This window comes from Vipera ursinii (assembly GCF_947247035.1).
Source record: "Vipera ursinii genome assembly, chromosome: 1".
Taxonomy (NCBI): domain Eukaryota; kingdom Metazoa; phylum Chordata; class Lepidosauria; order Squamata; family Viperidae; genus Vipera; species Vipera ursinii.
The window spans coordinates 83,492,937-83,637,115 of record NC_139512.1 but is presented as its reverse complement, the minus strand read 5'-3'; the positions used below and the strand labels follow the sequence as shown (position 1 = coordinate 83,637,115).

General features: G+C 39.8%; 1 protein-coding gene across 1 annotated transcript; it reads right to left on the bottom strand.

The window, feature by feature from the left end:
• Positions 1 to 44,523: 44,523 nt before the first annotated feature.
• On the bottom strand, positions 44,524 to 105,974 carry PAMR1 (peptidase domain containing associated with muscle regeneration 1). Its single transcript, XM_083356403.1, has 11 exons — positions 105,830 to 105,974; positions 104,079 to 104,207; positions 93,458 to 93,572; positions 91,939 to 92,156; positions 80,119 to 80,226; positions 55,836 to 56,036; positions 54,663 to 54,875; positions 51,645 to 51,711; positions 49,254 to 49,486; positions 47,143 to 47,435; positions 44,524 to 45,973 (listed from the first exon to the last, which is right to left on the bottom strand). Exons 1-11 carry the CDS (start codon positions 105,957 to 105,959, stop codon positions 45,437 to 45,439), a joined length of 2,244 nt encoding a protein of 747 aa, XP_083212529.1. The 5' UTR covers positions 105,960 to 105,974; the 3' UTR covers positions 44,524 to 45,436.
• Positions 105,975 to 144,179: the final 38,205 nt, after the last annotated feature.

Here is a 144,179-nt window from a genome sequence, read left to right as displayed (position 1 = left end):
CTAATGACCATTGTAAAAATGGTCCTAAAATGAAGATCAGTAATGTGATGACTTGAGTTACAACTGCAATGACTTATGACCAAAATTCCAGGCTCAATTGAATATAAATCAAGTACTACTGTACCTGTAGTTTAGTGTATTGCTAGAACCCACATACTGTACTGTATTAGTTTGCTTGCAAAACTGGGGAGCTAAGTACAATGAGAACAATGAAAATAGATAATAACAACCAACCAATTAGTAATAGGTTATCATAACCCAAACCTTCTCATAAAATCTGGCCAATTTATACATGCATAATCTGGAAACAATAAATCTAATTCCCCAAAGGATTTGTGGAAGAACAGCATTTTAACTGTATTTCTAAATACTAAAAGGAAGGGACCCAACCTAACTTTGGAGGATTTCAACTTTGGGATTATTCCAGGAAATAGGGATCATCACAGTGAAAGCCATTTCTGATTCCCCAATGTCTTTTCTGGATTCAGTTTGGATTTGCCATAGAGAAGAAGTTCTACTATTGTGCTTCCTAGACTTTTTTCAATTGCACTTTCTGCCCCTGTCCTCTCTGTTAAGGGCATTAAGTCCAAAGTAATCTGTGGCTACTGTCTGTAGATGGCCTTGGGCTAGGCTGAAACAGGAAATAAGATTTGTCCCGTGTCTGGGACTAAGCAAGTGTATTCTGAATGCTTAACTAACATTTAACACATATCTTCCTTGCTTCTCAGCTAAAAGAGAGCAAGAGAGAGCCTGTGGCCTAGGGGTTAAAACAACTGCTTAAGACGCAGTCGGCCCAGGTTCGAATCTCAGAAGGGTATGGCTGACTGATGAGAACAAATAAGTTTGAAATGATCATATCGGTCTCCCTTTATTCTTTGTTAGCAAGCCAAAAAAATTTACACAAATATGAGCTGCCACTGCTGTGGCTATTGTCTGTAGATGGCCTTGGGCTAGGCTGAAACAGGAAATAAGATTTGTCCCGTGTCTGGGATTAAGCAAGTGTATTCTGAATGCTTAACTAACATTTAACATATAGATAGATAGATAGATAGATAGATAGATAGATAGATAGATAGATAGACAGACAATAGTTGGATGACATATCTCTATATCTGTCTATTTAAAATATGTATGCAAGCCTATAAAATGTAGAACTGTATACTGTATAGTGGGGTTGGACCAGAAGATCTCCAAGGTCCCTTCCACCTGTTATTCTGTTTAAATAAAAGATACAGTAAGTTGCCAGTGTAGGTCTGCAGGCATTTCCATGAAAATTTGAATTTGTGCCTTTAAAACATGACTTGAAAGAGAATTCTGTGAAATTTTAATTTTGTGGTTCAACGTTTTCCCAATGTATTAAATTGGCAGTAAGGTAAACAAAACAACCCATGCTTTAATGGTCTAAATAAGCATAAAATCATATTGAACAGAGAAAGCTAGAATATGTGTCACTTGGATTTTTGTAGAATAAAAACATATAGCAGCTCAAATGAGAAAGAAAGAGGGAGCAACCTGGGGTTTAATACTTGAAATGCTTCTTGTTACAAATGTAAAGGTAAAGGTTTACCCTGTCCAATTGTGTTTGACTGTAGGGGACAGTGCTCATCTCCTTTTCTTAGCCAAGGGAGCCAACATTGTCTGAAAACATTTCCGTAGTCATGTGGCCAGCATGACTATAGTCAAAAGTGCATGGAATACTGTTATCTTCCCACCGAAGTGATACCTATTTATCTACTCACATTTGCATGCTTTTGAACTGCTAAGTAGGCAAGGTTACAAATGTAGCTGGTATTAAATAATCATAATCATATAATCATGACAGACAGTGAACTTTAACAATAACTTATGTCATGAATTTTATTTTCCCAGCAGATGTTTTACTTTGACTGGTACCTACTATGACCTCCACCTCACCAATAGAACTGGAAGAAGCTATTTAGCATTATAAAGATGGAGCCAGAGTTAAGCATATTTGGAGTTAGATCCACTAACATTACTTTCACCATTTATACTTCTGCAAATTATGGGGCTAAGTACTCTCCTGGCTCTAATAAGGCCAACCACATTAACACCTAATCCAGCCACTCCCTTAGTGTGGGTTAAAAGTTAATCACTCTATGCTATCATCACTAGTATAAAGTTCTAAAGATCACCACACATGGAGATCGCAGCTCAAAAAAAACAAGGCACAGCACAGGTGGTAACATTTTAAATGTAAGAAGTATTGAGGTTGATAGATTAAGGATGTAAGTATTGAGGTTGATAGATTAAGGATGTCATATTGCATCTATTCATTTGCATGTGTACATGGACATAAACATACACATTCAACTGATACTCTGACACACCCTTCTATCTCCTTCACGTCTAATAATAATTTTAGTTAATGAAAGAAAATTGATGTAATGTATTTTCCACCTTCCTTTTGAATCAAGTGCCTAGTAAGGTCCAAACATTTCATAGTGTTACCAATGCGAAGAAGTGAATGGGTCTCCGTGAAATGTCCTAAGTAGTTCTACTGGTGGCTATTAAGTATCCACATGTCATACACTGCATTACCAATGATGTTAAGAACCAGATCAAAACCAACAATCAGGGATACAATACTAGACATATGCTTTAACTGCAGCAACCCAAAATTTAGCCACAGTATCAATTATGTTAGTGTAAGAATTAAAAAGTGGAAGTTTTCTACAGGTGGTCCTTGACTTATGGCCAGCAACTGTTGAAAATTATGATGACACTGAATAATGATTGGTCTCTGAAAGTGCAGTTTCCCCAAAGTCCTAATCCAGGCCCTTACGATGCTGCAATGAGCCATGTTCACATTTGCGACCTTCTCTGCTGGCTTCCCCATTAATAGGGAAGCTGCAAATAGCAATCATGTGACTGCAGCCTGCTGCAACATCATAATCACAAATGGGCACTCAGTCAGTGGGGAAACTGGTTGCAGATTGTCCCCATGAATCACTCCTACTACTACTGCCTTTTCTCCTTCTCTATATAGCATGAAATTCCAGGGATCTTATACTCCATAGCAGCCCCCTGCCCTCCTAGACTCTGTGGCACACACCCATCTGCAGCCCCTCCTGCCTGAGCCTTGGCTGGCCCACCCACATGCCCCAACACCTTCCCAGGACCCACCTGCACTCCTTGCCAGCCTATCCATGATACTTAGCATGTCACACAAACACCTGCATTCATTAGCTGGGACTCCCACGTCAAACCGCTTCACAATCTGGGTGATCCTGGAATTAAGATAGTAACCGGGACTGCTAGTGTTAAGTGATACAATCAGATGGCATCACCCTTTACAACTGCATTGCTTAACGACAGGAATCCAGGATCCAACTCTCTATTGTAACCCAAGGACTGCCTTTATAATAAATATCTATTCTGATCTTTTCTTTCTCTTTCTTTCTTTCTTTCTCTTTCTTTCTTTCTTTCTTTCTTTCTTTCTTTCTTTCTTTCTTTCATTCTTCCTTCCTTCCTTCCTTCCTTTCTTTTTCTTTTCTTCTATGCCTATGTGCAAGGCATGTATGGATCACTGGCATTTCCAAGGGTACTGGATGAATATCTGCCATTTTAAAGTTTTTGTTTTTTTAATGAAATTGTTCTCCTTTTCTGTCCTAGACAGACTACCACATTACAACAACAGTAGAAGCAAGCATATTTTCATTCTCAGTTTACAGTTTATTCTGTAAAGCTGCTATTTATTTTAAATAGCTTCCACCATTTATCTGTCGGGCTGGAAAGACAAGTTGGTCTTGCTATCATTATGCAAATATAATTATCAAAATAATAACTAGTGCTATTAAATGTTCATTGCTTAATTATAGGCTTACTTAAAATACTCAGTTTGGAAAATTTGTAAAGACTTTCCTGCAGCTGGTATACAGGCACACCCAGAACTGAAATCTTGGTATAAATCTGGCAGTTATTACAGTTGAATATGCCCTTCAGCCAAAAAACTTTTATTATGAATAACTTTTTAAAATGTTGGCAATGCTACTGTTAATATCCATGATATACAGATGTGTCAGGATCTAAGAATATAAACCAGACACTGTTAAGCAATCCAGAATGTATTTTATGCACTTCTATCAGAAACAATTACAACTGCATAAAAATACATTCTGAATTGCATGAACAAATGTTGACACAATTCTTCTCTGGACTTCAGGTCTGTGCAGGTTAATTTAGAAGATAAATCCATTTAATTCAGTAAGGTTAGAAATGCAATTTTCATTTGCACTTCCCTGCTGGGGATTTCTATGAAAAGGTAAATAGCAACTTTAGAGACTTGGCTCCATCAGGATCATACATTACAGGGAAAGATAAAATTAATAAAATGGTATAGGTTCTCCTGCTTGAGCAGGGGGCTGGACTAGAAGACCTCCAAGGTCCCTTCCAGATTCTATTCTATTCTATTCTATTCTATTCTATTCTATTCTATTCTATTCTATTCTATTCTATTCTATTCTATTCTATTCTATTCTATTCTATTCTATTCCATTCCATTCCATTCCATTCCATTCCATTCCATTCCATTCTATTCTATTCTATTCTATTCTATTCCCATCTAACAAGTTTCTTAGACTGTCTTGAATAGATGTCTGATGAAAAATGCCTGCTAATTACATTCTCACAGTTAACAGAACAGTCGCCAGCTTTGGGGGAACAGTAGGAATTTTTGGAATGTTAAAAACTCATTTTAGTTTACATAATGGTTGCCAGACCAAGTTATAAAACAAAACAAAAAAACAATAACTCAAGGGTAGGACATTGAGTTTTAATGGCACAGAGTCTGGCCTTTAACCATACTGCTGCTTATCAAGTTGAAGAATTAATACAATGCCTAGTTTGACCTAGAACTAATTTGGATTACCATTCTCTACCCCACCCCCCATTATTTGGTTCTGAATATATATTGTGGTCCTGAATCATGTTGTAAGTGACCCAGAATTGCTTGTATGAGATAGGTGGCCATACAAATCAAAGAAATAATAACTGATGGTGACAGTATTAGCTTTTGGCACAATTCTTTATGGCATTGATAACATGCATATCCAGTGCTACTTTATTTATTTGGCACTGTAAAACAGAATGGGATTGGGTCTTAAAGGCATACATTTTCTTCTTTTTATTTTCCTTCTACAAATCTATTTATTATTTATTTCTGCAAATCACAAGAGGCTTTCGAGATGTGAGGTTATTGGACAGCAGAGAACTCTGTTGCGACCATCCATTTAACTTTTATTCTGAATGCCAGGCAGTTGTGAAAAATAATAAAGAAGTACTACTTTACTAGAGTCCAATTATGGGTGTGGCAGCATAGACAAATATAATGAAAAGTATTCCTTTAATTATATTTGGAATCCACTGGAATTCAACGCCTGGCAAGGAAACTTAAGCAAAATGCATTTGACATATTCTAGTGGAAAGCTGTATGTACGATTAGCCAGGCTTTCTGTCTTACCGCAAATACTCAACACGTTTTTCAGGATTCAGCTTACAAATTGTTTACCATTCACAGAATGCAATTAAGAATAAATAATTATTAACTTACAGAAAAGGAATCCAATTGGGAAACAACTCTAGGATTTCTGAGACACCTATGTTTCTCCCTTAACATATATCATTTTGATTCCTCCACAATTATCCCTAGAGTTTTCTGATAATATTTTCCATCCATTAGATATTTGCTGCTAGAGAGCAGAATCTCTATCTATATTCTGAACAGAACATTCCCCCCCTTTTTTTTGAATCCTTATACCTATTGTTCAGGACCACAGAACTGATCTGCAGCAGAGGTCTCCAACATATCTGGGTTGCCGGCCTGGTGGGAAAGGGAGGGGCAGGCACCTTTATGCGTGCATGCACGCAGAGACAAATGTGGCTGTGCCCATAAATGCATGAACAGGGCCGGGAGCATGCGCGTTCTGCAAATGGGGCTGCTAGTGCAAGTGCAAGACTCAGGGCTTGGCTAGCGCCAGTGTGCAACTCAAGGCTTGTTGCTTGGCTAGCACGGGTGTAAACCTTGTGGCTTAGCTAGTGCTGGTGCGAGGCTTGCGACTCAGCTAGCGCTGGCATGAGGCTCATGGCTTGGCTAGCACTGGCTTGGCTAGTACATGTGCGAGTCACAGCTCGGCTAGCGCTGGTGTGTGGCGGGGGACTCATTGCTCGGCTAACACCGGTGCGAGCCTCGTGGCTTGGCTAGTGCCAGTACACGGCTTGCAGCTTGGCTAGCACTGGTGCGTGACTCAAAATTCATGGCTTAGCTAGGGCCTGTGAGAGATTCACAGTTCGGCTAGTGCCGGCACGCAGATTACAGCTCAGCTGGCACTGGTGTGCAGCTCGTGGCTCAGCTAGCACTGGCGCATGGATCAGGGCTCAGCTAGTGCCGGCACAAGGGGGGTGAACATGTGCACACATGCGTGTGCACTGGCTAGCCACCCATGTGGCCCGATGGCCAACAGGCCACGGCCCGATAGTTGATTGCAGCCCATAGGTTGGGGACCACTGATCTACAGCATTGCTGAAATCCGCATAACTTTATTCAAGGTTTTTCACAATGCCTTTCCTAAGTTTGTCCAAGTGACAGTGTCAAGTTTGGTGGCATTTTACCACACGTGCAAATATAGCATAACTGTAATGCTCTATATTTTATGTTCTTGAGCACTGCAATCAGAAAGCTAATAATGCTGGTGATCTAGTTTATTTATCCTTTGCTTTGACAATATGAAGACAGGACGAGATAGTATGAAAAATGCACACTTCTGTTCTCATTACTACATTCTATCAATATTTCTCCCATTGTTTAAAAACATTTTTGTATCACACTGGCTCTGCAAACGTATGTTACATGAGAAATCATTTTGTATTAATATCCTCACTTGCTTTTTCCTTACCTAACAATACAGTATATATTATGACTAGTTATACTTCTGTGCAATCTGGAATTCATTACATTCATCACGTTTACTTACAGGAAAATACATGGAAAAAAACCACTACGTGTAAATTGGAACTTTGGTTGAAACTATATACGAAATGTAATTGCCAGTGTCTTTTTCCTTCTGTTTTTTTTGTTATAAAACAGCTCCAGTTTTTTTTAGATCAGTTGGAAACATAGATCGTTTTCCTTTATTTTAAATTACCAACTGTTTTTCCCTATGTCCTGTGAAAAAAAATTGTAACAGCTCTTCAGTCACCTCCTTCCTCCTGGAAAACTGTTTAAATGAGAAAACAGGACACACACCCTGCCCCCCAAAAAAGAAAGAAAGAAAAGAAATATCTGAGTTTCCCTCTGTCTGCTCATCTGCTGAAAAAATCGGTTTCTTGGGCTACTTTGGATTTCATTTTTTTAAAAAATCAAGAAAGAAAAAAATGCACAGCAAGTAGATTCCCAAATAAAAGGAACAGAAAAGTGGCTTTGCAGAGTGAGATTGGCGGCATATAAATTTAATGAATAGACCAAAAAAAACAAATAAGATACTTACAGAAATTTCTATTAACCCAGGCCTTTCCAAGTATGCTCAGACAACAATAGTAGTCTTGGAAGTGATGAGAATGACTTAGAAAGAACTCGTATCAGTTTTATTTGGAATACTAGGGGGGAAAATTGGAGTTGATGGTCCCCAAGTTTTAAGCTTTCAGGATGACTGGGAGTGGCTTTACTTTTTCCTAGATTATGTTGAAAGTCAATCCCATGCCGAGTCAAAATTGGGATGTTTTTTTTTAATTAAAAGGAATCTATGTTTGTTTACTGGGCTATGAATTCTACTAACGATAAACAATTTTAGCCTTTTTTCTCATGACAGAAAAACACACGATTTGACCCTAAACTTCCAAAACAAGAGTTAAAATATAATGGGATGTCATAGAGGAAGAATTAATGGCTGCTTGCTGAATTCTGGGAGCTGAAGCCCACAAATCTTCAGGTTGCCAAATCTTCAGATGCCCCCCCGATATAGAAACTTTACCATTTAGGTCTATTGCTAGTAGATATGTGTGCTAACAAATAAAATGTGAGATTCATGTTCTGAACAATGGCAACCAGCTGCGAAAAGAGTGCCATATTTTTTTTTTGTTACGGATGAAGAATACTCTGAAGAGAATGATAGTGAAATCTAAATGATAGAGAATATATTGAAACTTGCCCTTCTGATCTAAAAATTAAAGATTAAAACACAACTGCTACAGCTATAAAGGAGTTAACATTATCCATACAGCTTCACTGAAGATTAGCCCTCTAATCACTGTATAAGTTCTGTAAACAACTAATAGCATCACTTTAAGAATGATAAAAGAACCACTCACTATAAATGGCTGTGGTTTCTTGTTTTCACTTTGTTCCACTACATTATCTAATGCCGTAGTAAGTCTGCATTGAGCAAGAGTAAAAGCAAACAGTCATGAGCTTTATTGCCTTTAATCTCCCTAATCATCAGCCTCAAAGACCGCAATGAAGCCTTATTAAAAGGCAGCGAAAGGTGTTGACATTGCTAATTAAAACAAATGACTTAAAATACAGACTGTACAGAATACTCACCAGTTGTGCAATGCTTGATGACTCCCACCCAATATATATATTAGGCTAACTTTGGTGGACTTGAAGATCCAGCAGACATTTTGTTAGTTTTACTAAGATAAGCTACGTAAATGCGGCTGCTCTGAAAATTCAATTTACAATTATTCTAATGCAGGAGTGTCAAACTGCCGACCCACAGGCCAGATGTGTCACGACGAAACCACGCCCACCCCATTGCCGGCAATGGGGAAAAAGTTCCGATATGTCGCACAACATCACGTCTGTTTTACATGTCTATTCTAATGGTACTAATAGCCATTAAACATAAGGCACCAATTTGTATCCAGTTATATCTATGACACTTTCATGAGTGAGAATGTATAGCAGAAAAGTCAAGATTGACAAGTAAAAATCCCAGACTCCAAATAGTGTCTTAAATATGTTTCAGTGTCTTCCTGCAGTCACATTTTTTTAAAAAAATGCTAATCCCGTCTGTTACTTTGCCTTGCCACTGACATCTGAGCAGACATGGACCATAAGTACAAGGCCTCATTGTTGAATTGTTCATGTATGAGTTAATTAATGAGTAACATTTTGATACCTTTGATTAATTTAATTCTATGGCTTTTGATAATGAAAATATAAAGCAGGATTAGTAAAAACGTTACAGCAACAACTAACCAACATATTAAAGAGCTCCTATGTCAGAAGTGAAACCTATATGTGGGCCAAGAAGCAACAGTGAGAACTGGACACGGAAGCACTGATTGGTTCAAAATTGGGAAAGGAGTCCGGCAAGGCTGTATACTGTCACCCTGCCTATTTAACTTATATGCAGAGCACATCATGAGAAAGGCAGGGCTAGATGAATCAAAAGTTGGAATTAAGATTGCCGGGAGAAATATCAACAACCTAAGATATGCAGATGATACTACTCTAATGGCAGAAAGTGAAGAAGAACTAAAGAGCCTCTTATTGCGGGTGAAGAAGGAGAGTGCAAAATTTGGGTTGAAACCTAACATTAAGAAAACCAAGATCATGGCATCCAGCCCTCTCAATTCCTGGCAAATAGATGGGGAAGAAATGGAGGTAGTGACAGATTTTATTTTCCTGGGCTCCAAGATCACTGCAGATGGAGACTGTAGCCAAGAAATTAAAAGATGCTTGCTCCTGGGGAGGAAAGCCATGGCAAATCTAGACAGCACACTAAAAAGCAGAGACATCACCCTGTCAACAAAAGTGCGTATAGTCAAGGCTATGGTCTTCCCAGTTGCAATGTATGGCAGTGAAAGCTGGACCATAAAAAAGGCTGAGCGCCAAAGAATTGAGGCCTTTGAACTATGGTGCTGGAGAAGACTCCTACGAGTCCCTTGGACTGCAAGGTGATCAAACCAGTCAGTCCTAGAGGATATCAACCCTGACTGCTCCTTAGAAGGCCAGATCCTGAAGCTAAAACTCAAATACTTTGGCCACCTAATGAGAAGGAAGGACTCACTGGAGAAGAGCCTAATGCTGGGAAAGATTGAGGGCAATAGAAGAAAGGGACGACAGAGAATGAGGTGGCTGGATGGAGTCACTGAAGCAGTAGGCGTGAGCCTAAATGGACTCCAGAAGATAGTAGAGGACAGGAAGGCCTGGAGGAATGTTGTCCATGGGGTTGTGATGGGTTGAATACGACTTCGCAGCTAACAACAACAACAAATGTCAGAAGTTCCTATTAACCGAGTCTCTTACTATCCAAGAGACGCTGGATAGTATAATTCTGAAATAGGAGTTAGCAAGTTAGTTGTGGCTTTGGGGTCAGACTGCTTTCTTCGATCCTCATTACCTCCAATGAATTGAGGTCTTCATTGTGGAAATTTGAACTCCCCACTATTCTGAGGCAACAAACACAAAAGAAGTGTCATGGCAGTACTAAGGAAAAAGGAAACCTTTCAGTCCTCAGCTATTCTACATTATTGCCCTGCGCAATGCAACTCTTCTTTGGTTTAAACCATAACAAATTTGCATGTTTTGCATTCCATTAAATCATAACAAATTTCTGTTTAAAACTAGGGCACTGTTTCTCAACCTCAGCAACTTTAAGAGACGTGGACTTCAACTCCCAGAATTTCCTAGCCAGGAATTGAAGTCCATGCATCCTAAAGTTGTTAAGGTTGAGAAATCCTGATCTAGAATATAATGTCTCTCAAAGATACAAAAAAAAAAAGATCACCATGAACTGAAAGAATTTTTTTTGTTTTTTTTAAATATACACTGATATTTTGAATACAGTGAGAGTACAAACTTTTTGCACTTTTTTCCACTTAAAAATACAAGATCTACATCATTTAATCTATATACTTGTGTTCTCCTTGTGTCTCTTCTTGGACAAATGCACAGTAGTTTATTTTTAGTGAACTTTTTCAAAGAGTTTTAATTTAAAGCCCAGCTAATCTTAGCTGGTCCATAGACAAGGTTGATCTCTTGATAAATCTTAGCACAGATTTGTGGTGAGCTCTAAGAGGATATTCGATGTCCACGCAGGAAATTTGTGAAAGAGAAATTATATCCAAAATCTACAAAAAGAGGAGCAGCCAAGATAAATATAGCCAGTGGTGGGATTCAAATATGTGAACAACCGGTTCTCTGTGTAGATGCCGCTTCCGGAAGTCCATTCTGGGCCTGGGGAACAAAAAATTAGCTACCGGTTCTGCCAAAGTGGTGCAAACCGGCTGAATCCCACCACTGAATGTAGCATAGACTTTGTGATTCTCAAACATGTATCTGAAATGTATTGGTTATTCATAGCTTCCTTGACATAGTTTTGAAATCATAGTGGTCAGAGAAATCATTTCACTCTGCTCAAATACAGTACTAATCTACTCCACATCTTATAAACACAGAGCAATACACCCCTGCTCTTGAGGCTATTTCCCATTAACTGGTTGTCTCTATGGAACCATGTTATGAAAGATACATACAAGAAACAGGATACTAGATTGAAATCATTTTTAATAAAACTGTTAGGAGAGTTTCTCTAAAGTCTGGAAGAAAAAGCAAAAACGGAATTGGAACATGCAATCAAATCCCAGAATCTTTCCTTGATATTTTTTTAGATATGATATAGAATAGATCTATTTTATTCACATTTCCATATCGAAAGATTCCACAATGTGCTATCATTCTGGACAGGCAGTATCATGCCTGTTCCAAGTAAATGGGAGCAAGAACCCAGCAATAGGGTGATTTTTTGACCTTATGTGATGAAAGCTTATTTGACAATTCAGAGTAGTAGTAAAGCCTTTACTTTTATAGAGAATTTGACTGAAACTAAATAACATCATACCTATTTCTTACAGGTGATGTGATTATTACAAGCATTTGCTTATTACAAGCAAGTACATTAATGAATGGATTTGTCTTGGTTATTTTATAAAGATGGGACATGTCTTATAATCAAAAAGCAGCAAAGGCATATATCATATCATTATTTATCACTTAAATTATATCCTGCCTTTGTTCCAGGAGCTCCAAGTAGTATACAGTACATAGACCTTGACTTATAAACAGTTGCTTAGCAACCATTTGAAATTATGATGGATCTCTCCCAAAAAGGTAGCTACAATCCAGATTTGAAATTCAGATAGCAACCCCTCAGGTGACATGATCACATTTTGGGTGCCGGGCAACATATAATAAAAATACGTAATTTTATTTTGTCACCAAAGCAGGAAATGTCTTTCAGAAAGAAAAGGGCTCCGTTTTAGACCTTTACTTCTACAATCCTTCAGTTCCTTGGCTCTGTCATAGTAGGAAGTAGTGCAGGAAAGACAAAATAGCTGACCAGTACTTGCTAATATGCAATGCGACATCCAGAGATGCAGAAGAAATAAGTACGTTATAGTTTGAAAACTGTCAAATTTATATATTTCAACTATGAAAGCCAAAGTTTGACCAGCTTTGGGGTTTTTTCTCTCAAATTAGATGCAACAAAATGCCTTCTATGTGAAATCTACTCCATACAGGTGCTCCTTAATATTACTGTAAATACTGGATATTCTGTAAGTTAGGAGGAAAACTTAGCTTTATTCAGGTTGTCTCCCTTTTAAAACAAATGGTCATACAACATAGAAGACTATATTAGTGCCACTCAAAGACAAATGGGAGACATATAAGCATCACATTTTGTCCAAGGAGAGAAAAATCTATAGCTTCCTACACCCATTCCAGGAACCACCAGATAACTGCACCTCCCCACCCCCACCAAGAAACTATATGTTCTAGATCAGTGATGGCGAACCTTTTAGAGACCGAGGGTCCAAACTGCAACCCAAAACCCACTTATGAATCATCGAGTGCTGGGTGGGTGTGGCCCATTGGGTGGATGTGGCCCATTGGGTGGGTGTGGCTGCAGTGGTAATGGCAGACTGGGTGGGGCTAAAAAGTTCAATCAATCAATTCCAACTTTGCAGATCTTTTTTTTCCCCGCAAGAATTTGAAATTGATTGATCGAACCTTTTTTTTTTTTTTTGCACACAGCGGCAGAGGCCTAAAGCGAAAAGGTTTTATAAAACCCAGCTGAAGGCTTAGGATTGGGGTGACGATGCGCGTGCCCAGAGAGAGGGCTCTGTGTGCCACCTGTCTATGAAATGGTATCTGCATATATTATTCTTATATTCCTTGGTTCGCTTTTAAAATCTGATGGTTAGCTTCATGGGCCATCCCAGAAAGGAAAGAATTGCTTACAACAAAATTGAATAAATAATACAAGCTTATCATAAAATATATATTTAAAATAGATACTGGGCAAAGTTTCGTAAGAGACGTATGTACATAGGGGATTGTTTGTAGCTGTTTTTCTAACCACCATAAAAAGAAGCATTTTTGAAAATGAATTTGGGTAGAGAAATATAGTCTTAATATATACTGCCATCTGTTGGGAAACACATGAAATTTCTTAAGTGTGCAACCGATATATTGTATAGTCGTAAAAGAATCTCTGGCAAATCTAGCCCTCATTCCCAAATAGCATCCAAAAGAAAACATACATTTCATTTACTGAAAGAACACTACTTCACTTGCTAATCCCAAAACATAGTTTTATCACATGAATAAACATGACTATGCTTTTTTCTTAACTCAATAAATTAATTAAGTAAGCAGTATTACATTTAGATGTCCCTTTAACATATGGACATTTGTATGCAACATTATGCAAATTAATTTCAGCATAGATTAAAGCTTCTTTACAAGAGCATAATTAAATATATATTTCTCTCTGGGAATGATAAAAAAAATGAGAATTTCTATTCCTAACCCATTTATTTTCTGCTGAGTGGATTTTAGGTTACAGACATTAAGAGTGTGCAAAGTACAATGTCACTGCACTAAGACAATATGTTGGACAAAATCCATGGCTTTATTGGTAAATAAAACATATTTCAGTTAGAAAGACAAAATAAAAACAAATAGACTAGCTGCTATTGAATTGAATTGCTGAGGGAATATCATATGCAACAAAACATGCATTTTAATATTCTGTGGCTGTTTACAATGTCAGCCCCAATCTAATTTGTGCAATATTAACACAAGCTCCTGACAAAACACCAATTGTCAAATCAGTATCAAAAGACTGACAAGGAATGAATCTGCAATTATCAAGGTGAATCTTTTGATTGAGACAGTTTTAAATAGTACTAAAAGAACTGGATGTTGTCCCCCCCCATTTAGAAACAAGCTTTGAGTTTGAAACTGTTACACATCATGCAAGTTCATCAGTTTCAAGAGACTGAGATGAACCTTGTAATTGGAAGTATTCTCATTTACCCAGGAAGAAAAGCCAGAAACTACACATTTCTTTGTCAATGCTCTGTAAATGTAGAGCACTGACAGATCATGGACATGGATGCCCAAGAGTTAAGTCAAGATTTAAATCATAGCATTTCTTCAAGTTGTTGCGGACCCTCTGTTATGACATCACAGCCCCCCAGAGGGGTCCACAGACCACAGATTGAGAATCATGTGTTAGAACATTAGGTCTGAATTCTGCAACACTGAAAACCAAAATGCTTGTTTTATAATCTGTGCAATGTAACACAATTGTCCAGAATACAAAATTTAATCAGAAAGCTAGATAATGAACAAGTCCTCTCCTTCAAATTTAGAATCCTTGAAAAGGAATTTTAATTCTGAAATGTAAGCTTAGATCGTTGAAAAAAACTGGTGAGCCAGAATACAACTATAGGATCATCCAGTCATGGTGCAGAAATAAGAGAGACACTTGCTGCATTACAGTGCTTTTTTTGTAAAAAAAAAAAAAAGTGCCAGAACTCACACACAGCTCCGGCTCCAGTCAAAACCCCTTTACAGAGCTGGGGGAGGAGAAACTGCTTTAGAGAGCTTCCAAGGTGCAAATCACGTGAGCAGTGTCAGCTGACGGATGCCATTGCTGCGGCTTTTGAGAGGGCACTTGTTCAGAGCTGGTATGTCTTCTGAGACCTTGTCCTCCTCCGCCTCTGATGACACAGAGGCTTCCTCTGGAGCCAGAGTGACCAAGGCGGTGGTGGCACTGTTGCTTTGGGAGCACGCCTGTTCCTTCGAAGAAATTCGCTCCAGGAGTCAGTCCTGGTCCCTGGTGGCCAACACAGGGGTGAGGACAGGCGGTGGTGGCAGGGTGACCCCTATGAACCAAGGCAGAGAAGAGGGTCTGCTTTCAGGGGCATGGAAGTGTTTCCGGGTCGACCTTTGATGCCCCTGATATCCCTGGGCAGCTTCCTTTCACAGGTAGTCCTCAAGTTACGAGTGTAATGGAGCCTGCCCATTCCAATCGTAACTCAAAAACTCGTAGAGTGAATCTCATTCCTTTAGTGAAATCATTCTCTTGCTTGTTAAAACATGCAGCTCATTAAGTAAACATGAGGTATCTCAAGGTGGGGAAGGCCATGGATGGCCTATTGATGCAACAGGCACCCAAGGCCTGCTGACACACTAAGATACCTCATGCTTCCCCCTCTCTTCCTGCCATGCGGGACTCACCTGGAAAAGGTCTGTTTATTCTCTGCCATGGTTCCTGCTGCCACTCTGATCTGAAGCCAGGGGACACGTCCACAGCCCCCCATGGCCCAATCCGAGTTCCAGAGGCCTGGAAAAGACCTCTACCACCCAGATCTAGGGTCACGGAATGATTTTAAGCCCCCCCCCCTCAATCTGGGCTCCACACTCCTTTTCCAAGCCTCCGGAGCCTGGATCCATGGCCACAGAGTGATTTTAAGCCCCCCCCCGCGGCCTGATCCACGCTCCAGAGGCTTGGAAAAGGCCTCCGGAGCCAAATTCGGCCTGGGGTGTGTGTCCAAAATCACTCCGCGGCCATGGATCCAGGCTCCAGAGGCTTGGGAAAGGCCTGTGGAGCCCAGATCAGGCCGCAGGGGGGGGGGGCGGTGCAAAATTGTTCTGCAACCATAGATCCGGGTGGCAGAGGTCTTTTCCAGGCCTCTGGAGCCTGTATCGGGCTGCGGGGGGCTGTGGACGCGTCCCCTGGCCTCAGATCGGAGCGGCAGTAGGAACTGTAGCAGAGAGGAGACAGATCTTTTCCAGGTGAGTCCCGTGTGGCAGGAAGAGAGGGGGAAACATGAGAGCGGTAAGTGAATGCTTGTAACTCAGGAATTATCTGTACTCGTGCTGGCATCTTACAAGGAACCGGTTCTTCCATTCAAAAAAAGGTGCCGGAATTCCATCCTGTGCGTTCTATGACAAAAAAGCACTGCTGTATTATATTAAATGGTGTTTGAGGTAATGTTTCATCATTTGGGTTCAATGCTACAAGAGCATTCATAGCTGGTACAATTGCTAATAAACTGAAATACTGTTCAGCTGCAAAAATATGTGCTTAATAAAGTATTAAAAATTGCATTAGTCTGCAGATTGGTTGATACAAACAGACAACCTCACTCAATTCTTTGGCCAATCCCTCTCCTTTTGAGCTAGTTACCATCCTGATTCCATGCTGGGAATCTAATCTAGGGGAACTAGCTGACCCGTGGAGGTCTACAATCTTCCAAAGCCTCTTTCCTCTTCCCAGTTGCCAAAGTCATTGCTTGTGGGTGCTCTACTTGAAAGCATCCATGTCCTCTATGCTTTGGTTCCCATACCTTTTCCCTTCTGGAATGGCGAAAAAGGATAGGGCAGCTCTAGCTAAATCTGCTGTACAGATTTGATTCCATTTGAAACAATGCAAAAATTGTTTTTATTGCCTTCTATCACTCTGATTTTTTTTATTCATTCATTCATTCATTTATTTGTATCCTGCCTTTATTATTTTGACAAATAACTCAAGGCAGTGAACATATCCAACATGCCTCTCTCCTCCTATTTTAACACCAAGTTCTGTCAATCCACGTCCTTCAAAGAAAGCAAGCAGGAGTCTCCAAACAGGAACGTGTGACAAACAAAAGAGGCTTTATTCAGCTCCAAAGCACAAAAGCAAAAGCAAAGTCAATGTTGGGAGTTAATTGCTCCCAACACTTACATAGCTGGTCAGACAGGGCCCCGCCCCCAAACCACAAACTAGCATCTGCCCACAATCCATTATAATCCCTCCTTCCCCTTACAGCCCCCTTTGCTACTCTATCCTATTCACCATCCCCCCCGCGCGTTCATCAGCCTTTTCCCCCCATGTCCAACAGTCCACTGGCAACTAGGTAAGTAGTCCATGCAACCCCCACTCTTACTTCCATATGTCCGGGCCTGCCATATACAGCTCCACGCAGGGCGGTGCAGCCCAAACCATCCCCAAGCCTCGACCGAGGCAAAGCAAGCCCTGGAGAGCTTGAGGTAGTCAGCTGTGGTGGCAGCATGTAGGGAGGTGGCAGCATCACCGGCAGCTCAGCAACACCCACCGACGCTCCCTGGATCAGCTGGCCGGCAGTAGAACTGGCAGGGAACTCCAGCTGCTCTGTGGGCTCCACCAACATTCCCTGGACCAGCTGGTTGGTGGTAGACCCAACAGGGAACCCCGACTGTGCAGCTGCGCCTGCCGGCATTTCTGGGACCAGCTGGCAGGCGGCAGAAAGAACAGGACACCCAGGGTGACCAGCAGCATCAGCAGCGAGACACATCGAAGGCCCCGAACTCAGCTGACTGTCGGTAGGGCCTGCGGGGAGCTCGGTAGTGTTGGCGGTTCCAGGTAGGGAAGCAGCAATGTGGTCAGTGGCCCAGTGATGCCCTCTGATGCGTCCAGGATCCAGGAAGGGAAAGGAGCCAACGCGAGGCTCCGCCTTCCCCCCCACACTGAATGTCAGGCCCACAGGGCTCGACAGGTGGCTCCCCCTACCAGGGCTCCATCTGGAAGACAAGAGGGTACAGATGAATAATCAACCACCCAACCAGATGGTTCGGCTTTTCCCCCACCCGGCTTTCCTGGATGCTGGCGATGAAACGCTCGAACCAAACAAGGTGCATGGACGTCCATCTCCTTTACCCATGATGCTTCTGTCATGGGATAACCCTTCCACAATATGAAATATTGTAACCTCCCGCTCTGCACCCAAGTGTCAAGAATTTCCTGGACCTCGAAGTGATTGCTCCGTACGGGTCCTGGGCCCCCCTCTCCTGGTTCACGGGACGATACCAAGGCCGGCTTCAGAAGGCTGCTGTAAAAGACAGGATGTATTTTCCCCAGATACCTTGGCAACCAGAGCCATACTGTTACAGGGTTGATGACCTGTATCACTTTGAAGGGTCCTAGGAACTTCAGTCCTAGCTTCTTACAGGGTACTTGCAGCTGCAAATACTTAGTGGAAAGGTACACCAAATCCCCCACCTGGAGGGACTTAAGGGGTCTCCTCTTCTTATCCGCCTGCTCTTTGGTTGTTTTTGCAGCCTTTGTTAGGGCTTTCTTCACTGTATCCCACACATCCCCCACCTGTCTCATCCATTCCCTGGGTTGGCAAGGTAAGGGATCCCCCTGAACACACACGGGAATGGGAACAAATTCATGACCAGACACCACCCTGAATGGGGAAAACCCAGTGCTACTGTGCACCAGGTTATTATGTGCCACCTCAGCGAATGCCAACAGATCCACCCAGTTGGACTGCTGATACGACCCATAACATCTCAGATACCACTCTACCATGGATAGGGCTCGCAACTTGGGAGTCCTCCTAGATTCACGGCTTACTCTGGAAGATCATATAGTGGCCGTGACTAGGGGGGCTTTCGCCCAGGTTCGCCTGGTGCGCCAGTTGCGGCCCTATCTGGACCGGGATGCCCTGTGTACGGTCACTCATGCGCTCGTGACCTCTCACCTTGACTACTGTAATGCTCTCTACATGGGGCTTCCCTTGAAGACCACTCGGAGGCTCCAACTGGTACAGAATGCGGCCGTGAGAGTTGTCTTGGGAGTTTCCCGGTACTCCCATGTTACACCTTTGCTCCGCGAGCTGCATTGGCTACCAGTTGTCTTCCGGGTGAGGTTCAAGGTCCTGGTCATGATCTTTAAGTCCTTACATGGCATGGGTCCGGGTTACCTCGGGGACCACCTGCTGCCGGCGTCAACTTCCCTCCGCCCAGTACGTGCCCACAGAGAGGGCCTCCTCAGGGTGCCTCCGGTCAGGGAATGTCGACTGGTGGCCCCCAGGGGGAGGGCCTTCTCTGTGGGCGCTCCGGCATTATGGAACCAACTGCCGGTTGAGCTCCGGATGGCATCAGACCTCCGATCCTTCCGCCGCGGGCTGAAGACCCACTTATTTGAATTAGCTGGTCTGGCCTGATGGGGGAATATGGGTTTTAAATTGGTTTTTAGTACTTTATTATTGTTGTTTTTAACTGGGCACTGGTTTAATTTCTTTTTAACTTTTGTATCGTTATTTATATATGCCCTGTGAACCGCCCTGAGTCCCTAGGGAGAAGGGCGGTATAGAAATCAAATAAAACTAAACTAAACTAAACTACCATGGCATTCGCTCACTCAGCTGCCCTGTTGGTACTCAGATGGTATGCCGAACTGAGACCCTGGAATGATCCAATAAATTGAACGAATTCACGCCAGAAGTGAGCCATGAACTGTACCCCCTGGTTTGAGATGATACTTTGGGGCACTCCATATAGGCGATAGATGTGGGTTATAAAAATCCAGGCTAACCTTCTGGCAGATGGTAATCCCTTACATGGCACAAAATGCGCCTGTTTAGAGAAGAGATCAATTACTGTGCAGATCACATTGTAGCCTCTACTCTCTGGTAATTCGACAATGAAATCCATTGCGATGTCCTACCAGTTTGTAGTAATCCCAATGGCTTCCCCGTACGGGGTTTTGTGGTGGCACAGGTGTGACACCCCCAGATGTAGTCCTCGATCTCCGCTTTCATTCGCGGCCACCAAAACTGCCATTGTGCCAGATGTAAGGTCTTTAAGAACACAAAGTGGCCCGCCTGTTTGGCATCATGACACCGATGAAGCACCCCTTGCCTCATAGTTTGTGGTATGTAGATCTTATCCCCATGCCAGGCTAGACCATCCCGTCTCGTCAAAATATTTGGATGGTCTTTCAACCAGATATCATCCTGGAGCGCTTTCTATAAGTTATGTGTCAAATCCCCTGTCACAATGCGGGATACTGCTCCTGCCACTTCTTGTTGGCAAGGGGGCATAATTGCTTGCACCACCTCCTCCCTCTTACTTTCGTATTGTGGCAGTCGTGAGAGGGCATCAACCAGGAAGTTTCCCCCCCCGGCACATATTTTATAGTAAAACGGAAGCGTCAAAAGTATTGAGCCTATCTGATATGTTTTGGGGACAGACGTCTTGGCGTTTGTAGCACCTCCAGATTTTTGTGGTTGGTCCACACCTCAAATGGGTTTCTAGCCCCCTCTAGGAGATGTTGCCACGTCTTGAGCGCCCAGCGTACAGCAAAGGCCTCCTTCTCCCAGATTGCCCATGCACGTTCAGTGTTTGTTAGCTTCCTGGATGTACAGGCACAGGGTTGCAGGGAGCCTGTTTCATTGGAGAAGAATGGCTCCTACTGCAACGTTGCTGGAGTAGTTCGGGATCTGGGTGAAGTAGAATGGGTTCTCTGGCAAACAAGGCCTTCAAAGCCTCAAAGGACTGTTGGCATGCCATAGACCATGCCACTGTCTGCCCAGGACAAGGCTTCATCGATGCTTGTCACGTGTGCAGGATGTCTGTAAGGGGCAAGGCTATTGTGGCAAAAGATGGCGATGAGTCCTTGGTGCATGCCATTCCAGGACGGCTTTGACCTTGTTGGGGTACATCTCCACCCCTGCCCCAGATATCCTGTACCCCAAATAGTCCAACTGAGTCCTATGGAACTCACATTTGGGTAGTTTCACATATAGCCGGGCCTGCAACAACTTTCTCAGCACTTGTCTCATCAAGGTAATAATGTTCCTCCATATTGATGGTGTATATGAGAATGTCGTTTAAGTACACTAGTACCGCAGGTCCAGTTTTGTAAATATCCTGCCCTTAGCCAGGTGGGCCAGAAGGTCCTTCATCACAGGAAGGGGGTACAAATGTTCTACACATACCCCGTTTATGTCTCAGAAATCCATACATAGACGTAAGGAGCCATCTTTTTCCTCTTTAAACAGGACAGGTGCTGCTATATGGTAATGGACGGGTTGGATGAAACCTCTGGCTAGGTTCCGGTTGATATATCATCGTAATTCCTCCATCTCCCGTGGTGTCGTGGCATACATACAGGGCTTGGGTAATTTAACTCCTGGCTCTAATTCAATGGTGCAGTCCGTCGGTCGGTGGGGTGGCAGGATGTCACATTCTTGTTCGTTGAACACTTCAGCAAGGTCAGAGTACACCTCCAGGACTTGGGCCTCCTGTCCTGTATCTGCCTTGCATGCCCCTACCCCCTCGGGTTTCCCTTCAGGTTTTTCAGGGTCATGACCTGGTGGCCAGGGACCTACCCCAATTTATAGGTTACGACAACCTCCCTCCCACCAAATTGTTGGACCCCATTTATCAAGCCAGGTAAGCCCCAGAATCACTGCTTCAGTCATACAGGGTACCACTATGAACCAAAGGACCTCCCAGTGAGCCCCCATCTCCATTCGAACAGGCTATGTTATGTGGGCAACAGGTGCTCCCCCCAAAAGCGACCCATCTACCTGTTCAAACCTGAGTGGGGTGGCTAATTGTTCCATCCTAATCCCCACCTCAGTCACTACTGCTTTACTAATAAGGCAGCGGGTACTACCGGAGTCAATCAAGGCTCTGTATGCACCCCTATATCCTGTCTGTGGGCTTACCAACACAATGGGGATGGCAAAGTGACACACCGGCGCACTCACCATAGGGTCCTTGATTGACTCGTCCGCACTGTCGTAGATCACCAGCTGGTGCCTAGCAGCCATTGGTGTCTCTTCCCCCATCTGAGATGGCCGTCTGGACATCTCTGTCCTGCTGGTGTGCTGCCCGTGTCCATTCCACAGGTTTCTTTGGTGTAATGCCGCGTGTCCCAGGGGTCAGTGGGACTGCTCAAAGTACTGGAACTGGACACTCTGCTACCCTATGTCCCGGCTGGTTGCAACGAAAACATCTGATCGGTGAACAGGGTGCTCTGACTGGAAGCCCTTGGTGTTGCAGACTGGGTCTTCTGTCCTTCCTCCTTGGTTTTCTCAATTGACTTCCAGAACCTGGGTGGGTTCTCCATTCTCCCCCGGAATTCCTGTAAACCTATGTCCAGCTCTACTGTCACCTGGAACCAGTCCTGTAACCGGTTCAGGATGCCTCGGACAATACATACCCAGTGAAGAGCCCCATCCAAACCCGCCTGGAAATGGTGGACCAGAAGGCATTCCAGCCACGATCTTAGTCTACCAGCCACCTGCCGGAACTCATGGACATTCTCTGACAGGCCGACCGTGCTGTCTCAGGACCACCACTTCCGCCTCAGCATGTTGGACCCAAGAGATGTCCTCGAACCTTGCCCATAATGCCTCCAGAAAGAGACTGGCATCGCACAGCTCTCTGGTGTGGTTGCTATAAAGATCCGCTGCCCAGGCCGCTGCCTCACCCTGCAGGCTAGCCGTTACTGCCACCACCATTGCCCACTGAGATGGGTAGGCTGGGGCATATCTGTCCAGGTGGGTAATGGCATGACTGAGAAACATCGCCAGGTGATAGGGATGTCCATCGAATGACATCGGCAGCGATGGCGTATCCCATACCAGTCCCGAACCCCATGGTCCCGTATGCGGCCCTGTCCCTCGTGGAGTGTTGTTGTAATGTTGGGAACCCGTTGCCTGCCAGTCCAAAGCACCGGATGGTCTTGCTGTCTGCCTGGTAGGCATTCCATCCACCGATGGCCTGGCATCCAGACCAGACCGTGATGTTACTGCCAGGATGTACACAGCTGGACCCCTCCCCTGGGACACACCAAGGCTGGATGGAACCCGGAACTGTGGGCTAGCTAGCCGGAAACGGGACGGCCCTGAGCGAACAGGCTGGGTCTCATTGCGAGACCACAGCATTGTATTGTGTTCAGCCTCTGGGCCTGACCAAGACATGGGGTCCCAGTACCCTATTTCGACAAACCTATCCAGGAGAATATCCATGGTTTGTCTGCCTGGTGCCATGGAGTAACTCCACTCCTCCTCATCATCATCAGTGAGAAGCCTTTCTGTCCACTCCGTTAAAGGTCCTCCAGGCCTTGGCGTTTGTCCTTGACCAGGGTTTGGGTGGCCAAGAGCGGGGCTGAACCACCATTCCCCTCCAGGAGCAGGGTCCCGTCTCCTGGGACTCACCCACTGCGGCTACCGGCTGTGAGTCCCGCACCTTTGGCCTAATCGTTGGCTGAGCATCCCCTGGCTCTGCCACTGTTATTGGGGCTGTGTCATCAATTACACAGATAGAACTGTAGAGGTAGAATTAAGTGACACATTTTTTCCTTTAGTACTTCTTTCCATTTCTGAATATTGGAAACTCTTTGATTATTTGTGTTATAAACTACACAGGTGACATCACAATTACCAATGCATCAGTTCAAACAATAAATACCCATACTTTCTGGGCTGGAAAAGCTAACATGGAGGTAATTTGCCTCTAAAATATAGATCCATTCAAAAACCTTGTATTCTGCATCCATTAAAGTTGGGGTTTTGCTAAACAGTCATTATATCTGACTAGGAAACAATATCATGACCTATCTTGAAACAAGCAAGCCAACAAGATATCAAACCTACATTTAATTTATTTATTTATTTATTTATTTATTTATTTATTTATTTATTTATTTATTTTAATTTAATTTTTATACCGCCCTTCTCCCGAAGGACTCAGGGCGGTGTACAGGGCAATACAATAAAATACAATATATAAAAATTAAAAATATTAAATACAATAGCCCAGTTTAATAAATTAAAAAACGTTAAAATACCCCTAAACCCATCAGACCAGGCCGGCTTGTTCAAATAAATATGTTTTTAGGTCACGTCGGAAGGAGCGAAGGTCGGGAGCCGTCCGGAGCTCCACCGGTAAACGGTTCCACAGGTCTGGCGCGCCCACAGAGAATTGAGGAGTAAAATACCAGAAATATTTTGGGAAGTGCAAGTGGAATCTGTATCAGAATGCTGCAGCATAAATTAATTCAGCCCAGAATTCCAGATAAACAGTCTTTAACATGCTTTTTGCCATTTCATTGTCCCACTAGGAAACTCCAATCTTTTCTACCCAACTGTCAATCAGCATGCCAAAACCCAAGCTCACAGATTTAAGACAAAGATAAGAGTTTTCTCTGTATGGCTTTACAATATATGCAGTGGTAATAACAAAGAATGGCTGATTATTTGAAAAAGCTTCCTCTTTTATGCAAAGCCAAACTTCATCTCTTACTCATCCTCTTAGATACTTCATAAAAAAAATCATTCCTGCTTTTATTATGTATATGAAACCCATGCTTTTTGGGGGGAAAAAACACAACTCCAGCTATTTTAAAAGTGACAAAAAGTTTTAAATTAACACTCTTTTCAAAATGCACCTGCTGACAAAAATAGATACACCAAGGTTTCTGACATGAATACAAATACAGGCAGGAAGCGAGACTGAACTGTGCTATTTTAAAAGCTTAATTTTCACAATGATATGAACCAGATTGCCTGTAAAGTAATGCCTCTTGGAGAAAATGAACTACCTTAATGTGTGCACAAGTAACCACCCATTGTTTATATTAATGTAACCCAGGATTATCCAATTTCTTTCTCCTGGTGGGTTTTGCCCTCTTCTCAGTAGCTAGGGTTTTTTGGGTTTTTTTTTGAGAAGAGAAGGATAGTCAATTTTATGTACAGACACATCATTTCACTATTTCTTGACTCAAGTATCTATCAATACTTTCCTGAGTAAAGAATAAAGATACAAATATCTACATAATAATCAGGCACAATATTGTGTGTCAAGATAAGGGTGCATGTAATAATTTAGACCATATAGTACTTGCTTCTTAAAACCTGAGATGTTTTCTAAAAATATTTTCCTTTTATTTTATTTTCAATTTATTTTCCAAAGCACCAGAAGGCAAGACAAGAAGCAACGGATGGAAACTAATCAAGGAGAGAAGCAACCTGGGATTAAGGAGAAACATCCTAACAGTGAGGACAATTAACCAGTGGAACAGCTTGCCTTCAGATGTTGTGGGTGCTTCATCACTCAAGGTTTTTAAGAAGAGACCTGGACAGCCACTTCTCTGAAATGATATAGGGACTCCTGCTTGAGCAGGGGGCTGGACTAGAAGACCTCCAAGGTCCCTTCCAGCTCTATTTTGATTACTATTGGCTGGCTGCCTACTGTGGCAATGCTGGCCAGGTGCCTGGAGAGTGTAAGCATCTCGACGGGGAAGAACCAGTTTCGACTTAAAACTGATAAGACAGAGTTTTTGCCCCACCCCTCCCAGGTCCAGAGGATATTTCATCTTTCACTCTGGATGGGATGGCATTTCCCCAGATTGTTGGCATGCAATTTGGGGGTTCTCCTGGACTTATCGCTTCTGCTTGGGAAGCAGGTGACAGCCATGTGTAAGGGAACTTTGTACAGATTTGTCTAGTGCAGCAGTCCCCAGCCTTTCCAGGTTGGTGGACCAGTGGGAGAATGGAAGAGGGGATGGTTCTGTGTGAGTGACGGGTGCTTGTGCTTGCACAAATGGAGCTTCACATGCAAGTATGAGTGCCCACCGCTGGCGCAAGTGGATCTGTGTGCACGCTCACTGCTTGCACAGCCCAGTTCCAAATGGGCCATGGCCCAATATCAGACCACAGCCCAGGAGTTGGGTATATCTGGTCTAGTGTATCAATTGCATCCCTTTCTGCTCAGTCACTCACTCTATGTCTTGGTCACCTTCCACTGGGATTGCTGCAATGTGCTCTATGTGGGGCTTCTCTTGAAGACCGCCTGGAAACTTCAACTGATCCAGAATGCAGCAGTGTGCACAATGATAGGTGCTGTTAGGTTTGCCCGTGTAACACATTTGTTGTCTGATTTGCACTGACTTCTAGTTTCTTTCCCGGTGCAATTCAAGGTGCTGGTCATCATCTTTACAGCCCTCTATGGCACAGGGCTAGGTTATCATTGAGACCACCTTTCCCTAAGGCCATCTACCTGTCCTAGAAGATCAGGTAAGGTGTGCAGACTCCTAGCCCCTTCCCTAAATATTGCCATCTGGTAGGAGCTAGGAAGTGTGCCTTTTTCATGGGAGTCCCTACCCTATGGAATACTCTTTCCTACTGAAATTCAGCAGGTCTTTACCCTTTTAGCTTTCCATAAAGCTTTGAAGACTTGACTCCCCCCCCCACCTTTGGCACAATGTGCAGGTGACTGCACATTGGAAGTTTGAATCGGCACCAGGTTTTTATTTTTAATGTGTTTTCATATGTATGATTTTCATAAGGTTTCTATGTTTTATGTTTTAATTTTTGATTGGGAGCCACCCAGAATTTGTTATAAGATGGGTGGCTATATAAATATTTCAAATAAATAAATACTTTTTTCCATAGTTTTTTTTTTTTTTAAAAACTGCATATGTGAATTGATTTGTAAGACTAAGTATTTTTTTCACAAACACAAGATTTAGCCTGTATTTGTGTGAGAAGTTATTGTTTCCTATTTTCTACATCTCAAGATACTTTTTCAAGTGACTGACCTACTCCATTTTTAATCCCTTTTAAGTAACTCCAGGCAGTGAACATACCTACTACTCCTATATTGTCCTATGTGTGAGGTGGGTTGGGCTGTATGTTTTTACTATACAGTATATACATGATACATCCAGGATAGTCTCATCAGCATAGGCAGTGACAGCAAATTAGAAACACATCTATCATAAAACCACACACAAAGACCAAGTGCTCCCACTACCGAAGTAACCACCCAATCTCCCACAGGAGCAGCTGTGCAGAATACTATTTAAATGAGCACACACTGCAGCAATCCTGAACATCAGAAAAAAGGAAACAGATCCTCTATAGACCATCTTCCAACAAAATGGATATCCACATAACTTCATCAAAAACTGCCTGACCACTCAACCCACTATAGCACAACCAACACAAGCTGTGAAAAGGATACATGTAAACAGGAGACATGTTTACAGTGTAAGGACTGTAACAGCCACTATGTTGGATTTTTCAAGATCCAAAAAGGATGAACATAATATTCCATTTATTTATATTATTTTAACACATTACGTGACTAAATCCTGATCTTATATGGAACCTGTACATGGATTATTTTTCCATCCAATTATGGACAAGTCTTTCCTATCACTATATAATAATCTAGGATTCAAAATGATGTATAAATAATGTACTACTACAAGCCGGGTAACTTTTCAGTAACTTTTCTGTAGATGTTCTCTTCCCACTCTGGAAGAGAGAAAGATGAATTTCACCAATCCCCCTTTTCTGTTGATCCCCAACATACATTGTCTTGGTGGAGCAGTGGGCTAATGCCTCCTTAAGTAACACCAGCTGCCTGCAATTAGTGCAGGTTTGCATCCCACCAGGCTCAAGGTTGACTCAGCCTTCCATCCTTCCGAGGTAGGTAAAATGAGGACCCAGATTGTTGGGGGCAATAAGCTGACTTTGTAATAATGCCACTTGGGGGCCCCCAAAAGCCCTAATAAGCAGGCATATACATAGAATGAAGGCTATTGCTAAGCACATTGATTTGTGCTTTAAATTGTAAGCTGCCCTGAGTCTTCGGAGAAGGGTGGCATATAAATAGGAATTTTTTTAAAAAAGCAGGCAAAATGGCCGGCTAGCAAGCTCAAGTAGAGGTGTTAGAGCATCGAGATGGCCACACCTACTTGGCCACACCCACCCAGTCTGCTGTGACCACCCTGGCTACGCCCACCCAGTGGGCCACACCCTCACCCTCCCAGAGGGCACCACAATGCTGATGCAGCCCTGGCATTTTGCAATAAATAAGTGGGTTTTGGGTTGCGGTTTGGGCACTCAGTCTCTAAAAGGTTTGCCATCACTGTTATAGCCCTTCCTTATTAGGCAATAACCTCTTCATCTAATGCCCTCCCAAAATAAATCATCATCCCTGTTCTTCTCTCACTTGTGCCATGAAGGTATCCTGCCACAGAAACAGCAGGTTTAGTTCAGAAAAAGATGTGTCAGGTCAAGCTTGGCAACTGGTATCTCTTATGAGTACAAGCAATTTTGTTTTGTCATGGTTTTTTTCCAGGTTTTTTTTTTAGTTGGCCCTACAATCTTGTAATTTATTCATGGTCTTCTGTCTAAGTACTAATAGCTTAGCTTCCCAGTTCACACATAAGGTTGGCCAGGTGCTACTATTTGTTGAAATGCAGCAGAATTAGAAAACAAATACTTCCCAAATCTCTGAATGTCATGTTCTCTTCTTTCCTCTTAACTTGCATGCTTCAACCTCAGGCCATTGGAACATAATATCAGGCTGCTAAAGACTTGCAATGCAATCTGCATCCATTATATTCAACAACTGACGCTCACGGATGGAGCTTCATGACACTCAAATATTGTTTCTATTTATAGTGATAGGTTTTTTTATGAAATTAATAAAAGTAAGCATGTTTTGAGGTGTCCAGATAATGTCTTATTCTTAATTTTGCACTTACAATAAATTTGCACTACTGAATTCATTGGGAATTGTATCTCTGACATCAGTGGGAAGGAAGGTCAGGATACAACAAAAATGTCTTATTTCATATGTAAGTCCATTCTTTCTGGCCCTTGATTGCCTAGTGAGATAAAATAAAGAGCAAGGCAAGTAGAGTTCTGGTATTGCATACTAACACTGAAGCTTTGTACTCCATGGATTTTAAACTGACTTGATTGCATCACAATAGCACCATTCAGGCATTCCATACATGATGTTAAATAACATCTGGGCAAGGAAGGCAAATGTGTTAGTGGCCCATAGACTCCACTGCTATTCTAGTTTCCATGTGTATATTGAGGAACTCTGTACTAGAGACCCTTATCTATCTGGTGAAGTTCCCCACATAATTTAGATTTCCATGATTCAAAATTTCGTTAGGAACTTGCATGGGCAGAAAAGGCTTCTCTTTGCAATTAGTCTTCAAGGGATGAAATATTAGTTGAAGGGAGAAGAAATACATGTAGTCACCCTATTTTCTGTCTCTTGCACATGTAATGAAGGAAATACACTTGCTGTTTCCAGATAAAACAGCTATGTTGATGTGCCGTACCAAAATTTACAAGGACGCTTGTAGGATCTTCTAATTAATGGGTTTATACAGGGTAAACTTTTGTGGATTAGAATCTCTTCCTTAGAGGAAGTCATGCTATCCTCAAGAACAGGAGAGCGCACAATCTCAAACTGCAAGGTTGCGTTTCACCCAAATTTGGGCACAGTTCCTGGAGCCCTTTCTGAAATTTAATGCTTTATTTTTAAAATGTTACTGCGAATGAGAAAAGAATTACATTTGAAGAGAAAATATATCAAAGGCATAAAGTAGGTACAATTAAAACAAAGATGTCAAAAATGAAAATCAGATAAAGCCTATGAAAAATAAATGACGATACAACCGTGTTCCTGCATGTTCAATGTATTTTCCACCAGTTCTATGGCTACGTTATCACAGTATCATATTTAGAAGACCATAAACAATCTTCAAGGCTTTTTATGGAATACCAACTACAGTAATATCACAGAACAGAAGGTAATCTGTAAATTCAATGCAAATTAACAATAGTACTAGAGAAATTAACTCCTCTGGCTACAAGACATATATTAATTCAGGTTTACCTCACCCTAGTGCTTTGCCGGAGGGTTACCCGTTTCTGCCATTAAATGCTACTGTTTGGCAAAGAGAGACACTTTTTTCTTTCTGGAGGGCAAGGTTGGAGACTGCTATCTCAATTGTTGCCAAGCATTAGCTCCATCTGGTGCGGATTCCATGGCTTGAATCTACAACAGCAAAATATTTTATTTACTCAGCAACTCAGTGCCTGATGGGTGGTGAAGTAGTAGCCTTCTCTCTTTCTAGTAAATCAAGAGTAGGAACCTTTGTGGCGCATGAACTCTCCTCTGAGCATGAACGCTGAAGAAAGTGATCAGTTTCTTGTTATTTTTAAATGAAAAATATGGCATCTGTATGGAAAGCTTCAAAACTGATGCTTACAGCAAAAACCCCTCCAAGCTCTCCTGATTTCCAAGCATTTCATGTATCTTAGTTGCTTTGTGGCCTGCCTATTACCAGAGAGCATCAAATACAGAACTTGGCTATCGAAGGTTGCTCATTCCAGCTTTAAAAGCAGTGAGATTTTTCTTTTTCTTGTACATTGGAAGTGCATCAGCGGCTAGCAACCTGCTGCGTGAATTGATAACTTATGACCTAGAATGGAATAACTGATGTTGGTGCTAGCTTGTTCACAAAATACCAGTCCATGCTACCAAACTTACTGAAGCTAGAGGCTCTATTATATTGAGTGTGGTTGAACATTAAAGATGAGAGACGAGGAGGAAAAAGTCATGTTTCAATTTTATCCTGAAATGTATTAACTCACGTAACAATTTTAGCGACACCATAATTTAATCGACTATGAAGTTATAGACTAACTCCCTCTGCCTCCAACGCCAGTAAAAGTTTTGTTTGGTGTAAACTTGCACAGTGATATATCCAGAGTTTGGAATCAAGTCTGGGAAGAAAACACTGGATTTTTAAAGCAGATGCTGTGAATACACCTAGCCAATTCAACACTGAAATGCCATTGATACATATATAACCTATTTCTGCATTCCTTAGGAATATTACCACCATCCCAAGCCAGTAAAATGTTGCTATTATGGTTCATAACTTCTCCATGAACCCTGACCCTATAACCTTGGGTTACAGCTGAGACATTGCTAAGAAGCTAGAAACTGATTCTATCTACTTTCTGATACTATGATCTACAACAAATCTTTAATGTAGATAACAGCCTCCTTCATTCCAGTGAATAAAGAAATCACGACTGGAGCTCCTCAGCAGAGAAGCAGCATTTCTATCTTCAACCAGAAGCAAGTAAGCAATCTCTGCAATCTTTCCACTACTCAAGCCTGAAAATTTTTCTGCTTCCTTGTTAGGGGATTTTTCTTCCATCAACCCTCTAAGCCCATGGAGGAAATTGCTGCAGAAGACTTCTCTTTCATGCTTTCAACAGATGTCATGGTTATAAATATGACTCTGCTTCGCAGCCTCTTGTTAAGGTAAAGGTAAAGGTTCCCCCGCACATGCGTGCTAGTCGTTTCCGACTCTAGGGGCCGGTGCTCATCTCTGTTTCAAAGCCGAAGAGCCAGCGCTCGTCCGAGGACGTCTCCATGGTCATGTGGCCGGCATGACTAGACGCCAAAGGCGCACGGAACGCTGTTACCTTCCCACTACTGGAAGTGAATTGATTCCTAATCAATGAATATATAGTATGGGACTTGGCTTTTTCAGATATATTCAATATACTATTAAGATAATAAGAAGTGGATGGCAGAGTTGGATGATGTTTAAAATTGTTCCAATCTGTTTTCAGATACTGGACAGTTCCAGTGGATGAGTTACTTTGGGAAACTGATGAAGGAAGTACAATGCTGCTGGTTGTTCTTGATTTCTTAACAGTTTTTGTTATTTCTCACCTAACATTATGTTACCCAAAAGGGTTTGGTTACAACTGCTGTCACTTTTCATTAGTAAATTATAGTTAAAATAGCACACTTCTATGGTTGTCAAATGTGGCCATCTAATAGGGCCCTTCTAAGAATACTTTGCTTCTCTGAGAGACATACATGGGGGAGGGTCTTCTTCATGGTAGCCCTGTTTACGAAACATTCCTCCTCCAAATTATATGCAATCATGACTCTATTATCCTTCCATACGTAATTGAAAGCTGCTTTATTTCAGTGAGTGTTTGGCTGCAGTTGTTGGATGTTAGCCTCTCCTATGGGTGTCAACATGGACATCTGTACTTTTGATTTTATCATTTCTCTTTAGTCCTGTATATCACCCAAAATTCTTCAAGAATGAGGTGAGTTATAAATGTTGTTAATAATAAATACCACAATAATGGCCATGGTGTGTCCATGACTATGTCTACCATTTTTTCTGCTTTTGCAGATATAGTCCAGATAATTTATTTCAATTCTCTGTTGCCTGGTATCTTCAGTCCTTGTTTGTTGCATAAGATTTGCTCAAGACTAAACTTTGACATGCAAGAAATCATCTTATAATAACCATGGTTAGCTTATCTGGTTGAGGATCCTCTCAATCATTTTCAATAGGAATATTCTGGTCTTCCTACCTGACCATTTCACTGAATCTGAGACATGCACTAAGTTTAAAGAAAAGCTTGAAAAATATATGTTGCAGATAATGGTAGATCATGACTACCATGGGGCATGGTAATGACTCAAGAAACATATTGCAAATAACTATTTTTTTACCCAAAAATATGTGTGTATATTTGAACTAATGATTTGAAAAATAGCAAGCTTGATTTATTTGAAGTCCACATAACTTATTTTAGAGCAATCTAAAAATAATCATGAGAGGTATAAACTGTACAATTCTTCTATCGATTTATAGTTTTTATTATAAATTTGAAACATACATGCTAAGCTACCAGATTTGGATTGCAAAAATCCATATACCACTAGACAGGGACAAAGAGATACAAAAGCTCTAATCCTCTGCTACCTTTTAGTGATCATATGCATTTTAGCAGCTCACTTCTGTTAACCGTGATGTCTTCCATACACCAATGTTTGTCATTTGCCAATGTATACAGTATTCAGTCTTTTAAAGGAAGGAAACCCTGGTTGGCTTGGTGACTTTTTGAGCAGCAATTCAAGGTTTTTCAACCTTCCCCACCAGATGCTATTTGTATGGTGAATTTGTTCAATTTCATTCTGAAATAAGAATGCTATTGCTAGCCCAGTTTATGGAGAATTCTAAATTAGAGATGGGATTGTAAGTGTATAAACTCACTCTAAGTATACAACTTCTTGTAAATTTCATCGTGTATTTAGCCTGAAGACTTCAAAAGAACATTTGTAGGAATGCATATTGCCCTAAAGATAATGAGACTTACAAGCTGAGCCTGACTTTGGTGATTGCACCCATGCAGTTATTCAAGCAGCATTACAAAAGTGGTTTGCTATAGCCTTCTTCCAGGATATTCAACCTCTCAATCTAGCCAATAGCCCTGAAATCCCTACCTTACAAGGAACCGTTCCTGGATGAGGAAAAGATTGAAAGTGCATTTACCTGAATCTCTGTTAAGGTATTTGCAAACAGTAAGGTTGAGATGTAGGCATGTTCCCCAATTCCACTAGTTTTAAAATGAACATCTACACAGGTCTTAAATACAAAGTTTTCACTAAGAAATCTAACCACACGCTCTACATTATATATCCATTAAACAATAACAATGCTATGATGAATTACTCATGTGATATGTGATTAGGCTAGGATGAATGTTGGAATCAGACTACCTACTCGAAGAGAATCAACAGATCAACAAATAAATATGTTCCACAATCTCCAACACAACATCATTACATATCATAGTAGTGTATATCTACATATCATCTTTATTATCTACCTTTTTGGCTTTTCAGACCTCAGCCTTAAATCAGCAGGTTTTTTTAAAGTAACTTTATGTAGTATCTTCTGGTTATTTTTAGTATTTTAAAGGTTTATTTTTTCAGTTCAGTCACTGCAGCCATATTTTATAAAGTAAAAACGCACATGAGTAATTCATCATAGCTAGAACTTGCTGGTCACTACTAGGTATCTTTTGCTTTATGCTTATTCTCTCCTGAACAGCATTTCTCTCAGAGAAGTGAAGGAATATATGAGCTAAAGAAACAGAAAGTTAGATTTTCTAGTATACATGTACCCTGTGGTATCAAATTATTCTACTTTAAAATCCAAACTCTATGCATTAAGCTTATTTCAGGCAGGAGAGAGAGAGAGAGAGAGAGAGAGAGAGAGAGAGAGAGAGAGAGAGAGAGAGAGAGAGAGAGAGAGAAAGAGAGAGAGAGAGAGAGAGATAACAAGTACCTGACAGACATTTATGGTGAGAACTCATATAACGAAAGTAGGCAAATGATAGTTCTCCATATGTTACTCAACTGAAGTTTCCTATAAACATGACCTACAGCAGTTTTTCTCAACCTTGGCAGCTTGAAGATGTATGGACTTCAACTCCCAAAATTCCCCAGCCAGCATACCATAGCTGGCTGAGGAATTCTGGGAGTTGAAGTCCACAAATCATAAAAGGGCCAAGTTTGAAGACCCCTGGTTTAGAAACATTGAGATCCAAGAAACTGTACTTCAGCAACATATAGAGCATAGGCACCCAGCTACAAGCCAAGCTACCAAAAAATGAAATGAAAAGTGTGATAGCACAATGCAACTCATTTTATATACTTATGTCTTAACTCTGATAAATTGGTAATTCCTGCTGAGTTTCCACTGCAAAGTTATGACACGTGTTTCACTGGTCTCCAGCCTCCATCAGTTCTTTATTTTTATGACATAATGTAGCTTTAATGAGCCGCGTGTCTCTAGCTCAAATACTGTATCAGCAATGTATGTACTCAGTGCCTCATTCAGTCTCTTTCTTTCACATATAATACATCTGATATGTGGGTCATAACACAATTGCTGCTGGTAGAGATGTTAAGAATTATTCTGATTCACTCAAAGCTTTGCAATTAGACAATTATTTAGCTATTGGCCAAGTTCACCCAGCATGTTCTTGTAAGCTGAAATGGGACTCAGAGCTTTGTGGGAACCAAAGTCAGTATCTTAACATGGTATGCCAATCAGGCTATCAGGTTAAACTGTAATAAAGCAGCTCATTTGCTTGGGAATAGCATGAGATATGAGGGCAGCCATTCTGTTTTATCAAGTTTGATTTAGTGTTAACTTGTATGAACTTGGCCATTAAATATCAATGACAGCAATGATTTATCTGGAAGAGAAAATGTAAGCCTTTTGAGAAACATGCCACAACAGGACAATTCTGCTAATGTTAAGCATTTTCAAATAGCATATCACCAGCTGGAAGAAACAATCGGTAGGTTTTCTATATTACGCAATGATTGATTGATTTATCAGAATCCTTTACAGCCATGCTAAAGAAACAACCTGTTGTATTTTAATGTGCTGTAGATCCTTGTTGCCCCAGACATAATCTCACAAGTGATCCACATTCCTTTCCTTCACATACTGATGGGGATGCATTTTCCAAAACTGGCATTTGTGTTTTGTTGTACACTAATCTAATGGATTAGATGGGGGGAGGGGGGGCGCAGAGACAGAGGCCAGCAAATAGTAAACAACTAAGTGGAATCAGTGGGTCCTGCTTAACTAGGTCACATAAACATGGTAAATATATCTGCAGGATGCATGGAAAATAGGGTTAATAGCAATGAATTATTTTTTTAAAAAACCTCTCTTTCAGTAACTTCTATCTGCCTTTTTTATTTTTTTAAATTTTAATCCCATTTATATCCCGCCCTTCTCCGCGGCTTACAAGCTTAGCAGTAGCCTTCGTTCTATGTATATGCCTGCTTATTAGGGCTTTCATACACCCCCCAAGCGGCATTATTACAAAGTCAGCTTAATTGCCCCCAACAATCTGGGTCCTCATTTTACCTACCTCGGAAAGATGGAAGGCTGAGTCAACCTTGAGCCTGGTGGGATGCGAACCTGCACTAATTGCAGGCAGCTGGTGTTACTTAAGGAGGTATTAGTCCACTGCACCACCAAGGCTCATGTTTTAATTTCCTTGACAATATTTAAATGAGCTAAAGCATCATAAAAGGAAATTCTATAGTTCCTAAAGCTGATTATGAACTTCCCTGGGTTTCTAACAGTACTCCAGATGGAAATGTTCTATCTAGGAGGTTTATAATAATTTCACAGGAGTACCACCACATGAGTCTCTCTCTCTCTCTCTTTCCCTGTTTCCTCGAAAAGGATACCGTATAGTGGAAAGCTTTCAGGAACTTCCTGACGATCACTCGCCTTTAGCCAGACAAGTTATTTTCCTTCTCTCAAGGCGCGCAACAGTTTTCCAGCAACGCGCCTCGAAGCCTCAGGTTGCTTTAAAATCAGGGGTCTTCCAACTTGGCCCTTTTATGACTTGTGGACTTCAACTCCCAGAATTCCTCAGCCAGCCATGCTGGCTGAGGAATTCTGGGAATTGAAGTCCACAAGTCATAAAAGGGCCAAGTTGGAAGACCCCTGCAGTTTAAATCGCCTCGCAGTCGCGCCTCCGAGCGCAGTACCGGCAGCCTATTTCTGCGCAGCCTCAATCCGGCGCTTACAAGATTCTCCCCAGAGCTGATCCCGCGGATCCAACCTGACAGCAAGGTTTCGCGGCTCAAGGGAGGGATAGATAGCCCGGCGCCTAATAATTTTTATTTATTTTATTTTAATTCCATTTATATCCCGCCTTTCTCCGAAGACTCAGGGCGGCTTACAAGCTTAGCAGTAGCCTTCATTCTATGTATATGCCTGCTTATTAGGGCTTTCACACACACACACACACACACACACACACACCCAAGCGGCATTATTACAAAGTCAGCTTAATTGCCCCCAACAATCTGGGTCCTCATTTTACCTACCTGGGAAGGATGGAAGGCTGAGTCAACCTTGAGCCTGGTGGGATGCGAACCTGCACTAGTTGCATAATGCAGGACGAACCGACGGGAGCCCCAGACACAACTTTTCAGTGCAAGCACGCCAACCATTCCCCAAAGCCAGAGCGCCGACGCCGACTCGGGCCTCGGGAAACCTTTCGCAACAGGCTAGCAAACAGCTCGACACTTTTCAAAGTATTGCATGCAGAGCAGCGCCCAAAAACGTGCGTTTGCTTGCTCCGAAATAGGGTATATCCCGCACGGCGACGTCCCGTGTTGCCTTGGCTTGCGGGCGTGTTTAAATTGCGTCTGCAAACTGCCGATCCCGTTGGAAAACTCCCGTTAAATCGCCGCCTTTCGGTTTCCTATTCGGAGCTTGTTTCCATTCCAGTTTTTTTAAGAGCGCCCGCTCTTAACGCTAAAAATTAAATCCCATCTTCTTCAATGCAATTTACCGTCTAAAAGGTTTTAAGGTTAATACCCTGGCAAGGCCACCTCTGCAGGTCTGGCTTAAAATAGCTCCCACGAGTCCAAGACGAGATTCCCAGGTAAGAGGGAATTTCCAGGTTTTTCCAGCGCTATTTTATACAGACCTGGCTTGAATTTAAGCAGGGTACTCTGGGATAAGTGGTTGAATGGCCACTCCAGGTTCTACCTGCCTTACTCTAAAGATAGTCCCACTGATCTCACTAAGGCTAGGGGAATCTGCAAAGAATCTCGGTCTGGATAATCTCCTTGATCCTTGGAGGTGTGGGAGGGTGGGGGGTGGGGAGGAGGTTTGCTAACGTTAAGCCTCGCAAGGATTACAGAAATCAAGGGGAAAAGGTAGCCTTGTTAGGAAAATGGGTAGCCTTTCTTCCCGAAGGGGGCTCATATTTGAAAGGCCGGTCTATCAGCGCTAGGCTGCCATAGCTCGCCTCGCCTCTCCCCCCACCCACCCCCCCGGGGCTAGCCTCAGCCGCCGGGGAAAAGGACCGAGGAGACGCGGCTCTCCGTTACAACCATATAAAATAAAACTCTTTAAGCCGTCGCCCGCTCTGGAGGTAGACCGCGATCTTCCCGTCCCACCCCTCCCCGCCAATGCAACCCCAGTCCCGCCTCACCCTTCCGTCGATGCCATCGTGCTTGTGCGAGCCCCCCTCGCTTATCTTCTCCAGATATCTGCGGGGCTTCCACAAAGCGCGGCCGCTTTCAGCGGGGAAGAGTCAAGACGCCCCCTTTCCTTCTTATCTTCGGGTGTCGGGGACCCCTGGCGATTCCTGCCTTGTATAATCCTCCCGGCTCTGAAAGGCCAGCATCCAAAGAGCTGGGCTCTGAAGAGCAAACCCGCCGCCGCCACTTCTTCCTCTTCCTCCTCCTGGCTTGGAGAGAAATTTCTCAATGTCTTCTGGAAGCTTGAACCTCTTGATGGAGAAGGGGAGTGCGAACGAGAGGGGAGGGGGAGTGAGGAAGGGGGGAATCCAAAAGCCCACAACCCACCCACCCCCCGTGGGGGAAGACTACGGTCAATGGCAAGGCTTAAAGGACTGGAAATGCCAGGGCTTTGATTCTTCGCTTTCTAAGCTCACCCGGAGAGCTGGCTGGAATGAGTGAGTGTGTGTGTGTGTGTGTGTGTGTGTGTGTGTGTACGCACGCGCGTCTGTGTGTGTGTGTGTGTGTGTGTGAGAGAGAGAGAGAGAGAGAGAGCGCGAGCGAGCGATTGGAGGAAGGGGGGGCTGTGTTGTGTATGAACGTGTTATGGGGCGGTGGGTGATTTCACATTGCCATGGTGTCGGCTGAGGCTGGATTGGAAGGTTTAACTCTGGATTTGCAGACTCTCCCTCTCTATTTTAGGCAAGAGCTGACATCAGTAGCGGTTTGCCTCGCCGGCAAATTCCCCCCAGCCTCTTATTTGTACAGGAAAAGCCCTCCCAGAGGAGCGCAGGGATGTATAGGAATGAAGGAGAGAGAGAGAGAGAGAGAGAGAGACGCCTGGTGCACCTCGGCGGTCTAACTTCCAAACCCTGAAGAAACAGGCTGATTCTCGCTAATTTGATATTATTATTATTATTATTACTATCCTCCCTCCCTCCCTCCTGGGCTGGCTTGGAAACTGGAGCGAAAGCGATTAAATGCCACCGCGTGAAAAAAAAAAAGCGCTTCAAATCTCAATCTACCGCGACGGTCGATTCCCTTTGTGCTGGCTCGGTTCCGATCCCACTCAGCGGTGGGGGCTGCAAAAACACGCGTCTGCCCCTTTCGCGAAGGACCATTTACGTACAACACCGCGCCTCCTTTGTAACCGTAAGCACCGATCCCCACCACTTCCACTGTGTTTTATTCAGATGCGTAGCCTCTTTCTCCCACCCCCATCCCCCCCCCGCTTCCCGTCCTTCGCTATATGGCCAGGAATCTGGGCAACATGCAACGGCTAATTAATACAAGCAGTCGGTATTATTCACTTCGTTATTGTTCTTCGAAATCCGGGCAGTAGCCTACCGCGCGAAATGGAAGCCTCGCTTTGGCCAACGGGGAAAGAGTTAAATCATCTGCCTTCCCCGCCCCGAGCTGTCACATTTCTTCTTTAAAACCTTTCCGATTGGAGCGCCGTCCGAGGGGTCGAGAAGCGCTAATGAATTAATACGAGGCGAAGGCAAAGCGGAATGCTCGCTCTCTCTCTCTCTCTCTCTCTCTCTCTCTCTCTCTCTCTCTCTCTCTCTCTCTCTCTCTCTCTCTCTCTCTCTCTCTCTCTCTCTCTCTCTCTCAGCTGCTCCAGCTCTGGCTTCGCCTTAGCCCTTAAGGCTGTAATCTCACACACCTTTAAAAGAGAGTTTACACACTCTCTTGAGTTCAAAGGTATCGCGGCTGAGAAGTGTAAAGTTGAATTTCTGGGGGCACCATCAAAGCAGCCTTTTATGACGGATGGGGTGCAATTTAGAATCTCATGCTTTGGTGCGGCAGATCGGGTTAGAAAGCATGTTTGGGGCTGGGGATTAAAGGGATGAAAATGGATGATTTTGAAAGGCATCAGATCCACCCCACCCACCCATGCAAAAGGGAGTGATTTGGCCCAATTATTCTGCAAATGGGCCCTGGAAGCTATAGCATTTCCCCCCCCCCTCCCCTCACATATAGGCTTCAAGAATAGATAGGATTCACTGTTGGAAATTATTTGGCAAATTTAGAATGAAGTTTGTAAAACGATTCTCCCAGCTTCCCTTTATTGCTTGCAAAATGTAGGGGGGAAAGTGTGTTGCGGGTAATATAAGAATTTTATTTTACGCTGCTGAATTTGAACGGGGGTTCTGTGTGGGACTACCTCCAAGTGGCAACTTCCGACAGTGACTCTGTAGCAAAAATCTATCTAAATGAAGCCACTCGTACAATTCCATGTATTTCAGAAATAGTTTCCTGACTCTAAACTAAATCAGCTAAGCAGAGCAATATGAATTAATTTATCAAGTGGGGAAATGGAATGTTATCCGTTTGCAATACAGAATTCTGTTTTTGGGGGGATGACTGGACTAGAAGATCTCCAAGGTCCCTTCCAGCTCTGTTCTAAGATATATTGACTTATATCAGTAAGGTCTTTTATTGACTTGCTCTCCGTGCAAATAAATGTAGTCTTTAGAGTAGCCCAGCATTCTTGATTAGATTGGGTGAATAAACCAAGCAATTCTGGAGTTGGGGTGAGAGACTAGTTCCAATTAAATTCGTAATTCTCTATCCAGTTAAATTTCCTGTGAATTTGATTATTCCCAGAATGCAGCAGTGAGATACATTGTTTGCCTTTGGATAATTGATGCAATCTGATATTAATACATGGTGCTAATATCTGATGATGATATCTGGTTGGGTAATGAAATGTATGCAAGCAAACAGCCAAGTTCAGAGTGCATCAAGAACTCCACGGTTCAACCTTGAGCTATAGATATTCTATTGGAACTTTGCATAATTACCTGCTTTTTTTGCATCTATAAAAAGTCAGGCTGGCGATATCATAGGTTATCAAAACAGGTGTGGGGTAGAGGCTAGAGATAGATCTTTCCCTAGAAATTAAAAACATTGACTTGGTTTTGTTTTCTCTTAAGTGATTTCTTCTTAACTGGTATTCTGGGAAGTAGTAGATCAACCTCCTTAGAACAAAATAGAAAAGAGAATAATAGGTATCCTTTTAAAGTGGAACATTGGCTGTTAGATCCACAGCCATTCTGCTGATGACTCTCATCAATTTGAAATGAATCAGGAGGAGTCTGGTAACACCTTTTCCAATTAACAATTTTTATTAAAAGGGCAGCATATGCTCTTGCCAACTGGAGCTCAGTTCCTCAGATGCATAGAGTGGCTAGGACGCAGGATTTAAAAAGGGGAGAGGTGAAAAAGTGGTTATGCAGAAGTTGGATACATGTGAGAAAGCCAACAAACACCCCATCAAACAGCAGTTCTAATGTATTAAAATCCACTGTGTTTGTTAAGACCTTCTGTCCTTTCGATGTTATGTGTGTTTGACAATCTGTTACACTATAATAGTGGTGCAGTCTCATTGTTCAAAAAGAGCAACCTTGAACTGTTAACTGAATGTCCTGGAAAGCTGAAATTAATACTACTTTGTCCTTATTTGAGGTCCTGATACCAAACTCGTATCCATTCATTCTTTTCTACAAAGTCTGCCTGATCAAAGTACAATTGAAAGGGGTATTGCTGACAGATGAAGGTGTGTGACACATTGAAAGAAGAGCATGTGTAGATGCTTTTTCTTTTAATGAAGTTGCTGGGACTAGTGATGGTGCTGTTGATGTAAATAAGGGGGGTGGAAATAAACCTCTGGGTTTATTGCAGAGTCTGCTTCCCAGTTTGTTGCTTGTAAGAAACTGTTTCAAGTTGGACGATTATCTGTATGCAAGTATGGGTATGCACCCCAGGCCAGAGAAATGTGTCATTGTCCAGTATGATTTGTAATTTATTAATAAAGCATTTGTCAAGAACTGTAAGAGATAACCAGTGTGTTTTGCTCTTTGTGGTTTGTCTTTTAATAGATCCTCCCTGATCATTGATCTGGCTCTCTTGATTTGTTTAGTGATCTCACTGGATAGGTAGTTCAATCTTATGAATGGCTGGATGAACTCTGTCCATGGAACATCTCTTATCAAGTGGGTTAGAAGGAATGGAGTTGTAGCACAGAAGCTGGGTTTAGATTTAGTGGTATGTGCTGAGTGGAGGTATACATGCATGCATTTGTAGATTTTCTATATTCTGGTATTTGTGTATTCATTCTTCAGCTTTACTGTGACATCAAGAAAATGGGCTTGCTTGGTAGAAAGGATGACATTGATGGTGGGTGGAAGGTGTAATGATGGATTTTAATGATAGGTTCTTTTTATGGTCCAAATGACATCAGTGAATCTCAGGGAGTGAGAGTTGAGAAAGTGTTTTAAGTTAGAGATAAATTTGTTTTCTTTACAGGAAAACATGCTTGCAATCCAACATACATTAATAGTTATATTTTCCCTTGGGGAAGATTAAGTTTTCACTCTGAGGTAGAAACATTTACCATACTAACATCATGAAGCAGTTACCAAGGAAACACTTCTTTGTACTGAGTTTATTTTGTTTCATTGTTCAAGTCATATTTTGCTTTTTCTATTAGATTTTATTCAGCTACAACCTAGCCTGATTTATTGATTTTAACTTCTTGCTTACTGACTTTTGTAAACTGGAATGTACCTGCTTAAGCTAATATGTCTTTTGTGTCTTGTTTCTTTCATTGAAGAACTACCTCCTTCCTACATCTGCTTCAAAAGTCACTCTAGATCAGGGGTGTCAAACTGCCAGCCCGCGGGCTGGATGCATCACGAGGAAACCACATCCACCCCATTGTCGGCAATGGGGAAAAAGTTCCGATACATCGCGCAATGTCACGTGATGTCGCAAGTTTGACATGTCTGCTCTAGATTATCAGAATATTGTTTTTCCACAGTTTTTCCTCTTAACACAATATGAAGGGTTATTATTATTTTATAAGATTTCTATAGTTTCCCACCTTAAGCAACTCTGGGTGGTTCAGAACAGCAACAGATAATGGAAATCTCTATAACAAATTGTCATATCGCAAACTTCGTTGGGTTCCTTTATGATAGGTGATTCCACCAGAAGGTGAGCCATCTAACTCTGCTTATCTCTCACTTGCATCTTGATTTCTCCTCCTTTGTCTTTGTCCACACCCTTACTTGTTATTTTTGTATTTTTCCATGGCCTAGGTGGATCCCACACAACTCCCTGCAAGAAGTAAATGAAAGAAATGATGCCTTTGCCTCCCACAGGCATTTCAGTCTACCTAAGGCGAGAAACAGACTGTTAGTCTGTAATGTTGAATGTAAAATGCTGTTTATATTTCCGGGGCCAAATGTCAATGCCCTATAGAATTTTTGTTCTTATCTCCTGAACAGGAGAGAAAGAATCTATTGTGCAAACCAAAGAAATACATGTACGTTTGAATAGTTGTCATAACATACAAATTACAGCATGAGTGAGACGACCCAAAGGAAACAAAAAAAGCAAACATTATTAGTATAGAATAAATGATAAAAGCTGTCAGTTGTGCCTAAAATCTAAAATAGCCCTACGCTGCAACTCATACCGTCGGAATAAGAACAGCATGACAGAACATGATTAAACACAGAACCAGCAATTGGGAAGAAAGACATGTTAGCTACAATGATTGAAGGAGACTTTGAGATAACAGTAAAATGTATAACTTGGCTACCAGATGTTCAAACTTTGCAGTTAATAAGAGATGGCAAAAAACAGGGAAAAGCCTAACTTTGCAATAGATTGTTGGGCTTTATTGTTATGTGAGTAAAGGAATTTTTAGAAGAAAGTATTTCCTGGAAACTTGAAGATTGAATTATGAAGGTTGAGAAAGTGTGAATAGTTTAAGAAGAAAAACTTAATACCAAATAGTCAGTGAAGTGTGCACAATTTAAGTGCACAAGATTGAAAGAAACGTGGCCTCTGATTTCTGTAGTCCAAGAGACTCATTTTCCTTGAAGATTAAGAATGGGAAGATCATCCCACTGTTAGGTTTTATCATACAGAATTCTTGCTTTGTTTTTATGATATTGGCGAGCTTTGCTTGACAAACTAATGTATCTTAATAAGTTTGTTTTTAATAAATCGAACGGTAACTTATTTCTAATTTGCTTTTGTCATTATTTTCAAGGAAAATTAAGCCACAAAGAACTTTTCAGACTGGTGAATGCATTTGTAGGTCTAATTCTTATAACATTGCCTAACACCTAATAATATTAAATCCTTAAATTGTTTTTAGGATTCCAGCATTTTATAACATTTTCATAAAATAATTTCAGGCTGCATGCTCACCACATAACTGCATGTCGGGTAGAGATTAAGCAAAAGTTGTTTTGTACTGCAATTGTCACAACAAAAGCACACTTTAATTCCGTTTTTTGGTGAAATATTTATTATTTGGATTATAGTAACTGTTTTCAAAGTGCTTCGGGTAAATGCTGGAGAACTTGAGAGACATAGAAACTCAGAAGACATAGCTTGTATTCTACATGTATATTGAATGCCTTTTCCTAAACACAAAATCTATCCATTTTCAGACGTTCTATGATGGAAACACAAATATGTCTTGACAGTTAATCAGTGAGAAAAAAAGATCCCGGAACATAGGAGATATGAAAAGTGCTGAATTATACCTTTTATAAATGTATTACTATTCTATATTTTCTAGTTCTAACAAGTTTTTTTTAAAAAAATTGAACACAATGGATAGGAAAAGATTGAGATGGATCAATGATCAAATTTTGGTTGCAGGTTTAAGAGGACCTTTGTTTATTTGAATATGTACAGTATATTAGGAGGGAAAAATATAATATAAAATATACCAAAACAAACTAACGTAGCCCATAATAAATTCATCCAGGTTTTGAATAATCTCTTGCCATTCTCTCACGTTTCTCAGACTTGTGCAAATACCTTCGGATCTTTTTATTCAGATAAGTGTTAAAACAGATAGCATACAGTTACTTTGGCCCATCATACTTTGTTCTCACCAGAAGAAAGGGGAAATCTGAGACATGATAATCCAATTATATATTCGGAGCTTCTGATAAAATCATCTAGCCTCCCTGAATAGCTAGTGTTGTGATTCAGGGTCAGCCTGTGGGTTCGGCAGTTGGGTCGGACGATTCAGAGGAGGAGGAGGGGGGTGTTGGAGAGGTTGCTGAGGGTGTTGGAGAGCTTGCTGATGAGAGCCCTCAGCCAGGCCCCTCCCATCTGGTTACGACGCAGACCCAGCTGTGTGAGCCTGACAGCGTGGATGAAGATGACCCACAGCTGGCCCTGTTCAAGGATGCCCGACGCAGGAGGCAGTCAATCAGGAGTAAACAGAGGAAGGCAATGGGGCACCTCAGAAGGAGGCAGAGAGAAGCCATGCCCTGAACTGTTTAAAAGGGGAATGCGTGGGAGGGCTGGTTTGCTGAAGGCAACCGTTTGAATAGCTCCTGTTTCATGGTTCGTGTCTTGTTTTGCTCTGTTTGCTTTTGTGTCCATAAATTTGGCAGGCTTAGTTCCAGCCTCTTGCCTTCTTGTAAAGGGGTTGTCCCTGCCTTATCTGCAGGGCCGGTAGTAGGCTGGTACAGAACATCTAGATTGTGGCAAATTACTGAGGGCCCTGCTCTAACTTCAGCAAATGAAAAACCTGAAGTATCAGAGAGAGGAACCAATACAGCTATCTTTTCAGAAAACAGTTCTGAGCTAAACATTTCATTTCATGTTCTTCTCAATCCAGTCTTTGAAAGGAATTGCTCGGCTGTAGCCAGTGTAAAGTTGTAGGCTGCATGTCTTGTCATAGCCCCAGCTCACTAAACCCATGAGATGCCAAGTTAACTCAGAAGAAGATTTTCCTGACAAAGGTATTGCAGCAATCCCTCCGGTCTCAGAAGGGCAGATGTTAGAAGCTGCTGTGGGATGTTGCTTGGCACAGAACATACTGTCAGTGACACTGATTTGGATTCCATGTTCCTCATATTGTTGCTCACACAGAAGGGAGTCCACTATCTGAACAGACCCGCTACGAATTGTATCATTCTTGTAGTTTGGGTCTGTAACATCAGTCAGGATCTTCCAACCAGTGATGACTATTTGCAAATCATCTGTGGGAGGATCGATATCACGTGTGGAAGCCAGGCATATGGGTTGGACATGGCTACTGATTCTGGCTTTGTCCAGGAGCTTAATGATAGCTATGTCAGAATCAAGCAATATAGGGTCATAATTTGGGTGAACTATGATGGCTGAAATCTAGGAGAAATCCAGAACAACAATATAAGAATTTACATGTTACATATATTTTATCCTATTCATTTTAATATTGTATATGAAATCCCAAATCATCTTTAGCAGTCACTAACCATTGTCAATTGCAGCCACAGTTATAACAGTGGCCCCAAACCATGGATATCTTGGAATACAGCTATGCTAGATGGGAATTGTAACAGGTAGGTTCCCAAGGCAATTGGAAAGTCTCAGAAGGAGGAAGGTAGCTTGAGTACAATCTAACCGTAGATTGCAATATTAAATCAAAACCAAAGGACTACAAACCTGATAATACTCAAGTGTAGAAAAAAGAAAATTATTTTTGATGGAAATATGCATCCCAGGTAAAGGCAGTAAAGCATTTTAAAAGTCCAGAATAAAATAACGGTTAAGACGTGGCTGAAGCAGTCACTTCCCTATTTCACCTAACTATAAGGAGGAGGTACAGAAGAAAAAGATTTGCAAAATTCTATATTATAGCCAGCCCCATTAAATTAGTTTCAGCCTTCCTAGTTTACTTATTGGGGTTGATGATATCAATGGAATCTAGGTACGATAGAGCTTATTGATCTGTTTCTTTAAAATTTAATTAATCTACTAGAACCTTCAAAGCATTTTTTTAAAATCCAGTAATATAAGAAAAAATTAACAAGGAATCAACAGTAAAGATGAAGAATATCTATCTATCTGTCTGTCTGTCTGTCTGTCTATCTATCTATCTATCTATCTATCTATCTATCTATCTATCTATCTATCTATCTATCTCTACTGTATCTATCGATCATCTATCTTTGTTACCATAAACAATTGGCTAGGGATACTCCCATCTCAGCCTGTTAGTTGCAACTAATTATAATGATATCAGTAAGGCTTATCTCTAAATGGCTGACCTGAGAGCTCTAGGCTGCAAGTACGGTAATCCCTGGAAGCCTTAGATATGGACAACCAGAAGCCTCTAAATGAAGATACCCAAGTATAATTTTTATGGAACAACAAATTAAAATTACCGGTACTTATTATCTGACTTGAAAGGGAACGTATGTACTGTGTTCAATTTCAGGGAAATGGAAATATCAATGAAGTTTGGTTTTTGTTTTATTCACTATGATGTACTAAATGACTTAGCACTCATCTATTCATCCCAAACAACTCACCCGTAGGTTCTGTATGATCTTCTCATCTCTATCCTCATCTCTGTAGAACTTGCCAAGAACAACTCTGATGTCTGCTGTTTTGAGAACAGTGACCTTCCCCAGATTGGTGACACAGTGTGCAGCCACAACAACTGTGCGTTCATTCAACAAAGCTCCGCTGCAAATCAGTATCCAAGTCCCTTTTCTGTGATTGGGAAACTTCACCCCATTAGGTCTCCGATAGATGGCTGCTTGCCATGGCCATCTGGTTGTGGATGATTTGCGAAGTATAGTGTTTTCTGTCTTTCCGCAGACTGCCAAAAGGAGAGGGAGAAGAAAGAAATACTATTTTTTAATTAATAAAACAAAGTATGTAAAATCAATCTTATTAAATTATTAAACTACCTGAGCTCAAGCAAATTTTACCTTGCAGTAAAATTACATTATGTAAAATAAATCTTTTGGCTTTCTAAATGCTATCTAGTTCTACCTATCCACCCTCCTTTCCAGATCTCTTTCTTTCTTTGACAAACCATATTATATTCTTAAGCTAATGAAATATTCAGGACTTCCCAAAGCAGATTTTAAAGTCACATATTTAACCTTGTTCTAAAAGATGAGAAGACTTTTTGATTGTTTAGACAGAAAAATAGAAGAGAAGCTTAACAATAAACAAAACAAAACAAAAATGGTCTTAGCTTTATGAATATTACTGGAAGTAGTCACACCAATCAGTAGAAAAGCTTATTCTGTATATTCTGTGGTTGTCAAGCCTCTAAACTAAGTAATGAGTCTTTTCCATTCTCATAGACAGTTTATTTGCATGATGTGCAGACCAATATAAATGAACATTTTATTCATTTACAGTATGAAAACTGTAAACACATATATCCAAAGGGAAGAATCAAGTTGTTTAAAATTAGGCATAATTTGCTTTTAACATTAATCCAGGCAGAGTTAATATTTTAAAGTCCATTGATTTCTGTGGCAAAAGCAAGCAGAAACATAAATGTCTCTTTTTTAAATCAGTGAAGGTTAAAAAAAATTAATCTCTGTTGAATTGGGCTCAATTTTATTTTTGCATATTAAAATTTATTTTGATCAATAGGTATTTTCTAGTGAGTATTTCCTTTGGTTTGTCACAATTGGCACTCACTGCTAATGAAACATTCATACGTTCATTAAAAAGATCCCTCAAATCTTTCCAAGTGCTGGAAAATTTGCAAAAAATAAGCTGATAATCGCCATTTATCAACTGCCTCCATTTCAACGTGGATTTCTTCTGATGACAAAAAAATGGTGTCATTTTGTGGAAATGGCTGCACCCTTCTCCTCATCTGTCCCTAAGACAGTGGAGATGAGGAAAAACAGATTCTCTTTAACACATTTTGAAACTGTAAATTTCAAAAAAACCAAGCAGGAAGTGACATTCTTGTATATTTCACTTCAGCATAAGGCCTGCTTTGGCCTCATTTCCAACCAACCTTTCCCAATGCCAATGACCTTCCTTTTTTCACAGGAACAAGCTTTTTTTTTTTTTTTGCTTCCAAAATAGGTTGGATTGGCAGAAAAGGCTTGTTAGCTGAGGGGAAAGCAAATCCCACTGAGAGAGTTGAATGGGTCTTGCTCTGTCTCACAATTGGCTGAAGTATTTTCAATGTCTATTTTTCTCAAATGTGAACTTGTTTGCTATTAATACATCCTTTCAGATAAAGATCTTTGAACGGTTATTTTCCTCTAGCTGAAGATCTTTGAAGGATATCCTTATGTTCTGAGTTGCGTAAGTAACAAACACTGAATAGAATTAACAGGAGCAACTCCCCGCTTCACTCCCCTCTCACTTGTAAAGAAGCAAGCTTGTATTCCCTTGTGTGCATGTTTGAATAATAGTTTTGTTGGCTGGCCTACAAGTAGCATTCATGTACTTCATTTAAGAATGTCTAATCACTGACTGGTTGTGAAGATAAATTCTCATAACTATTATAAAATGCACCTCATCACAGACAACTGTACATGAATTCCCTCGACCTTAACAATCTGTTCCACAAGGAATTTTCATTTAGAGAGCAATATTATTACTTATGGCACGGCAGTGTTGCCTAATGTTGTATGTTTGATAGCCACACTCTTACTTGGGATGCATGAAGGGGCCCTCCCACTCCATTTTCCTGTTTTCAGACAGGTTCTTCGGCTGCTTCCCAAACGATGATAAAAAGGAGAAATACAGTCATACTGCAGCTGCGTGTGAAGATGGTGGAAGCCTGGAGGCAATTCTCCAAATGGTAGTGAAGGTTTCTTGGTTGGATAAGCCTCCAACTTCTGTTTGTTAAATGTAGATGAATAGAGTTGATGCAAGGGAGTCTCCCTGTTTTGTTCGTAGAGAACATGGAAGTATAATCAACAAGCTGAAACCTTTTCACATCTTTAGCTTTCAAAGTATTGAAGTATAGTTTGGAATAAAGCATTATTACAAATAAGCTAATATTTATAACTATAATCCACTGAAACTTTGCAGCCCATGGAACCATGCAAGAATTTCTAGACTCCTAGTAAAATTCAGCATTCTCTTCTCCAAATATGATTTAAGAGGCAAAGCTTACCAATAGAATATTTAAGCAGGCAATCCAAATTCTGTCTACTGTCTTTCCAGTTAGCATTGTTGGGAAGATGTGCCTGACGTCTTGTAGTTTCATTAGTAAAAGTATACTTAATATACTTATATAATACTATATACTTATACATATATACCAGTAGTCTGATTCACTATACTTTCCAGACTGCCTTTAACAGATATTAGACTATTTTGAAAGTGTGACCTCCTTTTGCAAAAGATTTATTAAAAAGAACACTGAAGTGCTTACCAAGCAATTGTTAAAATCAGCAAAGAAAACTTAAGGAGAGAATGAATCTATATCTATTCCACTATGGGACACACTCTCTCTCTCTCTCTCTCTCTCTCTCTCTCTCTCTCTCTCTCTCTCTCTCTCTCTCTCTCTCTCTCTCTCTCTCTCTCTCTCTCTCTCTCTCACACACACACACACACACACAGAGTTCTGAAAATTTTGCAAATTCAACCCATTTTTGGATAAATAAAGAGGAAGATTTTTTCCACACATGTAACTCTCCTCTGGACAAATTTTAAATATGTGGCAATAAAACCTAACTGAATCTAAAAAAATTACACAGCACTAAGAATTTTAGAATTGGAGAGAATGTAATGTGTAACTCTTGTGTTAGGATTACAGTATATAATTCAGTACTACAGTATCACATACTTTTCCTATAATAACTCTTCAAATATGTGTTAATTTAGGAAGTGCTAGTTTTGTTGTCTAGCATGTTTATGCTGCTTTTCACTAGAGATTTAATTGTATGCTATATAGGTCAACATTCTAATATCAAAAGTAAAATGTGCCTCAAATCAAGATTGACTCATATACCCATTTCATGGATTCATACATTCTTCTTGGCAACAATGTGGAACTAGCAGTAATTGACATCTTAGTCTAGCCTGCAACCTGATCCTTCACCCAAGTACTCATGAAAGCTGTAGGACAAGGAGTAGCAGAACTTGGAGGCAGAGTTAAAAGAGGGATCAGCCTGGAGTCCCTATATACAGTAACCACAAGCAAAATAAGTCCAACCTCCCTTGAATTCCAATGACCCATATCTAGCCCCAAACAGGTGTTAACTATTTGTGGAGAAGATTCTTGCTCATATGCAATATTAGCAATAAATCAGTCTAATTGGACTTGATTTTTTTGTACCTGACACTTGCTTAGGTTACTAGATAAGCAAGCTGGCTAAATCTTATAGTAATCAAATGCTGAGGTTTGAAAGGAAGATTTATATTTTGGATAATTCCCAGCAGAAATCAGACAAATGGGATCTTGTACAAAAAGATGGAACAATAGCTCATTATTTTATAGGATGACATAGACGTCAGTTCCTATCTATGATGCCAAAATTATGAATTGTGCATAGCGATATCATGATACAAGTTCTGCCATTTCTAATTTTGTTGCAATGTTACATTCAAGGATATAAGGGGCAGAGGTTTCATATCAATTTCATAACGTTTGCCACTCCTTTTTCCCTGCAGATGCTTATGTATGATGAATTCATGAATATCTTCTATGTAATCACTGGAGCAATAACAGTTTTAAGTACCTATTTTGACAATTCTTATCACACCTTTCTTTAGTTTCCACAGAAAATCTTTCTTTTCATCAATTAGGATTTGGTCGTCTGTGTAGTTTATTATAAAGTACTGTGACAGAAATTGTATTATAGATTATATCAGCTAATATATCTGCTTGTGGATGTTCATATTTATATAGTAACTCGTGGGTAACCAGGCTGGCTTATACATTTCCACCTAATAGATTTTTATCAAACTAACATTGTTATTTGCAGAATAACTACTACAGTTTATGCCTGCAGATAATGTTTGTACAACCAGGCGCAGAGACACAAGAACAAGGAATAATATTTTTCATTAATATAAGGTATTACAATCTTACCTCGACTGTACTTGTATAGGGAGTACTTTCTTTCTCACTAGGTCAGAAATCTTTGGTTCTCTGCAAGCTAGAAAAAAAATACTACACAATGTTGCATAATCATGTTTCAAGCTCAAATCGATAGTGTCCCTATCATAAATGAATTAAGACAGACATGTCAAACACAAGGCCCGGGGGCCAGATCCGGCCCGCGAAGTGGTTTCATGTGGCCCGCGAAGCCATCCTGGAAACAGTGAGGGAACAGCTCCCACTGCCTTGGCCCTGGCCCAGAGACCCTCCTTCTGCCAGAGACCCTCAGATCTGTTCCACTCCTGCCCAGGCCCCCATAGGCACCCTTGATGCGAACGCTGTAGAGCTGGCCATGCCCACCCAGTAGGCCATATGTACTCTAGCCGCGCCCACCCAGTAGGCCATGCCCACCCAGGCCATACCCACCCGGCCCCCTGAGGGCAACCGCAATGCTAATGCAGCCCTCAATGAAATTGAGTTTGACACCCCTGAATTAAGATAAAGGACAAGCAATTCATTAAATGATAGGTACTGCCAGTGCTTTTTTTGTAAAAGAAAAAGGTGCCGGAACTCACACATGTCATACAACCCGCCTTGCCTACCCTACAAGGTTCCATCCAAAAAAGGTGCCGGAACTCTGTTCTGAGCGTTCTATGAGAAAAAAAGCCCTGGGTACTGCATATGTTTTTAAGAATATTTTTTAAATTCTGTTTTCTTAAACAGAACTAAACTGAGCAAACAAGCCTAAGCTTTATGGTTTCATTTGACAGACCATAGAAATGATGCAACCCACTGCTTCTCTACTTAGAGGTTCCACATATCTCAGTAAGAACAGCATAATTATATCCTACTTCTGCATATTTATAGCCTGGCAATAATCGCCCAGCTGGTCCATGGATTATATATGTCCACTATTAGCAGGAAGGATATTAGAGAGAGCCTATTATATTTTGGATGAGACATGGGATCATTAATAGTTCCACAAACCTCATTCCTTTCTTCTGAAAACTGATATTTACTTTTACTTTTCATGCTTAATAAATGAGAGCAGAAATAGGTAATAGATAAAACATTATGAAATTAAGAATTAAACACAGTATTAATTCATTTTAAATACAAGACAAGCCATTATATGGTTGTGAAAGATTTAGACATTTTATTTATTAGAATTCTGTCTTGGATCGGCTTGCCCAACAATGGGCTAGTAATTAATATTTATAAAGAGGTAAAGTGGGAGGAAGCGGTGACAAAACATTTAGCGTGACATGACTCAAACTTTGTCCTCTTGTACAGTATATCTTTGTCATTTGGCTCCTGAGTTGGCTATAGATCTCCCTAAGTGTAGTAGTTCTAATGTGGTTATGCAAAATTATAGAAGGAATAGTGCATATCAGCCCAAAAGCTATGATTGACTGATTACTGTGTCCATTTTTATGCAATATGCTTTTCATTAGCATTTTATTGTTTTCCTCCCTGTTTTGATAGAAATTGTCTGGATTCTTCCAAAAATAAAGACTTCTTCTACCGCCCACTTGTTTAGTTGCAAACCTGTGAAAAGGTGAATTAGCAATCTCATTCTGTAGATGGTTTTTAGTTTCTATAAGCAAGCAATTCTTTTCTGTACTGTCCAGCTTCAGCTTAACAGTTCCTAAAGTTAGCTTATCCAGTAAGTCAGATGAAAAAAAATGATAAAGAAGCCAATGAAGCATTATATCCCAATTCTATATAATAGGACAATTTCCTTTTTTAAAAAAAACCTGATGAGCACATTCACAATTTTAAGCACTTATTATAGTGCTTCTTGCAAAATAGCTGCAAAGTTGCCTTATTTATTCCAAAAATTGCTGCCAGTGCAGATAAGAGTGCAAAACATGGATTCACCTGTTTCTTATTCCTATTGTATTTTCTTTCAGATTTTTGGAGCAAGGTGCCAAAGCCACAGACATACTGCAAGAAACTTTTTATTAAAACCAAAAGAGACTGAGCCTACTCTGCCTAACATTACAGTACCCTGTTTCTTACTATTGGCTCCCCTCTTTCTCTTCTGCCTAGCTTCTCCTCCTTGGTTAGTTTCCAAATCTGGACTGGCTTTGAACAAGTGTTCCTTAACACCTAGTTTGCCTCTGGGAATTGATCACTATAGAATATAACACTTCCTTATCCATCTCTGTTTCTCAAATACTTTTTTTCTGGGCAGGTAAGCATCTTTATAAGCAAAGCTGCTTGGGTGCTTTCATGGTATTTTTTGGAAATAAAGAGGATATTGAAGGGCAACACTTTGTTTTGTAGTATGTCACTTTTTTGAAATAAAAAAACAAATGGTGCACAAAGCTGGACAGAAGCCAAGCATCTTTTTTCCATGAGGACAATTATTACAGAGCAATGGAGTACTTTCCAGATAATTGGATTCTAATTTTAATAAGCTCCACTCAACTTAATTTATGGTCAGAGATTACAAAGGGGATTGGAAAAATTATCTGCCTCTATATCAAGTCCTTATAGTCCTGGTATTCATATTAGTTAGTATGCAGCTTATACAATGTATAAAATAAGTTGCAATCTATTTGGATTGCTTCACCCATGTAGAATTTGGAGAATGTGTCATTGATGCTTTTAGAAAATGATTGTCGTGGTATTGTCGTGATACTTATGCCTATCCATGGCAATCAGATTGTATTAGAAGGAACATGGGTACAGTTGTTCACTGACATCCAGTTAACCACTGTGGGGGTTTTTTTCTTGGCAAACTGGTTTGTCAGTATCTTTCTGTGGGGCAAATGTTGGATCCTGATGTATTCTTGAATAGAGAAGAGATGCAAGAGACTACAGCATTAATTTATTTTGTAACAGTCTAGCCTCCTTTTAAACTGTTGTTAATTAAAGGAATATGGAAGAAAGTAGATGAAGTAGGGATTCTAGTGGGAATCAACAAAAATTACATCAGTACAATAGATGTCATGATATATTCATTAAAAAGCATTACAAGTATTAAGTGATGTTATTAATTACCTTTTATACAGATTGGTTGTTTCCCTGACCATTCGCCATTGGGCTTGCAGGTCCTCTTTTCATTACCGCTGAGAGTGTAGGTGTTATTGCAAAAGAATGTAATTATGGTTCCAATTTTTGCATAATGACCATTAATTAGAGCAGTATCATCCATCAGTTTCCTGTACCCATTGAGTGGAGCACCAGGATCAGAGCAGTTTCTCTCTTCCATAACTAGTAATTCAAATGGTTGTTGCTGTTATTATCCAAAGTAGAATGCTTTATTGAACATCACATTATTCAATTCTTTACTAATCAAAAAATATGATCAAGTTTACTTTTGCCATTAACCTTAAGTTAGGCATTTGACACCACACGAATCAGCCATTAGTTTTGCTAAAATGTCTTTGCATTCAACTATATCTTTTTTTTTTAGATTACCACATTCTAGATGCTATTTTTGCTTAATTAATTTCTATATTATTCTTCCTCTCAGGCATATCCAGCAATACTGTAGGTGAACAAATCTCCAAATCCAACTAATTAATTCTTTGTTGTAATTTTAATTTTAATATATAGTTTTAGATATATTTTTAGTAATAATTTTTAGAATGTTTGGATTGTGTGATGCCTTAAGAAAGCCTACTCTGAAAAGGAAGCTGCAAATCCAATGTTTACTAAGGCAATAAATAAATAGACTTCCATTTGGGAAGTGAAAATGCTGCCTGAACCTAGGAACAAATTTTCTATTAGCTCAGCCATCAAATTGCAATACTCGTAAAGTATTCCTTCTATTTAATGCTGATTGACTAATATTTAATTTAATTTGAACTGCAGTAATCCTAAGAGAAAAAGGGAAAAAACACATTTGCCATAGTCCAGATACAAATATCTCCCTTCTGTTCACCAATTGTCCTTCTATCGACCTTTGCTGCAGAAGTCTGATAGGCTGCTATGTCTTTCTGCTTCCTGCCCACACAGGTAAACTCAACCACATATGCCTCTATTAACCATAAAACTAAAAATAAATGCCAGCAAAAGAGAGGTTTTTCCATGCTGTATAATATCAATGTAAGCTTTGCTAAAATTAAATTTTATGTCAGACAACCAAGATGTTAGGTTAGAAATGCATTTTTGCTTTTTTTATTTTCTTAGCAGTTTCTGGAAAATAAAAGAAACACAAGGAACTCTTACCACATCCAGGATGGTGTGCAGACCAGCTCCCATTTAGTTGACAGTAGGCAGCTTGGATTCCTCTTAAGGTATAACCTGCGTTGCATTTGAAGGAAACCTGGGACCCGTATTTAAAGTCATCTCCTTCCACAAAACCATGAGCAGGATTACCTGGAGTCCTACACATCACCACTGACAGTTCAGATATTTCAAAAAAATCCACTTTATTACAAAAACAGGACTGTTTTAGGATTAGTAAGAATGTTTTTAAAATGTTACATTGTAAGAATAGTAAGAGAGAAGCAAAATGAAGAACAAGTAACTAGTACAGACAATTAAAAAGTGTTCCATAGTGCTGATGTGTTTTTCATATTTTGACAGCTCATGGTAGCAGGACTTGACTGAAAGCATAAATATACCAGTATGTGCATACCGGTAAGTGTCTGCAGGGGAGGTGATGCGAAATGATGAAATGTAGATCAGAGTGTCACACTGCAAACCCTGTAACATCTATAGTTACAGCATGTATATATTGTCCTGTTTATTACAGCCAGAGAACCTGAATGGCTAAGTATAGATATAATCAAAAAGTTTGGCATAAAATAAAATGGCTCGACAGATAAAATAGATTGATATTTCATAAAAGATTAAAAAGAAACCTCAGTGTCGGACACGACTTCGCAACTAACAACAACAACACTTTTTAATATTTATTTATTTATTTATTTTTACCCTACCTTTATTACTTTGTATGTAACTCAAGATGATGAATGCTGGTAGTGTCCTCAACTTACAATATTCATTTAGTGACCATTTGAAGTTAACAATGGCATTGAAAAAAGTGACTTATGACCTTTTTTCACACTTACGACTGTTGCAGCATCCTCGTGGTCACATGGTCAAACTTGGCAAGTGGTTCACATTTATGACGGTTGGTCGTGTGATCCCCTTTTGCCCCCTTCTGACAAGCAAAGTCAATGGGGAAGCCAGATTCACTTAACAATCATGTTGCTAACTTAACGACTGCAATCATTCACTTAACAATGGAGACAAGCAAGGTCATAAAATGGGGCAAAACTTACTTGTACACATATTTATATTAGGATGCAAGTGCAGGTAGTCCTCATTTAGTGACTTGCTCAGTGACCATTCACAATTATGACAGTGATAAAAAAACAACTTTGTGACCAGTGCCTGCATTTATGATCTTCACCATTACAGTCATTTAATACAGTATTATGTTATCCTGTGTCTGCCCCATTTCCCCCTTCCAGTAGAGAGGTTACCTAAACGAGCTATCTCTCCCTGAACTGCTTTATCTCCACAGCACAGTCCTTCCCTAAAAAGTGCTAACTAGAGTTAATAAATTAAGCTTTGTGTACTTAGTTGAGTACAATACTCCAACTTGCAATTGCTGCCTGAAATTGATAAGACTTTCTTTTGCCTTCCAAGTGCTTGTGGCAAGTGCACTAGGCAAACAGCGAGTGCTGGTGCATTTCTATTGGTTTGTTTTCCCGAATGTGTGCCTGCTTACTCTCTTGTGATCCATACCTCTCCAATGAATGTAAATTCAAACATTAATTCTCTTCCAAAGGGCAGTGGGTGAATAAGATTTGCTCTTTTACCCAGCTTCTTTGTGAATTAAGCTCCAAAAACCTTCACCCAGCTGTTTGATTTGGTTCATCCAGCTGTTTGAAGTCATATTCTTCTGAGGCTTTAAGTATTAGGGACAATTTCTTCATAAACTTTTTTCAAGATTTATCCTGGCATGTCCCCTTAGAGTTCTTGTTCTTTTGTCTTTGTCTTGCAAGTTCTAGATTAAGCATCGATGCACAAATTAATTGAAACACATGTATAATCCAATCATATTTTCACTTATTTATTCCATACCAAGATGCCCTTAAAGAGGAAGAGAAAGAAGCCCAGTTCACCTGAAGAAAGTAGCAAGAACCAAAGGAAAGATGAAATAAAATCATATGCATAGTTGCGGTCTGTCTATATGATTTTCACTTTACTTAGACCAGGGGTAGGCAACCTTGGCTCTTTTATGACTCGTGGACTTCAACTCCCAGAATTCCTGAGCCAGCCATGCTGAGTGAAAAGAGAGAAGTTTCCAAGCTGAGCCATGCTGGCTCAGGAATTCTGGGAGTTGAAGTCCATGAGTCATAAAAGAGCCAAGGTTGCCTACCCCTGACTTAGAGTGCAACTGCAATCGCTAAACTAAGACTACCTATATAAAAATGTGAGAGTTTGCATCATGACATACGTTCCCTCATCTTTTCATTACCGAGGCAACGCCTGTGAGTATGTGGGTAACCAAACAGTTACTTGTACCATAGTTTCCTTTCTCTAGCCAGAGATTTCAGTTAAATGCCAGGTACCATAATAGCACCAAAGATTTTTTTTAAATGCTAATTACTTGTAACTATTCATTTTAGTTTATTATATGGTAGTGATCATATCCCTGAGATTAAAAAAAAAGCTTTTGTAGTTAAAAGAAGAGTATCTTGGGTGATTCAGAAAAAGTGGGGTTTAAGAGATTTAAACACTTCCTTTTGATTGAACAATATTTGGAAGATGAAATAATGAGTGAGAAGGGGATTCAAATCATTCACTCACCTTTCTCTTGTTAAACTAAAATATCCATGAGACAGAACAGAGCAACCACATGCCAGAAATAGTTTTCAGCATGGTACATTTAGTTAAGGCATTGTAATTGTTGCCCTATCAAAACACTGTATAATAAGTAGAATCTTCACTATGACATATGGAAGATTATGACCTAGAATGTAAGTGATGTAATATAAATTGTGGAGCATATGAATTAACTAAGGAATTGAAGGAAATATAGATACGTTATTTGTCTATGACAGGGCTTTTCAACCTTTTCACCCATTGTACCACTTTTAGGATATGGCAACATCCCAGTACCACCAGTCGCCTAGCAAGGTGTCAAAAACTTGATGAACACAAAAAAAAGGAAAAAAGTGATGAAGTACAGGTAGTCCTCGACTTACAACAGTTCGCTTAGTGACTGTTCGAAGTTACAATGGCACTGAAAAAAGTGCCCCCCAAGCCACAGCCAAGCAAGACACCTGCCTGCCCGCCCGGCGGCACTCTTCCTCCTGTCCGAGGTTTTCATTGTTGTGAGCATTTCTGTTGAGGATTGGCAGCGGGGGTGGGGGTGGGGGTGTTTGTTTTTTATTTCCCCCCAACTACTGGGTGGTTGCAGCAGGTTTTGGTCACTTCACATGACCCTGGGACACTGTGACTGTCATAAATATGAATCATTTGCCAAGCATCTGAATGTAAATCACAAGACCCTGGGGATGCTGCAACATTCCAACTGATCGGCACTTCTTCTGGGCTCAGCAGACATGCTGGGATCAGTGCCGAGCTCCAGCTGGAACCCGGTGCTTATCCTGGTGGTTACACTGAGCCCTGACATTCTCAAAGAAGCGCCAATCAGCTGGAGTGCTGATCCTGGCACTTCTGCTGAGCCCTGACAGCCCTGCAGCTCCAGCCATCTCTCTCTCAGGCTTGTGCAGTGCTGCCACCGGTTCAGCTCATTCCCCTCCCTGCTACCACTTTTCTAGGATGGTCGTGTACCACCTGCCAGGTGCCAATGTACCACAGGTGGTACCCGTACCACTGGTCTATGAAACTTAAATAGGAAGCTGTACAGGATTGAATAAAGATAGCCTGATTATTCTATTAAATTACATGAGCAAATGGGTGGAAAAACAAAAAAGTTCAGAAAATGTTATTGGGCCATTCAAAAATCCACAATAATAGTGATAGTGACAATAGTGATATGTAATTATCTGTTTAGAAAAAGGTCTGCTTGTTTTAAGCACATGGCTCAGTTATAAATCCATTCATTCTATTCTCACATGCACACATACAAAGTAAATATAAACCTAGATGTAGGAGATGACCAGGCTGAGCCTGAGGGAGGGGTCAAATGTGTCATAACTCACAAGTCTCTTTATACCCACAAGAAATCCAAGTTCAGCCCACCTTGAACTCCATTGACTCTTATCTACTGACAATTTGCTTGGACTGTTAGTAATTCATATTCTTGCAGAGAGTTCAAGCTTGCAATAAACCTTTATGTCCTTTGAACTGCCTGGATCATCTGATTTCCCTGGCGCTTCACATTAAAGTGTTACTATTTTGATTATGATATAATGTTGAAAGAATTATTAAAGATTAGTTCTGAATTTTTGAAAACTTCTGAATTTGTGACAAATGTCACAAATGAAAAGGTCTGAAGTTGTGACAAATTAGGTTTTAGCAGCATTAGCTGAAGTTTTGGGGAAAACAGACACTGAAGGAAACAAAATGGAAAAAAACCCAGAGGGGTTTTAGAAATAATTACAGTAAGAGAAAATTCAAGTCTTGCACAGAAAGGTATTACAAGATGGATTAAGCTTCTATGGAAGCTACTTGAGAACGTGAACATAATTTTACCACAAAGTGCCAGAGGACTAGCTAGAAGTATGGGAATGCTTAGAGGGATGAAAGAGGCTATGAGTGAGAAAAGAATGCATGTAAGAAACAGATTGCTGCAAAAATGAAGATATGTATAATGTATACAGAGATAAAAAGATGGCTTTCAAATACTGCCTTCAAAGCCAGCAAGGAATGGGTAAGATTTAAAAAGGGAGGGAAATGCAGAGTGAATGGAATTCCACATAGTAACTGAAATAAAAAATAAAGTAGTGAAATTACTGTATCTGGGATTAGACTGAAGTGAAAGAATACTGGAATAAATATTTTAGCTATTTGTATGGAAATAACAGTGCTATGTCTCAGAGTAGAACGAAGCAGAAATTTATATGGCTTTAGGAGCTTGTGTGCATACATCTTCGAGTCAGGAGTTTGTTGCATGTAATTTCAAGTCAATCTTGACTCCTGGCATTTACATGGACAAGTCAAAATGCAGTTTTCTGGACATTTTTCAGCAGTAATTTGCCCTTGACTGCTACCCCAGTTTCTTTGGTCCAGCAGTTTCAACCACCTAAGTATTTTGACCATATCATTATTTTCATGCATATTTTCCACTTCCAAGCTGTAGAAATTTGAATGCTTAGTGGATATAAGCATATCAGGTGATGTGTTATTTGTGTAATGAAGGAGGGTGTGGCCTAGGAAGATCAATACCTTATACCATACCTTATATCATAATTACTAGGCAGCGTCTTTTCCTCAGGCAAAATAGGCCCCCAAAAGAAATTTATCTGACTCTGAAAAGTCAAAAGTTGTAAAAAGTCTTTCAGAGGAATGCAGCACTTTTGAAATTGCTAAGATATGGGGGCGAGATCACAGAACCATCAAACGTTTTGTTGCAAATAGGCAACAGGGTCGCAAGAAATGTGCTGAGAAAAAAAAGACACATATTAACTGTTCTGTACCAGCCTGCTACCGGCCCTGCAGAAAAGGCAGGGACAACCCCTTTACAAACGGCAAGAGGCTGGAATTACGCCTGCCAAATTTATAGCTACAAAAACAAACAAGACACGAACCAAGAAACAGGAGCTTTAAGAAACACGAACTATCCAAGCGGTTGCCTTCAGCAAACCAGCCCTCCCCACACATTCCCCTTATATAGAGTTCAGGGCGTGGCTTCTCTCTGCCTCCTTCCGAGAAGCCCCATTGCCTTCCTCTGTTTACTCCTAATTGACTGCCTCCTGCGTCGGGCGTCCTTGAACAGGGCCAGCTGTGGGTCATCTTCATCCAAGCTGTCAGGCTCACACAGCTGGGTCTGCGTTGTAACCAGATGGGAGGGGCCTGGCTGAGGGCTCCCATCAGCAAGATCTTCAACCCCCTCAGCAAGGTCTTCAACACCCCCCTCCTCCTCCTCTGAGTCGTCCAACCCAACTGCCGAACCCATAGGCTGACCCTGAATCACAATATTAACTGCCAAAAGTTTGAGAAGAATCAAACATGAAGCTACCAGGAACCCATTATCTTCCAGAACTGCAACTAACCAGGAGTGCCCAGAAGTATAAGGTGTTCAGTGCTCAGAGACATAGCCAAGGTAAGGAAGGCTGAAACCCAACCACCACTGAACAAGACACATAAATTGAAATGGCAAAACTGGACTAAGAAATAATCTGAAGACAGATTTTTCAAAGGTTTTATGGACTGATGAGATGAGAGTGACTTTTGATGGAGAAGATGGATGGCCCCATGGCTGAATCAGTAATGGGCACAGAGCTCCACTTCAACTTAGCAAGGTGGAGGTGGGGTACTGGTATGGGTTAGTATTATTAAAAAAAAAGATGAACTGGTTGGACCTTTTCGGGTCAACTCCCAGACCTAACTGCCAGTTTTTAGAAGACACTTTCTTCAAGCAGTGGTGCAGGAATAAGTCTGCATCTGTCAAGAAGACCATGATTTACTTGGGTTTTTTATTGGTTTGTTTTAGTATTCTGGTTTTAACTTGGGCATTAATTTAATTATTTTTTAATGTTTGTATTGGTGTTTATATTTATGCCCTGTGAACCGCCCTGAGTCCCTTTGGGAGAAGGGCGGTATAAAAATCTCAATAAATTAAATTAAATTAAAATTTTTATGCAAGACAATGCTCCATTGCATACATTAAAATACTCCACTGCATGGCTAGCCAGTAAAGGCCTTAAAGATGAATGAATAATGACATGGCCCCCTTCCTCACCTGACCTAAACCCTATTGAGAACTTGTGGGCCTTTCTTAAGTGGGAGATTTATGGTGAAGAAAAACAGTACACTTCTTTGAAAAGTGTCTGGGAGACTGTGGTTGCTGCTTCACAAAACGTTGATCGTCAACAGATCAAGAAACTGATAGACTCCATGAATGGAAGGTGTGATGACCCAGGGCACGGCAAAGAGGCAATGCAATCAGCTGGCAATTCAAACCGCCCTTTAATTGCTCCAAATTTTCCCCAAATGCTCCCACATTTCTGGCAAGCCCCAGAACAAAGTAAGACACACACACCTTAAGCAGCCTCTGGCTTCAAGTAAGTTTCACATACAGTTAGATTAGAGTAATTTACTCAAGGCCACATAGATAACAAGGAATGAAATGTACATCCAAAATCTAATGACTCTTTGGAAATACAAGCTTCCCTGAGCAGTTTCAGAAGAAAAGCCAAAATTCAATCCAAGGTTTGTCAGCCAGTTCAATGGTCAGAGTTTCAGGGTTTCCAAGCAGAAATCACAACACAGAACAAGAGATCAGAGAGTTCTTTCCAAGATCAGCAGCAGCACACAAAACTCCAAGGAATCAGCGTTTGTTCCTGACAAATCCCCCTCACCACAGCGTCTCCTTAAGTCTCAGTCTCCAGGTGTGCCTTGTGGAGAGGGGCAGGGCACTCTCCTCCCAAGTACTTGAACCTGCCTGCAATGAACTCATCCTATTGATTTGAGTGGTATTAAAGCATGGCTGGTGTTCTCTAATAGTTTACTGTCAAAAAGACATGAAACATTTTAGCTTACTAAATGCAGGCCTTCACTAATGAGACCCCATACGCCTTCCCCAATAGAGTCTAATCCCCCCCAAATCCCTTGTGCAATAATAAGGTCATAAGATACTTCCAGACTTCTTATTTTCTCTGGCGAGAATTCCTGTCCTCTCCAGAGCATATGCAGCATATCTCTGTAGAAATGTTAGACTGGTCTTGAAAGACAAAATGGACAACCCTTTCACCCAGGAGAACAGTAGCAATCAAACCTGTCTTGAGGAGCAGGGTGTCAAAAAAGTCAAATGCTTTCCCGTTTCAGATTCTGCAACACCTACAATGAGTTTCAGGCTTTGTTGTAAGTTGCCTATTTTAAACTGCTTTTTAACTATCTCTCTTTCCTAGTTTATCTTGGCAGTAGCCTCTGCCCATCCTGAAAGAGGTTCCAGGAAAAGAAGGAATAAATTTGTATGCAGGAAAGAACTCATGTTTAATTCTGAGTTACTTATGCACACATAAATGACTTTTCGAGGAACTGCACCCGTAGGCCCAAGCCAGCTGCATTTAAATGTGTAGCTGGAGATGGAGTTACATTGAAATTAACATCCCTGCCCATGTTCTACCACAACTGCTTGTATGAAACAAGAAGTAAATCAGCTCTTATCTCAGCTCATTTCACCCCTCAGTATGGGACAGGGTGTTGAAGCAGAATGTTTTCACCATGCAACTGAAGTGCCATGGGAAAGAAATAGTAGAACTGCATTAGAAAAATAGTGAGTTAAATTTGACTTCAGATCCTCAGATTCTCAGCTGGCACCCAACAGTCCATTCCCTCTGCCCTGATTCTCTTTCCGAAGTTGTTTTGCATCAAAAAAGGATCTTACTAAGGTTCTATTGTGCGCATTAGCCTATTCAGCTCAGTGAAAATGGCTTGAGAGCAGATCCCACAGAAGGGGATATTTTAAAAGTCAAATCTAACCATCTATACTTTTGTGCAGCTCTAATTCCCTCCCACAAAGGGAGTACATTGCAGTAGTGTATATCCAAATCCCCATACAGGGCAGCATTGACAAAATCTTCATCTCTTTAGTATGCTATGAAAGATATGATTAAATCCATATTGTTGGAAAGAAAGCCAACATTCTGAAAACCTTCCTCAGCTAGATGATGACTCCCATCCTTAACTTACATTCTTCATCTGCAGGCCACAGGATTAAAAGATTCATTGAAATCCTCTCTGCCATCACAGTGCCAGATACTGGAGTGCAGCTTTAAACTGGAAGTCTGCAGAATATTTTAGATACAGTGTCAGAACACTCTCCTGGAAATACTTGGGGCAGCCAGTGATTATTAAGGAATTGCTTATGAAGTCGAGGTGAGTTGAGAACGCACATCAGTCACAATCAATCAATCACTTTCTAGATGTGGGTTACATGTAACTGCTGTCATTAGCACACCCCTGATTATGGTCACTAGAGCATAATTTTCCAACTGCTTTTCTCCTCTCCTATCAATTATCTGCCATTAAATCTTGTACAAATAGTTGTAATGTTTTAATTTAGATGTCATTTAAATTAAAGTTCTAGGCTGAGTAGTCCTTCAGTACCCAATTTCTGCCTAAACTGACACATTTTTTAGAAATGACATAATGAATAGATGCTTTTCCAAAATCATGATTGCTGTTGTGAAGCCTACTTAGAACTTATCAGTTTATCAAGCATTTTTAACTTTCTAAGGTAGAAAAGGAAGATGATGATCATTATATGTCTCAAGAGTTGTAGAATATCTACAAGTGCTGATTGCAATATGATTTAGTCATTATCCCTATTCTTTCTCTTTCTATAGTTATGCCCTGATATATGTCTAGTCTGAACTATATTTAGTATCTCCTGTGTTCTATTTATAGAACTCAAGACAATCTGGAATAAATGAAGAGAGAAGATCAAAACTGTTAAATTAAATATTGTATCATTAACACAGATCTGATTCTCATTCTTTTTTCCACATATATATCTGGATGATATTACTTCGATTTTAATAAGTTCCCATTTCTTTACTCAGTCAGCTAGAAAGAAATGGATTAGTCATTTAAGACATTTAATCTATTTGAACATTTTCATTATTTTTGCACCTGATTCTTTACTTTCTTCCATAGATAAAGCCAACTTTCTTTTTCTGTACTTTCTTCTCATAGTTAAACTGATATATTTATATCACACCTTTTTTTAAAAAAAATCTTCAATACAATCTCATTGTTGATGTTTGCCACCTATACCTCTGAAATACAGCCTATAACAGGGGTGTCAAACTCAATTTCATTGAGTGCCGCATCAGTATGGCGGTTGCCCTTAGGGGGCTGGGTGGGTATGGCCAGGGTGGGCATGACCTACTGGGTGGGAGCGGCTAGAGTGTGTATGGCTTACTGGGTGGGCGTGGCCAGCTCTACATCATTCGCATCAAGGGTGCCTATGGGGGCCTGGGCAGGAGTGGGACAGATCTGAGGGTCTCTGGCAGAAGGAGGGTCTCTGGGACAGGGCCAAGGCAGTGGGGGCTGTTCCCTCACTGTTTCTAGGATGGCTTCGCGGGCCACATGAAACCACTTGGCGGGCCGGATCTGGCCCCCAGGCCTTGTGTTTGACATCTCTGGCCTATAAGCTTCTCAGGGCCCTAGAAATAAAGGAAGTTTGAGGGGGAAATGTCCTGATTTGTACCTTTGTACAGATCAGGATCAATGTAGTTATTTACTAAATTTCATATTTCTTCAAACATTGCAGCAGCCTAACAAATATGTATACAGCGTAAATATTAAAATGTATTTAAAATACTTGCATAAATGCTATTTTTATATAATTAAATTTACTGGTGCGAAAGTAACATAGACTGGAAATGAAAGGTTTAACCCTTAGACTAGTGCTGTATACAATAGTATACTTGTTAAAATGTTAATACAGGGATGACATAGGCTACATCTCCAGTCATGGAAACTCAAAGAATAAATTTGTACAATATGCTTAAGTGGGTCTTGAGTCAAGCCGTTGTGTGTCACACAAACATTAAGCCCAATCAGATGAAGGGTTTGTTCCCAACACTGACAGGTGTGGGGGCCAAATAAGTTGCATACCTTTTCTCCCTTGTGGTCAGAATTTTATGCAGAATTTTATGCAGAATGTTCTGCAAGCATCTGCAATAATTGCATCTATAACCATTAATGACTGGTTGTGAGCAATTTGCTTAGTTCTTTGCAAGCAATGTCAGTTGGCTCCATCTCAGTGTGGACTCCAGCATTGGAATAGACCCCTGGGGTGTACCTCAGCAATCTCTTGGTCTGTAATTATGGGTTGGCAGGTGGCTGTTGTAATAAAGTAAACCTATGCTACATTTTACCTGATACACTGGCAGTGACCTTCTTGAACTGGTCATATTTTGTTAATACTTGTCCATACTTTGATTACAGTTTTGCGTTGCCAGCTACAATGAGCTCTACATAGAGCTACATTTAAAAGGTATCTAGACAGTACAGGTGGAACCTAATGTGCAAGTTACAAGAATCATATTATGCACGTCACTGAAATATCTGCACTTTTTATCATTTGCTTACTGGCGTAATTTAAAGTAGACAGAGAGATGGCTCTTTCTATGTAGCTCCTAGCATTTCCTTGGGAATTATGTCTGGCTCCTACACTCTCAGCAATCTGTAAGACAATCTGCAAAGATGCATGCATTTTAGCAAGCATTTAATTTTAAATGAGTTTACAAGATAGTTAGCTTTAACCTCTGCTTTTTAAACATTCAACTATGTTTTATAAATATTGTGAGCTGCCTTCATCAGACTAGAGATAGACAAAATAAATTAAATACATTTCTCGTGGCAGATTCCTCAAAATTGGTTGTTTGACCGCACTGTAATTGTCTACACCCTTGCCCTCATGTCATACCAAAGGCAGGAACCCAGACATTGAAAAGTGGAATATTCAATCAGATGGAAAATGGGAAATATGCTAAGTGTTTAAAGGGGCAAGGGGACACTCTTGGGCCAGAAAGAAAGTAGGACAAGAGGAGAATGTGTCAGAGGTAACAGGGGAGAGGGGAACAGCAATAGGTGAAAAGCAATAGCAATAGCACTTAGACTTATATCCTGCTTCACAGTGCTTTACAGCCCTCTCTAAGCAGTTTACAGCCTATTGCCCCGAACAATCTGGGTCCTCATTTTATCAACCTAGTTAGGATGGAAAGCTGAATCAATCTTGAACTGGTCAGGATCAAACTGTTGGCATTCAACAGAATTAGCCTGCAATACTGCACTCTAACCACTGTACCACTTTAAACAGCATTTAGATACCTCTGAATCCTTTGTTCCATGCCCATACCTAGTGTTTCAATAACACTGAAAGCTTGTTGGTTGTCTGCTTTAGGGAAAAAAATAAGATATTTTTTTGCAGAACTGTTTGAAGCACATGTTCTCAGCATTGATAATAAATGGTTTGGACTACAGGATGTTCAAAGTCCTGCCATACTTTAGAATGCTGGTCTTCACCCTCAATTTACCCACTCTCAGAATTCACCTTCAGAATGTCAGCTTTCACCCTCAGTATGGCAGATTTGTGCATTTTTTCCATGAAGATGAAATTGAATGCTACAGTGACTATCAACTTCTGCATTAGGCTTCCATCAAGAGCTTCCAATTTGTTTTTGTACCCTTTCTTAAGCAAAGCATCTTTTCTGCAAGTATCTCATCAGCCAGGGATAATTAGAATAGGACAATGATGTCATCCTACAGGCAGTGAAAAATCTTTTCATGCCTTTTCAGCCAAGTGGAATCCACCCTGATGTTTTCCAGCTCTATGGTTCTGTGAATGAGGCAGTAACCATGTGAAAGTATGCTTGGGTCAGCTGCTATGATGCATTCATCTGGAGGCAATTTGGAAGCTCTTGCTTACAACTAGCCACTTGATCTTTATCAGCATTGTTCCAGACTTTTAGAAAGCTGTGTCTCTGGATACCAACCTTTCCAGTTATTTGGTTCCCTCATTTAATTTTAGAAGTAAAGAGTGGAGTGAACATTATATATATAATAAAGTTCCATTTTATTGCCCACTCTTTTTTCCAATATTAATCATATGGGTACATTCCAAGTATTATTCCTTGGTGGATGCAAGTTTAACATTATAGTGCACATATTCTTAAGTGAGGCAACTTTCAATATGCTGCCTGGGGATGCTGAAAACGGTTATCTAGCACATCTGCAAGACATCTGGGGAAGATTGGGATAAGAGAATAAACTTTCTGCATAATAACCATGCCCCATTATATTCTTTAATGAGCTCTTGGTAGAAATGCAGAGGCTGTTTGTGGTGATAGCTACACCTGCAAAGGGTTCCTGAGCCTTTAAATGGTCTCTCAGTCTGGTTCAGTAGGAATAACAATCATGGGGAAGACTGCTGACCTGACAGTTGTGCAGAAAACCATCATTGACACCCTCCATAAGGAGGGAAAGCCTCAAAAGGTAATTGCAAAAGAGGTTGGATTTTTAATAGAAAGTTATGTGGAAGGGAAAAGTGTGGAAGGAAAAGGTGCACAAGCAGCAGGGATGACCGCAGCCTGGAGAGGATTGTCAGGAAAAGGCCATTCAAAAGTGTTGGGGACTTTCACAAGGAGTGGACTGAGGCTGGAGTCAGTGCATCAAGAGCCACCACACACAGACGGATCCTGGACATGGGCTTCAAATGTCGTAATCCTCTTGTCAAGCCGCTCCTGAACAACAAACAACGTCAGAAGCGTCATACCTGGGCTAAAGAAAAACAGACCTGGTCTGTGGCTCAGTGGTCCAAAGTCCTCTTTTCTGATGAGAGCAACTTTTGCATCTCATTTGGAAACCAAGGACCCAGAGTCTGGAGGAAGAATGGAGAGGCACACACTGCAAGATGCTTGAAGTCCAGTGTGAAGTTTCCACAGTCTGTGTTGATTTGGGGAGCCATGTCATCTGCTGGTGTTGGTCCACTGTGCTTCATTAAGTCCAGGGTCAACGCAGCTGTCTACCAGGAGATTTTGGAGCACTTCATGCTTCCTTCCACAGACAAGCTTTATGGGGATGCTGACTTCATTTTCCAGCAGGACTTGGCACCTGCCCAAACTGCCAAAAGCACCAAACAGGTTTTGGTACTTTTGGCAGTTTGGGCAGGTGCCAAGTTCAATGACTGTGGGATTATTGTGCTTGATTGGCCAGCAAACTAGCCTGACCTGAACCCCATAGAGAATCTATGGGGCATTGCCAAGAGAAAGATGAGAGACATGAGACCGAACAATGCAGAAGAGCTGAAGGCCGCTATTGAAGCATCCTGGTCTTCCATAACACCTCAGCAATGCCACAGACTGATAGCTTCCATGCCACGCCGCATTGAGACAGTAATTGCTGCAAAAGGGGCCCAAACCAAGTACTGAGTACATATGCATGCTTATACTTGTCAGAGGTCCGATATTGTTCTATGTACACTCCTTGTTTTATTGATTGAATGTAATATTCTAATTTTCTGAGATTGTGGATTTGGGGTGTTCATGAGCTGTAAGCCATAATCATCACAATTATGACAAACCACGGCTTGAACTATCTTGCTTTGCATGTAATGAGTCTATGTCATATATTAGTTTCCTCTTTTAAGTTGCATTACTGAAATAAATGAACTTTTGCACGATATTCTAATTTTTCGAGTTTCACCTGTAAATCATAGGTCATATTGTTACATCTCTTGATTTATTCCCTTTCTATGACTTATCCCTCTTCATGCATCATGCAGAGTGAAAGAATTGCCCTGAGATTCTCTAAGAGAGGAATAGTCACCTTACAGGGGAGATGGGCAGCATAAATAAGTAACATAAAAATAAAATTTTATTATGGGTTAAGGCAAAAATAGGAAACTTATTGGAGCTGAGGGCCATGTTGGTGGTTTGCAGGAGAGAAGCAGAGAAATGACAACTACATTAACGGTCCTGATCATCTTCAAACAAGCCTCTCAAAAGCTGGGAAAATCTGAAAACCCATCTGGTAACTAAATGAGACAATGGGAGTGTTTTCTTTTGAGATCACACTCCATTTTATCTCTCCCCCACCCCAGAATTTTCATTCCATTCTAGCACCTCTATTGTCCATCAGTTGCCTATGGCTACAAAACTTGCACACTTGTGCTATTTACCAATCCTTTTAGAATATTTTTGAAGATACTTCTGCAAATGAAGTTTCCCATGAATGGTTAGCTTCAGTGAAGACTGAAGGAAGCAGCCCTTGAAGCTGCTGTGAACCAAACATGGACCATTTGCTTCAACTTCACTGCTTCAGTCTGAAACCCCTGTCTTCTCTTGCAAAGCTTGCACTAGGGCAGGGGTAGGCAACCTCAGCTCTTTTATGACTTGTGGACTTCAACTCCCAGAATTCCTGAGCCAGCATGGCTCAGCATGGAAACCTCTCCCTTTCCCCTCAGCATGGCTGGCTCAGGATTTCTGGGAGTTGAAGTCCACGAGTCATAAAAAAGAGCCAAGGTTGCCTACCCCTGCACTAGGGGAAAAGCTAGAGAGCAGTCTCCTTCAAGAAGTACTGTAGAGGAAGACCTTCAAGTCATCTAAGCTAATTTGGAGAGAAAAAGCTCCCTTAGCCTCTTCCTGCCCCCTGCCAGTGTGTTGTTCTTCTACAAAGAGGCAAAGATACAAGAGGTAAACAGTGTGTGCGCTTAGTAATATCACTTAGCTCTGTCCAGAAAAGAAATATAACTTTACTCCCACAACATAGGTAGGTTCCACTGTTGGTAAATACCAAATTCTTCACAGTGGCTCAAGTGCTTCAAGACTGGGCTCTTTCAGTGGGTTCACTGAAAGCTGTCCAGCAAGAAAAACCTTCGGTGCTCCTCTGCCAGCACAGAGGAAGAAGGCTACCTCAACTTCCTCCCCCAGTACTAGGCAGTTTCACATTGGTGAAGCAAAGCAAAGAACCTTCACGGTTCAGATTGTCTCACTGAACAAATCTGAGTCACTTTGAGAAGATCTCACGCTGGGACTTCTTATTGTGTGAATGAGGCAAGTCTGGCTGTATCAAGATGAAGAATATTACCATATAGAATTACCATAAAGAGAGACCAGAAGCATTGAATAAAACCCCTGGCTGAAAGTGTGCTGGGATAATACAGTCAAAATTCCTCGTATTCATCTGTATTCTAGCAGCTGTACTTGAAAATAATAAAAGCTTCTGAACATTTTTCAAAGCCAGCCTCCTCCAGAGAAGGTTACAATTATCCAATCTCAGTATAACGGGGCTATGAATGACAACGTCCAATTTCTCTTAGTGGGGACACAGCTGGTGCACCATTTCCATCAGATTACCTACAGGATATTTCTGTTCATAGCATATTTAAATATATGGATGAAGCCTATTAATCATCACAGTAGCTATTAAAATAATGCAAGCCTTCCTTATCCTCTTCCCCTCGCAGATGGGAAGATAATGCATCTAGAGTGATCTAATTCAAGGCCACACTATTATTTAGCAGCAGATTTAAGAAACTTGTCTTGTTCTCTCTGTATCATGATGGCCTTTGTTGTTAATAAAAAGGTTTGCCGAGTGATATTTTTGGCAGTTGTAGGAATAATAGAATGCTTCTTTAACACATTTCATCTTCCAGGTTGTGATGGAATCTCGCAGGATACTGCATGTTAAATCATGCTACTTGCTATGCTTATAATAACAGTGTTACCTTCTCTCATATTCAGCATTTGCTGACCCCACTGAATTTAAAGGCTTAATGAGTAGATTGCTTGACCTGGAAAGAAGAGTAGGGCTATAAAAGAACATTTTGATTTCCTTCCCCTACTCTTGAGGGGAACAAAATAGTGAGGCAATAGCCCTACCTGTTGTCTTATCTCTACCTTGAGGGTCAGTTGCAGCCTTACTGAGAAGCTCACGTGTTATTGCAGATTGCTTTAAATCTGGCTGCCTCGAAGACCACATAAAATGTCAGCAGGGGCAAAATCCTGCAGATCAGATGCTCATGGGATAGTCTCAGGACTGCCCTAAGCACCTCTTCTATAATAGTTATTGTAGGTTATTGTAACAAATACGTAGCATTTTCTGCTGTGGATCCTGCTCTTTGGAACATCGTGATCCCTGAGGTGAGATCTGCATCCAACTTTCTGACCTTCAGTAAGGATCTGAAGACCTGGCTCTGCCGGTTGGTCTAGGGCAAGGGTAGGCAACTTTGGCTCTTTTATGACTCATGGACTTCATCTCCCATGGCTGACTCAGGAATTCTGGGAGTTGAAGTCCCCAAGTCATAAAAGAGCCAAGGTTGCCTGCCCCTGGCCTAGGGCCCTAATGGAGGTGCATCACTCTGAAGGTGGCTCTCTGATTAAAAGAAGACCCCATCTCTCCCTGTGTGCATCTTGCTCCCTTTCTCCTCATCTTTCAACTGTAAATTATTTTCATTGTTATTGTTATTTATTGATTTAATGTTTACTGGTTTTTAAAGCTTGTAAACCACCCAGAGTTGCCTCTAGGCATGATGGGCAGTGTACAAGTTTAATAAATAAATAAATAAATAGTACAGTTCAAAGTGCTGGTCATTACCACAACACTCTATATAGTTCAGAGCCTGGATTTCTACCATACTGACTTTCACTGACGGCTTGCAGCTGCCCAACTTGAAGGTGTCCACTTCTCATAAAGGGCGATGGGAGAGAGAATGAAAGCAGGCTTTCTCTGTTGGAGCTCTCTTTTATTCTGGAACTTTCTCCTGTGGGCTTTTGAAGACCTACCTGTTTCAGAAAGATTCCAGAGTGACTGGTATTGCTGCTCCTGATATGTTTTTATAATTAATGTGCCTTTCTATTGATATTTACATTGGGTATTGTTCCCCTGTTTAGAGTCTTTTAAACTGAAGCAGTACATAAAATATATAAATAGGGCTAGAGATTTCAAAAAGGCACCTATTGCAATATTTTCCTTTGAAATTTATTGGGGTGGGGACTGCCAAGCAAATTTGGAAATAATCTAAACCTGTGTTTCCGAATCTGTGAAAGTTTAAGATATGTGGACTTCAACTCCCAGAATTCTCCAGGTAGCATGGCTAAGAAACACTGACCCAAACCATGTCTTCCTATAACAACAACAACACTGTTTTTAAAAGTTGTAGTTTAGAAAACAGAATGAGAAATGTTGAGTCATTACAAAATTCAGTTAGATTATTATTTCTGCAAAAGCAATTACAGTATCTACTGAGATATACAATAAAAGTGGTAAATATTCTTATCCAAATATGACTCTAATCATCTGGCATTTACCAGAGATTTGGGCTTCTCTGCATGTTATTAAGATGCGGCACAATGTTTCCGCTTACTTTCTTTTAAAAATCTTTAAATACTTTCTCTTTTCAATTTCTCGCTGGCTTTCCATCCTACTTTCCCTATTTCTAATTCAACATTGTTACCTAAGAAAGCTTATGCCACTTTGTAATTAAAAAAAAAACCTTCTAAAAGTGCCATTGAATATGTTCTTTTTCTTTCAAATAAAAAGGATCCAGAGATCCCAAGCAACACATTCAAAGCTGACCAATAGATGCTTTTCAAATGAGAATGTTTCTGCATGGAAACATGCCTGTCATTTCTCTGTCCACAAAGCTAGGCCTCTTATAACTGTTCAGTCAGATACTGTAATATGAAATAGTTTTCAAGAGAGAGAGAGAGAGAGAGAGAGAGAGAGAGAGAGAGAGGGGGGGGGGGGAAGAAGAAGGAGGAGGAGGAGGAGGAGGAGGAAGAAAGGGGGGAAAGGGGGAAGGAGGGAGAGAGAGGGAGGGAGAGGAAGATCTGGCAAGTCTATCTATCTATCTATCTATCTATCTATCTATCTATCTATCTATCTATCTATCTATCTATCTATCTATCATCTATCTATCTAATTTGCTTGCTGCCCATCTCACTATGGAAGACTCTGAGTGGCTTACAATGTTAAAAAGAATAAAACCATACAGAAACATGTATATAATAAGAATAAAATACTATAAAAATACAAACTATCAGCTGTAACTAAGAGATGAGTAGGGAGGGAGTAGAATGAACAGGAGTGGAGTTGGGATCTGTTATTAATATATTAATCTACCAACCATCCTCAATGTAAAACCCCTCCATTGGAACCTGAGGCCAACTGGCAAATCCAGGTCTTCAAGCTCTTGTGGAAGGTTGGGAGGATTGGAGCCAACCTCACTCCAGGGGGCAAGATGTTCCAAAGGGCAGGAGCGATGTCAGAGAAGGCTCTTCTCCTGGACCTCACCAGCCAGAATTCCCTGGCCAAAGGGGCTTGCAGCATGCCTCCTCTGCTGGCAGAGATGGGGGGGGGGAATTCCAGTCGGATGAGACAATTCCTCGAGTAACCCGGACCCATATCATGAGGGGCTTTATAGGTGATAACCAACACATTGAATTGGACCTGAAAACAAACTGGCAACCAATGAAGCTCTGGGAACAATGGTTTAACATGGGCCACTCTAGAGACCCAAAAGTTGTCCATGCTGTTGCACTCTACACCAGCTGTAGCTTCTGAATGTTCTTCAAGATATATATATATAGTAGTGGGATTCAGCCAGTTTGCACCAGTTTGGCTGAACTGGTAGCTAAATTTTGCTGAGTTCGGAGAACCGGCTTAATGCACAGTACTTCTGGAAGTCCAGTCTAGGCCTTGGAGGTCTGGAGGAGGCCTCCCAGGCCTAGAATGGCCTGCCAGAAACGCATGGATATCACTTCCGGAAGACCATTCCAGGCTTTGGAGGGCTTCCAGGCCTAGAACAGCCTGCCGGAAGTGCATGGATGCCATTTCCAGAAGTATGTTCTAGGCCTCGGAGGTCCAGGCCTGCATCCAATAAGAGAACTGGTTGTTCAGGTATTAGAACCTCACCACTGCCCATATAGATATTTTACAGCAGATGCTTTCCAGGAGAAAAGTACTGATATCAACACAGGCAGGCATTTGAGTTTGTGATCTAAAAGTCAATCCCAGTCCATTTTCTGAAATTGACAGATAATGAGGACTAGGCATCTCTGAGTTTCTTGTGCAGATTTCAGACAACCCTCAATATTCCACATAGGATTGGGAACATTCCTCATCTGAATTTCCTAAGAGTCACTACCAATCTCTACACATTGCCGAAGATCTATCTCTACCCATGGCAGCTTCTACATCCCTTTTTGTTTTAACGCTACCTTCTTGCTCTGTTTGCAGAACATTTGGGTAGTTCCACTTAAAGGGGCATGCAATTCAGCTCTGAGGGAGATATTTCAAAGTTGGAAAAAAAATCTAAATTCTTTGCTGGCACACCCTCATCCGTCAGTTTTCTATGAATTCTGAGCAATTCTGTTTTAAACATGTACACTGGGATTTTTATCTTTGAGTTAATCCATAATACTTTTACTGTTTACATCTCATACAAGAGAATACGCCATAGATCATGATACAACTTAGACAAGACGAAAAAGTCATAAATCTTAAATAAGCATACTGATTTAGAGAGGTTGGTGGTCTACACTGAATTTGTTTTTAATGCTGGATCCTCTACCTATTGTTTTGTTTTATGGATAGAATGATGTCTTATAATGAACTATGTAATTCTAAAAAGTGTGCTTGAGAAAGAAAATGTTGTATGAAAAAGTGTTGTCCTTAAAGTTTCAAAGAATCTTTAGCAACTGAAGCTTTTTCTTGAAAAGATTGCAAAAGAGCTCATAGCCTACTACACAATTTAAATGTTATTCACATTTCAAAACATTTAATTTTTTAGATATCTGGCCATATACTAAGACTATATGTTGAACAACTGTGGATTCAATAATTTAAATCAAACAATAATATCAAAATGTAGCTTTTCGCCATATAAAGATGCACTTTTCTATTGCATTTTTAATCCTGCCTTCATTACTTCATTACAGCAAACATACATAATACTCCTTCCTTCTCCTGTTTTCCCCACAACAACAACTCTGTGGAGGTGGGTTGGGTTGGGTTGGGTTGAGAAAGAGAGACTGGGTCCAAAGTCACCCAGCTGCCTTTCATGTCTAAAATGGGTCAGTCTCCTGATTTCTAGACCAGACCTTAATAAAGACAGCGCCCCCAAATAGAAACTCCCAGCCTCATATTTTGACTTACTACCTTTATTGATGCCAGAAGCTATAAGAAAAGCCTTCTTACATAGGAGTCAGATAGTAGGAACAAGGAATCCTTACATAAAAGGCTCATCTAAAAAATAATGGCTATTTCCTACTAGTAATCTAATTCTAATAATGATGGTCCAGAATTCCAGAATCCAGCTCAATAAAGAACGTTTCATTAGGATTCCAAGTAAATATTGCAGGGCTGGCAGCAACGGTCTTCTGAGAAACTGTATAGAAATGGAAGTGGGATCAAAACAATGAATTCCCCATTCAAGACAGGACCTCAACGTTTACTCAAGGACTTGAGGCTTGCTGGGCTTTGTTTTGGACAATGGAGACAGGAAGTCTCAGAGCAAAACTTGGTCAGAGACCCTTGTTTTAAAGGCCAGCAATTCCATACAACGACCCACTGAACCAGAATGCTAAGTCCCATGTCAAAAATCAGCGCAGCTTTAAAGGAGTGAGGGAAGGGGAGAAGCCTCATCACACAGAGGATGGGATTAGAGTTCTTCTTTTGGTCTCCAGGATAAAGCAGAGAGGAATCCATTACATTTTTATATTTGTATTTATTTGCCAGTCTTGTGTTAAATTTATGGGTGGAATAAAACTTTTGTAGGAAATAACTTTGGGAGCCTGCCAAAGAGCTTTGCCTTTGTATTCATGGTTTACCTGCAGTAGAAAATAACTACTTATGTTTCTACTCCACAGATCAATTTGGCACAAACAGCCCTTTCCCCTCTTTTCTTAAGATCAGAGGTCTTCAAACTTGGCTCTTTTATGACTTTTTGACTTCAACTCCCAGAATTCCTCAGCCAGGCTGGCTGAGGAATTCTGGGAGTTGAAGTCCACAAGTCATAAAAGGGCCGTGTTTGAAAACCCCTGGTTAAGATGGTCAGAAGGGGTGAACATCAAAGCAACTGAGGCAGTCCAAGAAGAAGCATATCCATGTAAACACAGCACCTTCCTCTTACTGTTAGCTAAACATCTTGCTTTTCTATCTTCTAAAGCAGGGCTCTTCAAATTTGGCCCTTTTATGAGTTGTGGACTTCAACTCCCAGAATTCCTCAGCCCGTGTTGAAGTCCACAATTCCTGCTCTAAAGTTTGTGGCTCAAGTCAAGTCATTGTCATCATTGCCCTCTCTGATTGCTAGTGCTATATCTGATACTAATCTTTTTGGAAATCAGATTTATGAGTGGCCCAATATGATTCTTTGCATAGGACCTATTAGACCACTTCCATAAGCCATCCAAACAAGGGTTGTCCATGCAAATATAACCACACTAATTAAATGTTGTATGTTTGCCATGCTGTAGACTCAGTTATTGTTGGCTTGGATGATAAATATATTTATAGTCTCCCTTTAACTCTTTGTTAGTAATCCAAAAATTTACACAAATATGAGCTGTCACTGTTGTGACTACTGCCTGTGGATGGCCTTGGGTTAGGCTGAAACAGGAAAAAAGATTTGTCCCATCTTTGGGGCCTAGCAAGGTATTCTAAATACTTAACATGGCCAAGTAGAGGTAGTGGTAGCATAAATAGTTCAGCAAAAAAAGCCAGACTGGATCTAAATAATCTCACCATAAGTTGGAGTGAACTATATAGCATTGCATATCATGCTCTACATTTTTCTTACTCTCTGTATTTCTTCTTCAGTAAGAACTTAGATACCCACCAAAAAGGAATATGAGGATAACTTTGAACTACAAATGTAATAACATTTACGTAAAAAGAAGTTTAACTCTGAAAGAGGAGAGGTGGTAGGAAAGAAACTCAAGATTGCCCCATACTGATTCTCTTCTGTATAAGAAGAGGGAAAGAGAAAGTTTGTCAGGCTTTCAAGATTCTGTTTTTATTGCTGCATTACTTATCTGGATCATAGAAGAAGGCCTCTGCTATAGTTCAATACCAAAGCACATGAAGTTCCCTCTAACTCACAAATGGTGCATCTAAAGCATCTGTTTTTTGTCCATCCCATTTTTATCTCCTTTCCAGATTGCTCATATGCAAAGCAGAAATATTTTATCAATCCTTCTTTCCTGCTTTGTAGTTTTCCTGTTGTTTGTGAGGAAGTGCGGAAAGATGGTGTACTGCTTTGGACTTCCCCCCCAAAAAGAATATTTAAACTAAATTTGACAATTTCAACAATGAAATGCCTACATGGATATCAAGAGAAAACATAGGTATACTAAGTGGCATATTTTTCAGGAGTCATCTGGTAATCTAAGCTTTCAGTCATAGTCAGTATACTTCCATTCCTCTAGAACTGCATGAAATTTCTGATTCAAATAACTCAAGAGGTAATGACTGTGTCACTCAACATCATCACACACACATAAAAATGTACATAGATATTTTAGGACCAATTCTGTACTGGCATCTGAATGTTAAAAATGTAAGACTCAGTTCTTAATCACTTCCCGAAACAGCCATCTGTCCTATTTTGCAGTACAAAAACATAAAGAGTTGCAAAATAATATCTTTTTCTATTTAAAGGCAATTTCTATCTGATGAACTCTCCAGCCCAAGACTTGTTTAAAATCAGATTATCATGAGATATAAGGAATGAGGTATTTACAGATAGCCCTTGACTTACAACCACAACTGGGACTGTAAACTTTGAGTTAAGCGTTGCAGTTATTAACCAAGGCATCATGCGATAACATCCAATCTTACAATGTTTTGCCATGGTCATTAACTGAGAAGTCATGTGATTGTGATTGGTAACCTTCCCTGCCAGCTTCCCCATTGACTTTGCTTGTTGGAAGCCAACTGGGAATGTCACAAATCATGACCACTTGTCCCCCAGATCCTGCAACCATTGTAAACATGAGCCAGTTGGCAAGTGCTCAGGTTGTGATCATGCAAAACTCACAGGGACTCTGTAGAGTTGTACTGTAAGTGTGAAGACAGATATAAGCCACTTTTGTTGTAACTTCGAACAGTTCTTAAATGAATAGATGATGTACATCAAGAGCTAGTAAAATAGTTTCAAACTTTATCCATGTAAATAAATTTTAAAAGAGATATAATAACTCCACATTTAAAATAGCAAAAGTACAAATTGGCCTGTTTCTTGGAGTTTTGGAAATGAAATAATAATCATGATAATTTACATATTAAATTGTATTATCCAATCTGTGAAATATTTTTCTTCAAAATATATATATAAAAAGATTATCTCAATCTTCTTCAAATCAGTGTATCCTTGATGTATGAAAGCCATCATAGGCTCAGAACAGAACATTCTTTTAAAAATGCTCAGAATTGAAATTGGCAAGCCTTAAGCTCCTTTGTCAGATGTTTTGTCCTGACTCAAGAGATTGGAAATTATCTCAACACATCTGGAGATATCAGAAATGATGGGAGAACTCCATTATGTGGAGAACAAACCAAAGGCCTTCTCTGTTGACAAGTTCAATGCAATAATACGATGTTGTGAAGTGGGACATTCTTAAAGACTTTGCATGACACTTTAGCTTCCCATATGAAGGGGTCTTGTGCTTGAGCAGAGGTTGGACTACAAGACCTCCAAGGTCCCTTCCAACTCTGCTTTTCTGATATCCTGTTGTAGAAGCATGGCCTTCAAGTCCATTTCATTGTACTTGAGAGTGCCAAACAGGAGTTGAATGAATGAAAACCCAGAACCTTTGAAAATGCTTTTGCATAGCTACAGTGATATACTCACAGCTTTCACAGCGATTTCCAGTATAGCCAGCCAAGCAGGCACATTTGTAATCACCAATTTTATCAACGAGGCAGGTTCCATCATGTAGACATGGAGATGAAGAACAACCTGAAAATGCACAAGACATCTCAGTTCCTTCCACAGGCTGATTCTTTCTCCTTTTACACTCCTTTCTCTCTTAGTGAGAGACATCTGCAATGCGAGTATTTGGGGGTGTGTGATATATCTTTGAAGCTGTGAGACAGTGATGTTAAAAATGCTTCTACCTAACCCATCCTCTGCCCCAATAATCCTTTTTGTGAATCAAATTTTGTCAAAAACAAGGTAAAGAGATGTGATTAAGATTATTCCATGCTAAAACAACCGTTTAAAAAATTGAAGCAGTTCCCAAGGGAGAAGCTTGCCATTTTATATACACAATTTGTGTTTTTAAAGCCAACTGATCTCTGAATAACATATGTGATTAGCTGTGTGTCACAACTACAAAATGATCCTTTATAGTTTTAGGGAATTAGGAATAAAGCAGCAGGGACGAAGCCACAGAGGAGAACTCTACAACTGCATTTGCAGCAAAAGAGCCTATGGAGATCAAATAAACATGAAAGGTCAATGAAGAGATCTAGCAACACTGCAAGCTGTCTGAAAGGGGTTTTAGTGGAGGTGGTGTGAAGCCAAAAGCTCAAAAATGAAATGTGCCAGAGGAGATGGAAAGAATCCCACACATTGTTAAAGTATTGACAGTATTGACACTTGTTATATTCAATATATAAGTACTGTTCTTAGTATCACCCTTCAAAGAATCCTTAATGATAAGGTTAAAAAAACTTAGAACTGTCATTAGAATAATAGAATAACAGAGTTGGTAGGGACCTTGTAGGTCATCTAGTTCAACCCCTGGCCCAAGGAGGAGACCCCACACCATTTCCAACAGATGGTAGTCCAGTCTCTTTTTGAAAGCTTCCAGTGATGAAGCTCCCACAACGTCTGAAGACAATCTGTTCCATTGGTTGATTATTCTCATTGTGAGAAAAATTCTCCTTATTTCCAGGTTGAATCTCCCCTTGATCAGTTTCCACCTGTTATTCCTTGTCTGGCCTTCAGGTGCTTTGGAAAATAGATTGACCCCCTCCTCTCTGTGAGGCTCTCTCAAATATTGGAACATGGCTATCATTTTCCCCCTGGTCCCTCTCTTCACTGGCCCTTCACTCTTTACTTCACTCCTCACTCATCTTAGAAATGTTTTTCCAAAACTCCCAGCCAATACATCAAAGTTCAGGAGATCATCATCATGAGTTCTAGAGCTGCAAACCAAACTCAGCTAAGGTGAGAACGATAGTCTTGAAAACATAAGTTTTCTCTTGAGGCACTGTATGGGCTTTCAGTCCATCAATGTGGTCGAACAATAAACACAGGAAGACCGCCAAGGAAATTCTGTTCCTCCGCTTACACTGACCTTCAACTACTCTCAAGGCTTTTGTCCTGGGAAAGATTTCACACAGTTTGTTAAGTGTGTGCTGCTGGAGGTCCCACAGCTCAAGCAAAATTTCTCCCACCACCCCCCTTTGCTCATCATGCAAAGCACATCCTTTCTCATCAACAGTTTCAGGGAGCAGGTTAATGCTTTGCAAAGGAGAACATTTTAAACGTTTTTCATTCAAGCTGTATACAGTCAAACTGGAATCTGCTCTGCATAGATTATCTGAGTAGCACCCACCTTATCTCTCCATAATTGCTGCTAAAAACTGGGGCGGAAATAAAAGGGGGTGGCAATAGCGGAATACCAAGCGGTTCCCACTGAGAAGAAGAATCGAGAGCTATTAATCCCCCTTGTATGCAATGTGTTAGTCTCTTGAGGATGGGAGGCCTTTCTGCAACATATCCCACGTCAAATCCCATTTTATGGAGTCGACTTTTGTCTTTTTATAGACCCTTTAATTAACATAGCCCTTCTTCTAGCAGCTACTGTGATGGTACTGTTTGTTCTTTATGTAATAACAAGGGAGGGAAAAATCATGCCCAGCAGATCAAATAGGGACACGATCTAAAGTAGACTGAGCAATGGACTTTGAAATGACAGGATGATATTCAAGACCTTTTTGAAATTCTCAAAGGCTTTCTACCAGAAAGCCATTGGAGCCCTCCCCCACAGTCCATCTTTGCCCTGTATTCTTTCTACATTATTATTTTTTCTTTATTATCAATTGTCCATTGCTGTCCATGCCCCAAGAAAAAATAAGAATGGGCAGAGAGATCTAGTGCTCTGAATTCATTCTTGGGAATGGATTTGAAATGACTCTATTCTCTGACTTAAAAAAAACAATTTTTAGAATAGAATAGAGCCGGAAGAGTCTTTGGAGGTCTTCTAGTCCAGCCCCCTACTCAAGCAGGAGAACCTATACCATCTCATACAAGTGACTGTCTGGCCTCTTTTTAAATATCTCCAGTGGTGGAGTGCCCACGATTTCTGGGGGTAAGCTATTCCACTAGTTAATTGTCCTCACTGTCAGGAAGTTTCTCCTTAATTCTCTCTTTGATCAGTTTCCAACCATTGTTTCTTGTCCGGCCCTCTGGTGCTTTGGTGAATAATGTGACCCCCTCTTCTTTGAGGCAGCCTCTCAAATACTAGAATATTGCTATCATGTCTCCCCTATTTCTTCTGTTCTTTAGAACAGTCCTGCAGCTGTTCTTTGTATGTTTTAGTCTCCAGGCCTTTTATCATCTTAGTTGCTCTTCTCTGAATTTTTTTCAAACTCTCAACATCTTTTTTTTATATGGTGACCAAAATTGGCTGCAGTATTCCAGGTGTGGTCTTACTAGGATTTTATAAAGTGGTACTAATACTTCGCATGATCTTGATTCTATGCCTATGTTTATACAACCCAGGATTGTATTAGCTTTTGGCTGCTGCTGCACACTGCTGGCTCATGGTTAAGTGATTGTCCACTAAGACTCTAAGAACCCTCTCACAGTTACTGTTTTTAAGCCAGGTCTTGCCCAATCTATACTTGTATCTTTAATTTTTCCTATCTAAATGAAAAACTTTGCTTTTCTCCACATTGGAACTCATTTTGTTGGATAGGGCCCATTCTTCAAGTATGTCAAGATATTTTTGTATCCTAAGTTTGTCTTCTGGAGTGTTGGCTACTCCTGTCAGTTTGATGTCATCTGCAAATTTGATGAGTTCCCCTTCAATTCCCTCATCTAAGTAATTTATGAAGATATTGAAGAGTACTGGGCCTAAGACAGAACCTTGTGGTACCCCGCTGCTTACTTCTCTCCATGTGTATGTAGTGCCATTGAGGACTACTCTTTGAGTATGGTTTGCCAGCCAGCTACAGATCCAACTGGTGGTGATGTTGTCTATTCCACTTTTTTCTAGCTCACCAAGGAGTAGGTTGTGGTCTACTTTATCAAATGCCTTACTGAAGTCTAAGTATACTATGTCCACAGTATTTTGCTGGTCTATTCACTTTGTTGAAGAACGAAATAAGATTGGTTTGGCATGATCTGTTTTTAACAAACCCATGCTGGCTACTAATTATAACTTTGTTTCTAGTTGTTCACAGATCTGTTTTTTTATTATCTTTTCTAGGATCTTCCCAGGTGTTGATGTTAAACTGATTGGTCTGTAGTTTCATGGGTCTGTTTTTTCCCCTTTCTTGAAGATGGGAACCACATCAGCCCTTTTCAAATCCTCAGGTACTTTCCCAGTGCTCCAGGATTGAAATATATGGTGCAATTGTTCTGGGATAACATCTGCCAGTCTTTCAGAACTCTGGGATGTAATCTGTCAGGCCCTGGTGATTTATATTCGTCAAAGTCAGATAGGTGTTCTCTTACCATTTTCTTGCTTATTTTATTTTTTGTTTCTAATTTGTCTTTTGCAGTGGTTTTTTTGGTATGTTGGGCTAGTTTCTTTTTGTGTAAAGACTGATGCAAAGTATGAGTTAAGCAGCTCTGCTTTCTCCCTGTTGCCCAGGCTGAGGAGAAATTTTTAATTGGGGTTTTAAGTATACAGGGTCAATTTAATATTTTTTAATTTGGTTTTTTAACTTTTGTATGGTGGATTTTTTAATCCCCTGTAAACCGCCCTGAGTCCTCAGGGAATAGGGCGGTATATAAATGTAACTAAATAAATAAATAAATAAATAAATATTTCCTTGCCATCTTCTCTCTTTAGTGAACCTACAGTTTCCTTGAATTTTTCTTGTTGTTAATATGTTGGAAGAACCTTGTTTTATTATCCATGATAAGCCTGTTGCAAGTCTTTATTCTGAGCCTTTGCTTTCCTGACTTCATCTTTGCATGTTCTGGCTGTCTGCTGATAATCGGCCTTAGTTATGTGCCCCTCTTTCCATTTTTTGTATTTGTTCTTTTTGTCTTTCAGTTTGTCAGAGAGAGATCTTTGTGCAGCCATGCTGGTTTCTTCTTGAATTTCTTTTTTCTCTCTTTTTCAGTGGTATTGTACTGGTTTGGGCTTTTATGATCACATTTTTCAGAGTTTCCCATGCTTCTTGAGTAGTTTTCCCCTTTAGGATTTTCATCCATGGGATCTTTCCTAGGTTCTCTCTGAGTTTGTTAAAGTCAGCTCTTTTGAAGTTTAAGACACTGGCTGAATTGTTTTCTATTTCTATATTAAATTCCAGTATGACGTGGTCACTTTCACCAAAGGTTCCAGAAACTTCAACTCCCTCTAACACTTCTTCTCTATTAGAAAGAATTAAGTCCAGTATAGCTTTGCGTCTAGTTCCCTCTTCCAACTTTTGGATGACATAGTTGTTGGCTAGATTGGTTAGGAATCTGTTTAATCTCCCACTCGCTGCAGAGTTTCTCTCCCAGTTGATATCTGGATAGATTGAGTCTCCCATTACTACTGTGGTATGCTTCCTACATACATTTGTTAACTGGTTGGCAAAGAGTTCATCTATTTGGTTGGGTGGCCTGTAATATACACCTATGGTGATGTCACTTTTTTTCTCTTTTATATTGACCCAGATATATTCTGGAGAGATTTTATCTTGGATCATGTACATTTCTGTAGATATGTAGTGTTCTCTTACATATAGTGCAACTCCCCCTCCTCTTTTTGTAGACTTGTTTCTTTTGAACAATTTGTATCCATCCATCAGTCCATTCCATTTATGGGCTTCGTCCCACCAGGTTTCTGTAATGCCAACTATGTCATACCCTCCCTCGTGTACTATTGCTTGTAGTTCGCCCTGTTTGTTCCTCAAGCTTTGAGTATTTGTATATAAGCATTTAAGACTTTTATGCCTGTTTGTGGGCATGTTTCCTGCATCTCCTGATTGTTGTTTGGATTTTTCTTTTTTCTCATCTCTGCCTACCTCATTGTTTGATTTGTTTTCTTGTGATTTATGATTGGTTTTGGGTTCTAGGGATTCTAAAGATTGGTCACCCTCCACTCTCAATTTTAGTTTAAAGCCCTCCTGATGAGTTGGGCCAGTCTTTTTCCGATTACATTTTCCCCTGTTTTTGTGAGGTGTAGTTCATCCCTTGCCATGAGTCCTTCGTGTAGGAAATGCAGTCCATGATCCAGGAAGCCAAAGTTTTCTTGGTGACACCAACCCTTTAGCCAATGGTTTATTTCTAGAATTCTTTTTTCCCTCAATAAGTGTTGGCCTTTCATTGAGAGTACAGATGAAACACTACTTGTGTTCTTAGCTTCTTAACTTTATTGCCTAGTAGTTGTTTGTAATCTCTCACTGTTGTACTCAGGTTCTTTGTGGAGGAGGAGGAAAGGGTGGTAATCAGTAGGCCTAATTATTTTGGTTAGGTTCTCAGCCACATCTTTGATTTTTTCTCCAGGGAGACAACATACCTCCCTGGATTGTATGTATTTTGATTGTATTTCAAATGTATTTTGATCTACGCAATCATTTCAAGTAGCAAAGTATGCCTTGAATTCAGCCTTAAGTATGAAGGTGAGGTCTAGAGTCACTCTTCAATACTTTACTGTGCTATTTTTGACATGGAACTCTCTCACATTTTTTTCTCTGTCCAGTTTTCATAAAATGGAAGTATTATTTGTGAAAGAAACCAGTTCATTTAGGAAACCACATAAGAAAGTATAGATCAACATAGTGTTGCTATGCATATGTACATGTCACACTATTTTCTTTGGGGATAAGCATTATTAGGCAAAGCACAGAAAAAAGTAAGAAACAGCAAGCCAAATGAATTAAGGCAAGAAATAAAGGATAGAAAAGGGAACTATTGTATGGCTAGATCTAGTTTACCCCAAATATCTTGCTATGCTTCTATACTTCTCTTTCTGTATAAACCATCCTGTTTCCACCACTGCTTACATTGCCTTTTGTTCCTTAAATGTCTCCCAACCTCTGTGTTTGACTCCATGTTCTCTGTTGCTCCTTTTGAATAGAGGAACAATAGCAGCATTCTTCCACTTATCAGGCTCAGACACAATTTTCACACATAATTAAACAAGAAGCACAAACATTTCATAAGCTGACTGCATTTTAACTTTTTTTTCCATTTAAATCATCTCCGCACATAGCCTTTCCATTTTTCAACATTCTCACATTGCACTTTTTGACAGGTAACTACCATTCCTATATAAATGTCTAAAACGCTTATTCAAGTATTCGCTCACTTTAAGCACTTACCGTATTATTTCATTATTTTTATAATTCCCTTTATTGTGCTGGAGGCTCCTTGCTTAGCCCTCATCATCCACTTCCAAAATAATATTTTATTTCATCCAAAATTACTTTTTTCTCTGCCTATTGCAATCTTTATTGCTGCCTGTTTTCCAACTTCATTCCTGCTATCTTTTTCTCTATATACCCCTTATAGAATCTGTCTCTCATCCTTATCCATTTTTATAGCAACCATTTCTTTTTTGTATTTATTAAATTTATACACTGACTAATTTGGAAACCAAAGCCCAATTTTACCCCAAGCTATCTCGTGGAATTCTATACAGACTACTGTCAACGCTGCTAACATCGGATGTTCTTGCTTTGACAACAGATGGAAATGTAGCCATCTTTTCCCTTTTGCTTTTAGAGTTAGATGATGCTGGGAGGGGGGATGTGAATGAGAGTCCAATTAGACATAACATCAACAATCAGCCATGGAAATCAAGGTTATTGAGCCCAGAGCTGATAAAGTTTTGGCAGGCTGGAGAGCTGGGGAGAAAGCCCGCCCTTCAAGCTAATTGGGGAATGTGATTTATGACTGTTAATTGGAGAAGGGAATAGCTTCAACTATGTAGTGCCGTCACTCTGTTTCTCAAATAAAAGATTCTTTAAGGTAAACAATACCTCGAAGTTCTTTTAATTTAAAGAGTTTCATCTGTCGGAACCATGCAAGTCAACAATATGCCATTGCCCATATCCCACCAACCAGAGTACATTACTGTACTGACAAACACAGAACAACCCAATTAGTTAAATACCACTTTATTTATTATCCCTAGGAATTATCCCCAGACCTATCTGCTCTTGCAACATTGACACAAATCCAGGAACTGGGTGAATTTATGATGAGTCTTGCTCAAATGTAGGTAAAACAAATTCAACCCCTTCTCCTAAGGTGCTGTACAGACCTTCCATGCATTCTGTCCTTCTGTGCTGTCCCTATTAGGAACTGTTCCCTCTTTCACTTTTGCCTCAGTATAGTGCTATTCTTTGCATTTCCATCGGTAGCAGGAATTCCAGATCAGTTTCACAATGGTTTTTAAGGGAAGTGGGATTAGAAACAGTAGTATAGTTGCATTGAAGTGACAATAATAAAAAGGAAGTAGCATTTTCAAAAAATGGCATGAATGAATACGTGTAAGTTCTTAGGGTTCCAATTAACTGTATAGGATGCAAAAGAAAATATGACGAATAGAATTTTGCTGCTAATTTGTTCATTTTTTTTAATAACCATGTAACAGCCATGTATCTCCCACCTTGATGGGACTTGGTTCTTGTCCTGTGCCTTAGATAGGATGTTGTGGAGTTTTAGTAGTAATATTTTCTGTTTGAGATAGTGTGTTTGTGCAGTAGTAGGATAATGTGAACATGGAATCCTTCTTTCTAGTGTTTTTTAAAATTATTATTATTCTTTCTTACTTTTAATCTAAGCTACCCAGAGTTGAGGGATGCGGTGGCTCAGTGGGTTAGAACGCTGAGCTTGTCGATCAGAAGGTCGGCAGTTTGGCGGGTCGAATCCCGAGTGCCGCGTAACAGAGTGAGCGCCTGTTACTCATCCTAGCTTCTGCCAAAATAGCAGTTCGAAAGCACGTAAAAATGCAAGTAGAAAAATAGGGACCACCACAGTGGGAAGGTAAGAGCGCTCCGTGTGCCTTTGGCATCTAGTCATGCCGGCCACATGACCACGGAGACGTCCTCGGACAAGCACTGGCTCTTCGGCTTTGAAACGGAGATGAGCACTGGCCCCTAGAGTTGGAAACAACTAGCACGCATATGCAGGGAAACCTTTACCTTTACCTTTTTACCCAGAGTTGCTTTAGGTAGCTTCTAAATTTCATAGATAAATCCATTTCATAAATAAATTATGCCATTTACCCATTGTAATAATGCTTTCCTACACAATGTATTGTTATTCTCTTCTTCTGTCTACTTAAAATTATGGGTAAATCTTACATCACAGTCAACCTAAAGTTGACCTCAAAAGCATTTGGTCTGATAAGATAAGAATGCATGTTTGTAGACTTCCGGGTTGCTCTTCAGATTTTAGCAAATAGATTAATGAAGGTCATGCAACAAATGATTTATACTGATCAAACAGGATTTATAAGTGGTAGGCAAATGAAAAATAATGTGAGACATATTGTAAACTTATTGGAATATTTGGAAAGAAATAATCAAGTTCTGGCAGCTTTGATCTTTTTGGACGCTGAAAAAGCGTTCGATCAATTGAATTGGCAATTTTTATTTAAAGTTTTAGAGAAGATGGAGTTTGGTGATAAGTTTCTACAACCTATTAGATCAATTTATCACAAACAAACAGCTCAAATAATAATTAATGGTAGTTTAACAGAAGCTTGTAAAATTACGAGACAGGGATGTCCATTGTCGCCATTGCTGTTTGTTTTAACACTGGAAATATTATTGATTAACATACATGATTCAAAGAAAATAAAGGGAATTAAAATAAAAAATCAAGATTATAGATTGAGAGCGTTTCTGATGACTTGGTTATTATATTAAGTCAACCGACTCAATCGGTCGTAGATTTAATGGAAATAATTTTGCAATATGGTCATGTTTCTGGATTTAAGGTGAATAGGCAAAAAACTAAAATATTGTCTAAAAATATGACTACAGAACAAAAGGAGGTTTTAGGAGAATTAACTGGATTTGAAATAGTTAAAAAGATTAAATATTTGGGGGTATATCTTTCAGCTTCAAATGTGAAATTGTATAAAAATATTTATTTATTTATTTATTTATTTAGTTACATTTATATACCGCCCTTTCCCTGAGGACTCAGGGCGGTTTACAGGGAATTAAAAAATCCACCATACAAAAGTTAAAAAACCAAATTAAAAAATATTAAATTGACCCTGTACACTTAAAACCCCAATTAAAAATTTCTCCTCAGCCTGGGCCCGAGAGCTCAAAGAGCCAGGTCTTCAGGCCCCGGCGGAATGATCGGAGGTCGGGGGCAGTTCTCAGCTCCACCGGCAGCTGGTTCCAGAGGGCAGGCGCTCCCACTGAGAAGGCCCTATCCCTGGGTGTCACCCGCCGGCAATCTCTCACCGGCAGCACCCTGAGCAGACCCTCCCTGTGGGAGCGCACTGGGCGAAGGGCGTTTGATGCCGGCAGCAGGTGTTCCCTCAAATAGCCCGGACCCAAGCCATGTAGGGCTTTATAGGTAATAACCAGCACCTTGAATTATGAATTGTTATGGTTAAAAATACAAAAAGAATTAGATAGCTGGAGAAAATTACAATTGTCTTTATTGGGAAGAATTGCAGCAGTAAAAATGAATGTTTTGCCAAAATTTTTATTTTTGTTTCAAATGATTCCTATACTTAAAAAAGATTCAAATTTGGAGGAATGGCAGAGAGGTATTAATAAATTTATTTGGGCAGGGAAAAGACCGAGAGTTAAATTTAAGATAATGCAAGATATACGTGAAAGAGGTGGTCTTAAAGTGCTCAATCTTAAATTATATTATGAGGCTGCGGCTTTATCATCAATTAGTAATTACGGTAGTTTAATTTAACAGAAGGGAGATTATTGAATATTGAGGGGTGTGATTTGTTATATGGCTGGCATGCTTATTTATTGTATGATAAAAAGGTGGATAATGTTTTTAAGACACATATATTAAGGTATGCCCTGTTGCGAGTTTGGAAAAAATATCGATATAAGTTAAGTTATAAAATACCAATTTGGGCAATACCTAAACATGTGATAGAAAATATAAATGTGGGATTTAAACATGATGTGACTACATATAAAGAAATCCTTAGACTGGAAAGGAATGTATGGCAATTAAAGCCATTTAATATTTTAAAAGAGGAAAAAATAGTACAGACTTGGTTTCAGTATGGCCAGATACAAGCTAGATGGAAAGAAGATCAGAAAATTGGCATCTCGATATCAGATGTAAATTTGGTAAAACAAATTAGAGATCAAAGTCAAGCGCATATAAAAAGGATATATAATGCATTGATAGAAATAGATTCTGAAATGGAACTTGTTAAAGATTGTATGATAAAATGGGCCCAGAATATTCAAGAGCCAATTACGATGGATACTTGGAAAAAAATCTGGGTCAGAAATGTAAAATTTACACAGGCACAAAACTTAAGAGAGAACTTTTATAAAATGTTTTATAGATGGCATTTAGATCCTAAAAAATTAGCATGTATGTATCCAAATTATCAGCCTAAATGTTGGAGGTGTGGTTGTGATGATGCAATGTATTATCATATATGGTGGGCTTGTAAAAAGGTTAAAGCTTTTTGGATTAAAATTTGGTGGAATATGCAGAAGATATTTAAGAAAAAGATAAGGTTTTCTCCACAGTTATTTTTGTTGGGTATTATTACAGATTGCACAATGATAGAGACTAAATTGATGTTGCATTTAATAACGGCAGCAAGACTTTTGGTATCGCAATATTGGAAGAAGGAGGAACTGCCTACTATAGAAGAATGGACTTTGAAAGTTTCAAACTTGGCAGAAATGGCAAAAATCTCAGCATATTTGAAAGACCAATCACAACAGAGATATATACTGGATTGGAGAAGATGGATTAATTTTATACAGAATAAATATAGGACTAAAAAGTTTCATTTAGCATATGTATTAGTATGAGTATAATTATTATTAGAATTATAAGACGTGTTATTATTTAGTTATGTTTAAGGGAGTTAAAGTGCGATAGGACTTGAAGTTTAATTATAGTTATTTAGCATATTTTAGTTTAAGTTTGTTAAAGGCAATACCCTGTATTCAGCTCTGGGAGGTCGGGGGGGGTAGGGGTAGGGAGGGGAATTGGGGTTATGTTTTAAATGTATTGGATAATGTATGTTATGTTTATGTTTTAAAATGTATTGTAAAACTTTAAAACTCTTTAATAAAAAAAGAATGCATCTTTGTAGCTTCCAAGAATTGGTTATGAAAAAAAACCCACTAGAAAAATTGGGTTGATGGTAGATAAAATCAGCCATGCATCACAATTTTTACAATTGTAATTGAGCTTGCTTTCATATCAGGATTTCAATATAAAGTATTTCAATAGCATTAAAAAGTGAAAAAGATTCTAAGATCAAGCTATTTTAGTTAAAAGTATCTTCTATGACATGCTTCTTACCTGTAATTTCTTCAAAAACTGCATGAAATCCATCAAAATTTTTGGAACCATCTGAATGAAAAAGGACATGAAGGGAGGAGCCAGTGCTTCGTATTGGGAGAGGCCTGTCATTGCCACAAAAGCGTTTAATTAACTTGCTGTCCACACTGTCCCCATCACGGACTTCCACATAATCGTACTGACACATGTAGTCAAACTCTAGACTCAGCATAGCAAACCTTGACCGGAGAGAAAGAGACAGAACGAGACAAATTCAGATGCCAAAATTATATGTCTGCACTATTTGTTCTATAACACTGAATTTCTACTTTGCTTCTGTGTACTTTGCTTCTGTGCAGGTTTTTCACCTGCATTTTTGCAAATTACATAAAACAGAGTTAATAAGTAAAATTACTGTACTACCAACATTCATTCAAGTCTGTAGGAAGCTTCTATAATACGAACAACCCTCTTCCAGACTTCCTCATAATTCCTGACCTCAAGAAGACTCATTTTGAGACTGGAGGAGAACGTAGAGGAAAAAATCCCAAAGGTGCTTCTTTCAAAAGGCATCTGGACTTCCTTTGTTTTCCTCGGAGATATTTCACTTCTCATCCAAGAAGCTTTTTGAATGAGAAGTGAAACACCTTCAAGGAAAACAAGGAAAGTCCAGTTGCCTTTCGAAAAAGCATCTTTGGGACAACCATGACTGGGAATCTCCATAGAAATGTAGAGAAATAATGCTTCAATAGCAGAGCATATACCTTCATGAAGAAGTTTCTGTTGTGATTCAGGGTCAGCCTGTGGGTTCGGCAGTTGGGTCGGATGACTCAGAGGAGGAGGAGGGGGGTGTTGAAGAGCTTGCTGAGAATAATATTGAGGCTCCACAGAGCCCTCAGCCAGGCCCCTCCCACCTGGTCACGACGCAGACCCAGCTGTGTGAGACTGACAGCGTGGATGAAGATGACCCACAGCTGGCCCTGTTCAAGGACGCCCGACGCAGGAGGCAGTCAATCAGGAGTAAACAGAGGAAGGCAATGGGGCACCTCGGAAGGAGGCAGAGAGAAGCCACGCCCTGAACTGTATAAAAGGGGAATGCGTGGGAGGGCTGGTTTGCTGAAGGCAAGCGCTTGAATAGCTCCTGTTTCATGGTTCATGTCTTGTTCTGTTTGCTTTTGTATCCATAAATTTGGCAGGCTTAGTTCCTGCCTCTTGCCTTCTTGTAAAAGGGGTTGTCCCTGCCTTTTCTGCAGGGCCGGTAGCAGGCTGGTACAGAACAGTTTCCAGTTCATCCATGGAATGATTTTCCATTAATAAAGATGGACCCGTTGCATTTATTTTTAATGTTTTTAAACTGATGCAGAAATTCAAAGACAGGCATTTATTTATTTAAATATTTTGTATTCCATGATTGAAAATAATGGCTCTGGGAAGGAGGCAGCAAAAATTCCTTGGTGCCAGGTTTGAAATATTAGACTGATGCCTCAACACATCTTTTTCCACAAATATGAAAAGAAAACTCAGTATATTAACATCCTACCTTAATTCAACCACAAATCCAGGTTTGGCATGTATAATCCATTCGCACTGGGCATTCAGCGGATAGCTCTCCAATAAAATCTGACCTTTGGAAGCTTTGAGAACCTGTCCACACCCTAAAGGGAAGGGGAAAAAATTCACATATTTATAAAAAAATTATCTCAGGAACAATGCCAAAAGATAAGTTATTGGTCATGTGCACATTAGAAAATCTTCTTTTTAGGTATGAATGTAGCCTGAGCATGTTTTTCCAACCTAGCCAACCACAAGACATACAAGATATCCTATAAAGAGCCTATTATTGCCTGCATGGAATTTCCAAAACTTCACAGCAGATTCTTGGCCTGTCCATCATGGCTATATGAAACTAAAGAAAACTCAGTTTTTTAAAGGAAAACTGTATTTTAAAACTTTTCAATAAAAAAAAAAGAAAAAGAAAACTCAGTCAACCCTCAAGCTTGTTCCAGGTCGCTGTTCAAAGCACAACTACTGCTCAGTGAGCCCATTCATTGCAAGGCAATGATGTTACTACTACACTCACCCTACAAACATGGGTACATTGTAGGTTCTTCCGAAGAAAAGCTCATAAAAAAGCATAACCACTGTTTTGCTCCTGTGAGCTCTGCACAGAATTGCAAGTAATCTTCCACACTTCAAATACCATGGGTTTGCTTTTTGTTTTTTTTTGTTTTTTGGTGTGTACATCTCAGTTTGTCCCACTGACTGGCCCCATTTGGCTTAGGTCAACTGGAAATGGGAAGAAATGGGACAGGTACTGTATATCTTCTGCTAATTTCCATCTGTCAGTTACATCTGCTTGGATTTGTACGTATACTACACCAATACATGATGATATCTTAGGTTCTTGGGAAGAACTCAAGGCAAATGAAGGCCAACACCAGCTAAAGAGCTGGTAGCTGTGATTTCACATTGTTGTGTACTTAATAATCCTTCCAAGAGTAGTCCTTTGGTGTGGGGGAGGGGCTTATAGTGCTCTGATGAGTTTGAGAGCTATGCTGATCATAATCCATACTAACAGAATGGTCACCCATGCGAAACAGGTCTTAGTGGAAGAACCAGATTAAGTGTATCTCACCAATCCAGGGTGAGAAATAGAAAAAAAATACCATACCAGATTGATCAACACACATTCATCATATTAGATATTCAAGTTCCTGGGCAGCTTTTGACAAGTGGGCAATGTGGCTTAGGAGCTGGTAACCAGGGCTTAGTCTTTTTGGAAGAACAATAGCCATAGACAAGACAAAAGTATACCTTGTTTAAAAATTGCAGCATTATGGCCTGCTATAATAAATCAGAACCACCAAAGTGGGGCTACTTAAAGTAAATATTTGAACTGTGGAAAACAATTTATCCAGACTTAAGTGTCACTAAACAACAATTAGCAGATAAGAGAAGATTCATTACCAGAAGTAACACAGTCAGGGATGCAAAACTGGAAGAGATTCAGAAAAATAGTGAAAATGGAAGACCCAGAAAACAATAGTAGAATAACAGAAGAAATGTGGATAACAACAATTGGAAATGTAGAGGAAACATCTAATTTGAACTACAGAAATGATAACTTAGAAGAAATAATAATAACAGAACAAGGGAAGCCCAACATTGAAACAACCTATGAACTGACTCCTCATCAAGAATAACAGAAAAACATAGTTGGAAGGGATCTTGGAGGTCTTCTAGTCCAACACCCGCTCACACAGGAAACCCTATACCAGGCATGTCAAACTCGCAACATCATGTGACGTCACATGACGTATCTTGACCTTTTTCCCCATTGCCGGCAATGGGATGGATATGGTTTTGGCATGACGCATCTGGCCAGCCAGCTAGCAGTTTGACATGCCTGCTCTATACCATTTGTGACAAATGGTTGTCCAATCTCTATTTAAAAATCTCCAGTATTGGAGCACCGACAACTTCTGGAGGCAAGTTGTTCCACTGATTAATTGTTCTGCTAGGAAATATTTCCTACAAGAAAATTATGGCTATGCAGAATTACTGGTAGAAAGACAAAGACTGCCAGCATTGAAAATAGCATCCAAAAAAGACCTGGCACTGATAATGAAGAATGTGCAAGGATTAAAACAACAACTATTGGACCGAACTATCAGCTTGCCCATAGTACAGCAGTGGTGGTAACAGAAGAACTACGCATTAAAATTAGAAATCCAAATGCAAAATCATATTCAATCCCAAAATGGAAGATCTGACTGGAGACCAAGATAAAGAAATTAAGATCAGATGTGAATAACTTAAAGAACATGAAAGGCAAAAAAGTGAAGGAAGTGTGGATCAAGGCAACCCCAATTTTAAAAAATGGCTTAACTTAAAAAATAAGCTCTGGAAATAAAGCAACAAATAAAAACAATAGCTGGGCACAATGATACAAGGCACAAATTGAGCAAAATCAGGTATTTCAATCAGATCAAAAGTGATTCTAAAAATCTAGATAAAAATCTAAATAAAAATCTAAATAAATAAATAAATAAATAAATAAATAAATAAATAAATAAATAAATTCTGCCAACATATAGCAATAGGAATTCTGACAATGGAAAACCAAGCAAAAAGAAAGCAATCCAGTTTTGGAAAGATCAATGGGAAACTTAAAGGTATTATAATAAAAGAACTGGATGGATAACAGAATTTGAAGATGAACTTAGTAAAAATTGAATGGAAGAACTAATAATAGCAGCAGAAATGGTTAAAAATTGAATGAACATGAGTAAAAACTAGACATTTCCTGGAAATAATGAATTGCATTATTTACATGACTAAGCAACTAAATGAAGTATTGAATAAAAGAGACATCAGCAACTGGTTAATAAGTGGCACAAATCTTGACATATAACACACCAGATTAAACTGTGGTTGAAAAGAAGAAAGTGTGGATAATTGCTGTAACAATACCAGGGAATAGTAGAAGACAAAGAATTGGAGAAGACAGCAAAGTATCATGACCTGAAAATTGAAGCTGAAAGATTATACAGGTAGTCCTCAATTTACAACCACAATTGAGCCCAAAATTTATGTTACTAAGTGAGAAATTTGTTAAGTGAATTTTGCCCCATTTTTTACTTTTCTTGCCACATTTGTTAAATGAATCAGTGCAGTTGTTAAATTAGTAACGCAGTTGTTACTGGGGAATCTGGTTTGCCCATTGACTTTACTTGTCAGAATGTTGCAAAAGAAGATCCCATGACCCTGGGACACTGCAACTGTCATAAATGTGAGTTGGTTGACAAGCATCTCCATGACCTTAAGTGTGCAATGGTCATAAGTGTGAAAAATGGTCATAAGTTACTTTTTGCAGTGCAGTTGTAACTTCAAACAGTCACTAAGTGAATTGTTGTAAGTCAAGGATTATCTGTATAGCATAAACACCCCATGGTCCCACTGGTTATCAGCACACTGGGTGACATACCAAAAAATCTTAGAGGGCACTTAGAAAATTTGCACATTAGCAATATTTCTATCTGTCCAATTGCAAAAGGCAGCTTTGCTTGGAAGAGCTTAACATCCTGCAACGACACCTTTAACACTGTTAAACAACATCTGCCTATCCCAGGTCCTTGGGAAGGACACAATAGATAGATAAAAATGCCAAAACCTCTGTCTGTCTACAACCAACCACAATAGCACTTTTCTTGCTTTCCCCACCAAAAGTACCGTAATTGCTTACATGAATTTTCTGTGGCAAAAATGACAAAAGGAATGACACAGGTTTTTTTTCCAGTCTTAAGTTCTAATACACAAACAGACCAACCATACAAGGAGCCCAAAGATGGTACAGAATGTAAAACTATTATTTTGGTATTGGCTGGTAATAACTGTAACACAATAGCATTCTTGCTTAGCTCCTTCCAAAATAGTTGATCAGGAGAACTTTTATGGAATCATGGTCATTAAGAGGAACTGGTGCCATTCCAAGATGTGTTTGCATTGAAATTCTGTGAATTCTTAACACACATTTAGAAAACTCCAAGTAAGAGGCTCCTCTAATGAACAGTGATGTGGTTGAATCTTCTTCAGTAACACACCCACTATCCTATCTCGGTATTTCCTGTATCCTGTATGGTTCTACCTTGCTAAGATTTGTCCATTCCTACAAGTGCAAATCATTTGCCAGTTTACCCTCAATTACCCTCAGCTATGTAGACTCCAATAAAGCACAAAACAAGCTCAGAAGGGTCTGTCATAAGTGCTTCATTCCACACCAGGGCTTCTTAGCTCCTGATGTGAAAAACTGGAGAATTAATTACATTGCCCCCATGACTGTCATTAGGATGCTGTTGAGATATGCCAGGATCCGCTGGAAACTAATGTAGCTTCCCACACTGGGGAGAGGAAATGTAGCACAGTTGCTGGCTCTCCTCTCAAAACAACCTGAGACAAAGCTGCAGGAAATCTTCTTCAGAAGGATTGACAAGGTCCTTGAATCACCTCTGAGAACATTCCCTTTCCATCACAATGGGGCTTTTCTGTTTCCTTTCTTTCTCTTGCCATTGGCAAGAAAGAATTGGTGCAAAGCCATGCAAGGAATACTGAATGCACCTTTCTTTGGAGAACAGTACAATTTGAACTTGTGGAACATTTCTGCCAAGGAAGTAGGACTGGCCAACAAGGCAGGTGGTCCAAAGGCTAAAGAGAGAGCCATTCAAAGAATGCTCCAGAGAAACAAGCTCCTATTTGCCACAAACTATGTCTGCCTGAAAAATATACATGATCAAATCCGATTGTCATTGTCCTGTTTCTAATCCATCCATGAGAGGGATACACGATACCTGCCCATCCTTTGATATTATCAGCCAGGCAGCTCCCAACCGAAACATACTTTTATTTCAAAATCTGAGAGAGACAGACAGAGAGAGAGAGACAAAGAGAGAGAGAGAGAGAGAGAGAGAGAGAGAGAGATTTGGGAAGTATTGAGAATAATTTAAATGCTGAACATAAATCCTGTCTTGTCTTGAAAGAGGAAGGAGGGGTGTTTAGGAAGGGGAGAGAGTGGAAAGGAATCAATTCTGGTAGGCTATCACCATCACTGTTCTTTTTGTGTCTGGAAAAAAGATGGCAAAACTTTCTGGAACATATTTTTTTGCCTGAGGCGAAAGAATTACTAAATGCACTTAATAAATGCTTCTAAATATGACCAATAATTTTTTTCTTAAACAGATGACCATAAAATCGACCGTACAAGACAGAACTACAGATTTAAACATAAATAGTGCCAGAACTTTAGATATAAATGCTGGCTCCTGAATGCAGTAAGAGTAGCATAAATTGGAAAAAAAACATGCCTGAGAATAAATGGTATGTTGGGTGAATTATTCAATATTCAACAGAGAATAAGATACGAGAGTGCAGCATCTCCTTGATTCTTTAATATATTTATGGATAATTATGCTTATAGTAACATTAGAAATGCATTGATTTATAATGTAAATATGTGTATTTTCATATGTAGACAATGCCACATAGTTGACTTGAACACCCAAAGGATTTGCAGCAAATGTTAAACTGTGTGGTGCAAATGCTGGCAGAAAGCAGTAGAAACTGGGAAATGCAGATAGTCCTCAGACCATTTTTTAAATAATAGTTCAAAATTATGTCAACCTCAGAAAAAGTGACTTGGAGCCTATCCTCAAAGTTATGACCCTTGCATAGCCCACCCACCCCCATCATATGATTGTAATTTGTGTGTTTTGGGTACTCCCATTTGCAAACACTGTAGCATCTTATGGACACATGATTGTGATTTGCAATCTTTCCAGTCAGCTTCTGCCAAGCAAAGACCACCACGGTAATTCACTTAACAACCATGGTAAAATGGTCACCAAATTGGGTTCAGTCGCATGACTTGTTTAATGATCGCATCGCTTGATGACCAAAATTCCAGTATTCCACAAATTCCAATTTGTGGTTGTAATTTGAGGAATACCAGTATGGGGGCTGTTGCAAGATATAAAAGCTAAACAAAGTAAAAGCTGCTACGTAGAAGAGTGTACTTGTAAATGAAGTGAGTGTGGAGTGTGTTAGGTGAAACTTTAAAGTCAGCTGAATATAGCGCAAACGGGTTTTACAGTAAAACATGGTCCAGTATAAATGGATATTAAGAAATATGGATTGAATACAAAAGTGAGTGACCAGTCCAGACCTTCACTTGAAAAGGCTGTCATATAAAATGAAGACTGAATCCAAAACAAGCATGCTGGATGGAGAAAATGTGGGAGTTTGAAGAACAAAAGGTAGTGTAAAAATTGCTGTACAAACATGAGGGAAGCAACAGTATTTGCAAAGGTAGATATGGGGAGTATAGTGAATTGTACTACATGGACCAGGTGTAATTAGATTTCCTTTTCTCTTTCCTCCTGCTTTTATAATGTTTTGCTGACTTACTCTTTTTCTGCACATCGCACAAAGTTGCTTATTCCCAAACAAAAAAGTAAGTTGGACACTTATAAAGTATACGGGTTTAGTATGAGGTACTTATAGGGCTGAACCAATTAGCAATAATAACTTATCATTTTAATTTATTTATACGTGAAAAATGAAAGTTGAACACAATCGCTTCAAAACAGACAATAAAGATAGTCTTTGACTTACAATCATAATTAAGCCCAGAATTTATGTTGCTAAGCAAGACAGTTGTTAAGTGAGTTTTGTCTCATTTTACAATGTTTCTTGCCACTGTGATTAAGTGAAACTCTGCATTTGTTAAGTGAATCTGGCTTCCCCATTGACTTTGCTTGTCAGAAGGTGGCAAAAGGGGATCACATGAAACCGTCATAAATACGCTTCTGAATTTTGATCACATGACCATGGGATGCTACAACTGTTGCGTGAAAAATGGATGTAAGTCACTTTTTTCAGTGCCATTGTAACTTCAAATAGTCACTAAATGAACAGTTGTATAGCTGAGGGCTACCTGTAACTTTAAGTAAGAAGCTTGGTAAAAAGGAAAGAAAATGCTGAGGATTAAAGTTTTTTAGAATGCTTCTGGATTACTAAAACATGCAGTTACATAAATACAGTAAGAATGTATTTCATAGGTACATGTCACCAATTCCAAGAGATCATCAGAATGATTTATGAGCACTGTCACAGAGGCTATCGGGTGGGGGGGGAAGGCTTCTTCAAAAAAATTCAATTACCTGAGTAGAGAGCAAAACGAACAAGGCACCAAAGAAATACTAAGTAATCGTATATGATACAGAACTTGATTGGCCTATGCTTATTCTGAAACATGTTACCAGTAACTTCATGACTAATTATAACAGGAACACCAGGCGGTCTAGTATATAAAAGTCATGGAGTCCCTGCAGATTTTACTCTGCTAGTTGTTGCCGACTGTAGGAGGCAGTGCTCATCTCTGTTTCAAGGCCATTGAGCCAGAGCTGTCCAAAGGCGGCCAGCATGTCACCATGGATCACTCTCACCTTCCCACTGAAGTGGTACCAGTTTATCTACTTGCACTTACATGCTTTCAAACTGCTAGGCTGGCAGGAGCTGGTATATATAGTATATAATATATACAGTTAAAAAAACTAATACAATTTAGGGCTGTAGCTGAACTACTGGTTGACAAACTAAAAAGTCTAATTGTATCTGCCTTCATTACAATAGTTACAGCATAGATACCAGTGCCTAAGGGAGACAATTGTAGTGGCAATGGGTGCATCATTACAAGACCTGAAGGACTTGGTTAGAGACACATCATCAGAAAAAAACAAGAGGCAACAGCAACTAATCAATCAATCACCAGTGCCTGAAATTGGTTTCATGAAAACCACTTGAGAAACTGAAGCTATTCTAGTGATCAAAGATGAAATTCTCAACATTTTACTAAAAACTAAAAATAAATGGCTATAGCGAGATGGTAGCCCAGAAAGAATGATTAATAACCTCAAATGTGAAAATACTGCTTTCAGAAAATAATATAATAAGACTTATCTACATATAGCGGTTAGCCCAGTTCTCTCTCCTTCCATTAACCTTGTTCCTTAATCCAGCTCTATCCTATTCTTGTCCTTTCTTCATTTTCATCCTTTCTGGAAGAAGTGAGGAGAATATGAGGATGGATCTGCCTTCTATGTTACATGATTGGCTGTTTGTGATGGAGAATGATAGATATATGTAAATGAAAATAACTGATTGTATAAATGGACTGCATTTATAGGCATTTGACTGATTTTCCTCAGGGTGATCTACTCTCAATCTGGCCATTCAAATCTTTCAATGGTGCACATAGCTGCTCTATTTATTTATTTTTAAATTCCATTTATATCCCGCCCTTCTCCGAAGACTCAGGGCGGCTTACAAGCTTAGCAGTAGCCTTCATTCTATGTATATGCCTGCTTATTAGGGCTTTCACCCCCCCCCCCAAGCGGCATTATTACAAAGTCAGCTTAATTTTCCCCAACAATCTGGGTCCTCATTTTACCTACCTCGGAAGGATGGAAGGCTGAGTCAACCTTGAGCCTGGTGGGATGCGAACCTGCACTAATTGCAGGCAGCTGGTGTTACTTAAGGAGGCATTAGTTCACTGCTCCACCAAGGCTCTGTAAATTTATGTTCCACCACCTTGCTGTTCTTCATCTTCTCTTTCCTTCCCCATCTTTCCCTGACTTCTGAGGAGAGCAGGGTCATATGTCCAAAATAGGATAATTTGACCCTAGTCCGTTTCTGATATTTTTAGATATAGCCACATCACAACATCTGGATAACTTTTCCAAGACCTTCATTGCTACTTTACCAAATGCTAGTCTGTAAAGTTTAATTTACAATTGCCTTGTTTTAATTGATAACAATTAGCACTTACAGCTCTATTCACAAGTAATTGAGATTAAGGTCCACTTAATTCAATGGCATACCTTTTGGCAATTCTGTATGGGACTGCTCTATTCCTACGGTGCCTTTCCTGGTAGCGAAAAGGGAACCATATTTTTAAAGAAATGAAGTATTTTACAATATAGGTTGCAGTGAAAGAATCACATATTTATATTCAATCTACTCTTAGCTCAACTTATTTCTGAAACTCACAATTCAATGCAGGTTGTTGTTTTTTTTAAATCAGAACTAATTTCATTCTCTCAGTATTGCATCCATATTCAAAGGCAGAACATTTAAAAGGCTGCAGTGATGACATTTTGCATATTATCCTTACTAGTCTTTGAACATGCAATGGTTTCTCATTAATCTGTAACAAGCTATTTTAAGAAATTATTCTCCCCCGCCCCCAAGAATCTGGTTATATTTTTATTTGTACTGGCAAATCTCATGTGCGCCACTTACAGGATGGACCTTAGTACGACGATCAAGGCAGCGAATAAACAGAAAGAGAAGGATTTCCTGGCCTTGACATGGGCAAAGGATTGTGCTCCTCAACTAACATATTTTTCTTTGGTCATTCAATCCATAAGGTCTAATTTTATACCAATGCAAATATAAGGTATATGTATATTTTTATCCACAAATCCAACAATGAATATTCTCCTTACATTTTCTTCAGTTAACTATTCCTGCTGATTGCCCATCATATATATGATTCTACCCACATACAAACAAACAAAAAACCCAAAACAATTTGTCTTTTGCTAAGGAAGCACTTCCCCCTCCCCACCCAAAAATATTCAGATTAGGCATAAGGACCTATTTTGATCAGGAAAAACACTGCAGTAAAAATTAAAAATCAGGGTAATGATATATAACTGTAATAATAACTGAAGACACTCTTATTTGAACAAGCCGGCCTGGCCTGATGGGGGATGGGTTGGGTTTTTATTGTCATTTTTAATATATGTATTTACTGTTTTTAGTTGGGCATATGTTTAATTTTCTTTTAACTTTTGTATTTTTGTATTTTTTATATATCTGCCCTGTTCACCGCCCTGAGTCCTCCGGGAGAAGGGCGGTATATAAATAAAATTAATAATAATAATAATAATAATAATAATAATAATAATAATAATAATAATAATAATAATAGTTACCTGTAAGTGGGTTGTTGATAGAAGCTTTTATTCACCTGTAGTCTTCAAGAAGTGGCAGAACATTCATCTGCTGACAGTGCTCTACTTTCCATTTTCCTGATCAACCAGAGATCTATAAACTGCCTGCTACAAACTGTAGGATAGCCTAGAAAGCCTCCTTCAGCTCCCTCCCTCCTTCTTTCTGGCAATGGCTGCATTCTGCAGAATACTTGGCACTTGGGTCAGAACCCAGGATACCCGATCTGTGCTGAGCAGATTTGGATAACCATTAGATGGCAGCAAAGGGTTATAGAAAACAAAGCATTGTCCATAACCATCTACGTTTGTGAGTCCTTAGAGCTCTGGGACACTGGGAAAGGAATTGGAGAAATACCTTTGGCCTATAGCTCAGTATGAGATCATTTCCCAGCCTCTAAAAAAAATGTCTTTGGCTATATTGTCTTATATTTTCAAACTGAGTGTCAATGGTCATGAAAAGGATTAGGAATTGCTCTTTGCTTCGACATTAGCAGCTCATTGCTGGATGAGCTACAGGAAGACTTTTTTTTTTCTTTCCGAGCCAAAGCATCAACTCTCCTTGTGGTGAGTACATCTCTCACCAATACTTACTCATGCAATCGCCTCCATACCACCCTGCTCGGCATTCTGCACAATAAATGCCCTTGATGTAGAAGTTGTCTAGTGATCCTCCCCAAGACCCATTGCGACAGGTCTTACAGTTCTCAAAAATCATGCAACCTGAAAGAAGAAGAAAACTCTTTAATTACGTAAACTCTTTACACAACTCAGTGTATCTGTGTGGTTGCTGTACACAATTCATTACTCTCACAATCCTGTTTTTCCATGCAAGCTCTTGTGTTTTTTTTTTTTTAAGAGCAGCTCTGCACATCCTTTTCAACGTATGCTTACATTTGGGTGTCTCGGAGAGGTAGCTGAAAACTATAGACCGTACAGCCAATGTTTTTACTTTGGCTGTATAAAATGTGGCTTGGGAAAGTCCTTTCAAGCAAAACACTCATCTAAGCCAAACACACCCAAACATAAAGAGAGAGAATATAAATACCATTAGGAGGGCTGGATACAAAAATTACAAACATGAATTTTCCTGTAGTCTACAATGACTGAAAAAGTGATGACATGATGACACGACAACACAACCACCGTCTTCCTTGTTTATACTCTAAAGTAAGATGCACATACTAAAGTCATGGAGTTTGTGTTATGATGCCACAATGTATGTTTCTTCACCTGGCCTTTCTTCCCATTACTCACAGATGTCTATAGCTATAGCATCCAGACTTTCTCCTATTGATCTCTCCCTTCTTTTTCCTGAGGATCCTCTTGTTTAAGGGAAATTTACTTCCTGAACATCCTATATTTCAGATCAACTCAAGTAGAATTTTATTTTCAGTAACGCCCCAATGATGGCCCAAAGGTTAGATAGGATTCAGTACTAGTTTCTGCTGTAACATTTATGAACAAGAGTTCAGAATATATTTTACACATTAGCAAATGACTATTCATAGTCATTTGCAAATTTCAACATAAATTTATTATTTATTTATTTATTTGTAATAAAAAGGAAGGCTGAATGTCATTCAAAAACTATTTAGAAGTCGTGCTTTGGAGCACATAGAAATGAAAATGCAACATTTCTTTAAGCCAGTTGCTTCTGCGAGAGCCGGAAACCATACGAGCTAATATGTCACATTAAAGATGCAGCTGTTTTAATGCCTCAACATTAAATCTTACAGCAGCTTTAACTTATTTAGGCTCATTTGGAAAAATCTAAAAGAGGACAAGGCTGTTTAAATGAGATCTTGCACTGCCAATCCCATTTGGCCCGAAGCACATCCTCTTAATAAGTTTCAAATCAGGCAGAATCCTAATCGATACATATTCTTTGCAGTCTCGCAAACTGCTTCTTCATATCCTTTATCTTCAATTTTAAAAGCTTTCCTCAGCTGAGTTTGAGATCAATAATAATTCTCTTTTTAAAAAGAAGGTAGTGTGCCAACTAGACCTTGGAGACTGAAGTGTAGCCTCCATGTAGTACTGAAGCCAAAGGTGACTTTACTTTTTGGAGAGCTTCCAAGCATCCATGGTAAAATCCTGAAATGTGAGTTTCTATTGTGTGAGGAAAAAAAGCTAGCAACAATATGCATTAACTTTCATCACAGTGAGCATTTGTATTGGCATCCATCCATCTCTAAGGAGGAAAAAAAACTATTAATCATCAAAATCTGGCAGACAAAACAGGCTGCATGCTCCACCTAGCTACAAGCATTTTTACTGCATGTAAATTAAACAATAAAAGAGTACAGGTGGACACATCAAAACAGCACAGTAAATCAACTCACCTGGGTGAATTAGGCAGGAGTCACACTCATTGTCCTCATTCCTACAACAAGGAATAGTATATCCTACTACTTCTTTCTGTCCAGGACACACACATTTGATCTGATCATATTCACAGCACTCCCGACACATGATATTCCATTCAGCACCTGGACAGTTTTCGTTGATCAGGGTGTACTCTGCAGAAAAACAAAATGAGAGTTATATGAGAAAGAAGAATTTTACCTATTGGCAGAAGATAATCAAGTCAAGCAATGTATTACGCAGGGATGTTTCCTCTTATTATAAAATTAAGCTGGAAGGAAAAAGTCTGCCAATTGGAATAGAGGCCTTAGGAAGAGGCTACTCAGTTCTTTTATTACATGTCATTTTTTTGGTCAGAACTGTCCATGCTGCACTACCAGTTGAAAATCCCAGAAGAGGGGGGGGGGAATGGAATATAGAGCTTTGATTAGGAAAGTGGCATGGACTATTGTTCAATTAAATTGCCAGCATTTAATGGCTGCACTTTATTTCATGAAAAGAAGTATTCCATTGGAAGAGGCAGCCGTGGCTCCCTAGTGTCACCTATTATGCGCCCTCATAAAAGAAGGTCATATTTCATTTATATCACTTTCTAAGAATAAAGGACACTGTGCAATGGCTCATTTATTAACTATTTATTATGTCCTGAACTTTTTTTCCCCCTCCAAATCAGAAAACAGGTAGTCCTTGACTTACCACCACAAATGGAATTTCTGTTGTTAAGCAAAGCAGTTTTTAAGTGACTCATCCCCAAATTTACTTTATTTTTGCCATGGTTGTTATGTGAACCATTGAAGCTGGTAAGAGAATCGTGGGGGGTTATTAAGCAAATCTGTCTTCTACCATTGACACCCAGCTAGATTACAGAGTAGTCATTATGCTATAATCCCAAGTCCAAAATAAATTCTAACACATAAAATCCAATGGGGCAGTCCAAAAATCATGTTTCTGCCCTCTTTCTGGGATAAGAGAAATTTGGATTCAGCAGAGTTTCAAGTACTACTGTATCAGGTCAGCTGGCTTTTGGCTATTTGGGCTACTTCGCATTGGACTACAAGCAGTGCTTGATTTAAACCTGTTTGTTTAGTGACCATTTGAAGTTACAATGGCAGTGAAAAAAGTGACTTATGACAATTTTTCAGACTTACAACCATTGCAGGATCTCCATGGTCATGTGTTCAAAATTCAGATGCTTGGCCACTGACTCATATTTATGACGGTTGCCGTGTCCTGAGGTTATTTGGTTGCCTTTGCAACCTTCTGACAAGCAAAGTCAATGGGAAAGCCAGATTAACTTAACAACTGTGTTACTAATTTAACAGCTTCAGTGATTCCCTTAACAACCATGGCAAGAGAGGTTATAAAATGGGACAAAACTCATTTAACAACTGTTTCGCTTAGGAACAGAAATTTTGGGCTCAACTGTAGTTGCAAGTCAAGGACTAGTTGTATCTCTTTGGAACTTTTGCACTCAGTGGAGGACACCGGAACAAGAACACTTCAGAATCACCCTAATTTTCTGAAATAAATGGATCTGATATGACCATATCCTTGAATGTGCTTGTTGGTATGGACACACACACACACACACACACACACACACACACACACACACAAACAGACACACACAGACACAGACATAGACACACACACACACACACACACACACACATATATGTATATAAATGCTTTCAGTTGAAGAAATTGAATTAAGGCAGAAGGTACCAATCTCTGCTATTTGCAATAAAAAGTACAATATTTTCTGGCATATAAGATGACTTTTTAACCCATGAAAATCATCTCAAAAGTTGGGGGGTCGTCTTATACGCCCAGTCATCTTATACGCCGGAAAATCAGTGAGCCCGGGAAGGCACGCCCTCCCCTCTCACAGTGGAGGAAGCAGGGCAGGCTGGCGTCGGGGAGCACGCGCGTGCGCAGGACTGCCCTGCCGGCTCCTGCCCGATGCTCTTCCCTCTTGAGGCAGCATCGCTCCCCGGCTCCTAAGGAGTCCTCGAGGATGCTGCCTCAAGAGGGAAGAGCATCGGGCGGGAGCCGGCAGGGCAGTCCTGCACACGCGCGCACTCCCCGGCTGCTAAGGAGTGCTCCTTAACAGCCGGGGAGTGTGCGCATGCGCAGGACTGCCCTGCCGGCTCCCGCCAGACGCCAGCCTGCCCTGCTTCCTCCACAGTGAGAGGGGAGGGTGTGCCTTCCCGGGCTCGCTGATTTTCCGGTGTATAAGACGAAAAATCTTGAAAATCATCTCAAAAGTTGGGGGGTCGTCTTATACGCCCAGTCGTCTTATACGCCGGAAAATACGGTATATGTTCCAAATATTTCTAATTATTCATCCTATTAGGGAAAAGAGCAGTGTTATAAATATTAATAGAAGCATTATGATTAGTAGTGCTAGTAACTAGAACGAATTCATTTTCTAGTAATAAAAAATAAAGGCATCTAAAGGCATTATAGTTATAATAATTTATACACAGTTGTGCTTTAGGGCATTCTATCTTAAAATTTTACATTAATTTCCAGGCACTTAATCCTAATACATTATGCTCCATTGAAATATACTTATCTGCAAGTATTACTGGGTTGAATAGGCAAAATCTTGGCATGAAAACAGAGAACTGAACTTCAGCAGTAAACTTCTGTTAGCAGATCGGTTTTATGGGCTAATTTATCTGTATGTTATTTGCTTGGTGGTCCAAATAATAAAGCACTACTCCAAAGAAAATGTAGGATTTACTGAGAATGAAACCCATCAACTATAAAGTGTTATTAAAACAATTTTGCTAATTATAAAAAATACTTTTGGGGGGGTCCAATCTGATTTCATTACAGCTTTTACAAGCAGACAAGATTATTTAATTAATTAATGATTCTTCAACCAGGACTGACCACGTAATGCTTGCAATGAGATATGGCACGCATAACCCATTGAAGTGGTATATTCATACATTGCAGACAATTAATGCTGCCATTTTAAAGCAATAAAGAGCAGTTAAATGTGCAATTTGATTCTAAATGAACACTAGAATTGTTTAAAGGAACACCTTTCTACAAAATAAGTCCTGTAGGAAATGGCACTGATTGGTTTTGAAGAAATGATTCTCCCATGCAGGAGACATAACTCCCTTCAGTCAGACATTTAGGGTGTAGGAGAAGACTCCTCTTAGCCTTCTACTGCAGCTCTGACCTCTCGGCTACATGGCTTTAGGATTATCCATGGCACATTGTTGGAGCAACCCAACCCAGAAAACCTTCAGCTAGTAGTCCAGAGAAGGTTTCAGGTGACTGCCTTTGACTCAAACTGTGGACAACCTCATGGCATTCACCAAAGCCTGACATCAGATCAGCTAATGCTATAGAAAAAGGTTCCTCTCCACGTTCTCCCAAGTTCTTCAAAAGACGTCTGAGAGGGGCTCCCAGGAAAGAACAATCACATAATCATGGAGGAATCAGATTGCCTCACAAAGCAGCTTTGAAGTGCTTTGCTCTGAAGTGAAACATTCCTTTGAGGCTTCACATAGCCCTATGTCAGCCTTAGACGGTAGACCAGGGAGGAAACATGGTCACATAAACTACTTCTACTTTACTGTAAAGCTGCATTAGCAGAATTTTGCAGGTCTGAAAATACAATTCTCCCACTGTCACCTTTACATTCTTATAACTTAGGAAGAGTCCCTCCTGAACCTCTCACTTCATGCACGATGTAGCTGTTGGCTATGCTACCTTATCCAACTGTTACTTAAGCAGGATCTTTTTGCCAGTCTCCCAAGGTCCTTCCTACATGCCATTAAAGTAAAGGTAAAGGTTCCCCCGCACATGCGTGCTAGTCGTTTCCAACTCTAGGGGCCGGTGCTCATCTCCGTTTCAAAGCCGAAGAGCCAGCGCTTGTCCGAGGACATCTCCATGGTCATGTGGCCAGCATGACTAGACGCCAAAGGCGCATGGAACGCTGTTACCTTCCCACTGTAGTGGTCCCTATTTTTCTACTTGCATTTTTATGTGCTTTCGAACTGCTAGGTTGGCAGAAGCTGGGACAAGTAACAGGCACTCACTCTGCCATTACACCCTAGCAAATTTTCCTGAATTTTGTTAAGATTGCTTGATATGTTTTAGTTCTTCATTATTAGGGTTTACAGTGGAATTGCCACATTTGGTCATATTTTACGAAATATAAATATTCATCCTATAATGTTTCTTAGGTTCTTTTTTCACATAAATAAGATACTATATAGTACTGAGATTCATTACAAAGGTGCTTTGGAAGACACTGGAGCATGAATAAGCCCTGTCTGCTGCTCTTTAAAAGTCATATGAACCTGGGAAAATGCATGGCTGCTTTAAAGATCTGACTAAAGTCTTCTAGTATAGAGGAGTAAGCAAATAACCTTGAACAAGGTACCCAAGTTTATTATGGTACCTGTTCCCTGACCCAGCTTAAATTGAAGAGTTCACCCTATTTAGTTTTTCAACATTATCAGTCAACTTTAATTATGGGAAAACACAATTGCTTATCAAAATGTCAGAACTTAATAGTGAAACTGAAATAGTGCAGAAATAGTGGAACTGATCTGTTTGATCACAGAACAAACAAAAACTTTTATGAAAGACTGGAAATCTTATATGGACTTTTTGCTGAAATAATAAAAAATATGATTTATGGATTTGAAGAAACATGTCCACTAAACCAGGGAGAAAGGTGATTTGTAAAATATTTAAGAGGAAAGAGAGACAATAAGAATGTAATTATCTGTTGAAAAGATACATGAAAATCACTTATATATTTCCTTCCTTCCTTCCTCAAATGAAGACACTTAAGGAATTCTGGGAGTTGAAGTCCACGAGTCATAAAAGAGCCAAGGTTGTCTACCCCTGGTCTAGTGGTTAAAGCACTAGGCTGAAAAGTGTGAGACCATGAGTTCTATTCCTGTCTTAGCCATGAAAGCCATCTGGGTGACTTTGGGCCAGTCACTGACTCTTAGCAGAAGTCACCTCACAGGATTGTTGTTGTGGGGAAAATAGGAGGAGGAAGATGTGTTGGATATGTTCGCCGCCTTATTTGTTAAAACATTAAAGGCAAGATACAAATAAATAAATAAAATAGAAACTGGACTTATTCAGAAGTAATCATATCATTTCTCTCTGAGCTTGAGAATAATGATGTGGCAATAGATACAAAGGAAGAAAAATTTATTTGCAAACATCTAAACTGTGGGACAGCCTATGAATTCAAGAAGAAATGTGTAAGTGGTCTCTCATAGTCCCACACATACCGTAATTAAGATTCCAATCATAATAATACTGTTTTGCTATCGGAGTGGTTCTATTGACAATTTTTATTTATCTGAGCTATTCCACTTGCATTACTTGACACGAGTCTACTATATGTTTCTTCCAATGGTAGATGTTCAATAAGGCAGTTCTCGACTTACGATCACAATTTGCAACCAAAGGTTTGTCATTTAATGAAGCAGTAGTTAAGTGAGATATCTCTTGACTGCTTCACTCAACAACCGTAACTCCAGCACTCCTGGTTGCAGTTGTTAAGCAATCTCCAGGTTGTTAAGCAGAAGCAGCCTTATGAAAAGCATGCAGGGTGCCTCAGAGTGGGTGAGGGAGGACTTAGGAAGCCTGTTGTAGGCCACATGTGAATCTGTCTCTGTTCAGGAGCTGAAAATTGCTAAGCACATTGGTTTGTGCTTAAATTGTAAGCCGCCCTGAGTCTTCGGAGAAGGGCGGGATATAAATGGGATTAAAATAAAAATAAATAATAAAATAAAATAAAATCCTCCCTGCTGAAATCCAAGCAGGATGCTTAGCTCCTGAACAAAGAGAGTCCTGTGTGGGGTCTGTGCCAGAGCTCCCCCACCCCAAGGCACCTTGCACTCCTTACTCTACTGTGCTGCCTCTCTGCTCAGAAACTCAATGTCCTCCTTGCCAAAACCCAAGCAGGCACAGAGCTGAAATCATTTGTCAGGCAGTTCTTTCAGCCAGCTCCCCAGAACGAAAGAGCTGCTTCCTGAAGGATTTCAGCTTTCTGTGGCCTATTTGGCTTCCTGACATCCAAATAGGCATGGAGCTGATACTCTTCAGTAGGAAGCTATTTTTGCCAGCCTCAGAGATTAGAGGAAGTCCTCTTTGCAGGAAGCAGCAGCTTACAACCTTCCCTGCTGACTTTTCCATTGGCTTCATTTTCCTTGGGAAAACAGGAGAGAAGATTGTAAATGGTGCAAACAGGATGCTAAGTATCCAGATCATGATCATACGAACACAGGTGACGGTGGTGCAATGTTTTACCACTGTTGGAAGTGTTTTACAAACTGTAAAGTGCTTTTCCGAGGCCATTGTTAATTAGAAACATCATTAAGCAAACAGTCAAGCGCAAGGAACTCCAGTACAAGTGAGTAACAGTCATATAGTCCCATTAATGTTAGTTCCCTCTCCATAAAGTCACAATATTCAATCTGTCTAAATGAAACAGTAAAATCATCTAACAGAAAAAAAATTTTAAAAATGGAAAACATGGCCTTGATTCTTAATCTATTTATTTATTTATTTATTTTATTTATTTTATTTTTATTTTTATTCCATTTATATCCCGCCCTTCTCCGAAGACTCAGGGCGGCTTACAAGCTTAGCAATAAGCTTAACAATTTGCCTGTATATAAATTCAGGATCTATTTACATAGTAAGCATAGGAAAAGGGACCCCTGAACTTGCAAGACATACTGATCCTGGAAGAATTAGGTGGTACAGGTAGTCCTTCACTTACAACAGTTCATATAGTGACCATACCAACGGCACTGAACAAAAGAAGGCTTATGACTGTTTTTCACACTTATGTTTTTCACACTGCAGCATCCCCACAGTCACGTGATCAAGATTCAGATGCTTGGCAACTATACGTATGATGGCTGCTGTGTCCCAGGATGCTGTGATTCCCCCTTTTACGTCCTTCTGACAAGCAAAGTCAATGGGGAAGCCTGATTCACTTAACAACCATGTGACTTCACAACTGCAGCGATTCATTTAACAACTGTGGCAAGGAAGGTTTAGAATTGGGTAAAACTCATTCAACAACTGTCTCGCTTAGCCACAGAAAGTATGGGGTCCATTGTGGTTGTAAGTCAAGGACTAGCTGTATTGGGAGATCACTCTATATGGAGAGGGCAGAGATGGAGAAGCAAGCCACGCAGCTGGTCCTTTCTGACGAATAATGTATGTTTTTGGAAAGTGCCGTGAGTTTTGTCCCATCATTAATATTAAAGAGAGATTCACTTGCGGCCAGCTTCTGTAAGTCAAATAATGAACTCAGTTTTGTCTCTTACATCAGGCCTTACTCTCCTTTCCTTTCCTTATGTTTTTCACTGTATTTCATGCAAACCCATTTCATGTTTCTGAAATATTTTGTTCTTTTAATGAAAAAAAAAAGATAAATGACCATAGCATGCCAAAAACTGCGCTAAGCTAGTTTTATATAGTCTTCTTTGACAGAAAAGTTTTTTTTCCCCCCTGTTAGAATAATGGTGTGGGGAAAATGCATGAGCTCCCGGCTAATACTGATGCCAAGCCTTCAATACATCTCCTAGTGAAACTGTTGGCTTAAGGAACATATGGTGATAGATGCCCCTCAAACTCTTCTAGAAAGTTAAGAACTAGAAGATTTGCAAGAACGTTATAACATAGCAATGACAATAAAGTCATTCCAAGATCATGATCTGCGGCTGAACATTTTTGAATGTTGTAAGTCTTTCTAGAGGATCAGCATAGACCTTTTTAAAATGGCTATATTTCTTCAGTGTCAAATAAATTGAGTGAATGTAGTTGCCTTCCTTTGAAAACTAAGTAGTAATTCAGAGAGGCAATTTTTATGGTCACCATGGCAGACAGAGAAAGTTAACATTTCATATTGCTCTTCTTCCTCTGTAAGTATTGTGTAAGAAAGATTCCTCATATGTGGAAGATGGCCAAATAATTCTGATAAGCGTTCTGAACTAGATGATCCACGTGTCGATACAGGAGCCAGGATAAAGTCAGTTCACCCTTGCCCTAGACTTAGCAGAACATTTTTTTCAAACTACAGCACCACTAAGGAAAACAGTAGAGAAATCTGAAGTATATGGAAAACCTTGGGAATAAAGGCCGATTTATTTCTTGCAGCCAGTTCTACCTTGTTGAAAACCAGTAGAGTTTAGATCAGGGGTGTCAAACTGGTGGCCTGCGGTTTGGATGCATCATGCACAGGCCACGCCCACCCAGCTCTGAAAAGGCAAAAAAAGTCACGATAGGTCACATGACGCAAGCAGTTCCCACCTTTTCTATACCCCACACCCCTAGAACGCTTCTGATATATTCTCGCACCCCTTACAAAAGTTTGAAATAATGGCAATGAATTATGCATATACACTATAATTTTGAAACTTCTAAAGCCAAGTTTTCGCATCCCCTGGAATATCGTCTTGCACCCCCAGGCAATGCGAGCACCCCCAGGTGGGAACCCCTGGTTTAGATGAATCCACTCATATCTCTGGGTGATCTTCCAACCAGATCAGGCTTGATGAGCAACATTTGAGTAAGGGTGGAGTAGTAACACTGCTAAAATAAATTCTCCTGAGTGTAGCTCATTATCAGAAGCAAGTATGGTTAGCTACTATTGAAGTATGACAGACTTCTCTAGCAGACTGACATTTTTCTGCCTAGACCTGTAGTTTAGATTCTGTCTTTACCATCGAGAACCTCAACTAGGATGTGAACAGGCTTGCCTTTGATTTCTTGACTGATGCTGACTACATCTTAAATATTTGTTGGAAGCAGACCTTAAAATACACAACTAAGTTTCCACTACTCCCAGTGCCTAACCTAACATGTGGAAACCCTCCACCCATTCCTAAGGCTTATACTAGTAAAAAAAATCCTTAGTTGTACTCTTATGGTTAATAGGATGTCCAGTTTTATTTTGAGTCTCGTGAGTCTTTCTGGCTTGCTAAAATTCTCTTATGTTCCTTTCAGATTACAATGAAAAACATATGATATTTCTACTTAATTGTAGCAATATAGAGAACTCAGATTTTTCTTGGCAGAGGAGACTTGAAAACATACTTTTGCAGTTATATTGATGATACAAGCTTTTGACCTTTAAACAAATCATTCTTGGTAAATCCGTAAGACAAGCACTAGAAATTCCTCCCAAATATGGGAAACAGCCAAAGTATTTGAAGTGACTTAAAATCAGAATAGGGTCTTTTTTGTTTTCTGTTGGAATGCTTATTTTAACAAGCCTGCCTCTATATCCTGTACTTACAAAGAATTAGTACAATAATTTATAACATTTACTATACATAAAGACCTTGTTTTCTGTCTTACAAGTGTGACTCACCTCTTGGGAGAGGATGGGTAAAGATATTATATAGTCTGTGGTACGAAGTTATTTGTTTGGAACGTCTCTCCATGAATCATTTTCTGAACTTCCCAAGTATCCCCAAACAGGCTGAGAACATAAGGGTGTGATCAAAGGCAGAAAAATGCTTTACTATGGAGATACATTTATTTACTGTATATTAAGTAAGCAGGACTGTAGAAGTGCATCAAATGTCTCTGGAAATACGCAAGCCATAAAACATTGCTATAATTGCTATAAGATACTGTAATGCCCAGAAGAGGCTTACAAGACTAGTCACTCCTTAGAATGCAAGCATTCCAAAGAGATTTATTGGAAGGCTACAAATACAGAACAATGAGTAGAAGAAAAGATGTACTAAAGCTGATCCCTGTTTGAATTTTAAGAACAATATTACTGTATGAAGCTTTGGGGGAAAATCATAGTTCCTATGAAGGATGCCAATGCTGCACTACATCCAGTTATTAATACTGAATGCTTATGCAACCCGTATCAGCCATTCTGTCCAAACTGGTTCCATCCATCCAGGTCTGAAGCCAAACTGCTGCCCAAAGCAATGTTTTCTTCTTTAGATTCTACACAGGATCAAGTGACTCTATGGTAGAAGTCAAATGTGCCATTCTTTCCAAAAATCCAAGGATACACATATTCGCTATCCTCCTGTCATTTGCTAGGGGAACTGTCTAATGACAGATCAATCATTGCAGCCTCTTCAGTTGATCATGAGTGTATTGACTGGTTCTATTATAATTAAGAAATTCCTAGTTACGAAGTCAGGAACAAATTTCTTCAACTGTGTTGGATTACGATTCTGCAGTTTTTGTTTCAATGACTTCCATCTTTTTCTACTATGTAGTATTGCTTGTAACCCAGGCCAATTAGAAAGCATTAGAAAGACTGGGAAAGTTAGTACCTGAGGTTTAAATTGCTTTTGCCAAATCTTCTATTCTCTAAATACTATTTAGTTTGATGTCACAAAACTGAGGAATGAAATGCAGGATCCTTTTACAAGAATGCACTCTTATCCAAGGATCTTTACTTTTCTCACTGAGCTGCAAATGGTCCACGCTTATTTCCAATCAATATCCACTGCCTGCAACTACAATTGATGTAGCTCATAGCTGACCTGTATCATTTAAATTGAAAACATCTGGAAACTGGTGGAGTGTGACCAAAACCTGACAGTTTTTTTTTTAGCTTTTTATGAGGGGAGTAAATATTCTTGCAAACACAAAATTACATTAAATTGCAGGTGGAAATCTGAGTTAAACAACTACTTAGCTGAATGTCTACAGAGATTCTCAACCATCCAGTCATGGTTCTCCCAAAGTTACTTTTTCAAGAGCCAACCGGACTTTCTTGCTTTTCTTTGAAGATGTTTGCTTTTCATCCAAGAAGCTTCTTCAGCTCTGACCAGCTGTCTGCAAGGAATAGAAATTCTTCCATTCTCCACCATCCAGTCAGAGCTGAAGAAGCTTCTTGGATGAGAAGCAGAACGTCTTCAAAGAAAAACAAGAAAGTTCATCCCTATCCCCACATTTCTCCTAACTGCTTGTCTGCAAAAAAGTGGACTTCTGTTTTCTTGGACATGACATTGTAAGGTTGGCTGGATGGTCTACCAATTCTGAAGCAACTGGGTTAGGACACAGTTGAGTTTATCCTACTGCTCTACTTCAGCTTGGGGTATAATTGTCTGCAGTGTAAATGCTCCTTTAGGAGGGAATTGCTTTTATCTTCCCTTTCTGGAGCCAAATGATTCTAGTTTTTATACTTCTTGCCAAAGGGATTATTCCCCTTAGAATTGTGATAGACCCAAACTAGAGCCCACCATCCCCTAGATTTGCGCAGGAAACTCATTTTGTTTGTTTTAATCCTTTTAAATAGAGCAATAAATTCCAAATGTTATGCTACATATGGAATTATTTATATACACTATGAGCTGCAGTGCTTGGAATGCCACAGTATTTACTTACTACATGTGATTTTTACTAGTATCTTCTTTAATGAGTCTGAGGAAAGCAACCCAAACAACTTCTTGTTACCCAGACAATTTCTCTCCCTCCCTCTCTCTCTCTCTCTCTTATATTGAAAAACTAAGCCTTACGCCATAAAGTCAGCCACCCGAGAGAGTAAAATACATATTTTACTCATTTTTACCGATTTTACTGTCTCTGTATATATCCACAGGACATTAAGTGTTTTCCTATTCCTGATTTCACAGCTTGAAACAATTCTTCTTCTTTTTTTTTTGTTAAACGCTGAATTCGCATCCCAGGATATCTCCCAGGGCTGCAGTCTATGAGAGAGGCCAAGAGCTTCTGGGAGGAAGAACATGGTTTATAATCTCTTAGTTTGTCTTCATAAAACAGCAGGGCAAACATGCATTTGCTAAGCTATGCGTATGAAAACTGCAGATTTCCCAGTGAACTTATACTCAAGGGGAACAGTACAGGAACTCCAGTAGAAAAGTATGCATGCTGGGTTAGTCTGCCAAAATTAAAAGAAAAAGCACGACCTGCATACATTTGGCCCATTTAATTTTTTGCATTATTTTCTCTTTGATGTAATACAGAATGCGCCGAAATTTATATCAATTGCAAATCAAATGTGGCATTTGCTATTTTCCATTTCCCCTCCAGGAGCCACCCCACCCCCCCCCGCCAAAAAAAAAAAAGTTCAAATAAATCTTGCCCTTTTCTTTACCATTTTGGACGAAGAATTGCCTGTATATCAATCAGAACGTGAGAAACCAGAGGGTGTGTACACGTAGCGCTCTGGCTAACGCATAAATGGTCCGGGATCCACTTATTTCTCTGGAAATCAAAGCTAGAAAAAAAACTTTCTGTCACCGTGCCAGCAAGAAAATAGAACGTCTGCCACTGAAGTCTCCTCTCCAACACTTTCGGCCAGATCAAAGAAAACTCTGCCGCCCTTTCTTTTAAGCCTGCCCAGAAAGGAGCTTGCCAACTTACGGTACCTCTTGGCAGACAGGAAATGAAAAGGAGCTGCAGGAAGGTTGCGAGTCCTAAATGCCTCCAGGCAGATGGTGCCATGCTGCTTGCTGCTGCTGCTGCTCCGGCTGCCCGGTGCAAGGGCGCGCGTTTCCAGAAAGGGAAGCCGAGAGGGCGCGCAGGCAGTTCAGCCGCGTCCTTGCGCCTGGGATCTCACCAAGTGGTGATTCTATGAAGGGTCTCAAGTTTCAAGCCTCAACTCGCTCCCTTCTGTTTTTTCAAAGAAGGAACTATCTTCCAGGCTCGTCAGACGGCCAGACACACACAACGACGTCACCCCCCCCTCCCAAAACTACTCAGCGGTAACTTTTAACTCTTTGTCAACGCGGGCAAAGCCGTCTAGGGCAGCGTTTCCCAACCTTAGGAACTTGAAGATGCGTGGACTTCAACTCCCAGAATTCCCCAGCCAGCATAGCTGGCTGGGGAATTCTGGGAGTTGAAGTCCACGCATCTTCAAGTTCCTAAGGTTGGGAAAAGCTGGTCTAGGGCAGGGGTGTCAAACTCAATTTCAGTGAGGGCCGCATCAGCATTGCGGTTGCCCTCAAGGGGCCTGGTGGGTATGGCCAGGGTGGGCGTGGCCTACTGGGTGGGCATGGCTAGAGTGTGTATGGCCTACTGGGTGGGCGTGACCAGCTCTACATCGTTCACATCAAGGGTGCCTATGGGGGCCCGGGCAGGAGTGGGACAGATCTGAGGGTCTCTGGCAGAAGGAGGGTCTCTGGGCCAGGGCCAAGGCAGTGGGGGCCGTTCCCTCACTGTTTCCAGGATGGCTTCGTGGGCCACATGAAACCACTTCGCGGGCCGGATCCGGCCCCCGGGCCTTGTGTTTGACATGTCTGGTCTAGGGGGTTTTGGAAGGAGACGACCTGCCAGACACAGAGCAGCCCTCTGGAGTAGCCCAGGGGATTTAAAGGCCAGAGGGGCAGAAATCTTGGGAGCAAGGGGAGGAAAGAGAAAGTGGACAAGGGGTCGCGTGACTGAGCGGAAGCCGGATCAACTGAAGCCAGCAGTAGAACGCAGCTTAGGAAGAACGTGCCGTTTGGTCGTGTGGAAAGTACGCGCAGAATGGCACGTAAGGCTGCTTTGGCTCGACCTTTGAAACTCGACTCGGTGCAGTCCCGTCGAGGGGATCCCTCGCACGTCTGCCCGTTTGGTCGTTGATGGTGGGAAAGGCTATTCAAAGCATTCCTTTCCTTTCCATAAACTTTTCAAAGGCATCTCAGAGAAGAGAGAAAGTGGCCTCATTACAACGCGTTACACGCCCCCCCCCCCGTTCTGTTTAATGCTGGGAGGAAGGGCTTTAAGGACTGAAACTTGGTGGCACAGAGTCTGGTGTGACGGGTGGACAGACTGAACTGAAGAGAGAAAGCCTCAGCATGTCTAACTACAGTAGTTAATACTGCTAGGAGAAAGGAGCTTAGAAATCCATGCTTGAGGCTGTTCCAAGTGGATGTATAAGGGCCCCAATTTGCAGAGACAGAATGAGTGAGCAGGGAGAGCAAACAGGTGTTTGGCAAAGGTGTTGGAAGAGATAAAAAAGACAGGAGTAGCCAAGGAGGGGAGGCCGTTGATTACCCATTGTTCCTGATTGGAGCATCTGGTTGGCCTAAGCAGCTCAAATGAATCCAATTTTCAAAGAAAGATCACCCAGTAAGTGAACAGGGAGAAATAAGAGAACAGTGGCGGGGAGATCGAGAAGGAGGCACTGCTTTCTGCTTTTTCCTTCTTCTGTTTCACCTGGTCCAGAATACAGTAGTTTTCCTCAGAGGGGGAGCTTCTGGGAGTTTGCAGAGAAAACATGGAAGCTTGGCATGGAAATTCACCTGGGGGAATCGGCAGGGGAGATTCCAAGCTGTCTCACGGACAACAAGGGAAGCTTTGTTGGGATCTCCTGGATATTGCAGCAGTACTTGTCTTCCTGCCTGAAGTAAATCCAGATGACACCTACTGCGAGTATAAGCTTGGAAGAAAAACAAAGTAAGAGTGGGAGAGATTCCTGGATAGGATAGCAAAGCTCTTCAGAAAATGCAGAGAAGTGGGAAAAGTGGGAGGAAAAAAACTAATCTAATCAGGAAGGCATTAAACTATGGGTACTCCTTGACTTAAGACCTCAAAGTTATGATAGGTTCGAACAAATGATGGTTACAATTGGTCCCTGGAGTTCTGGCTGTCCTAGCATTTCCAGGGTCGCATGATCATGATCTGAGCCCTTGGCAACTGGCTCAAACTTATGACTGGTTGTAGCATCCTATGATCACGTGATTGCCATTTGTGACCTTCCTTGCTGGCAGGGGACATTGCAAGTTGGGATAAGTTTCTCCTACCCCGAGACCCTCTGTGCTTGTGCCTCGCTGGCCATAGACTGTACACACTCTAAAAACAGCAGCTTCTTTAGCCAAATGTCAAGCCCAGAGACAAGTTTTCCTCTACCCAAACAAATACTAAGTGTGAGATGTTTTAAATAATTGAGCCTACATTGATTAATTCTAGGGCAAAATTCATTTTTACTATCAAAAGTTCACCATCAAGAGCCTGATCATTCCATTCAATTATTTCAGTCCAGGATGTTCTTTTTTTTCCCCAAAACAGAAGGATTCTGTTTTACCCCACTCTATTTTACCCCATCCCAGAAGTAAATTTTGTTTCTGGATTTTTTTTAGTGGAAAGCAATTTTGAAGCACATCTGAAAATTCCATTCTGCTCAATAGTTACCTTGCAAACTCTTTCTTTGAACTGCTAAGTTGGGTATAGTTGGGGTATTTTGACAGGCGAGATGAAAGAATTATGTTTCAGGCATTCATTGAAACAGGAGTCACTAATATCAGTACTTTTAAGAAGGCGACTTTCTTTTAAAGTTGATGTAAGGAAAAAGATGGGAATCGCACTCCTGGATTCAATGCGATTCCCAGCTTCTCAGCCCTAATCATGTTCCTGCTACAAAACTTCCCAGAAGACCAAAACCTGTAGTGTTAGTGTGCCAATTCTTCTTTTTGTGCAGTTTAGATTTGCTTGCTGTGCTCTATTTATTCATTATAATGGTAGCTGAAGCTCTCTTCAACATCATTTTCATGGTGGGACTGTGCCTAAAATAACACAAAGTTTGTTGGAAGGTTACAGTTTTGGGGAGTTTCAAGGAAATAAGGACAAAGCTAACTTAGAACTTTAAAGAATAATTTATAGTGTGAAGAAACTGGACAGATTTTTGGAGGTAAGTTTTTATAATCAATAAAAATGCAAGATTGACTAGATCCAGGTCAGCTATTTTGAGGGTAAATATTTTTTCTTCCACCACTGCAATGTTTCATATCTGGTATTAAAGGCATTCCCATTAATGTGAGCTGCTTGAATAGCACCATTTCAGAAGAGTTAACATTAAAAAATTTTTCACTAATGCATTTGAATAAACATTATCCGGATATGTATTAGATACAAAGCATAGGAGAAGATTACTAGCATTATTCCCCACCTCCCCCCCCAAAATTGTAATTGTTTTCATACTTACCTGCAAAAGAAAATAAATTTGCTTTGGGTTATAACACCTCTACTTATAGATTTTTTTAAATGGAAAAAGATAGAAAGAAAACACTGTACAACCATGTTATAATGTAAACTGGGTGCAAAAAAAAGAACAGCTTGCTTTAAAAAAAAGAACCTAAGTACCTAATTTAACAGATTTTTAACTTTAACTGTTATGCTTAACATTTCTCCTTATTTAGATTGTTTATGCTGATGTTTCTTGTTTAGTTTGGATTTTTCATGTTATCTATTGAATTTTCATTACTTGATTCAGCATTCTCTTTCTTATATTAAGCATCAAAATGTTGCTGAGTATTTGAACCATTGGTCTTAACTTTTTTTTTTTTAGTATTTCAGAAAGACATATACATTTCCATAAATCACCCTTCTGTCTTTTAAGGCTGGGACTTATTTGGAGGTACTGAAATGGTTTTAGCACTAAATTAGTTCTTCCTGTAGTTCAAACCTATTATTTCCTTGCAGACAATGCAAGGAATTCTTTATTTCTTACATCCTGTTTTCCAACTTCAATTAGTCCATCAGTAACTGCGCTTGTCTTTTTTTTGTGTCTTCTCCAATATCATATTTTAAAATGTGTTCACAAATGTATGCAATAGGCTGAGTACTGTCATACCACATATTTGTCTATATAGCTCCGTTGTTTCTTGCTGATGCCTCCAATGGAATTTGCCCATAACTACAAACTTAGATTAGTATAGGGCAGGGGTCAGCAACCTGAAACAATGAAAGAGCCACTCGGAACCGGTTCCCTCACAAAAGGAAAAACTGGGAGCCGCAAAAATGTGTTCACATGCGCGTACATGCGCACATGTGCAGAACAGGGTTTGACTGAAGAGTGGAGCCAAGGCGAGATATGCACCTACCCTGCATATTTGAATTGATTGGTTGAACTTTTTTAGTCCCACTTTTTTTTTGTGGACTGCACATGGCAGAGGACTGGGAGCCGCAGGAGACGGCTAAAAGAGCCACATGTGGCTCCGGAGCCACGGGTTGCAGACCTGTGGTATAGGGGCACCTCGGTACTTGATATTAATTGATTCTGGCTGGCACAATGGGTACTAAAAACTAAGGGTGCCAAACCAACCTGGTGATTTACCACATGATCTTTTGTTTTAGCCAGGAGAAACTTTCTGTCTGTCCTTTTTCCTACCGTGTTTATCCCAAAATAAGACCCAGTTCTTTTTTTTTGCCTCCAAAGGAGGCACCAAGTCTTATTTTCAGGGGTGTCTTTTCCAGGGTCTCACCTCAGAGCAATGGCACCAAGAGCCCTGCCTAGCCAGCCCACTTCTGTGGCTGAAGAAAATGCCTCTGCAGCAAAGAATGGAACTCTGGCTGCATTTCACTGTCAGAGGCCATTCCGAAAAGGCCTCTACAGCTGAAAACTGAGCAAACAAGACACTCCAACCCAACTAGCCTTTCTTCAGCATCCAGGTAATTTGGTGTTTTGTGTCTCCCTATGAAGGAGAACTATCCAGGCAACATTTCTGTCTGTTTAATTTAATGTAAGGTTCAGGTGGTAATATGGCATCTTGGCAAAGGAGGTTCTTTGAGTCCTGGGGACTGCCAGGGCAAATCTCTGCAGTTTTTTTGACAAGATTTCAGAATTGCCTTCTTAGGACTTAGGACTTCTTAGGACTGAAAGAGAGTGATTGGGCCTAAGTTACCCAGCTGACCTCATGCCTCAGATGGGAGTAGAAGTCACCATCTCTTACTTTCTAGCCTGACGCCTTAATTGCTACACCAAACTGATTCTCTGTTTCAAAGAAAAATAAGAAAGTCCAGTTGCCTCTTGAAAAACCACCTTTGGGACAGCCATGATCTAGATGGTTGAGAATCTCCGTAGAAATACTGGTTATCTATCTATCTATCTATCTATCTATCTATCTATCTATCTATCTATCTATCTATCTATCTATCTATCTACAGTACCTGACAAGGAGGGTTCAGGAGTTATATCAGTAGAGAAAGATCCAGGGAAAGAAATGTAATCATGTTTTCGATCATATTTTGAAAAGACTAAAGTAGCACAGACTGCTTTAAGTATCCAGAGAACTCTGGATGAAAACAAATCCTTAACCCCTGAGACGAGTTCATTCTTGATTGCTCCCCCAAAAGGGCCACTGTGAAATAATGGAGGGAAAGTATGTTGCTTAGGCAAACTTACGATGGCTTTTCCTTTCCTTCCAATTGCCCCCTTATATACTGTTTTATATTTTAACATTTTATTGTACACCGCCCAGGGTCCCTCTTTGAGGAAGGCAGATAGTTCAGAAATGTGGAAAAAAATAAATAAATAAAACATCATGCATTAGCTCCTAGCATGTGATATTGCCTAGCTAACCTGAATCAAAAATGCTTATTAGGGTTGAAACTGGCCAGTAGTTAAATGGGAAACACCAGAAAATCTCAGGGCTATAGATTAGACTGGGAACTTTAAAAAAAATCCACAAAACAGCAGAACATTCTGAAATATGGTCAATAAAAACTAAACCAGTAGGTTCATGTAATTATCAGAAATCAATACTTATTACAAGGTAAAGGTAAAGGTAAAGGTTCCCCTGCACATGCGTGCTAGTCGTTTCCGACTCTAGGGGCCGGTGCTCATCTCCGTTTCAAAGCCGAAGAGCCAGCACTTGTCTGAGGACGTCTCCGTGGTCATGTGGCCATCATGACTGGACGCCAAAGACGCACGGAACACTGTTACCTTCCCACCGTAGTGGTCCCTATTTTTCTACTTGCATTTTTACATTCTTCCGAACTGCTAGGTTGGCAGAAGCTGGGACGAGTAACAGGCGCTCACTCTGTTACGCGGCACTCGGGATTCGACCCGCCAAACTGCCGACCTTCTGATCAACAAGCTCAGTGTCCTAACCCACTGAGCCACCGCGTCCCTACTTATTACAAAGACTTTAACAAAATGGGAATAAATACTGTACAAACAGTTGCTTTCCATTGTTCTTTCTCTTTTCTTCTCCCCAATACAGTTACCAGTATTATGATAATGTTGGAGACTAAAACTGATTTACATTTATATTGGCCGTGCTACCTGCACATAATAAGCTGTAAAACTGCATCTGTGGTACAGTAGTTAGGGCATGGTTTCTCAGTCTTGACAATTTTAAAATATGTGAACTTAAGCTGCTGGGGAATTTCAACTAGCTAGTGTCGTTGAACTCTTGAAGTTTTGGATAGATAAATATGTCATACATGAATGTGGCATTTCTGTTTCGGAGCTATGTGGTTTCCAGCTTTTCGGAGAAACTAGACATTGGTCTTTAAAAAAATCTTAATAGCAATTATGAGTGGGAATCTCCCATCATTAGACTTACCAAAAGCAAGGAAAAGTTTTGTCTTCCTTAATTCTGATAAAAGCAACTGCTTTGAAAATGCCTTACAATTGTGGAGAAAACTCCCATTTGTACTTATAAGAGCTACTAGATGGCAAGCTGCCCATTGATGGAGGAGCAATTCAAGCTTTCTTTAAAATGGGCATTTCATTCCCAGAAGCAATATTATGGCAGTTTAATTCGCTTTCAGTTTATACATTATACCTTACTCCAAACAGTGACATCATCATGTAAAAATGCTCTTTACAAAGGCATAACATGAATTCCCTGGGCTACTGGGAAAACAAAATACCATGCCTGACTGTTTGGGAGGAAACTCTTGTCTCATAAACCACAAGCCAAACAGTTTAGAAATGCCAGACTAACCAACCAATTAAACAAATGCAGCATGCCTTCACAATTTCAGCTACAAAGGGAAAGCCATTTGCCAGAACCAGAGAGAATATATTATGAGCTATATAAATGTGCACTGTTAAGGCCAGAAAAACCCCAAACCTTTATTATGGCCTTTAGGCCAGAAAGCACAACAATAAAATAAGTAGAACTGTAATTATTAATAGAACTTTAACAAATGCAATACAATTACATGGAATGCATTACTATAATAATTGTAAGATGAATTTTAGTCATATTAATAGATTTCCATGTAACAAAATATTCTTTGGTAAATGAATACTTTATTGATGTGCAGGAGGAAGTACTATATGCTGGTTTAAATTGGAATAATGTAGCATTAATTCCTGGTTAAATTGCCTGGACTTCCTTCCATGATATGAGTGAAAAACTAAGAAATTGATCACTTCAATTATCTTTTTAGAAAGATCCTATAACGTGGCTTTCAGGAAAATATGATGCTGGCAGATAGTAATCTCATAGTAGGATCCATTTGCAATTGGGATTTCAAGGACAAAGGGCAAGATGAATGAGAAGAAGGAAACTGTCATAGAAATACTATATATACTACTATATATACTAGATTATATCTAGACATTGTTTATCATTAATGATTTAAAACATTCCCATTGATTTAAGATTAGCTACATTTCACTCACTGGGCTTTATGTTGACATTGTGACATAATGTCAAGATCTTTTGCACTCTGAAGAGAAATAGCAATCGTGTATAGGAGACAGGTGTCTTAGTCAGAGAGAAAAATGCTATGTTGGAGCCTCTTATCAGTTTTTCTTGCCAAATTGTATGATTGACTTTTTTGGAATCTTAGCCTTGTAGGTCTCTCCAAAGATGTCTCTCCATTTTGATGCATTCTAATAGAATATAGTTGTTTTGGATCTGAGGACTGACCAAGAGAGCAGCTTTGCAAAGAACATACAACAAATTTCTCACGTTCAGCTGACATTGAAATGAAATTGAACTGTATTAAATTTCCTTGGATTTTATACAGGTAATGTTTCCAGAGAAACTATCTTTAATTGTAGCCTATGAAGAAAAGCCATTTTTCTCAGTCATATTCTTTTATGGAAGGATAACCTTTGCAATCACATGTACCTGCTTTTTTCTGTTTGGTGCATGCTATGTTATCAATACATGGTGCCATCGCTATGATAATCTCATGGGTGTTTTGGGTGGCAGTATAAACTGAAAAAGTAGAAATAATCCTTTCCCAAAAATGTTGTTCAAAACAGATGTATTCAATCAGAAGAAACTGGGTATACGCAAGCATCTTAAATGATTGATGTAAAATCCAAGAAAGGTTCTAATTTCTTTTAAGATGGAAAGATAAATATTTGATAAGAGTTAGCAGATGAGTAATCCAGAAATCCCATATTTACTTTATCCTGCAATTCTGCATAATTGAAGTCAGAGGACATACAATGTCAGGAGCCTAAGCATATGAGATACATAAGTGAAGGGGTTCTAACTCTGAACACCACTCCAACTGTGAACTGACTAATAAATTGTATCAGTTGTAATCCTCTTTTCATATTTCTAAGGCTTGTGTAATAGGACTATTACTGACTTTTAGTACATACCTGTAATAACATGAAATAAATATATGCAAACCCAGAAAAATTCAGATGTATCTTCACTCCTTATAGTTGGTATATTATTTTATTTGTTGCTTTCTTAAAGTATGTTCTATCTAAAGAATGCCATTAGCCACTAGAAGATGCTGTTAGAAGAAATAAGCAGTGTAAATAGTAAACTTGAAGTAAAGAATAAAGAGTAGGTACAATCATAGTAAATATGATTTTAATATGATTGGCATTATTATGATTAATATCAACATTAATATTCAGAATTAAGAAAGTTAATTTCTGTGATGGAATGTAGTCTGGATTCCCAGAAGGGAGGATGTTTTCCAGAGGACTAGAAGATACTGTGTTTCCCCAAAAATAAGACTGGGTCTTATATTAATTTTTGCTCCAAAAGATGCATTAGGGGTTATTTTCTAGTTAGGTCTTATTTTCAGGCAAATACGGTACTAAGCTTGTAAGCCGCCCTGAGTCTTCGGAGAAGGGTGGGATATAAATGGAATTAAAAATAAAAATAAAAAAATAAATGTGGCTGATGATCTTAACTGGGGCTTATTTTGGGGGTGAGGCTTAAATTACGAGCATCCTGAAAAATCATGTTAGGGCTTATTTTCCAGTTGGGTCTTATTTTCAGGAAAGTATGGTAGATAATTTGTGTGAGAGATAGAAGGTGAAAGCAGCTCCTCCCCAATTTTTCCTAGAATATATGCTTTATGTAAGTTTAGTTTGCTTCAGTTTGACAAGATTTTGTCTATAAGTGTGAAGAAATAAAGAATAAAGAAATCTACTGGGAACAATCACTACATATCTTTCTTGTTTTATGGAACCTAACAATTTCTATAAAAGAATTTGCACAAATCCTATTGTAGAAGCAAAAATTGACACCCATTATTTTTACCTGTAGAAGTACGCCTCCTGCGTCTCACTGTTTTATATTTTTTCCCATGTGCAGGCTTTTTAAAGAATGGTAGAACCCTCTTAACTATTAGACCAGGGGTTCCCAAACCCCGGTCCATGGACCAGCAGTACCAGGCTGCAGCATGCCAAAAACTGGGCTGCGCAGACAAGTGAAGCCCCATCTGTGGGATGCAGGCAGCACATGAAACCACAACTTCTCTCCACGGAACTAGTACCTGGTACCCAAAAGGTTGGAGGCTATTGCATTAGACCATTATTTTATACTCTAATACTCAAACATGCCAAAGCAACTTTTAAACTTTACAGTCGTGTGCTGGCAAATCCTACAGTAAATGCTAGTGGACTAATGGATAATTGTAGAGATATCATAGCTGTAGTCTTCAAAGAATATAATCCAGCATCTGCTCTACGATTTTGAAAAGAAAATAGTTCAAGCTGAAAGATTGCTTTGGTATGTTTGGCCACTGATACTCAAGTTCACAAAGGCATGAATGAACAACACCAGATAATAAAGAAAAACAAGGCTCATAGTTTTCTCATTAAATGAAGTTACAGCAGCTGGTTATTATCACAACAACAAAGTTGTTGAAAGAAATCAAGATTCCATAAACCCACGGAGGAGAGTTCATGGAATCAGCTCGCTTGTGACAATGACTCATCTTGCTCCAAAACTTGTTCATCTTGAGTAAATAAGAACTATTTTTTCCCTATGAAATTAACTCTAAATAAGCCATATTTTTAGATATTTAGCAATCATCTTGAAGGAAACCTCTTTCTTTTTGTGATTCAGTAGCTGAAAAGAATAGATTCATCTCTAGCTAGTAAATGCCGTTAGGCATCACTCTTTCTGTAATGTCAATCAAATAAAGAGTTGTAATGTCAATCAAATAAAGAGTTTAAATATGACCTCTGAATAATAAGAAAGAAAAATAGCTTAGTTAACTCTCTGTAGCTACAATTGTCATAAAATTGTTCTTTATGTTCATTTCATAAATGCCTAAGGTCTAATGTTATTTATCTTCTATCTGATAATTAAAAAGAGAGCCAGTTTGGTGTAGTGGTTAAAGCATCAGCTAGAAACCAGGAGACCAGGAGTTCTAGTCCTGGTGGGTGATATCAGCCCAGTTATTCTCTCTCTCTCTCTCTCTCTCTCTCTCTCTCTCTCTCTCTGTCATATGAATGTAGTCTATAGTTGGGCAAAACTATCTGTGTGCTTTTCTTTTAATCATATTCTATGTTGGCGCAAGAAGCTGGCATCTTGGACCTGAAAGGCTTCAAGTCTTCTGCCATGAGTTAAAGGCAGACCCTTTAAAGGGGGAACTTTCTGATGTTTTCACTGAAAGCAGTAACAGCAGTTTAAAAATTGTTTTCTGTGTTTACTTCTCATTATACAGATTTCACCATCTGCAAATTAGTGCCCATAACTCCTAACAACCAATGTTTATCTTTTCCTTGTTTCAGTGAGCAGTTTTAATATCTTTGAAATCACAAGCGTGGTCATGAAGAGTCATCATCTCATAAGATCCAGAATACAATTGCTTTAAGGTTAGTAATGGAAAACTTTATCTGAACTGCTTGGAGGTATTTAAAAATGATCCCAGGTGGGGCTACTGTATCTGGGCTGTGAAACTCCAGAGAACAAATAGTTAACATTTTCTCGATATCTTTATTTTTATTTAGTGGACACCTACATTTCTGTTGAGTTAAGGATTATTTTAAACAACAACAACAACAACAACAACAAAGCCCTGATCTGAGCTGAGATCATGCTTACATTTATAATGATTATGTCTCTTTATGAAAACCACAAGATACATCTGATGAGTAAAATAAGAGATCCACTGATTTCTTAGGATGTAAGAATTCAGCTGTGGACTCAACTCCAACTAGATCACAATCCTGGTTAACATGTTACAGATTTAGGCCACTGACTGCCCCAGAATATCCTTGGATTTTTTTTCTCATTCAAATACTATTAATTATTCAAAACACTATTAATTATTATCAGATTTATTTGAATGCTATGAAGAGTCAAATCCACATCATGGTACATTCACCTATTGCCTTAAGCCACATTTGTGATAGCAATACCAATAGCACTTAAGCTTATATAGTGCTTTACATAACTCTCTGAGCAGTTTACAGAGTCAGCATATTGCCCCCAATAATCTGAGTCCCCATTTTACCTAGCTTGGAAGGATAGAAGGATGAGTCAACTTTCAGCCAGTGAGAATTGAACTGCTGGCAGTTGACAGAGTTAGCCTGCAATACTGCATCCTAACTACTGCATCACCACACCAGTTGTGATAAGTATGACTTTAAATAAATCGTATTTGATAGAGTTCACATATCCTGTTAAGCCAAAAATAGATCACATTATGTCTTAGCATAATGTATTGACCCTTTCAGTGTAAAGGAATAATTTTAATGTGTGTTAATATGTGAAATCATCTCCAGAACTGTTCGTGAAAAGAATAGCAATTGAGCTAACAACTTCATAATGGACCTGTCTATTTAGTACATTGTGGTACTATGATGGTAGATCTTTCTTTAAAGTGCTGTCACATTTTTGTCATAGGATTTCACTTCTTCCTCAAGATTGGAAGATAAATTGGTCCTAAACTGATAGACCTGAATAGATGCAGCACACAACATATTCCAAAATACAATAGATTCAGTATGTAAAGTCATACTGAATTGCATCTAAGTGATGTGCTCAGGATCACAACAGACAACCTATCAGCTAAAGGAATTCATCATTTCATATTATTGTCCATATACACTTGGACTATCAAATGACTGGTCTGGATGAGTGCTGACCTCTTTTCAGAAACAGTAAAAAAAAACATTAAACAACCACCAATATTAGATAACAAGTTTCCAGGCAGAATATAAAATGAGTTAGTGAAGCAATAAATAATAGACTCTTGCAAACTTCTAAAATGATTTGGAATAATTGTTGCAACCCTCATACATATACAGCACATCTCTATTGTTCATTAAAGCGGACCCCCCACTTTTTTCAGACTTCTGTAGGAGCCTTTCAAAAAAGACATATCTGCTTAAATCTATTTGTTTTCATGAATGCGACTCTTCAAAGAACAGCAATTTTTCTCAGTCTCCTCAGCTCACTTTGGGGCTGATTTAATGAATAGCAGAGAAATAATGTGCTGGATAAATTACATTCACTACACTACAGCTGACCAAACAAATGAAATAATTTTGCTCAGTCTTGAAACAGTGTCCATTTTCAGACTGACTTCAATATGTTGGGTTTTACCTTTCAAACTGTAAAACTTTTATAACCATAATACCTGAAGGATTGCCTCTTTCTTCACAAATCTACCTAGATTTTAAGATCCTGAAATGGCTTTGAGGGGATTTTGTCTTGAGATGATGCAGATACGGAGACAGAACGCAGCTTTTCATATTCCGATTACTTCTCAACAGAGACATTTTTCGTTCACTGGGTTTTGACTGAAAGCTTAATAAGATTTCTACCCTTTTCTCTTACCTGCTTTATTTATCCCAGCATCCAAGGTACAATTGAAAGAAGCATCTCAGAATTCCAGACAGCATAATTTGACATCTTCAAATAGATGCGTTATTGCATTTCAAGAGAGTTACTTTAAAATAAGAAGATAAAAGACGTTTAAGAATTTGCACCACACATTTTTCTCTCTGTCCCCTTTCTGTTGTTCGAAATCTTACGTAACAAAAAGCTTCACGTGCTATTGTCTGATCTTTATTTGGCCTAAAATGGATTTTTTATTATTATTTTTTGTGGCTGAATAGCATCTTTAAGAAATACATTATAAGCCTCATAATTAATTATAGTTATCCCAACAAAATCTGGTATATCCATCTGCTTACAAACAAAATCCGCACAAAATAAATTTCAGATGGGTTATTTCAGACCTCTGCTATAAAAAGACCTCAGCTGCAAGATTCACAGAAATGCTTGTTGTTCTCAAACCTCTCCACTGAAAGGAAGGTGGAAGGCAGTGTAAAGCAAAAAGAATTACAGCTTTGCAAAACAAGGTCCATAGCAAAAGGCTGGACCTTGTTTTATTTTGGCCCAAGGCAAATATTGTGACACGTGACTTCCACCAAGAGGAAATTTCAGACCTGATTTTTCACAACTGGAGGCTGAAGATTTTTCCCCCTCAAAATACATGACATACATTATGTACACATTGAAACCTAGGGGATTCAAAGGAGAATTCCTTTCTCTGGATTGTAACAGGTTATACAAGGTACCCAGTCATTTATTTCAATTCTTCATTTCATGCCTGCATGATTTAAGAAAAATAAATATTTTTAAAAGGTTTACAGTACTTCCATTGAAACCTGCTTATATTCCAATAACGCTTTAAATCTCTCAGCAACAGACATTCCAGAGAAGGTAGCTCATATATCACCACTTTCTAATACTTTACAGGCTTAAGGGAAAAGGAGGAAAACTCCATAATCAAAATATAGCCTTTTAAAACACTGTACTGTTGTAAGGAATCAAACCAGGCTTGAGGGGCAGAGAAAGGGGTTATAAATTAATAACTAAATCCATCCCCACCACAAACCCTAAGGAAGTAAGGAAAACATGCATTTGTGCAATTCTGCATAAATAAATCATGAACACACACCTTGCTAGATTTTAAAATGAATTAACGTGGAAAGTTTATGCCATGATGTTTTTTTTTACTTTAAAGACTGCATTTACATGATTACAAAGAGAATTAGAAATATTTCTAGAGGTAACATTTACTCATTGCAAAGGAATTAGGCACTTGTCTTGACTCAAGCAAAACTATAAATTATTTTTAAAAATTATTCTTTTTTTATAGTTTCATGTATCCATAATTACAACCACCTTTTGGTTCCTTAGTTACGATGCTAAATATGTTTGTCATCAGGCCTTCTCTCAGGCTTTCCATTTTAACCCCCAAATTGGTAGCTTGCCACCTGGATTAATGATCCTGGCAGATGCAATAATTTTGCTTCTGAGCAAACAGGCAGTTGTTGCAAGTTGCCTCTGCACTTAAGACAGTCAATCCAGTTTAAAAAAGAAGCATTTTAATCAGGGGAATGCAACCTTGGTTGAGCTGAAGGCCAAGGTTAATGTTTGAATGAGATATAGGTGGAGCCAGAATAAAGAAATGACTAGAGCTGAGATAAATTTATATTGGCTTTACAGGTGGTCTTTTCTTAATAACTACCCTGTTTAGCAACTGTTAGAAGTTACAATTGTGCTGAAAAATTGACATTATGATCGGTCCTCACACTTATAATTGTTGCAGCATCCCCACAGTCACACGATTGTGTTAGAAATTCTGGTTATGTATAGCCCTACAGAATAAACAAATGTACAGTCACCATGGGCCTTGCTGCTTAACTGTTTTAACTGTTAATAGGAAACTCTCCTCCGAACAAAAAGTCTATAGAGTACATACTGTACCATAGATTATTCCTAGCAAATTTACAAACACTGCCATGTACTGGCTGGATACTGTTGCAGTTGTTGCACACAATACATTTCAACATGTATTCCAACCAGATTGTAATTTGGGTGGTTTTACAAACAGCAGGTGTTTGTGACAGCTGCAGTGTGCTGTGGTTGTGTGATCACCATTTGTGACTTTCACAGCGGGCTTCTGACAAGCAGCATCAGTGGAGAAGCTGGCATTGAAAGGGTAAATTGCTGTTATGTGGTGTCTGACTTAACAATGACATCACTCAGGGATAGAGATACCAGACCCAATTGTGGTTGCTAAATTAGTACACAGCTAATATGCCTATTCCACATGTATTTAATACATTTTGACTTTAGGAGAGTTAAACTAATAGGATAACCAGGAAGTATATGCAAGAAAGAAAGCTCAAGCTACAGCTCAGGATGAACATCTGGACTATACAGACTCTCAGCCAGATGAACACTCTGCCACATGACATGGTGACATTCCTCTTTGCCAGAAGCCTTCAAACAGGGTATATCCTGTGGTGCCTTGAACCCTATTGCTGAAGATAATGCATAGACATGCAACCATTATGATACAGATCAACACCCAATAAAACACCTATGTTTTTTTTTAAGAATGGCAAAGGAAAACTAGAATTATTTACGTGATATAAATATAATTCCTTGGAGGTTCCCAACCTAACGTTCCTCCATACTGAGAGAAAAGAGAATAAGGAGGACATGAAAGTGAATGAATTTGGTCATTTATTACAGGTAATCCTCAACTTATGATCACAATTGGGACCAGAATTTCAACTGTTAAGTGAGATTTATTGTCTGATTTTATAACCTTTTTGCACAGTCATTCAGCGAACCATGCATTTATTAAGTGAATTCAGATTTCCCCATTGATTTTGCTGTTGGAAGCTGGCTAGTAAGGTTGCAAATGGCAATCATGTCACCCAGGGTACAGACTGGACCTAAGTCACTTTTTCCCCCAGTGCTGTTGTAATTTCAAACAGTTGCTAAATGAATGGTTGTAAGTTGAGGAGTACCTATATAGTGTAAGACATATATCTAACTATATTAAGTATTTCTGTTAAATTCCAAGTAAGAATTATAAGAGAACTCATCCTGTGGGATTTTTTTTTCAAATTACAGGGAGTCCTTGACTTATGACCACAGTTGGGACTGGAAATTTCATTGCTAAGCAATGCAGTCATTAAAGTGGCTTGTGCTCAATTGTTATGACCTTTTGGCCATGATTGTTAAGTGACTCCCTCCAGCTTCCCACATTGACTTTTCTTGTTGGAAACTCTCTGGGAAGATTGCAAATGGCAGTCACATAACCCCTGGACACTGCAACCATTGTTTGAGAAGTGCATGAGTTTTGATCATGTGACCATGGGGATGCTGTGACAGCCCTAAATATAAAGACCACTTGTAAGTTACTTTATTTAGTATAGAATCAATTTTGGTTCAGAATAGCTCCAGAGCAACATTTAAAATTATATTATCACCCTTCCTCACCTTGTAACATTCCAAAACACCATCAAAAGATATGTAATTTCTTTGAAAAAAAGCTATAATTTGGATTTTTATTTCTTTAATTGGTGTAACTGAAGCACTGCGGTTCTGCCTTTATTGTTTTTCTAATATACGTTTTGTATATTTTTTCCCTGTTGTCATAGCAATTAATGTTTCTTGCAGGCTTCTATTAAATCCACTTCAACTCCTCCCTTCACATTGTCCTACCACCACATGCTCAGACTAAGGAATCCAGTTGTTTAACTGAGACTTACAATATCACTTTAAGTCAAAATCTGTGGGTGGGATTTAGGCTGTTATGTTTAGCAACAGAAGAAGCAATGAAACAATTTAATCCTCCATGCAAATTGATCTAAATTGGAAACTTTCATCAAGGAAAAAAAAACAATAAGAAAAAAATCCAGTTACAGTATTATGTCCTAATCCCATTGAGCAAAGTCAAAACATTTCTACATCCAAACTTTTTCTCTTTGACTCATGCTGCAGAAAAAAAGCTGTATTAGTCATCAAAACCTGACTCCAGATGTTCCTTTGTCCTTTTAGAATAGCTGTTCTCGACTTGTTTCCATTTAGATAAACTGGGACTGTGAAATCTAGAATTCCCAGAAATCCAAATGTTATGAGGTCTACAAATTCTGGAAGCTGCAGTCTTCATATATTTCACAGGCACCAGGCTGCACTATGAGAGTTACTGAGGACATGTAGACTAGCATTTCCTTGGTTCTGTATCCAGGTGTTATGTCATTTTCACTCCTTCTAAAGAAACTCGGTGAAAAGGGGGAATTTTCAGCAGGTGGTTGAGCAGGTGCCTCCACAGATAAAGAGGGTTGGAATTCCCACGGTTCCCAGGATCCAGCCCTATTTTGAATAATTTTCATGCTGAATTGCTAAAAAAAAGTATTTGTTTATTATGATGTTTATATGCTGCCTCCAAAATTCTATGGCTTCTCAAGTGATTGGTTTGCTTCCTCATCATGCAGAAATGTCGTATGAAGTGTATACGGTTCAAGAAAGGGGGAGGGTGGCCAGTGGGTTATATATGTATATGTATTAATATTTATTTATTTATCAAATATTCATTGTACTATCAGTGACCATTGCTGTGTGTGCCTGAGCAGAGTTAGAATTTTGGTGCCCTCTGATGTTGATTTAAAACCAAAGTTTTTCAGGGTTAAAAAAAAAATCTGTTCAGAATCCCTCAGAAATGGTTCTGCCATACCCAAAATTTACATTGCCAAAACAGAATTTCTATAAGATAGAATCTACATGTGTTTATTTATTTATTTATTTATTTATTTATTTATTTATTTTATTTATTTATTTATTTGTTTTTATAAACCGCCCTTCTCCCGAGGGACTCGGGGCGGTGTACAGAATAAGGTAGGTATACAGATTGAACAATAGTGAAAAAACAATAGTAAAAACAAACTGGGACCCCAATTAGAGCTATCAGGCCAGGCCGGACTGCTGGAACAGGTAAGTTTTTAAGTCGCGCCGGAAGGTGCGGAGGTCGGGGGCCATCCGGATTTCGGTTGGCAAGCTGTTCCAGAGGGCTGACGCACCCACTGAGAATGCCCTCCCCCTGGGGGCCACCAGCCGACATTCCTTGAGCGGTGGCACCCTGAGGAGGCCCTCTCTGTGGGAGCGCACAGGACGGTGGGGTGCTGACATTGGCAGAAGGTGCTCCCGTAGGTAGTCCGGACCCATGCCATGTAGGGCTTTGTATGTCATTGTTAGCACCTTGAACTTCACACGGAAGGCAACTGGAAGCCAGTGCAGCGCACGGAGGAGAGGTGTGATATGGGAGTATCGGGAGGCTCCCAAGAGTGTCCGTGCCGCTGCACTTTGCACCAGTTGAAGCTTCCGAGTGGATCTCAAGGGCAGCCCCATGTAGAGAGTGTTACAGTAGTCTAGGCGAGAGGTCACAAGGGTATGGGTGACTGTACGTAAGGCATCCAGGTCCAGATAAGGCCGTAATTGGCGAACTAGTCGAACCCGGGAGAAGGCCCCCTTGGTCACAGCTCCTATGTGATCTTCCAGGGAGAGCTGCGAGTCTAGGAGGACACCCAGGTTGCGGGCCCTATCAACAGGGGGTAGTAACTTGTCCCCGATGTTAAGGGATGGGATGTTCTGAGTATCCTGGCTTGCCGGTACGTACAGCCATTCAGTCTTGTTATACAGTTATACTTGTTTATGCTGTATAACAAAAGTTTGGCCGTTCTTTTTCTCCAGGCAAAAGCAACATGAAGAGTGAATTTAAAGCTGCTTAATCCTTTTCTTAACATCTGCAGTGGAAATTGTCATCCGCTTCTCCATTTTTCTTACCACGTGTACTTTCAGGCACGACTCAGTCAGATGTTTGAATCTAGCAGGGTGGGAAAGTAATTTGGAAGCGGAAAAGTGGTGGAACAACCCAACCCCCCCCCCCCCGGGTCTTTTCCTTTCCCTGCTATTTTCCTGTTCAACTCTTACCCGATTTCAAAGATGCTTTTATCTGGGAAAACTAGCAATCGCATCCTGGGACAGCTCCCATCACATGCTTAAGCCAGGCAACCAGTAACCCAGTCAAATGTCCCTTCAGGTTCAGGCTGATCAAAAAAGTCATGTGAGAAAAGAACCTCTGCCCACTTCTTCCGGGAAATGCCTGTCATTTCACAAGATCCAGCACCAGGAAAGTTTGGACCCAGTTTCATGATTATCACCAGTCCCCTTTTGCATTGAATCAGGCAGACAGAAAAGAGTACAGAAGGAAAAGGGGGAAAACAAAAAATGGGGCTGGCAGCATTCCAAGCCCCATTTCACACAACCTCTCCCACTCACTTGGGCTGCCTGTTCATGCTGACTTTTCCTCCAGTTCCTCCACACAATGGCTTCATCAACCCGTGGCTAGCCTCATGCATTTCCTCCTTCTCCTCCCCACACACCACTGATAGGCAAAAGATGAGCTGTTATTCTTCCCAAGCTGGTGTCCCAAGAGGGAAAGGGTGGCACACTATGCAACGAAAACAAGGCTCTCTCGTATGGCTTTCTCCCTGGGACAGAAGATTATGGGAAGAAATTGGGTGGAGGAGTACACTAAATTGAATATCGGGGGCGGGGGGGATCTCTAAAGAGCAAAGCTGTATTGCACATGCCATAACACAGACAGATGATGGGCTGGCTACCTTTTGTCAGATGTATTTAAGTAGAAGCTGCCTTTCTGTGATACTTGAATGTGGATTCTTTCTCGAAGCCAGGGTGGGGTTTTTTCTAACTTCTATGACTCTAAATAACCAACCACATCCAGCAAGGAGTGTCAGACCCTGGACAACAAGACAGCAGGCTCCAACGTGTGGGTGTTTATGCTCATTTGGGAGCCTGTGGGAGTAAACGTGAATATTTTTAGGCATGAGAAGCTCTGCTCATCCTCCCTCCCTCTTTGGAGATACTGTGGGTTGTAAAAGTTTGAAGAAGGAATGTCTGCAAGCAGTTTGACTGAGGGAGGGCCGTATCCATTTATACGTAATTGTTCACAGTATGCTATACCATGAATTGTTCTTTGTCCTGGGTATGTACTGTATTGTCCTTATAAGGCACTTGCTAAATCAGATTACCGACTTGTAGTCTGACAAAAGCCCCTTTCTAGCTCCAAACATGACTGGATTTTAGATGGTCATGTGTCATACTAATTGTGCTCATGACGCTGTTAAGTTGCATGTCAACAGAGGCCAAGAATTTCCATGCATGAGATGGACATGAACCATTTCTTGGACAGTATTGACAAGGGTTTACGACATCACTGCTTCATTCCCTGGTTAGGGGGAAGCACTAGGCTGGTTTCAGTCATGGAAATCCATTTACGGGTTATTGGACTGTTGAGTGCTTGTTGGGTTGGTTCACAACTATAATTGTAGAGATTTTTTATCTTTTATTGATATTGGCTTTTATATTGTTTTAAGTGTTTCTAGATGTGCACAATTGCAGTTGACCATATAAATTGATGAGCCCTATTATGAAAAGATTCTATTTTTCAATTTCTTTTTCTTTCTTTCTTTCTTTCTTTCTTTCTTTCTTTCTTTCTTTCTTTCTTTCTTTCTTTCTTTCTCTCTCTCTCTCTCTCTCTCTCTTTCTTTCTTTCTTTCTTTCTTTCTTTCTTATGGAAGGACTATGTATACCAATTATATAGCTTCTGATTCAGCAGAAGGGGTTGAGTTTGTTTAACTCCAGTGAAAGCCTGGAGGTTTCTTGACCTCTTTTTCAAGACTCTCGTGAGACATAAATGCCTTCCTCCATTGACCCAGTTAAGTATACTGTATTTTGTAAAAGGGCCGTGTGATGAATAATTAGGTTCTGTGTTTCATCATTGCAATCTGTTTGCTGAATGTACGGAAAACAAAGAATTGCACCTACTTGTACCTGTGGAAATTGTCATCAAAGAAGAAAAGGTGCAAGTCAGAATTTCACACTTTTTAAGCAATTTTTTAATATCTCAATTGATTTCAGGAGCACACAAGTGTTTGCTTACCTGCTAAAATTATCTGAAGATAAGGACTGTATTTACAGTATATATCATACATAATTCCCTCCTATCCTTCTACAAGGACCTGAAGACCTGGCTCTACCAGTTGGCTTGGGGACCCGGTAGGCGAGTACATCATTGGAGGTGGCTATTGGCCTAATTAGCTGATCCCCATGTCCCCCCTGCACTTTGTACTCCTCCTCCACCCATCTTCTTTAATTTCATATAGTGTAGTTCCATTGTTTATTTTTATTGTTTTATCCCTTTGCTATTGTTATGCTTGCACATAATGAAAAACATCATGTTTTTCATTTTATTGTTGTAAGCCACCAGAGAAGCTCCATGGTGAAATGGTTAGCAAATAAATTTAACAAATCAATCAATAAATATTGGATATTAACAGTTGGTATTTAGAATAATACTATCATACACTGTTTTCTAACCCATGCTAACCAGAGCAGTGGTGGTGCAGTGGTTAGAATGCAGTATTGCAGGCTAACTCTGCCTATTGCCAGCAGTTCAATTCTCACCAACTCAAGGTTGACTCAGCCTTCTATCCTCCAAGGTTGGTAAAATGAGGACCCAGATTGTTGGGGGCAATAGGCTGACTCGTAAACTGCTTAGAGAGGGCTGTATACCGCACTATGAAGTGGTATATAAATAAGCACTATTGCTATTGTCCAATGCAGTTTCTACAACTGAATAGCTCATGCCATAAGGAAGTTAGTGTAGGAAATGACCAGGCTGAGCTGGAGGGAGGGGTCAAGTGCATCATCAGTCATGAGTCCCTTCATGCCCACAAGAGATCTAAGTCCAGCCCACCTTCAATTTGTTTGACGCTTATTTACTGCCAATTTGCTTTGTCCCTTAGTAGTTCAGATTCTTGTAAAGTGCTTAAGCTTGCAATAAATCTTCATGCTCTTTGGAAGGGCCTAGATCTTCTGTTTTCCCTGGTGCTTGACCGTTAATCTTTAGCTGAGGTTTCATTCTGTGTCACGTAGGCCTCTTTGCAGATCCTTCTGGAACAATGTAGCCCTCCTAGTGGCACTGAACAGTTATGGACTATGGAGTCTATTGATCTCAACTAGCATAGACAATAGTGAACATGTATAGAGGACGTAGTCCAAGACAAATAGTAACACAAAGCATACTCCTGGAAACCAAAGAAAATAAATTCATTCCATCATTTATGCAATAACTCCTCAGGTGTTTGGGAATGGAGTTCACATTACTTTCTAATTGTATATCCTGCAGACTAAACTGGCATTCATAAGACATTGTCTCTGAGATTCTCATCTCATGAAACGAGCTGTAGCACGTGAAGGTTTATGCCTGTTAATAACATTTCTTAGTCTGAAATGGTTCTACCAGGCTTCTGATTTTTGACTCTCCTACTATATTTAAGTAAGAAAATAAAAGATGTTAACTTGTACATCCACATGTTTGAAAGAAGGCATTATTTTTTTGCCAAGTTCTTTGGGATAAAATTGCATAGTTTGCTATCTTTTAATAGCTGAAGTTCCATAATCCACTTGGATGCTTTTTAGGGACGTCTTCACTTAATTCTAGAAATAATGCTTTCCCCACTACACTGATAAGGAACAACAAATCCTGCCAGATTCCATTTAAATGAAACCCATATGTATATATCAAACCGTAGAATCTTACTAGGTTAGCAAAAACCTTTGGTGTAATGTCTCAGGGAAGTAATGGTGCTTGCTTCAGTTTTGCAAACAGCCTATCCAGGAGTTAATGATGATTGAATGCACAGTAGCAATAAGTCTGTCCAGGGAGCTCCAAGTATTACAGAAATCCACATCTGGGAAAATGGGGTAATAGCTTGCTACTAAAAGTGAGGAAAAAGAAATAGGTTTGGGGGATGTTAAAATTGCTTTCAAGAATTTTTTGGAGAGAGAAAAACAATATTTGATTAAATCTAGATTCAATCTGAAGCCACGCAAATTTTGCATTCTGTTACAGTGGCCCTTAACTTTTTGGGCACCAGGGATTGGTTCCGTGGAGAAAGGTTTTTCTGTGGACTGGAGCAGTGTGGTTTCAGGTGCTGCCTGCATTCTGCAGATGGGGCTTTGCTTGTTTTCATGGCCTGGTTGCTGGTATGCCGCAGCCCGGTACCAGTTTATGGACAGGGGGTTGGGGACCCCTGTTCTATTGCATGAAGGAAAATGACAGTATTATGAAAAGAGGTATTCAACTGGGCTTTTCTAAGGACCATGGAGTTTTTTCCCTTGTGCCAAAACTTCACTTTCAATTTCCAAAGCCTTCACCAAGGATGACCCTCTCCCTCATTTTTGACATGTTGGTCAATATATTAATGAATAAATAAATGAAATATCTGTGTCACACTCTTAAATGGGTCTTCTTACATTCAAAGTATTAACATAGTCCATTATCAGACTGATCCCCAATGAATTGATGTTAAATATTACATTCCTTCTTCATATTCTGAGGATTTTCTCTCACGCTTGGTACTCATCATTTTTGGTACCCATCATACCAAACCAATTAAGGTTGAATACTGAGGTGCTACTGTATAACCCCAATCTCAATAAAATAATTTTAGCTTTCCAGTAGAGTTGATTTCCTGGTCTGTAGGGCTGACACAAATACAGTAAGTGATTTGGGGGCCAAGCACAGACAATTGGAGTCCCACTATTTGTACTATAAGGCTGTTTCACTAGCTTATAGGAAAAGCAGAAGGGCATTTTCTCCATGAGCTAAAATTTCTGCTAGATCATTTGATTGGCACTGACTAGATCATTGGTATCTTATTGCCTTAGCTTGGACAATCATCACATTATTTCCCAATGGCATTGTACTGATCCATTGGGAAATGGGGAATATCAGTCAAAGAGCTGAATATAGTGCAAAGGCACCTCTTAAATTACTGAACTAATAATTATGTTTGAAGTTTCATAAGTCTTTAAAAATGCCCCCAAAGTGCTAAATTATATTACTAGTTTCTGTTTAGATTCTAACATCATTTATACTTTGCTTATATTTCAGAAAGCACTCTTTGAAAAATAATTTAGTTTGCTAGCTGCAATAGTATGAATAATTATTTATAAGCTATCCCTATTGAATACACCAAGACCTACTGCTAAGTAAGTCTTTACAAGATGGTGTTGTTCATTTACATTCATTATTTACATTCATTTTGGACTGGGAGAATCTCTTTGGCTTGAGAACAGGCAGTGCAAGCCATTTAATAATGTATCTCCAAGCTTGTTGTAAGTAAGAAGTCTCCTAGGAAGAAAAACAATTGCAATTGACAGTAGATTTTATTTTATTCAGACTTGGCATGTTCAGAGATATACTATGTGTCCAGTTAACCCCATCCTATCACTCATTGTTGCATTCCAGAAAAAAAGGACATCAAACTGTCTGAATGATAAAAAAAAGTCAGTGTTCCATCTAAATTCTTTAGAGAAATAGACTAGACTAGACTAGACTAGACTAGACTAGACTAGACTAGACTAGAATAGAATAGACTAGACTAGACTAGACTAGAATAGAATAGAATAGAATAGAATAGAATAGAATAGAATAGAATAGAATAGAATAGAATAGAATAGAATAGAATAGAATAGAATCTGGAAGGCACTTAGGAAGATTTCTAGTCTAGCCCACTGATCAAGCAGGAGAACCTTTACCATTTCAGACAAGTGAATGTCTAGTCCATTTATGTCTACTGCATTGTTGGCAATTACTTGTGTAAGTCAGAAAAGTAAGCAAAAATGTAGTGATGTTAACTATTCACAAAATGCACTTGAGGTTGTTATTGTAAAGATTCATCAGAGTTTTAAGACTTTCTGTTACAGATATATTTCAGATTGCATTACATGTAATTTCATGTATGGCCTTTACAAATAAAATCAGCATCCACAGCAAAATTCCTTTTTTGCAGACGTGAAAATCAAAACTGTTTATATAACAAAAGATGACTTATTCAACAGGGTTCATTTGAGAAAATAAGCTAACAACAACATGCATCAATTTGAAGATACACTTATCCCTCTCATAATGGTACATTATTGTATTTCACTTTTTAGTGCTATTATACTGCATATCCAATTTTAAAATGATAATAACCAATTTCTATCTTGGTAATAAAATAATTAGGAGCAGTAGGTAGGACTCTTGTGTGTCAGTTGCTTTATTTCCAGAATCCCATCTGTGAGTTGATATAAATAGCTTACATTATAAGACAAGGCAGAACAAAAAGAAACATATAGAGAAGACATTAGCTTCTCTGGAGTTCATTGTGCTGCTTATTCAAAACATTGTGCATCTATAAACTGGAAGAACACCTTTCAGTTTAGTAGAGCCGGGAGAACGGGGTCGTATAGTCAATAAGATTAGTATGAATGAGTGAAACATAAGTAACATAATTAGTTCTATTATCTAAATGTCTAGACAAATGTCTTTAAACATTTTTATTCCATCTGATAAGGTAAATAGTCTTTGGAATTTATTTTCAAAGGATAAAAAGCTTTAGGAAATTCTCAAGGATGAAATGCAGGGGTTCTGCTCTTACCTTAATTCCAAGGTAATCAAAGGTGTATGTGAATACTGCTTTAGTTAATAAGCAGGCGA

Excerpts from the sequence above, each read along its gene's own strand:
- PAMR1 (XM_083356403.1), bottom strand. The coding sequence starts at position 105,959 with ATGTGTCGGGAGTGCTGTGAATATGATCAGATCAAATGTGTGTGTCCT. Across the intron at positions 51,712-54,662 it reads ACAACCAATCTGTATAAAAG|CTTGCAGAGAACCAAAGATT; the intron begins GTAATTAATAAC and ends TTTTTTTTCTAG. Across the intron at positions 49,487-51,644 it reads CCTATACAAGTACAGTCGAG|GGAGACTCCCTTGCATCAAC; the intron begins GTAAGATTGTAA and ends CGAACAAAACAG.